Raw genomic sequence first — 144,179 nt, forward strand, 5'->3', positions numbered from 1 at the left:
AGGGCACTTGGGACCTAACTGTGCATCACCACATTCTTGACACATGCTCTGCAACTCACCTCTAAACAGGATAGTATGAGTCCAGCCTACTTTTTCCTGTGTCATTTTTAATTTCCTTGCCTAATATAAAAACCCATCTCTCTTGACATTAGTGGTGTCTGTCAGGTCCTGCCTGCCCTGCTGGCTGATAGTTACAGAATCATAGAAACATTAAGGTTGAGAAAGACCACTAAGATCATCCAGTCCAACCACAGCCCACCCCCACCATGTCCGCAGGCCTCATCTCCATGGTTCTTGAACAACCCCAGGGATGGTGACATTACCATCTCCCTGGGCAGCTGTGCCACCACCTCACTATTCCTTCTGTGAAGCAATTTTTCTTAATATCTGACCTGAACCTCTCCTGGCACAACCTAACAGCCATTACCTCTTGTCCTATTGCTAGTCACCTGGGAAATGAGGTCATCCTCTATCTTGTACCACACTGTGGTACTATGAGCACTGGGAGGCTGTAGGGAACTGCCAAGTGCAGCTGGAAAAAGGTTAGCAGGGGCCTTGCATGTGAAAGAGGTCGGGCTGGACGGGTTCTAAGCAATTGATGGAGCTGTAGGCATCCCTGTTCATTGTAGGGGAGTTAGACAAGACGGCCTTTCAAGATCCCTTCCAACTGAATCGATTCTGTTTCTATGATTTTCAATGTTTATGATTGATTGGAAGGAGAAAGGAGAGTATGTTTGGTAAGAAAGCTGTCAGTGTTTTTCCCTGATCCCTTTTTCCTTATAATTACATAATTGTGCTTCCTTGATATTTAGGGCATAAAGGAAGAAAAAGGAAGTGTTACTCCTGCATGTACCCACAAAATATCTTCTTTCTCTCCTTTCCCAAGCTGACCTCCCTGTCCCAGATAGGTTAATTTAATGTATCTCTTCCAAATACAGTGATTAATCCCAATTCTGAGTGGCTGTTGGATGGTGGAACTGTCCCTCCTCTCTCCAGAGGACACTCAGCTTTGACAGCATGGTGCTGCTAGATTCCGTATTGCTGCTTCATGGCTAGACAGATCCTGGCATAACCAAGATTCACTGAAACTGGATTAAGGAAGAACCTTTTTCTGTTATCTGACTTGATATCAACTGGGAACTTTTCAGCTGCCATTAGCTGCAAAGGTAAAAGTGAAATACCACAAGGCTTCGTGGAGACCCTTCTGCCTCTTCAAGGCTGTAATTCTGCAAGAGAGATGGGATTTTGTACTGCTTTGCTGTTTGAACTTCAGGGGTGGAGAGGGGTGTCAGTGTAGTATGGATGTTCATCATTGGTGTGATCACAAAGGGTGGAGAGCAGCAATGTGGTAGGGAGAAGTTAGTAAAAATTATGGGGAGGTGCTTTGCCCATCTTTTCCATAGTTCTCACTGCTTTCACAATCCAAAGGCTTTTCCTAAGTATTAGAAAGAAAAACAACAAGAACAACAACAAAACATGCACAAAAAGAAGAAATGTTTGTAAGCAGAAGAACTCAATCTGTTTTAATAAATATCCTGTTCACAAAGCATATGCACAGTATTCAGAATAGCTAATTTCTTTTAAACTCTGATAGCTCTAGAATGCCCTTGACCTTCCAGAGAGGACAAAGTTGTACAATTGCAGTATATTGGATTTTAATATTAGAAGAGGTTAAATAGCAGAAAGTGAAAAGCTCTTTGCTTTCTCTTTGGTAGGAAGTAAGCTAATACCAGCAAATTCCATGGCAACTGCAAACAGACCATCCTGTTCACTTCCATGTTATAAATAAAACAACAATATTCTCTAAATTACATGCTGTGTCTACATGTATTTGCTATCACCGTGTTCAGCAGACACTGGGAATACTTCTGTATGAGATTTGTTAGGAAAGATTACAGGGTTTATGCAAACTGAACAGTCTTAGTGGGCTAACTTCCTTTGAGGAAATAATAAAAATAACCTCCAAACAATTCCAGCTCTCTCTCTGCTGATATTCTTTGAGTTTTGCAAATAGTTACACGTCCAAAAGTGATAACTAATTGGCAGCTGGTGTTATCAATAGCGAACTAGCAGTAGTGTAACTTTGAATAGGGACAAAATATTTTTAAATAGCATAGTCACTGACTGGGACTTTTGCTTTTTAATTTCTTTTGGACACAGAGACTAAAAGGACAGCTGTTTTATGCCTTATTTTGTACAGATCGCAGCAGACCTGAGTGTGCTGCCTGGATCTCCTATTCTGCTTTCTAAATCCGAAATATAAGCTATTCCAGTTCGTGGCAATTCTTGAGGCATGGGCAAATTTTCATCCTGCCTTCCTGTAGATCCACAAAGTCTTTCCCATAGGAGCAGCTGCAGGGCTCAGCGAAGCCCTTGGAGCAAGGGAAAGAGCAGAACAAATCCCTGTGCAAAAACAGCTCAGGAACTTTCCTCCAAATTCCTCAGCCCCGTTCACATTCAGTCCAAGGGTGGGCCCTGCAAAGGCATCCGGGGTGCAAAGGCATCTGGGGTGCAGAGGCATCTGGGATGCTTCTCACTTGCATCAGTACTCCAAAACTGCAGAACTATTTTTTACTGTGGGTTGACCATCTCACGTGCCACTTCCCAGCCCTAAAAGAAGGGTTGGGACATGTGAGAAGAGCTCTCTGAGACAGCTGCTTCCATTAACCACTCCTTGAGGTTTGAGGTGACCTTGCTGGAATAACCCATATGCTAAAAGCAGGAAGATGCATTAGGCTGAACCTGTTGTTCTCTGTAGGGTTCTTGGTTTGGGGTTTGACGTATTCATTTGCAGGTTGTTCAGAATTTAGCAGCACTGTTGCTTGCTGGCTTTAGGATCCCATCATGCTTACTTGGTGTCTTGCCTGCTAGCTGAGTGTAGGTGACCAGATCACTTGACAATATTGTTTATATTAAAAAAGAATTAAGAGCATTATTACCAGTGTATACACTCACATCTCCATGTTCAGTTAGCAGATGTAGGAGACTTTTGTTTCCACTGCTGTCACCAAATTATCTGTCCCAGCCAAACTTAAAATAAAAGCTTGTAATGATCAACCTGTTGCTTTCAGACAGAAATCTTTATCATCCTTTCTATGTCTGTGAATACTTTTTTTTCTCTGTCACTGTTACAGGAAGATGTTTTTGGTTTTGGTTGCATTTTACTGTACTTGTGAACACATTAAAAAAAAGCATTGGTCGTTGTAGATTTATTTTTGCCTCAGGTATTTTCATGCCTGTTAAACTTTTCCAGAGTTTGGGTGGAAGCACGTAAATACGGCATAATAACCATTCCAGCATAGTGGCATTTCATAACTTCTATTTATTGGAGATGAGATTTTTTTTTTTTTTTTTTTTTCCCAATTAAAATTGTAGGCAAGGTTTCTAATTACAGTGCAGATTATCTCAAGTGTATTTTGCTCTGTTAGAAAGCTGTGTAACGGACGGTGTTGCACTTGAATTAGAGCTGGGAATCCAGCCAGAAATGTGACCTCCTTGATCCTTGCTTTTCGAGATGCCTAAAAGCACAATTGAGGGTGAGGTGGAGGAGGAAATGTCTCCGTTTTCTGTTATTGAATGCAGAATCCTGCCTCGTACCAGACTTGGCACAGTTCCTTCAGGTTCTACTGTCCCATTATTTACACTGGGGATCCCTGCTGTTTACACTAAAGAATTCTGCAGTGCTCTCAAAATTATGCTGACAAGTTTAACTGCCTTCATGTCAGACATACCGTATGCTAGTCTATGGGCTTATAATGATTTTTGACTTAAAGGAAGAGAGGGATACATGAGCCACTCAGTCGCTGCCATACCTTCATCAGCAAAGGACCTCCCCCCACCCCCTTATTTTGCTACTACCAAACTCAATATGAGGGACCAGAGGGAAGTAATAGGGCTTAATAGCTTTGATCAGCTTCACCTGTGCACCACACCTTCCTCCCAGGGGCTCCATTTAAAGTCAGACCAGGAGCCTCTGTACTGCTTATGCTGTAATTGAACCTGTCTTCTGAGTAAGCCTTGTGGTAATGCTGTTTGTACTTTGCTCCCTGAAAGAACACCTTGAATTGGGTATGGTACCTTGTCTTTTGTTTGGCCCTGTTTCCTGAATGGCCAACGTACTGTGCTAAAGCTTTGTCTCTAGTCCTGGCTGTGGCCTTGTATCCACTTGTTCCTGACTAACCTCTACATTTGGTCCTTGATATATTGAACCACTTGCCTGGCCTGGGACTGCTAATGGATCTTGTCACCAGCTTTGGAGATATTCAGGCTCAATCTGCCATGTTTAGGCTTGGGACCGGGTACTACCAGAGCTAGAATTAATACTGAACTATGGTTGTACCCTCTCCTTGGGCAGCAGCTGTTTTGTGCTCTTCCTTGATGGTGGGTGCATGCAGGGCTCTGTTTCCAGGTGCTCCTGATGTCTTTGTGTCCATGCAGTCCCAACTGGCCTTTACTGGTGTGCTATCCATTTAAATGTCAAGCTATGCCTCCTGAGGGAGGCCTACCATGAACTGAGGTTTTGTGTTTGTCTTCCTAGAGCTTCTCCCCTGAGACTGGAGAGTGGAAGAGTCTCAGATCTCATCATATGGATCCTGCCTTCCCTCCTGGTGTTGTCACTTCTCTTAGAAGACCAAGCATCTGTTCTTATCTCCCACAGCAGTGTCAGTGGACAGAAGGATGCAGCAGCCTGCCTGCCCTGCTCCTGCACTGTCAGGTAATTGTGATTATTTTTAACCCTTTACATGGATTTCTGCTTTCTGCACTGTGCAGCCATGACTAGAGAAGGTGGAGAGAGACCATCTGGTCCTGTATCTTTATTTGGGGAGATATAAGTAATTGACATGTCTCAGTGGGTATCAAGGGAAAAAAAAAAAAAAAGAAAAAAAGGCTCCTTCAAGTCTCTCCAGTTGCTAGGAAACGGATGCTTCAACTTTGAAAGCCTCGATGCACGCAGAGGCTATTACCCTGGCAAATTGGACTTTCAGATCTGGTAGCAAGGGAAAAAAGGTGATGCCCAAAAATAGAGAGTGTTTAGGTGATCTGATTTCAGAGACATCTGTTCTGCTTTGCTGGGAGGACAGAGGACCAGTCCAGTTAGTGAACATATGTGGCCGTATTATGCGTAATAAGTTTTGGTCTTACAGTTTCAGCTTGGCTAGGTGACCCCCTTTCTCTCCTCCTTTCCAACCTGGTGAATTTTTAACTTGGCTTCTGTGTACAAAGCTTGCCTATGTAGTGAGGCCATGTGTAGTGTTTGCTTTGAAGCCCAGAACAGGTTTGCATGCAGATGGAGTGCGTGATCAAATAGCAGTTTAAAGTTTTACTCTCGTGGGACCTATGAACCTCTCTTACAAGAGCTGTCTGTGGGTTGGTATGAGCTCTGAGCTCAGCTCTGTTGCAGTGCTCGTGTCTGGATTGGTAGCTGCCTCCTTCTGCAGCTTCTTTGTGTAAGCACCATTATCTGTTGCCAGCCACGTGAAGCTTCAGGGAGGATGCTATAAAAGCCATGAGATTTTTTTCTATGTTTATACTGTGTGCCCTTTCAGAAACTCAAGCTGTGCCCACTAGTGGATACAGTGCTGGGAGTACCACCATTCAGTAGGAGTCCTGTGGTTTCCATCTCAGATGTGGTTCACTAGGAGTGTACCAGTGTGGTGTGATTAATTTGAAAGCACTAAAAGGACCTCGAGTCTCAAAGATGTCCATGTGAACTCTGCCACTTGAGCGATATTAAACAGCTACATCAGGTAGAGGCATCAAGGGTGAGATCTTCACATTGCTGGGCTCTGGCACAAGCAGCCAACTTATTAAACTCTCTTAAAGTTTCCCTTAAAGGGACAGGAAATTGGGGAAAAATAAACAGTTGCTACATAAAGAATATCAAAATATAACATTCTAACAGTACCTGTGAGCCCCCTTTTCTCTTGATTCCAAAGAATTGCTTAGGAAGACCTTGTCTGCTGGTCTTCTTGATTTCATGAAATGATGTCATGAAAAATGATGACAGCCTCCTTCTGGGGAAGGAGGTTAACTGAAATGGACTAGAACTTGTTTTGCTCTGGGAGAATGATGCTGATTTCTTTCAAACTAGTGTGTACAAAAAGTAGAAGGGGAGAAAAAGTAATCATGAGGAGACTGCTAACTCCATTTCAGTTGCTGTCTGCCATGGACCCTCACTAGTAGGTCTGCCTGAAATTGGTAGACAAGCTTGTATATTCTTAACAATCCAATTTGGTTTTGTGCAAACACAAATCTGTTCTGGGCATGGCTTCAGAGAGCTGATGACCTGGTATGTAAGCAAATTCCCTCAATGAGTGCATGAGATGACCCACTGGTAACTTAAGCTTGGCTCAGTGTCCATGGTTTGGAGTGTGAATCCAGGCAAACTAGGATGAAGGGAGATGATGATGTGTTCCTCTCTCAGGCTGGTGCTTATTCAACCACTGCTGATTTTACTATTACTAGACTTTAAAAGATGTTGTTATGCATCCCTCTGGATGCAAGCTTACGGTATCAGTGTTGGCTACAGGAATGAAATGGATTTTATTTCCTTTGCTTAAAAGAACAAAAGAAGACAGAATATGCATTAAAAGTGGAAAAGAAGATGCATGGAAAAAGGTGTAAGGAAGGGAGTTTTTATCTTTAGCCAAAGATAAGAGCCATTTCCTGGCAACCAGTTTCTTTCCAAGATCAGGACAAAGGGTCAGCCATGCCATGGTGGACTAAAGAGGGTGATGAATACTGTGGTCTGTGTGGTAGAGTTCATGCTTTTTGGGTCACCTGTCCTCTTGGGAATAGTGTCAGATAACATAGTCTACTGACTGCTGACAGACCCATCCTGTTGCTATTTTGCTCGCATTCAGCATACCCAATTTAGGCTTGTCCCTCTGGTCTCTGCCCTTCCTGTTTACCAGGTGTGCTCCAAACTCGTGCTTCTCCAGTCCCTGACCTTCCTGTTTAGCTGAATTAAACCAGTCAATAAATTTCATTGACTTTTCTGTGCAAAATCATATGCAAGTCTGATTTGCATTTCTTAGACGGAGCAGCGGAGCAACAGACATTGCATAGCCATACATTCAATCTCAGTCTTGATGCTTTTCTGTACAAATAGGCCTACGTTTTACCTGGAGAAGAAGCAGCACAAAATATTCTAGTTTTCCATGAAATTAAGATTCGGAGTCAAACTTCTTAATGCAATCTCTTTTCTATACTTTTTGCTTTCCTCTGTTGCCTAATTGGAATCGGTGTGCATTCCTAATAGACTTTGCTGAACAAAGCTTCTGAACCCTACATGGTAATGTAAAACCATTGCTCCGTGCTGTCTGTAACAGATGGGAAATGTAATCTTCTGGGTCCTGTGACAGGGTCTGCTCATTATTATATGAACAATGAGGGAAGAAATGTAAAAAGTGCAACATACGTTTATTTCCTGACACTTTGTTTAAAAGACAATGGGCCTGATTCTTATTAAGTGTAAGGGCTGCAGGGGATCCCCTTGGTGTTAGAGACCTCCAACAAAATAAGAACTATGTAATATGTTATTTTTTTATATACTCTAGTTTTTTCTCACCTTGGGCCTTTTAATCTAGCTTGTCATTCAAGCAGCAACGAGTACTGGCAAGCGTTTATTAGAGAATGAGTGATGAGGTGATTCCCACAATTAAGCAAATCTCAGGACATTTGTTCTTGGAATCTCTTTAGCTTGTAGATTTTGCTTCTGTCTCTGACCTGAAGGCTGTGCAGCCTCCTCCAGCTGTCTTCTTTTTTTCTTGTTTTAAAAACATCTCTTTGTGCAAAATTGCTTTTCATTCTCAGACTTCTGAGGCAGCACTGACAAAAATCTCTATTCAGGATACTTCAACCAACGGGAATGCCTTCAGTCTTCATCTTTTGGTGGGATGTAAACTATCTTCTGGTGAAACATGGATGGTGTATCATCTCTTTGAGATGGCTTGTGTGTGGTTATCAGATCTGTGATAAAAGCACTGGTGATTCAGGCCAGCAAGACTTATGTGAATAACAAGCAGAGGAGCCTTAACAAAAGCAAAATAAATAAGATAACTTCCACCACTGGAAACACCTGTTTTTCTACTCTGCAGATACTAAAGCTGTTTCAACAACAGCACTCAGAGCACTGAGAGAACCTGAGTAATGCATTTTCCTGCTGAAAATGCCTTCTCTCCTTCAGTGCCTCCTTGTCTGCTTCTGACCCTTCTGCTGGCAACAGAACAGCATGAGGTCTCTGGTATCAGGTTTTCTGCTCTTTTACCTTTCCTGCCCCTGGCATGCAGATCACTTTACTACCTGACCCTGTTTGAAGCTCAAGTGTGATGGATTCCATTTCCCTATCAGCCTGCCAGTCTAGCTGGTTTCAGCATTTCTGTCATCTCCTGTGTGGGTTGCTGCATTACCTGTAAGGAGTGGAGTTTCATGCTGAAGCTTTTATGCCCTACTTATTTTTAATCCCTCTTCACCATCAGCACCTTTGCCAGGAATTGGAGTGGAGCTTTGCAAGCACCGCTTTGATCTTCCTGGCACCTTAGGTGACATCTGTATCAGCACTTGCATGTTGATTCCTGACGCAGGACTTCACAGGCCAGATTTCATTTTAAAAGTGCTGTTTTCCAGTAACAATTCCCTCATCTATGCATACAGACACAGACATGCACGTGATCTTTTGGATTTTGGACATACTTACGTTGGTTTCTTCCAGTCCAGCATTGTGCCCTTGTTCTAAGGGAAAATGAGTTACTCTGATTTGTTTGAATACCTCATTAAAACAAGACCGGTAACTCAAAAATCCAACATTCCAGTTATCAGATGTACCTTAGTCTCACTCAAAGCCCACAAAGCAAAGTTGATGTGTAGCAATTAGCCTTTTGTTATGTGACTCGCTACCCTGCCCAGCATGAAGCCATAAACACTGTTCCCTTGGCTCCTATTTCCAGAGGGAGGTGACATCTGTTGTGAAAACTGCTCCTTGAGGGTGGTGTTTTCTGGAGTCAAACATGCATTGTGGTGCAGTGACATGTCACATCAAGTACTGGTGATTCAGGAGTAGATTGTCCGTTCACCCTGGTACACTGAGACACTTAGCTACAAAGTCCTCTTAGGGAAGATGTACTATCAGCCCATCAGAAATCAGCATGTTGTTCTTAAAGCCTCCCCCTCCCTATTTTCTTCATGTAGCTGAGTGATTATTTGTAGTTACTAACGTGGGAATACTGAGGAGGAAGGGATGAAGAATGGTGTAAAAACCCGAGCTGTTTGTATTACATAGATCTAATTATTGTATCTTGATGTGGAAATGCATACAGGCAAGTGAAGCTATATTGGAATTAGGCAAATGTCCTCCCAGATGAGCTGAAACAACTGAAGTTTCGATGACTGATTTCCTAGCATATGCGATTGCAGCCTGGCTTATTCGCTTACTTGTGAAGTGCTGAGAAGAGAGGTATAATCCTTCCATAACTGCTCAAGAAAGCAGGAATTGTAAGAAACATGCAGAAAATAATTATTATCTATGAGAGTGATTGCACTACAAATGATGGCATAGCTTTTTATTTATTTATTTATCTTCAATTTTACTTGTAATGCAGAAAGTACAGAAGGGAAGGGTGAGAGTGAGGATCTGGCCATGGGTAGTGGTGAATTTGAGATCATGCACCATCCCTCACCTTTGAGAATGTGTTATTACTGCTACTCCTGTGGAAAAAGAACACCTTTAACCATTCAAGTCTGAGATATTTCCTAAAATGTTTTTAGGCTTTCTCTTAACTTCTTTGGCAGGCATAAGGCAAGTCAGTGCTTTATCATGAGGTATTGTAAGGCTCTGGTTCTTAGTTCTTCCCCTCTACATCTGCTGTATGCTTGTTGCTGCTCTTCACTGTGCAGCTTTTCCATTCTTGGACCTGAGAGGGAGCTGTGAGGTTTGCTATAGAGCCTGAGTTGGAGAGCTGTGGTGGCCAGTCACTGTGCAAAAAGATATTTCAAGTGTTGTGCAGCCCCTTCCATGGTCAGGCTTAAGTGCAGTCCTGAATTGAGGCAGACACGAACAGGCTACTTTTTAGCAAGTTGTAAAATATAGCTTGCATTCCTAAACTGATCCGTTGCATGCCTGAGGAAAATAGAAGTGATGAAAATGACTGCCTTGGCTGGTAATTTGTGATCAGGCAAAAGGGTTAAGATCTTGGAGCTGTGACTTGTGCATCCAGCTGCAGTGCATATGCAGACACATAAAACATGTCAATGAGCATTTTATTCATATTGAGTTATCAACAAACTCCATGTGCTGCACACACAGCTGGAGAGACCAAAGCACTGAACAGAGATGCCTTGTTGTGGCTCTCTAGGTTTGATTCTACCCTATTTAAATCAGTAAGAATTGTGCTACTGATGGTGGATCTCAGGTTTTCATCCTGAAGCATCCATCTGTGCAGCATCTATCTTTATATGGACAAGAGTGGAAACAAAATGATCCCTTTACTGATGTACAGAGGTGATGCATTCCTAATGGCTCGTTAACTTCAGTTTTCTTCTCACGTATTCTAACAGCAGGAAAAAAAACCCACAACAATGGAGCGAAAGTAGCATGTTGAATTAATAACACAATTTAAACACTTAGAACTATCTTTCTATAGAAATCACTTCAGAAATACATCTGAGGCACAAATTGGGCCCTCTGAGGTATAAGTAAAGGCGAGGATGTAACACATGATAATCGAATCATGTCATTTCATAGACATAGATGTGATCAAAGCTTTAATAAAAATTCCAAGGTCACCTTGAATTAAGGATTCAGGTAGGAGTGCTGAGTGTTTCTTTCAAATGCTTATCTTTGGCTTGTGAGACTTCTGATGACTTGGGAAAATTTTATCCATGTGCATGAGTCACCTCAGTTCAGAGGAATATAAGGCTGAGTACGTGCCTGTACATCCCACTTGCTGGAGCTGATGTGCCTACGTGGGCTGAGCAGCCTCAACTGAAAGGATAATAAGGAAAATTGAGTGGATGGGTCAGGCTGATCCTGGGGGATTCTTCTCCTGCTTCTTTTCCTACACCAGACAGACTATTGCAAATAGAGACAGCTGAAACCCAGAGTTTCCAGGTGGCAGAAAAAATCTTTTCTTTTTTCCATTTTCTCTCAGACTGAAGCCAGCCGTCCTCCGTACTTCACATGAACCAGAAATCCTAAGAAAAGTCTGTTTCAGACACATCAATGCACAGTGTTTCTGAAATGAAATATGCTACCCAGATGCTGCAGGTTCTCAGAGAAACTGATGATCTTGTCAGTCCTGCTGCTGGTAGCAGCTGCTGGTGTCTCAGGATTTGTGGCTGGGCCAGAGCCAGCACTGCTATGGATTTTGTTGTCCCAGTTCCGCAGCAAAGATGGGTCTGCCTGAGTTGCATGTCCCATCCTGTTGCCGTGACCTGGAGATCAAAGCTCTTCCATCCTCCAGTGATGTCCTTTTCAGCATGTCCCAGTTCGGAGACTTGAGAAACATGGTATGAGGTGGAGGTCAGCCTCTGCTCCCAAGTAACAGTGATAGGATGAGAGCTAACAGCCTTAAGTTGTGCTAGAGGAAGCTCAGGTTGGATATTAAGAAAAATTGCTTCTCAGATAGAGTGAGGATGCAATGGCACAGCTGCCTAGGGAGTGGGGAGGTTACCATCCCTGGAGGTGTTCAAGAACTGTGGAGATGTGGCACTGAGGGACGTGGGCATCGTGGGATGGGTTGTGGTTGGACTGGATGATCTTAGTGGTCTTTTCCAACCTTTATGATTCTATCAGAAAATTCTTTGTTTTCTTGTGACACTATCCGTGGAAAGCAATATATATACTTGTACTTTTCATGGGCATAATTGAGTGGAGAATTTTTTCTTAGGAAATCATGAGGAGTTTTTTGTTTATTTTTGAAGTTTAGTTGGTTTGGAAACCTCCCTGAAAACACTGAATCAAAATTTGCTCTGGGAAAACATTTAAAATTAGAAGTGTTTCTGAAATAATCTATTTTCATTGAAGAGTAGCAGAAAATCCAATTTTCTGCTGAGAGAGAGAGGGGGGAAAAAAAAAAAAAGCCAATTGTTCTGGATTTTGGGGCAGCTCTTCAGTTCCCCTTGGGGAACAGCACAAAGCAATCTTAATGGCTATCTGAGAAATGAGGTGAGAACTGCTCCAGAAGCAGGAGGTCCCCTGGCCATGGAACCAAGGGCAGGAAGGAGAGCTGGAGCAGGAGGCTGCTGGTTCCTGGCTGGGAAGGTGATGTCTCAGAGTGTTTTTGTAGCTTGCTGTTACGCTCTGTGTGGCAAAACTCCACTGCTGATGAATTGCAACTTAAATATGCCCCCAGTGGATGATTAGTAAGTGTGGAAACATTATTTACGTTTTCCAAATAATTTCAAACAAAAACAACCCACTGGCTAATGAAAAAAGGTAATTCATCACCAGATCCCCTCAGTGCTGTTAAGTGTTCCGGCTTGAGGAATATCATGATCTGTACATGGTCCTCACTAGAAACAGAACAAAGTGCCTGCACACTGCTAGTGACCTCACTGGGAATACCTGGTTGCTGGAGAAATACAGGTCCATGCCTAGGAGGGAGGCTGTTATGTGCCCTTTGGATGCTGCACCACTGGTTGTTTGTAAACACTTCCAGCCCTGGTGGCACAGGGGATTCAGGATGCTGTCAGTTATTAACCATACTCCAAATGAACACAGGGGCAGCAGCTCCATTTAAGTCACTAGTTAGGTAGTGGTATTTACTCTGCTTTTCCCAGAACCACTTTTCATCTCAGTTTCATTGCATCAATAAGTGCATTCATTAAGCGATTTTGCAGACTCTTTGCATTCTGAATTATGTTCTAAGATGTAGCTTATGAAATAAGCATATAAAGTGGATTATTCTCCATGAAAGAACATTTTGGTCATTCCTACATCTCCTAGCATTTTTTCAGAGCTCTTCTTTGCCTTTGCATGGATTATGTGTGTCGATGGACTGAAACAAGATTATATACTGCTGCATGTACAGCATGCGTATTCACACCTTCTTTATGCCGTAGATTTTTATAGCTGTTAAATTTCCTTTTCATTATATTTGATTTGCTAAGATGAAGGCTTGTTTTATCAAAACTAATTACATGGTACGTATTTAATGTTCTGTCCCTAAGGTTTTCATAGTAATAAAATTGATTGTTACTGATTAAAATGGTTCTATTACATCAGCTTAATGTCACTTGAGGTGAATGCGGTATTAGAAAAACGGCCAGTAAAATGTTGAATAGGGAACACAGAGGCAAGGATAAAATACAGAGAAAAGATTCTTGAATGGACAAGATTTATTTATTTTTATTTAGAGTTGATTACCATCAAGAGTTTTACAGCTCTGAGATGTCTGAGGTGTTTGCAAAACTGTGTTGTTATTGTGTTTATCCAACTTACTGGATTGCAGTTCTGCAGCTCCTTGATAAGCGTTCAATGCGTCGCTTTAAAAGCAGCCTCTGTCTCTATTTCTCGTGTGGTTATAGTTTATGGAAAAGCACATGCAAATGTGAAGAATCTGTCACATAAAGGTGAAATGGTCTGTTGGGTGGGAAAAGATGAAAAAAGGAGTTAGCAGAGGGGAGATGGGATCCAGAAAAAGAGAAGATTTGATAGAACCAGACAGGGTAATCTCAGCCTTTTTAAGGTGAGACAAGAAATTCTGGAGCTTCATTTTATGGTAGAAAATACAGAATTGATAACAGTTCTCTTCTTTGCTACTACAGCGAGTCTTTTTTAGAGCAGCGTGTGGCTGCGCTTCCAGTTCTCCAGTACTTTCCTGCTGTGTCAGAATATTTGCTATTTTTTCTTGAATCCTACCTTCCTGGAATCACATGACCAGCTGGGAGTGGAATTTTGCTCTCAATCTGGAAATGAGATTAGAATATGGTTATTCCATGAGACAAGGAAGAGGGACTCAGACAGCAGTGGGTGCCCAAGGCCAGGCTGCATGGGGCCCTGGGCAGCCTGGTCTTCTGGGGGCATCCTGCCCACTGGAGGTGGTTGGAACTGGGTGGGCTTTGAGGTCCCCTCAAACCCAACCCATTCTGTGATTGTATAACTACAAGAGTGTTACTTTACACAATTTGCATAATTTTCAAGCTGTTCCTGTAGGTTAGCATCTCACTTCAGAGTAGTTATCCAGCACTTCCTTGTCCTCTCCAATCAGTCTTTTTCCAACGACTTTTAATACACTGAGAACCATCTGACCATCATCGATGCCACATTTCCCCCCGATCTCTGTCAACATTATCAAAACTTCTGTACTCCTTCGAGCTATCTGCTGACTATTAGTACTCGATGCCATTTGCAGCTGACTGGCTTTCAAAAGAAGAGCAAAGCTTCCCACTTCGTTTCAGCTTAAACTAAACACTTTTTGCATGGCTAAAGTTGAACTTTGTGGAGATGGCAAAAATTGTTCCCTTTTAGCTTGAGGCTTAGAAATGCATTGCGGTTGTGATTTGCAGAACCAATTCTGACTGAGAAGAGGCACAGTGCAGCACCAGAGGAAACGTCTGGGGATGTGGCAGGAGGAAGACAGGCAAAGGAAAAGTCTGAAAAACTGGAGGCTTGCAGAGGAAATCCATGAATATATAGTAACAATGAGACAAAACAGCCAAATTAGGCAGTACACCTTTGAGATTTCAGTGACGTTTTGCTAGTGATAGAAAATTCAATCATCTGTAAGTAACTTTTATCAGAGTATTTCCTGAGTAATTCATGACATAAAAAAAATCCCATTATCTTAGGTTTAGCAACTGCATAGGAGGTGACGACCATAGGTGGGGAAGCAAGAGTCTTAACCCCACTACTGAGATGCCAACTGCTGTACAAAACACACAAAGAAAGAAGTCCAAGAAAATATGATTTTTTTTTTCCCCCCTGTAGATAATTGCTTTTGAATACCTTTAAAACAGTGTGTACACTTTGATTTCCTTCCCCAGTCAGTTTTAATCTGCCCTTGACATTCCATTAACTTGACAGTGTTGTTTAAAGAGAGCCTCGTATCTATGGACAGACTGATTTTCGTCATTAGCTAAGAAAGCACGGCTGGGTATTAGGCCCTTGAGGGTAGAAAGATAGAAGAGAAAACAAGGAGTGTCTGCATCACACCAGTCTTTCTTCTGAAGAGCATCTATGTGGGTTGTAGAAGAACTTTCTTCTTCAAAGAAGAAAGCTGGGTGCTAGCAGAAAATCCGCTGTGTTTGTCCACTGCTTAAGAACAGTGCTTTGGTGCAGTTGTGTGTGGTATTCACTGAGAATCGCACTAGGACTGGATGGATGTTGTTGCAATTAAACAGCTTATTTACTGAAAAAGAATTCTTGGGTAAACTGGAATTGTCACTTGGCTATTTTGCTTTCAGATTGAAAGGAATTAGAAGAAAATTATTTTTAAGTGAAAACATCTAATTTCTTAAGTTAAAGGTTTAAGCATTGTGACTTGCAATGGTGTCTTGTGGTAATCTAGCAAAATATAAATATTAAAATGACTTTGGAAAGAAACCTTTTGTTTCAGGCTGAATGAACTGCATTAAACAGTGATATTTGAAACGGCTCATTTCACTGAGACTTTCAAACACTTTCATTTCAGGTCAGCCTGAAACCACTGCAATTTGACCAGGAAATGCATCATCAGCCATTTACATAATCACAGAGAATCACAGACTATCCTGAGTTGGGAGGGACCGTAAGGTTCATTGAGTCCATCTCTTAATTCCACCCCAAAAACAGCTTTGGTAATGAGCAGCAGGAGCCTGATGCTCCACACCTGCATAAGCCTTAAGGTCTTAATGTTCTAAGAGAGCCCTGCACCAGGCAAACCTCCTTTCATCATCTGATTCACAGAATATGATTCATATAATAACAGTGTTCAGGAGGGAAATGCAATATACAGGTAGTCTGGGAATATTCATACCCTCTTTAGGCATATGTTAAAAAAAAAGAAAAAAAAAAAAAAAAAAAAGGTAATTTAGGAGCCCAGACAGGTTATATGTTCCATGGAGAGAAGTGAACTCCTAAATAATTTCTAACATCCCCACTGAGTACCAAGCAGCCTAAGCAAAGCACTCAGATTGGGTGCCTAGAAGTAGAAGGTATGGATGCCTTCCTTGGATTTCTCAAAGGACCACATTTGGGTGTGTTAGATGATAATATTTTCAGTGTTTATCAGGCACTGGGGGCAGCTCAGCTAAAATCCAGGAGGTACCACAGTGTTCTTTCTTCCAACAACATCTGGTAATATAACCTGTGGGAGGACGGCGGCACCTTGTTGTGTGTTTCATAGCTTATTGAACTCAGGTCTGAATGCTCCAAGAAATCTGAGACACACGTGTAACATCCAGTGAAATGAGTGTTATTCTCCTCTTTACAGGGTCAGGGAAAACAGACAGGAAGAGAGAGCTGGGAAGTGGGAAGTCCAACTGCTAGCAGTAATTGCCAGCTGTGTAAGTGCAGGAAAGGGCGAAAAACCTTGCTCCTCCATGAAAACCTGCATTTAGAGCTGTTACAGAAGGGGGAGAGGCAGGAAGTGAAAGGAGTGGCTCCAGCAATTCTTAGCTGTAATTGTAACCACAGAGTGAACTGTAGGGAAATGGAGCTAATTATATTTGGTTGCAAGTCCTATCTCTTGCATTTATGAGACACCCATTACAGAAAGGAGCTGAAGCCTTAAGAATAGAGTATATCTGCTTTTCTTGTCTTTACATGGAATTTCTGCTAATGAAGATGCTACAGAAGAGTCTGCCTAAAACTGAAATGTTAGCTCCTCAGTTGACGTAAATCACTGTAATCCCATTGAAGTCAATGCTGAAGATTTAACATCATGCTAATTGAAGTCAATGGAGCTAGGCTGATATGTACCAGCTGAGGTAAATTCCCCAGTGCATTCTTTCTAGCTCTCAGGAGTATTTGGAGCTTTGGTTCTGGTTTGAGTCACTGAGAGGCACCAGCTGCGCAGTTCAAACCAGGCTCCTTATTTACAAATGACCTTTCCTAAATTTCAATTACATTGTTGAGACTGGTGATTTCATACCAGGTTCATCTCTATCCTCAATATGTAGAGTTTGGTTGTATCCCCTCCCCCCCAGTCTTCCCATTCTCTGTGGTAGCAATCCCCTGTGTTTGCTGATTTTTGCTTTTTGGTGTTATCTAACTAGGTCTGATATATTTAGCTGTCACCAAGTACAGCAATCTGCAGCAAGGTTTCTGTTATTATTGATGGTAATATCGTATGGAGGGATCCCCAGATGGTGTTAAATATAGTCTTATGAATTCCTTTTCTGGTTTGTAACAAATGTTCAGTCTACGGAAGACCTGCTGTCTGATTTGGTCTCTCTTTTATACATTTTATATCATTTCATACAATGATCTTTGAGCAAAACCATTGCAAATTCATAGAATGGCCTGGGTTGAAAAGGACCACAGTGATCATCCAATTTCAACCCCCTGCTATTTGCAGGGTTGCCAACCACCAGACCAGGCTGTACAGAGCCACATCCAGCCTGGCCTTGAACGTCTCCAGGGATGGGAGTGAATGCTCTCTTCTCGTTCTCTATAGCTGATCACAATTTATTTGACATAGTCTCTTTTAGGGTGACAAAATCAGAGTTTAGGATGGGGTTTCTGGAGGAGAAATGTTGCTTGAAGATACTTGTGATGGTCTCCATTTCCGGAGTGTGTTACATCTCTAAAGAATTCAATGTGTTTGGCCTTCTGATCTTTCTACCAGTGTCAGTGTCAGAGGTGTCAATGTCAGAAGTCCTTATTCTCCTGTGTATTGGAGTATGTGCTGTTACAAGCAGGTGAAGCAAAAGCCCTTTAATGCGTATTCTCTTCAGTGGACCCTTGAATATGTGTGGAGTCGTACAGCTGAATTACTGAACAACAACAAAGCCACTTTCTACTGATACAGAGGTATAAGTTTTGAGTCAAGTGAGAAACTGAATTTGTAGTCATGCTATAGAGAATCTGTAACCTTGATGCTCTCTTCCATAGTGAATATTTGAATCAGTAGGCTTTTACTTGAAAAACATGTGAATTCTACTGTATCCATCTCTGATTCTTTCTTCTCTCTTTTTAAGAAGCTGACACCAGGAAAGAGACTTCAGCAAGAACTTTGACTCAGATAAGGAGGTGCCTTGTGACTTCTGGGCTGGTGGAGAGGACGCTCAAATTACAGATTAAACATAGAATTTGGCCACTTTAGACTGAATTTAGAGATCAGAGGCCATTGCTACTTTTATATTTCAGTTTTTGTGTTACGGGAATAATTGGACTTCCGAAGTCCTGTGCGATGGTGTGTGCATTATGAACAGTTTCAAGAGTTATAAAGGATCAGTTCAGCTTTCAGCCTTTTTTGTGAAGTATGTGAGTCTGTTACCTTCGATTTTACAGCCACATGCAGAAAATGTTCTGTTGCCACTGAATTTAGTTTTAGTCTTGCAGGAAATAAATACTGAGGACAGCATAGCAGCTGATTAAGAGCCCCTGCTGTGGAGTGCCTTGCGCTGCTAATGAGGCCCTATGTGATCGCTTATCACTGGAGGGGCTGCCTGTGTCCACGGGGAAGAGGATGAGAGAACTGGTGAGGGACATAAGGCTTGTGAGCAGCAATTTATTGAGAACAGTGGCTCTGCAAGAAACTGGTTTTAGCACGCACTGTTTTCCAGATGGGCAATACTGCTGAGAGCAGCTGCAGATGACATCTTCAAAGCAAAGATGGGAGGTAGAGATCAGGGAAAGGGAGGAGAAAATTCTGCAATCTGCAAAGACAATGAGAGAAGATGGTCATTAAAGTTGTATAATGGTAGAAAGAATGGCAACAGTGCTCCTCCCTTAAAATGCAGAGAACCTTTTTCCATCTTACTGCTTGGGGGAATTCCTTCTTGGCTGTGTTCTGACATTTCTTCTTTCCTCAGAGGACTGTAGGCATCCTGTAGAGATTTTCTATTGTTACTGATATTTCTGTTGCTACAGTAATCAGAGGTCTTGATTCTGTGCCTACTGTAATTTACTGGGAATCTCCTGTGGCCTCCTGTCAATGTGGAACTGAGCACTGGAAATGGTATTTTACAATAGAAACCAGGTTGGCATCTTCCTAACCAGCTGAGCTTTGTTAGACTGAACACAAGTTACTTGAAAGCCAATTTACTTGAGATAGCTTTTATATATTGAATTTTACATGAGAGAATTTTACTAGCAGTGAAGTCTGTGTCCTGCGTGCCGGGCTCCTAACTCCAAAGGGAGGAGCCAACCACCTGTGTGTGGAAAAGGACTGCACTGAATAAAGCTCTCTATGAGAACAAAAGAGAGGCTATTGTCCCTCAAGAATTGCAACTGACTTTGCCTGTAAGATGTTATAATGAAGGAACAATAAGCACATGGTTGTTCTGCAGGTCATAGGCATCTAGAAGCTGATAGGTTCTGTCTTTGTAGGGCTCTGCAATGGGCAGATACCAACTTTGTCCATCAAGGAATAAGGACAGCACAGTGAGGCTCAGGGACGCCATCGTGTCAGTGTGTAGGACCAGTTAAGGAGCCTGACTGATCACTCACTGATGCCAAGAGGTGCTGATAATTGGCAGCTGATCACTAGTTCTATGGTGCACTTAACTCCAGTCTTCTCTGCTTTGTCTTGCAATTTGACTTAATGAAGCCTACCACACTCTGCCCTGGGCTGGTAGTGTGTATATGAGTAGACCTGTAGATAGTTCAATGCCTTTGAAGTGAGCTGGTACCGCCCTGAGAAGAGTCTGTGTCTCTAGCTTGGGCTGGCAGAGAACACCATCCAAGATGGAGTCTTCCTATGTTTTATATATTCTTACCTTTGAACAAATAAAGCCCTTCTCAGGGGTTTTACAGCCCTTAAAGTGTAGAGGGGGGGAGAGAGCCAGTTCTGAGGCATACTTGTCAGGAATAGGGGAAATTGATACAGTTGGAAAAAGACACTGTCTCCCTGACATGGCTGGTGGCTGACAAAACTCCGTGCTAATAGAGCCAGAATATTAAGATACAAGAAAATTCCTGTGTTGGCCTATGTGGAGTAGTTCTGGTCAGGGACTTCATTATATCTGTCTTCCTTTGAAACAGCGTATATTATGGACCAAATAAAAGACTGCCTGCAATGTGTGCTCTGGCTCATTTGCTGTGGCTTTGTTTTCCTGCTGAGTTGTGACAGCCTGACTTGGAGATGGGTTCTAGATGTATTACGGAGAGTCTGAAGTTTTCCTTTGGAGGCTGGAGTATGGTTTCATATTGAATTAATTCAAAGCTTCCAGCTGGAAGAAATATGTCCAAGGCTGTGCTTTTCTACAACTCTTTCTCTCTCCATCTCTATTCTTACAGCCCATGAGTGCAGAAGTGTAAGCAATTTATGTCTGTGGTCTAACTGGGAGAGCTGTCTCAAACGGCTGGCTTCATTCCCTTCAGCAGAAACAAAATGAAATATATGGCTTGGAATTAAAATGTCTGTTGCTATGATGTAAAATTTTCCCATCAACTGTAAATTTGCTCTGAGCTTTGTCTGATCCATTTTGTGCTAAGAATAGTAGCTAATTACCTGAATGAGTGGACATCAAGTGCCCATTACCCACCAAACTGGAATGTTTTTCTCCCTTTCTTCTTTAGCTGATTTGAAAAGAAAGGGAATAATTAGAAATCAGATAGGTTACAGCAAGAGTGGTTATGAGCAAGGTGGCAAAACACAGCCCTCGGTGTGGAGTAGGCCTTGTTCTGCCTCCTGCAGAAAGACAGGGACTTCCTTGAGTTGCTGAGCTGATGAGATGAGCAAGGAAAGTCATTATTTAACCCAGCATGGGCTTGGTGTGCAGAAAGGATATATTTTGATGGACCTCTACTGACTTGCATCACTAGAGAACCCAGAGCATTTGGGGCCATTTGGGATTGCTGAATCTTCTGATTTCTTGTTCAGACTGCAGTAGGACCTGGACAACACAGAGGTTGTCTACAGCATTATCAGTGGTTGGACTTGCTAGCATGTCATCTTCAGCGGAGCCAAAAGGTGGCCAGGACTATGTGGTTTCTTTTGGTAGAGCTCTCCAGCACACAGATGAGCATGGTTGTACTCTGAAAATACTCCCAAGAAGAAGATGATGGAAAACATCTCCTGCCTTTATCTTGTCCATTGGGAGATGCTGTGTTTTCTGTTGATGAAACCACCTCTGCTTCTTTTTTTTCCCATGCTTACAGGATACGGTGGAGTAGGTACAGATGAAAAACTGTTAAATCTCTCCTTTTGTGCATTCAGTCCCATGCTCAGGCACAACTTGAAATCTGTGCCAAGAGACAATTCAGGTTAGGAAAGGGATATGCCATTTCTCTCTACCTCTGCTTCTTGTCACATTTTGTTAAATGCGGTCATGTAGCATGTAATGAAGACATCTGTTCGTTTTGTAGGAAACTGTGAAAAAGTGCGCCCATTTGCCTTGTGCCATCTGTTGCCATCCTGATAAACAGTTGAAAGCTCTGGCAAACATAAACAAAAACAGTGCGCTCTGGTGCTAACTGCACCATTCTCTTTCTTGGTGCTCTTTATTCGAGCCTTTCCTCATGATACCTTAAATATTTGGGACTCCAGTCTGCTGTAAGGCGAGCTGATGCTTGGCAAACACTGCAGTTCTTTCTTCTGCTTCTGTCTGCGTCCCTGCCCTGAACTCTCCATCAGAGACAACGGTGGGACTGTAAGGAGAGGCTGGAGCTCTGAGCTGCTGGAATGTTATGAAATGCTGTCTGTGCCACCTGGACGGCTCCGCTTTCCCCTCCAAATTTTGTGCCTCTTGGGTGGAAACTTGGCTGAATCAAGGAAATGATTTGGGAATATACCAGTGATCAGGGGGGATTTAGATGTATTATACAGGATTATTATTTTTCCAGAAATCTGTCTTGGGAGCAGAGGCTCCGTATTAGAGAATTTGTTGAAAATAAGTAGCTTATAATGGATTTCTGGAGACTCTGTGAAGATGAAACACATTTATTGTAAGGAAAGATGAAAAAAAGAAAAAAAAGGGGCAATTTTGTGAGGCTCATGCTTTCAAAGAACCATAAATAAGACTCTGCTGGAGAGGAGGAGGGTATGGTGGTCAGTTGGAAGCAGTCAGAGGAGGAGAAAAAAAAACAAGTGCCTTGAAAACTACACTTAGAAGTTTGCAAGAGCGTACAGCAAATCTCAAATACTACAGTATATTTTCTTAAAGACAAGGGGTATACTTGTGCAGAAACCTTTAGCATGTGTTACTTTGCATACACCAGACTGAAACTACAGAAATAGTTTCTGTGAAGGGGGAAAAAAGACCTCTGTTAACTCCTTGTGCTACGTTCTGACTAAATATAGTGGTTTTGAGTGACACTGCATTTTTGCTGGCGTATACAGATTGGCAGTTAACAGCTAAATTACCTTTTATAGCTTTCTGCTTGAGTTGTGTATAAAGCAGGCTACGCTGCAGGTTGAAAACAAAATGTACTGTTCTAGGAACTATTAAAATTGATGTCTTATAAAAATACTTATTGCAAAGAAGTTTCACATAGAATATCTATGCCTGTACTGGCAGTCTTCTTGGGGGTTTTCTGGCAAGGAAAGCAGTACGAATATACAGTGGTAAAAATACCAAGATGCTAGGAGAAGATCATAGGAGAAATAACAGATCGTCTTTTGAGGCAGGCATTGGAAATGTGTAAATAGAAAGTTCTCTAATGCATGTTGACAGCGAGCGGAAACGCGACTCATATTGCAACTATAGCTTTTTCATAACCCAAACACAGTTATTTTTAGTCTGCTTTCCTTAGGAAACCAGGCTTATGAGCACATGGGTGTACGTTTTTGTGTGTATATACACGCATCTGCCTATTCGCAGTCCTCATGACTTCTAAATCTGCTGGTCTGTTCCAGCTGGGTTTGACAGAGAGGTGATAGTTTGCATCCTGATGGGTTTCCCAAGGGTGAGTGGGGAGGGAGAGGCAGTTCAAGTCCAACCCTTGTTAGATGTGAAGGAACCCACGTGGGGAGAGACAAGAATAACACTGCAGCTCCCGGAAAGCCTTGAGGAAGAAGGTCCAGCACCTTGTTAGACACAGGAGAATCTGCCTTCAAGGCATGAAATCTAAGGAAAACAGGTTTCAGCAGTTTCACTGTTTATGGAACAACTCTTGAGGAGGTGGGACTTCTGGCAAAAGCTTCTTGTTGGCAGCTTCAGCAGGCTCAGCTCCTCTGGGGAGGAGAATGTGAAACAGGTATAACAGTGGGTTACAGCAGCTCTTGGGAGTAGAGCTGTTGTGGGACACACATTCTATTTCTGGGAAGGTGCTGTGAGTTTGTGTGCGTGAGTGACAACACGTATGACCAAGAAGAGTAGTGTCATTCTCATACACTTCTATCAGGATATTTTCATTTTTATCTTAACTTCATAGAGGCTTCTAAGCGGGAGAAAAAATGTTAAGTGTTCGTTCTGACAAACGTTGTGATAGTCAAAATGCCACCGAAATAACTTTCCCTAGATAATTTTTCAGTAGAACTGCGTGTTCCTGCAAAAAGATGGATTTCTGTGAAACAACTGTTTTTGAAGGAGAGAAAAAAAGGAAAAAAAAAAAAAAAACAACAAAAAAAACTTGTTGAAAAGAGTTTATTGCTTGGAGTGTTACCAATTTCAGTATTAAATGATAAATCAATTTGTACAATTACAGCTCTAATGGGGATTAGATCACAGTAAAGCTTATGGGTACTCAAAACTTAATTAGCTCCCTGGAATCAGTGTGACTCTATATTGACTTGGTAAGTCTTGAATCAAGCTCTGAAGGTTTGATGAGCTGAAGAACTCAGCACTGTGGCAGCTGTATATCAGTGACATCTCCCCAGCTGGGGCTCACTGTCACAAACTCTCTCCAGGTGCCAGAAGGCTGCTGCTTTCACAAAGTGGCCATCAGAAGATGTGCCGTTCCCTTCTTCCCCCTCACCTTCCTCCTTGGATAACAGTCTCAGTGCCTGGGGCTGAGGTATGGTTCAAAGCACCCCTACCTGTGGGACAGAGAAACCTGATTTTCCACTCGTACCCGTAGGCTGGAGGTTCTTCTAAGGCAGGGGATACTTGGTTCATTGTCTTGAAGCTCTTCTGTTTTTATATACCAACATTGTCATGGTGAGCCATTCTAAAGGCTTAAGTTGGTTGAACTGTAACCTCTTTTGTAGGAAGGACTGAGTAGCAGTATCTTTATGCAAGGTTTTGGTCAAATTCCAGTTTTGACCCTCTCTTCTCTCATGATCCTACTTGAGGACAAGCAAGAGTGAATGAAATTTGCCTGCTTCGAGCTGGGTCAAAGAGATTATTCTTTCTTGGTCTAACCTGATCCACAGACAGGCCCTGCTGCATGTCTGCATATTTAGATGAATGCGATAGGAATTGCAGGCTGTGTTGTTGTATTTCTGTATCTGATATGGAGCCGCTTTGATAAGAGATTCAAGGAGAAGTCCAGCCTCTGGGGAAGGAGGGTTGATTTGAATCCTGTCTTCCCACATTCCAACCAAACGCACTTATCACTGAGCAAGAAGTTAAAACGGGAAAGTCTTCCATGCTCTGCTGAGGAGCTGGTGCAGATCTGCCCTCTGCTTTACTTCTCAAACATTTTCTTAAGGATTACATTATACCACTTAAAAACAAACAAACAAACAAAACCAAACAAACAAACAAAAAAAACCCCAAGTCTTTTTCTGCCCTGTTGTCTGACTGAATTTACATTGCTACCATACAAAAACTAGCTGATGATCATTAATGTGCATTTGCTCTTCACTTCTTTTCACTTGTATCCCTGGTTGTGGGGGACTTTATGGTTTTCAGTGGGATTTCAAGTCCTCCCCTGAGACATCTTGGGCTGAGAAACAGCTGCAAGAGTATTATGCTGTGCAGGTACAAGGTTGGGAAGGGTCTGGTCTGTGACTTGGAGTAGGACAAATAAACTGGTATAAATCTGCTCAACGTTGTAAAGACTTGGAGAGTTCTAGAAGTCATACAATTGAAAAGACCCACAGGATCACTCAGTCCAACCATCCACCCATCACCAATAGTTCTCACTAAACCACGTCCCTCAACACAACATCCAAACTTTCCTTGAATATCCCCAGGGTTTATGATTCCACCACCTCCCTGGGCAGCCCATTCCAATGCCTGACCACTCTTTCAGAGAAGTAGTATTTCCCGACATCCAGCCTGAACCTCCCCTGGCACAGCTTGAAGCCATTCCCTCAAGTCCTAGACTAATAATGTTCCCAAGCAGGAGTCTGACTTTATTAGCAGAAAGATAGGCACTCTGAGACATGTAATGCCACCCATGGGTTAGTTTTTAGTGCTCTGGGAGATTCAAGTCTAAACTATTTTTATTTTTATTTTTTTTTTTTAAAAAAATGACTGCTTGAGGCTTTAAACAAGAACAAGACTTTTAATCGTGTTGATACTGAGTGAATCTTGACTCTGAAGAGATGACTGTCTTACTAGTCAGAAAATGAAGAAGGAATGAATACAGGGATTAATGCGAAGTAATTAGTGTGTCACATTGATCAGCAGAGATAGGATTACTGAAACCTTTCTCTCGTGCTTTTGTATGGCTTCTTAAGTGCAGTTTTATATTTGGACCAGCTTTTAGATGTGCTGTCTACTGCTGCTTGTCCCTGGGAAGAAATAAGGGTCTCAGATCAATTTAACCTTCCTGTAACTTGTTGATAGTCCTGAAGCAAGTGCAGAACAGTGATCAGCATTTCAGTGACCATGAAAACAGGATGATTTATTTCTTCTCAGCTACTTCTTATGTCTTACAGTGCTCGTGAGAAGGTATTTATCTTCTGGTATCTGTCTTATACATGAGAGAACTGGTTTCTAGAAATTGCATCCATCCCCTTTCTAAAGACCTCTGAATCTAAAGCACTAACCGCTCATGAAAAGCAGAGATGGAAATAAGACAAGGTCATGCAAGATCGTGAAGTCCCTTGTGATCTCCCAGTCCACTTGATATTCATTCGGACAAAGCCTTTGCAGGTGATTGCAGCTGACTCCTTGTCATGAATTACCTTCAGAGTGTTCCTTTTCCATCTATGTTCTTATCTCTTTATTTCACCCATATAATTAGTGGAGCCTAAGGGTGTTTTGATCCTTGATGAGGCATGTTTATTAATTGTAGAGAGGTATTTCTTGTACATTCTGTGCAGAAACCAATCACGCTCTATATGGGAAAAAAAAACAGGCCATTTCCTTGCCTCTGGTTCTGGCTAAGGATGCCACATCTCAGGTTAGGAAAACAAAACTGGCAGAAGGATTATCTGGTTTAAAGGCCTTGTTTCTTTTCTCATGGCTGGACAGAAATCCACTGAATGTTACTCACTAATTTAACACTTCCTTAAGAGAGCAGTGGATGCTGTACTCAGGCTACCCCAATGAGGGAGCTCTTTTGGATCACACCTGATGTCTGATTTGTGGTGCACTTCCACCTTCTAGAGTCATTCCTGAAAGATCCACTGCCCAATATCTTCCCTGCTCTTGTTCTGTGAAAACATTATTGGAACATGCAAACAGGAGCAGAGTACTCCATCTTCAGCTACTTTATAAAACAAGCAAGGAAATGCTGAGAAAAACCTTAAATGAATTTCATGAGAATGTAAAACTTTGTACATACAATTAAGAAGCATATATTGCATGGAAAATTAATGTTGGCAGTATTAAGAGCACAAATGTTTGAGCAGAACTCAAATACAAACTGTGATAAGTGGAAGAGGGGTCATAAGACAATCTCCATTACTCCTGAAAGTGAAAGTTAGAGAAGAGTGGGTGGGCAACCTTAACTCAGCGGGTTTAACCATCACTTTCATACGCTTGCAGGGATGAAAATTTGAGGCCCTCAGAGTTGAGAGGAAAGGGGTCTTGGGTTCTGATTGTTTTGTGAAGCTCCATCCAAAATCCTTTAACAGTGTTTCTATATTAATGAGAATGCATTCTTAGGTTTAATTTCCACTTGCATCCCTGTGAACGAGTCTGATCACAGAATTACAGAATGGCCAAAGTTGGAAGGGACCAAGATTGTTTACTTCAGCTTCACTGCTCAAAGCAGGATCAGGTCAGGTCTGTGTTTGGTTGTAACTCCACACAGCCTCTCTGGGCAATTTGTTCCAGTGTTTGCCCACTCTCACAGTAAAAGAGTTTACTTAAGTTTATAGGAAATTTCCTGTATTACAGTTTGTTCCCACTGGCTCTTATCCTTTTACTGGGCACCACTGAGAGTCTAGCTCCACCTTCTTTTCTTTCCACAACAGATAGTTGAATACTTTTGTAAAGAGGAAAGATCACCTTCCTTGACCTGCTGGCAATACTCCTCCTAATGCTGTGCATGATGCTGTTGGCCTTCCTGAATGGTCAACTTGTTTTCCACCAAGGCCCCAGTTCTCTTTCTACAAGACAGCTTTCCAGCTGCTGCATCCTCAGCCTGTGTTGGTAAATGGGCTTTATCCTGGACAAGTATAGGACTCTGCATTTCCCTTCGTGGGTCTTCATGAGATAGATCCCTCTTGGCTCCTTTCTCCAGCCTATCAAGGTGCTTCCAATAGGCACCATCAACCACACTTTCCACTTTTGGATCACCTGTAAACCTCAGCGTTCAGGTCATTACTGAAAATTACAGATTAGAACCAGTACTGGCCCTTGAAATACACCACTAGTGGTCCTTGTATAGATTTTGTGCCACTGATCACAGTCCTTTGATAACAGCAATTCAGGCAGTTTTCTGTCTGCCTCAGAGTCCATTATTGTAGTCTGTACTTCATCAGCTTGTCTATGAAGATGTTCTGAGAGTGCTAAAAGCCTTATTGGGGTTAAAAAAAAAACCCAAACAACAAAAAACAAAAACAAACAAACAAACAAAATACCCCAAACAAATAAAAACCCACTGTCTGCACTTATTTACCAAGTTAGCCATCTTTTTGCAAAGGGCTACCAGATTGGCCAGATTTGCCCCTCTTAAATCCACCCTGATTACTCATGGTCAGTTTCTTGTCCTTCGTAAGTGGGTTCCAGGAAGGTTTGCTCCAGCAGCTTCCTAGACATCAAGGCTAGGCTGATGTGCCTGTAGTTCTTTGGATTATTCTCCTTGTCCTTCTTGAAGATGAGAGCAACACTTGCTTTCATCCAGTCCACAGGAACCTTCCATCTACCTGTTATTATCAAGAGTGGACTTGTAGAGACGCTGGCCACCATCCCCAGCTTTCCCTAAATTAGTCCTCTTCAGCAGAGGTTAAATCTTCTTTGCATCAGACTTTTTGTTAGGCTCAGGGACGAGTTCCCACTTATGTGAACTACTGCTAGGAAGTAGAACAGAGGTTAAAATAAGGTGCTTAACTGCAGGAAAATAGGTCATGATCTTTTGATCGTTTTCTTCGTAAATGAGAACTCTTTTATGTTGTATTGCTGACGCTTGTGAATATAAGAGGCAGAAGACCAAAATGTCTCTTAGCCTAGTTATGTCTTACATGTAGCAGAGCAACTATTAACACGAAAGAGAAACAGGATCCCCTATGGTTTGTCTTTTACATTTTGTTATTCATTTCAGTAAACAATACCAGGAAGTTTTATCAGGTAAATTCGTTTCTGAGGCCAAAAATCATAGCAAGTAGATTGATCAAGAGTTAGCTACTAGGGAGAGAAAGAGAGGAAAAACAACACCCTTCAGCTATAATGTTTCCGTAAAATTAACACGTCGCATTGAAGGTGTAAATGACATGAGGTCTGAGGGCTGCTGAATTTCCAAATGTTTTCCTGCAATATCGTGGGCTGGCAATTAATCAATTTTCTGTGCCTTTCAGAGTTTTTCTCTGAACGGTGTTCTTCCTCTGAAGCTCATTAGCCATCAAAACCTGTCATGTCTACACGTGTTTTTCTTGCACCTCATTAAGAGATTATTGATTGTTGGCTCCTACCCCTTTCAGAACTTACTTCAGAAAATTAATTTCAACCACGAGTGCAATTGAACCGAATGATTTTGCCCGTGCTTGATAATGACTTGTTTTGTTAAAATCATTTAAAAGTTTTCATTATATTTATTTTATTTTGTCCCCTGCAAAACATGAATCACATTTAGATAAAGTAGGGAAAAAAAAAAGGCAAAAAACCCACCTGACTAAAATTACATTATCTTCAGATAGATTGAATCCTGAAGTAGCTTTTAAAGAAGCAACAGAACTTCATGATTACTATTGATTGATTCGTAACAAGTGTTATTTCATGACCAGGCGATTTCTCTTGATATATGATATTTGTCAATAATAATCTCCCACTGTGGGAAGCATGTAGGCCAAGCAATTAACATCTTTTTCAGGATTGTTTTGATAATTATAGTCAATTTTTAACTGGTAACATTATTAATTATTCAGGTGTCATGGTTTTCCTTCAGTAGGAAGCATTCACAGAGTTGCATAATGTTTGAGGTTGGAAGGGCCCTCTGGAGTTAAACTAGCCCAGCCACCCTGCAGCATCTATACAGCAGGTTACCTGGAATGGTGTCCAGGTGGCTTTTGAATATCTCCAGGGAAGGAGACTCCACATTCTCTCCAGGCAGCTCATTCCAGGGCTCTGTCATCCTCACAGTCAAGTTTTTTCACATGTTGGCAAGTTCTTTCTGTAGTCTTGTAGTCAATGCTTTAGCCATCAGCCATTGAAATCAGTCACTTTGTTTGCTTGAGAAGGGGGAAAAAACATTTTAGTTGTTTCTTGACATTTTGTCCATTCTGGTTAGTGTGTATAGTAAATAGTAGGCTTATCTTCAAAAGTGTCTGTGGCAGACAATGCTGCAATACATATTCTACAGGGAAAGTAGAAGTAACTGAAGTAGACAGGGATAAAAAGCAGATTTGTCCAAAGTTTCTAATTACATTTGGAGGTTGGTGATTACCTAATGAGAGTCTCAGAACTGTCCTAACAACTCAGGCATCAAGATTCTGTTGTTTCTACGCTGAACACTGGACTGGAAGTATCAAACTTGTTTGACTACTAATGAAATCACAGTGAGGCAATGACAGCACCTCAGTATCTTGGAAGATGGAGCACTAAGTATGTTCTTTATATGAGATGTTCTCCAGTCTAACAAAGCTCTGTGAAGAGGTTTTCCTCACTTATACATCCTCATTGTTGGCTTATTGTTCCTGCTTTTATCACACAGCTTTTAGAGAGCCCCTTCAACCATGTCAAAGGAATTGTCTGCTTTGTTGACAGTAGAAAAGAGATGAACTTGTGTGAGTCAAAATAATAGAATAATGAAATGGTTTGGATTTGAAGGGTCCTTAAAGCTCACCTAATTTTAATCCCCTGCCGTGGGAAGGAATGTCTTCTGCTAGATCAGGCTGCCCAGAGTTCCATCCAACCTGGCCTTGAACACTTCCTGGGATGGGGCATCCACAACTTCTCTAGACAGCTTTTCTAGTGACTCACCACTCTCCACCAGGATAGGGATAGGGAAGGATGAAATGTGACATTGGTTTTAGCTCCAAGAGTAAGCTTATGAAAAGCTACCTCATGGATTCCTGATAGTGGAAATATAGACTTCTGGCTTCCTAGGGCTCTTAAGAGACTTACTGGTGGGTTGTTCTTTTTTGACCTTTCATTTCTTTTTGGTAGACAGACCTCTTAGTAGAAAGAAAGGGGGTCTAACTAAATGATTTTCAAAGCCTCAGATGGGGTAGTTCCCCCCTCCATAATGTTGGCTGAAATGCACTCCATGCTCATGTGGTTTCCTCCTCCCAGCCTGTCACAGTTAATGATATCCCTCCACTTTCTTGGCAAGAAAGACTCGGTTGACCCATCTGTCTTGCTTAACTAATTAGGGGTTGATTGAGTGAGATTCAGACTCTCAATTTGTTTTAAACAAGATAGGTTAACCTGTGATCTGTGACCTTGTAAGGTATACTGAAAAAAGCATTTCGATTTTCAAGTAAACAATATGAATCCACTCAACCACTGATAATAAGAAAAGAAAATCCACAGATGCATTTGCTGTGGTAATTGTTCTGTATATTACTGAAGGAGAGACATTTAAATCGCTTTCTGTTAAGAAACATATTATCTATATGGTTTTGATGCCATTCAAAATTGAAAGAAACTTAGAAAACAAAAAACACAGGCAAGTATTTTGTTTTGTGGGATGGACAGGCCATTTATATTTTATATGCTGGCTGCTTGTGTAGTGAGCTTCTCTGAGTAATTCCTGCACTCAGCCTCCTGCCTTGTGGCTGAATGCTCAGGGATTCACAGCCTGTTGCTGAAGCTGGGTATGTTTGCCTGAAGATACCAAATCATCTGCCCTGGTCTCAGGATGGTCTTTGACTTGACAGAGCACTCTTGAAACAGAAGCAGTAGCCACCAGCTGCTCCTTCCTGTTAGTTCTGTTCTGGTTGTGCTGGCTTCTGTTCAGCTCATGCCAGTGCATTTAAACAAATTACCACCTGTCACTTCTCTTTTCTGAGCTGTACAACTCAGTGTGAGACAGCCGTGTTCAATCCCAGTTTTGCTGCAGTCAGTGGCAAAGCCACCATCAGCCTTAGGGAGATGAGAGTTTACCCCAGCATTCAATGAGGTACTATACAATTATGGAGATACCTATATGCAACTCTTTGCTTTTCTGATGTTAGAAACTGGGAACTGCCAGACAGGCAGTATGCTCTGCTATGTAGAATGTCAGTCTGATCTCTGGCCTTTGGTTGTTTATCATGCTCCACTGAGAATCTCTGAGGCCTTGGTGGATGATAATGGCTGAATTTGTAATGCTACTGCATAAGTGAAACAAACGGATAAGGACTATGGGTGAAATCCCCCTTTCTTGTTCAAGTGCCAGACTTGAAAAAGCCTTCAGGGTGCACACATCTTCCTACACTCAGTGGGATTCTGGTACCTTGACTGCCTGTATGGGTCAAGGCCCCTGCTAGGGATCTTTCTGCAGAAGTAAAGGAATAGTGTCTAGGCAGATTGGGTGTGAAGGACCTACTGTAAAGACCACAAATAAGCATCGACCAATGTGTTCTGTCTTGAGAAAGAAATCTGTGGAGATATGTTCACAGCTCCCAGGCTGTTAGAGGTATTGCTTTCTTTACCCTTCATAAAGGTCCTGAATCTCAGCTTAAAGCAGTTGGATTTATTCTGTTCTGCTTTTCCACTGGCAGGTTCCTTCAGACCCTAATTGCTGTAGTGGTTAGAAACCCTCTTTTAATTTTCAACCTAAATGCATTCATGGCCAATTTATATTCTGCTCTTGTGCCAGTGTTGGCCATTAATTTAAATAGTTCTTTTGTCTTGTGGTGTTTATCCTCAGGATAGATATGTAGAGAGCAGTCTTCCCTCTTTCACCAGCTATTATACTAGTCTAAACAAGCTGAGTCTCTTTGGTCTTCTTGTGTTAAACAGTCTCCTCATGGTAACTGATCTTCATCTCTTACCCAGTTTGAAGTCAGCTCTGCTAACACAGATGCAAAACTCCTTTACATCTCTAGTGGCTATATCTTCCCAACTCTAAGTGTGTTTGCTGTAGGGAGCCAGAGTCTCAGCATTACCCCGTGTACACCATGGATCATGTATCCCTGCTTTTCCCACTTTTGTGTGCAGAAGTTAGCAGAATAATTGTTAGAAAGATTTGTGAAGGACACCAACTATATGTCCTGCTGTAGCAAAAACTTCTGCATTTCATTTGGGTCGGACTATGGATAATGCAGAGATTTTGCTTTAGGCTGGCTCCTCTCATGTGGTGTTCTTGATCTCTCCCTCCTGTCTCCTCTTCTATTTTTTCTGGCAGAGGAATGCCCTTATGAGGGTAATTGATGGGATGGTGTGCAAGAGCAAGCCCTGCTTTCTTCCTGCCTTTCCTTCCTGCCTGCCAGCACAGTTGTATTCAGCTGGAGGATCATACTGAATATTTCCAGCTGCTCTGACATCTCATAGCTTGTCAGAAGTCTGAATTTCCCCTTCACTGGCACAGACTTAAATGCCTTTTGCTAGACCTTGGTCTTCATCACACAAAATATCAGTGGTACGTTCAGTTTTCATGATGAGGAGCGATCCTACTGGGAGAACATCAGTGAACTTCTGAGTTAAAACTGGTAAGCTTTGAGGGTTTTGTTCAGTGGTATTGGCAAGACTCTGGAACAGTTCCCTGCAGGTCTAATTATTTTTACTAGAAAAATTCCCATTGCAATGAATGGGAAATTTGGACTATACCATGATTTCAATTGACTTTGTATTGTATGACTGTCATGTTGGAATAATTCATAACGTACCATGAGACAGGACTGCACTGTGAGAGGAACGTGCTTACTGGAGTGTCTTATATAAGGAAGACTATACTCTAGCAATAGTTCAATATCACATTCTGACTGTGGTTATTGTTTTAATTTGCAGTGTCTTGGCACTGCAAGCAGTCACATTTGCTAGCGTTTGAAAAGAACAAGGGGAATAAAATATGCAAGAGCATTAGAGTATGATTCAGCATTTGACATAAAACCACACAATTAAGGCAATCCAGACACATGCCTACTTCTCAGCATTTTGTTTGCATCAACATGTCCCTCCTGTGATAGCTAGCACTTAGAAGTGTTTGTGATGTTTAAGAGGAATTTAATTGATTTAAAGGTATGTGTGGTGGTGGTATTGTGCTTCAGACTTTTTCTGCCTTATTTCAAAATCCTTCCTTACGTTGGAATCATAGGTAGGATTAGTGTTAGTCACTGAGCTTGACCTATGGAAAGTTCACGTGTCCGTGGGGGTCACAGTTAACACAACAGGTACTTGGAGAGGCATTATTTCTGGCACTTGCAGTGGATTTCTGGGTTATCCTTGAGCAAGTTATTGGTGATACTTATGCCTCTCTCTCTCTTCAGCCTTCTGTGTTCAGGTGCTTTGAGACCCTGCTAGGTGTATGCAGGAATCGGACATCCCCAAAATATCATCTACCATTTGGTTACCCACACAACAGTGGATATGTTTGTGTCACAAGTACTACTGCATTTATGAGTATTCCTGGGCCTGATCTTTAGAAAGGTCTTTCTCATCCTGCCAACATAAGAAGGTCTAGGATTGCTTGTGCATTTTTGTTTAGTTTGTTGGGTTTTTTTGGAGAGAGGGAAGGAAGGAAGGAGATCTTGAAGGCAAAAGGTGAGGAAAATAAGTTCAATTTTTATGCTGTTAACTTTTCACTGAAACCTCCTAAATCTCCATTTTCTTAAAGAAGTTCTTTGTGAAGTTACTCAGGTCAAATTTCCTTTATCTCAAAAAACTTCTGGGAGAAGATCTTTAACCAGCTCTTCAATATAGTCCTAGTGGAGGCTGCACAAGATAAAGACATTGTTCAGAAGACCTGGGGTCAGAAACACTTCACGTTCTTAATTCGTATTCTTGGAGGTGATCTGCTCCCTTTAGTGTGTGACAGGAGAATTGTGTCCTCCTGTTACTCATGCTACACCTGGGTTGTAGGTCAAGGAAGGTGTTTGATCTTCAGAGCTGTGCCTCATCCCCTGTTAATGAAGGCAAGAGTATGGAACTGAGAATGAAACATAAGAGATCAAGTTGACGCTCTGAGTCAAAGCTGATCGCTACATCTTTCTCTGGCTTCAACTCCCTATTTAGAAAGCTGAGCACAGTAATGCTCCTTTACTTGCAGCTTGAGCCTGTCCTGTTTGTTTTAGGACTCCCACGATTCCTGTGCAGTGACTGGCACAATGAGGCCTCAACTTTTGCAGGGGATCCCCCAGGCATGGTGACAACAAAAGTATTCAATAATGGCTGTTGAGAAACAGTTTGTAAAGTGAGAATCCCCAGCACAGTTCTTAAACTAAATGTTGATCCATGCATTAAAGATGGAACACTCTGCTATCATTTAGATATATCTTATACAAAGATATAAAGCTTATGGTCCAACCATTGCACATCCTAATTCTTGTTGATTAGAGACAGCTTTGCAAACAGAATAATAAAACACAAAAACCCCAAAGGTTTTATCAGGGGAGTACTTTGGAGGAGTAAAGAGATGTTGTCTGCTTTTGTTTCTGAGGGCACCCTCCAGTCACTGTTATGCAGCAGGGCTTATTAGCTCAATAATTAATTCATTGACTTACAAATAAAGGGTGTAACACACCAGGGTGTGCTTTTTAAATGAGAAAATGCTACGGATTATTAATGAATTAAATCTATAGAGTCAAGATAGCTTCAGTTTAGTGGGTCAGTAAATAACTTCAATGACTGAAGGATGTGGGCAGGAAAGAGGAAAAAGCCCTGAAAGAAAACTTCCTACTGCCTGAGCCTCTGCAGATGAGTTGCACTTACAAAAGCCAGAAGAGATCAGTCTGCCCATGGCAGGAGCATCTAACAGGGCTGCTGACAGCCGGGATCGTGAGAAAATAGCAACAGGTTGTTTTAATCAATAGAGAAGGAGGGGTGATTGATTCTGAGGGTAGCAAGGGGTTACTCAGCCAATGATTAGCCACCTTATCAAAGTTATCTGATAAAACCCTGGATTATGCTTGATTCAGAGTCCTGGCTCTTTGAGGAGAGTTCAGATCTGGGTTTTCCTCTTCCCCCAGTGCTCATTGCTGTTGAGATGCTGTTGCAGTCGGTGCTCTTTGTTCTTCAGAGGGAAACAGATTCTTCTCTGCTGTAGCATTGGTGCAGAGGCTTTGAGAAGAGAGACCATGTCAGTGTGGGATGGCGATAGAGCCAGAGCTGGTCAGGACAATTATATTTGCTAGGCTTATTTTATACTCAGTATCAAAAGTAGATGTGGAGGCTACAAGGTAAATGTGGGAAAATTATCAAATAGTTTTAGACTTTGCTATCCATCTTTATGTGTCTGCAGAGCTCCCAGTCATTCAGGAATGTGTATTGTTAAAGACGGTGACACCCTTTCTTCAGGGCATAAAACACTGCATGGTGCAATTGATGCTGAGGTACTCAGTGAAATAAAGCAGGCGGGAATACTCCAGCCATCGTTTAGGCAGTTCTGGAGCTCTGCACTTTTTCCTATGCCTGACTTGAGCTTTTTTGTTAATAACTTGACCAACTAGATCCGAGTACAAATAATTTGTGGGGTGCACTTTCTTTTGAATTTCTGGCTGCAGCCATTTGTAGCTTATTAGTGTGTCTAAGCATGAGATTGTCTTTAGAAGTATTGCATGTGTCTTAAGGTAATGAGCCTATTCTATTGATGCTCTGAATGAGATTACTCTGTGCTGTACCAGGATTACAATTTGTTTGTGCTACAGCATTGTGCAGACACCACAGAAAAGACCAAGACCCTTTCACACTTTGATAAACCCACATAATGAGAAAGTTCCTTCTCTGTTTAGGGCTGGCTGAACATTTTTTTTGCTGTATCTTTTCAGCAGGAAGTGTTTTTGCCAAAATGAATACGTATGTGGAAAAAATCTACTGAAGCGACAGAAAGATGCTTTGCATTTGCAAGAAATAAAACGTATTTAATCTTGTTTTACAGCTGGTGACCTCAAATATGATAGGGCTAAATGAACCATTCAGTATCTTTTAGTGAGCCTGTGGCAGAGCTAGAATCTCAGTTTTGCTGCTTTAAGCCATATTTCAGGAGATTTGGACACAGAATTGTCTTGTTCCTCCTTTATGCCTTTTCAACTTGGTTTTCGTGGACCCTGTGACAAAGGAATGGGCAGGAGAGGAGGTGAGCAATCACAAGAATGGCAATCATATCCCTGGCTTTCCTGTTATTGGTGAAGATCACTCAAAACTTTGTGCCTTGATTTCTTTAAGGTAATGCTGCCCTTTCAGTTTTTGTATGGTTCTGAAAGTGCAACCTGCTGTTTTTTAACTTGCTGAGCACTCTGGGCCAAACCAGTGCTTGTTACTTGTCACCACTGAGATCAGTGGATGGTTTGCATGCTAATGCATTGCACTTGGGGTTTCAAGGCAGTGCTATCTGTAAATGCCTACAGGAAACATGGGCAGGTCTTGACCTAGCACAGTCCTTACACACTGCTCCTGCTGCCTTCAGAGCAGCTCATTAGATACATTCTGTTTGGCACATGCTAAAGTATTTAGATGAATTGGAAGATAAGAACAGTGGCTGACATGCCATTTCTTTGTTGCATGAAGGTTGCTCAAGAAATCATGGGCAACTGCATGAAAATACAGAGAAGATCTGTTTTGAATTCTAATTTTCCTGTGTATGCTCAGACAAGTCAAATTATTTTCTACGTATTTTAGCACGTAGCATGAACGCTGTTAATTATATAGATAAATTAAGCATGTATGTACTGAAGTATTTCCTGCTGCTGGATGCAAAGAGTACTTATGTGAGGTGCCAAAGAGCAAAAGGTGTCCTAGAAGTCGCAGGATGTTGCTGCAGATCACAACTGAAATACTGAAAGTTTACAGGGCAGTTGATGGAAATAAACTTGTATGTGTTTTTCTTCTTACAATAAGAGTGATGAGGTGCTGACACAGGCTGCACAAAGAGGTGCTGGGTGCCCCATCCCTGCAGAAATTCATGGTCAGGCTGGATGGGGCTCTGAGCACCTGATGGAGCAGTAGGTTTCCCTGTTCACTACAGGGGAGATGGACTATATATCTTTAAGAGTCCCTTTCAGTTCAAACAATACTATGATCCTATCGGTGATCCTGGTCGCAGATGCATCTTTACAAAGTGCTTACGTGTGTCAGCATAATTTAAGGAAGAACACCTTTATATCAGGTAGTTCCTTAATTATTCAGTATCCTTTTGGTCAAAGCCATCAAACTGATATCCAGAAGTCACCAATGTCAATCAAATGAAGGAGGAGGAGAAATCAGACTAAACTGTCTCAGTGTGAGTGTAATCCCTGACTTTCTTCCTTGACTCAGCCTGAAATACAGGCTGTCAGTTCTGTTATACTATATTAAAACATTTTCTTGGAGATCAGACTGGAAGCCGAGCAGGGACTAAAGCAGTCCTTGTGGATGGAGCATAAGCCTGTTACTATCAGTTCTATTTTGCATTTGAAAGAGACGACACTGCAGCCAGGTCTGGCTGAATTTCCCTGGGTGTTTCCTTATAGCACTAATTATGGTCCCTGGAGCCCATGTCCAACATGCTCAGAAGGATCAGACCAGTATCCTATGTTCAATTAAGGTGTTTTTTTCTTTTCTTTCTTTTCTTTTAAATATAAACCAAGGCATTTGACCTGCTGGTCTGTGGGTCCTGTTGCTAGGAGTAAATCTGACCTTCGGTAATTAGCACTGGACAGCTTCTTTTGGCCTCAGCTCTGGGATAAAAGGTTAAAGTGCTGCAGTGCTGTTCCAAATCCATTAACCAAACAGAGTCTTAAGGAGCCTTTGGACTTCATGACCTTACCCAATCTCTGGTAAACAAAGTCTTTAAGCTAATCAATGCAGTGGAATAACTTTGAGGCCTTTATGTCTACTACTCTTTAGTGTTTTTAATCCAGTGCTGTACAGGGGGGTGATGTTCTCTTGCTCTTAACGTAAGGCTGATAATGCTCTGAGCTGTTTCTTGCTTCTTGCTGGGAGGCTGCTCTCCCACAATGTTGTTTTTCAGACTGTAGCAATGTGCAGTTCCGCTATTAGGCACCTCTCGAGCTGACAAACACACTCAGCCCTTTGAAGCCTAAAAGTACGTGACTAGCCCTGTGCAGGAGGTGAGATATTCGCATGCACGGCTGCAGCAGTGTGAAAATGCTCTGTGAGCAGCCTGCGCCATCTTCCTGTCAATGCAAAAGCGAAAGGGACGGGAGCAATGTGTAAACTCGGAGAGATGTGAAGCCCAAGAGAATGGATGACTGAGTCACATCTCTGTGATAGATGCAGACATAATGAAAAAATCTCGGGTTTCTTGGGGACACGCGGAAGATCCCAGTGGTCCCAGCGTTACGAGGAGGCCCATCAAACAGCATTAGCAGCCTAATTAAGTGTGCGGCTTAAACTTAATTTTCCTGGTAGCATTAAGACGGATTAAACATGATTCATTTTGTGATGTCCTTGGTTCTTATTTGGTGTTTTTCACTCGCCTTCCCACCTTGCCATTTTGTCTCAATCAGAGATATTACTGTTTTTAGTCTAGAAAATGCACCTGAGTCGTATTTAAAAATAGGATTTTCTGAGCAAATCTTTGTAATATGCAACACCTGGGTTTCTGTCTCTCAAGAAAGCACTCCTTCTTTTAATGAATAGGTTAATTATGTAAAGCATGAACATGGCAGGTAAATGGTGGAAGATTTGCTAATCTCTAAATGAGGAGGAGGGTCTGTTTTATGAGAACATTCTGTATCATTCTGCTTCTTTTTCTGCCACGTGAGCCAGGTGAGGCTGTGCACCAGCACCAGTATGAAACTACAGACATCCAAGTATGCTAATTCCCATTTCTGCTTTGTTTTCTTGTCTATAAGTCCATTTCTAGTTCAGTCATACAGCGTAGTCTTATGCAGAATAAGAGCAATAAGGCAGTACCCTCGGTGTAAATGCTTCTCCTTGTGGCTCTCTACAGAAACCTGGAAATAAGTAAAAGATTCAGATTCCTGTGGGTAAGAGGTTAATCCTTCCTGATTTTTATTACCCCTCCCCCCTCCTCTCCCGGGAGGACATCTTTTGCTTTTCGTAATTATTTAAGTAGTTTTGAAGTGCTAAAACTTGCTCTGGAGGTAAACCCCAATCCTGTGAATAGATGCCCAGAGGTTGATTTTGCATGTGGTAGGATTTTGACTGGCATGCAAATTAGTAGGCTGTATGGGAGCTGTTCTTTAGGGGCAAAGGATTTGGTGGTCTCTTCAGTCTGTTGGGAGTTAAAACTCCTGGAAATTACCCTAAAACTTGTTTGTTTGGTGGCAGAAATAGTAGCTACTGAAAACTGACTTCCAGGGATCTGCATGCTGATGTGATCTTTAATTAGGTGATCACACACTGCCTTTCTGTCTGAGTCTCTAGGTAGATTAACAACTATGGAGTATCTGGAAGGGCAATAACTACAGGACGACTTGAAAAAGCGGGTTGTGATTTATTTCATTTTGTGAAAGGAACGCTCTGAAAGGCAATCAGGTCCTCCAACCTAAACAAACAGGCAACCTCTTAATTCCTTTGATGCGTCCTTGAAATCCGCAATTAGCCCTTACTGTACTGGGAATCTCCAAATACGTCATTCTCAGACAGAATGAATATAACCAGAAGAATCTTCTGAAGCAGGATGGTATCACAGGATATTTTTCATTGGTTGATTTTTCTTTTCTTTATGCCTGCTGTTAAATTATTTTTTCCAAGTGGATGCTTATTTTATTTTCAATATCCCACTGGGCTTACAGAGCCCGGAAGGTTGCTCTCTTGCTTCTGCTGCTTCTTTATTGCTGTAATCTCACTGTAATGCAGAGGGATTTGGTCAAGAGAAGCATCAGAGTATCTGTGATGAATGCTTTTCCCTGATACACTGAATTATGATTTCTTAGTGGGAGCACTCGGTAGTGCTTTTTGATTTCTAATTGTGGCATAAAGGGCAGTTTTTGCTTGAAGAAGCTGAGAGAGAGAAAGGGAACAACCTGAATGATTTCTCTTTCTAAATTAGCAAAATTCATAAAGGCCATCAGAACATGTCAGGGGCGTGTTAAGAGGTACTTCAGCACAGAGAAGGAGCAATCTCATGGCTAGAGGTCACACAAGAAGGAGCGAGTTATTAGAGATGGTTATTTAAGGCCTTCTCCTTCAGGTCTGGTTACAACAGATTCTTTGGCCACTCTATTCATGCATTCATTTGATATTTTACTCTGTAACTCGAGGACCAGGAACGGGCTTAATGCTTACAAAGCAGTGATGACTGATGCTGGGGTGGGGCTGGACCCACAATGGTCACCTGGAGCATGTGGGCTGCTTTTACTTTTTAAAACATTCCTGTAATGACAGCATGAAAAATGAAAGCTGCCCCAGTCCCCCTGCTTCTTAATGTTCACAGATGCTATTCACAAGCCTGAAAGTAGTAAGGTAATATATCTGATTTCAAAGAGACAGACAACTTAATTGGTGTATAAATTTAGAGCTAATAACACATACCTTTTTTTTTTTTTTTTTTTGGTAATATATTCTGTATACTTTGTATGCTGGCTGGGTAATTTGTTTTTTGCTTGCTACCTGAGGAAGCTGTGGGATGGTGCTATTTATCTTATTTCTTGTGGGAGATTGTTGTAAAGCGTATGCTGTGTTGCTGAGGGAGTATGCAACAAAACAACCATTGCAATTTTTACTAATCTGAAGCCATTTTCTGTCAGAAGCACAGAATGAGCCTCAAACAGAGAAAGTGCATTTAGTTTGGGGCTGGTGCAAGAATTTTCCAAACAGAATACCTAATCAGAGAGGGAAGTTTATGTAATAACAATGTGGTTGGAAGTGGATCCTTTATTTACTGATATAAGTCATGTGGAAAACAGAATGTTGAGAAGCAAATTGTTTGCCAGTGACATTCTCTCTCAGCAGTGCCAGAGTATTAACTTATGTGCTGAGCAGCCCCTGTTCTAAGTCCTCTTGAGGGTTGGATATTCAGAAAAGCATTTGCTCTGGAGATGCAGGGTGATGCAGGGCACAGGGTAATGCAGGGCACAGGCTGCCCAAGGAGGTGGTGGAGTCACCATCCCTGGAGGTATTTGAGAACTGTGGAGATGTGGCACTAAGGGATGTGGTCAGTGGGCAATATTGGTTGTAGGTGGATGATTGGACTAGATCATCCCGTTGGTCTTTGCCAACTGTAATGGTTCTGTGATTCTATGACTTACCAGGTGAAAAGCCTCCTGGGTAGCCCTTCAGATGGAGAAGATTTTTCTCCCTCCCACAGACCTGTATCTACTCCCTCCATGTGGGGGCTGCTGTGAGGTTGTGGTTTGCACCACTCTCCTTTCCTCTAAAACAAAGGGACCACTGTGAAACTCTTCCTTCCCTCTCCAAGTGCCAAGCATGTTTCTTTGGTTTTGCCTCCTCAAGCATACACACACACTTGCATATGTTAGTGTAAATAAAAGCAAAACGCCTATCACTGAAAGACTCCCTGCTCTGCCTGCTGAGAGAACAGATTGTGAGCATGACAGCTACGAGTCATGTCATTTGAAGTACTGCTGGAACATGCTTGTTTCCTTCAACATGAAGCAAGGTATAAAAGATGTGGGTTTTTGTTGTTGTTGTTTGTTTTTTAAATTTAAACAACTTCATGCTTTCCCAGAGAGATGACTTTCCCTGCTATACTATTTGCTAAGTTGAGAAGTAGCCAGATCCTGTCTCCCCCAGTGCTTCCAGTTTAGCTCAGGACCACAGGTGCCTGATGGAAGACAGGATTGTGTCTGACTCAGCTCTGCTTTGCTGCTTCTAAATAGTAGTGTGCCTGTAAAATACGGCCAAAAAAATCTGCAAGCAAGGCAGTCATCCTCCCCCCCCCCCCCCCCTTTTTTTTTTTTTTTTTTTAATGCAGAACATCACTGTGGCACGTAGTTCAGTTCCCTCTTACACTCCATGGTTACACTGGGGGTGGTGACCATCACGGTAGGGTGAAACTGTGAGCTTAACTTCAACCCTCCCCAAGAGCATTCTGGTCTCTTGAATGTCTGATGCCAGTCTTGATTCTGAGTTCTGCACTGAAGCTCAGTGCTTTGTACCAGCAGTAATTGACCTTGTTCAGCACCAGCACCTCTCTACTGAGAGTAACAGAGTTTCTCAAGGCTCCTTATAAAGAAGGGAGGGATTCTTCTGATCATAAAATAGCTTAGATTGGAGAGGACTGAGCTCCAACCCCCTGCTGTGTGCAGGGCTGCCATCTGCTAGGTCAAACTGCCCAGGGCCCCATCCAAGTTGTGGCATCCACAACTTCTCTGAGCAACATGTTGGCAGCATCCATCCTGCTTTGTAACACCCATCTGATTTATGTCCCAGCTTTGTGCCCCAGTTGAGACAGGAGATCAGATTAAAGGGAAGCTTCTCTTTGGATTGCATGGCTGCTTTCTGTAGTATGTATATATCGTGGCTTGGGACTTCTGTTACACAAGTTTCTCTCTGGACAGCATTTATCCATGGCTGACTTTCTACTAAATGCTGAGAACGTGACCAGCTTTAGAAACTGGAGGTCAATGCAGTGTGAAATGAGGGCTGTGAGAAAACTGGTTGTAGAGCCTTGGGCATCCAAGCAGTTCCTGTACAAGAGCTCAGACAAAGCTTAAAGTAGCTTTAGAGACTGTAATGTTTCACACTTACAACGGTAGAGTCTTAAGAAAATACATGGCACGGATAAAGCACTGTCCTCTGCTCAACCTGCATCACACTTTGACAGAGCTGGAACACCCCCTTGTTTGTGAGAATCTGCAGGATTTACTCCAAGTTTGATAGCAAGGGCTGAATGCAGCTGAAGTTCTAGTCACTGTTCATACACAAAGTGTGCGCACTTTAGGTTGTTGAACAAAGAAAAAGTTGTGGTATTGTTACGATTACATTTTACTTCATTTAGCGGATTCTTGGCATCTTTCTCTGTGCAACATAGCCTATCTGTGTCAGCACATTAAACTATTACTGTTGTTTATTATTTATTATGCGCTAAATGCTGACAATGTGACACACAAAGGATGTAGGCTGAAAGAGAGGCATTTATGCAGATTTGATTTATGCTTCTTGCAAGCTGTCTTTGTAATAATTTTGATCTTTCATATTTGCACATCTCAGGTTGGGGGGTTTTACAGGCTATTCAGTCCCATCTTTCAAACATCTGTCGCCTCTGAAAAGTTCTGAGTGTAAAGAGGAAACTGTTATTTATAAGAAGAAGCTGTCAAAGATCAGCTCTGCTCAACAATCTAAAGCATTGCTTACGTACATCAGCACTAAACTATGCTCATTTGGATAGCATGAATGGCTAATTTTAGCTTAAAATTGGAAGCAATTATGGGTTCAGGAAAAAAAAAAAGCGGGGCTGTATGTCATTAGTAATTGATTTCTTTTGTGGAAGAGCTTGGAATGAGCAGTTAAGAAAAACACAGTTAAGTGATGCAACCTGTCGCATGCAATATGCAGATGTTTCCCAGATTTCTGTGTATGTGCCTCAGGTGGGATGGATACTTCTGGTGTCGTTCCCCCTCCTCTTTCTGTTTCCTTAAAAATCTCAATTGTTTTCCCTTATGTCTTTCAACTTCTTCTGTAAAACTTATAAGCCAAAGATAGATTACGCTGGCAGCATTGTGCTATTTCTGCACAATGTGGACAATGGTATATCATGGCGTAGGAAGCTGTGAGTCACTTGGTAAGACACTGTTGCCAGCTTTAAACGTTTCAATGTCTCACAAATGAATAATTGTTCTACCTGTGCATCTTGTGGTAAACTATGGCAGACTAACCCAATAGAACAAAGATGTTTTTGTTGGGTTAATAGTGATAAGAAAAACTTGGAAACATATGTATGACATCAGACCACAGGAACATGCTTCTGTTTCTTCTTCCCTTTCTACTTCTTAGAAGAATTTGTGATATTTCAATAGACTGTTTCTTGATCATCTGGGGAACAGCTACTGGGCTGGGGACCCTGACCTCTCACAGACAATAGAATGGCTTGGGTTGGAAGGGGCCTTAGAGACCTTCCAGCTCAAATCCCCAAATGTGTTAACCCAAATGGGTTAAAAAAATTACCTTACATTCATTTTTTTGCTGACACTCTCGTTTATGTACACAGTGAGTTAACAGAAACAACAGACCAGTTGCTGGGACAGAGATGTCATCCGTTCTGCTGCCAGTACTATATACTGTCCTTAGGGTATTTAGGGTCCAGCAAAATAAGGAAAAAATTCTGCTGGAAAGAATCATGATATAAAGGATCACTTCACTATAACCACCAGCTCTGGGAAAGCTTTGCATTAAGAGAATACATTAGCCTCAGTGAAGATAGCAAGTAGGGAGAGAAATGATGAAATGATTGTTCTGTGTCTGGAAACCAGAATTTCAAGACTGTATTGGAGAAGCATATTTTTCTGGGAAGGGTTATGTTTACGAGGTCTTTTGCAAGCAGACATGAACTGTGAATCTGGGTTGATTAGTTTAAGCTCAGTGTTACACTAATATGATGATGTGGCTTTTGGATGAGAGCTAATTTGTGTCTAGTTAGTTCAGTGTGTGGGCAGGGTGAATGCACATCTGTCTGCACGAGATCCTGTTGACCTGCCAGGTGGGATCCAGTTCCTACAGCATTGTGTAAGGTCATGTGAGACATGAGAGAGTATCTGATATGTCCTGAAAGAGGCTGGCAGTGATAACAAAGGACCTACAGCTGACTTATGCTTATCTGGAGAGGTAGCTAGCAGCCAAACTGGATTCCCAGCAGCATCTAAAAAGGGTTGAACACCTAAATGCCTGCTTTGCAGATCTACAACACGTGCCTGTTTTTTATACAGATGTCTGGCAGAGATGGTCTCCTCTGCATGGGGGTAGGCTAAAATGGGATTTGATATTCCTTTTGTTATGAGAAGTACATTTAGGAAATGTTGGTTTTACCAGGCCTTGAAGATTGAGAGATTCTGATTTACAGAGACAAATACATGCTGAAAAGTTGGCTGAAGTATAAATATTTCCAGTTTGCTAAAGATATTCTTAATTTGATTTGGGTTCAAAGATGGTGAGATTGCTAATTTCATGAGTATCTGTGGGGTCAAAGGCCTCTTACTTCAGGTCTTGGAGAATATCTGCCAAGGACCTCTGCTCTGGGACTAGCATACCTTGCTAGCCAAGGCAGCAGAGCTGTAAGGAATCCAGGGTCCACTCAGGAGCCTGCTGTGGATTAGGTCAACTGTTGTCATGGCTTTCACCCTCCCCCCCCCCCCCCCCCCCCCCAATAACGTTTTTCATCTCAGTAAACTATTTTTGATGATCTTGTTTCAGCCAAAAATTTCCAAGAATCTCCACTCACAGCGTCTGAACCACACACTAAAGATATTTGGCATGAGTGCTTTCTTTCTTTTAGACTCTTCATGGCGAGAGATATTGCACAAAGCCTTCATTTATTCCATTTTTGAAATTCATATGTAAGGTTTCTGTATACCTCTGACAGATTGTAGGCTGCACTCCTATCACTAATCCTCCTGTGTTCCAAAAGACAGAAAAAACCTGTGCAGAATTTGTATGCGAGAACAAAATATACATTTGTATTTTTACACTCAATAACTTTCTCTTACTATGTCAAAACCGAGTCTTAATGTTCAGTTATACCAAACTTTATTGAGTTTGATGTCTCAGTTTCTCTCAACTTTTCTAGATTCCTACACAGTATTCAGCGTGCTTTTGTAGAGTTTAATTTCTGACTATATCTGATTAGGCCAAACTTTTAGGTTTGGTTTAAAAAGTAATGTTTTAAATATAAAACATATAATTGCAAAATACTGAATGTCCTATAAAGTTGAAAAATCTGAGAAATAACATTACTGCTCTGATGGTTTTTTTCTTGGAAGCTCATGGTTCTGGGTGGTCTCACAGTTGAATAGTAGATGTTTCTTGCTTTCATTGTATCTGGATTAAAGAAAACAAACAAACAAAATCATTCCCTCTTATTCTGATTTCCTAAGGGAGCAAGGCTTAAGATTATTTTCTGCCTGCCAGTCTGGCTCTTAATAACTTCTGAATCCACTGGCTGGCTTGCAGCTACCTTTGACATAAGATAGCTAGCTCTCATATATTGCAATCCTGTCTGTTTTGTGCAAATCAACAGCTGGGTCAAGGAGAAAGGCTTTATTAGAATTCCCCCTGAGAGAATGGCAGGGATTCCTGCACCCAACAGGTCAGCACAGCATGTTGGTATGGGTCTGGTTCCAGCCAGTCTCTGTATGAGGCTTGGTATGTGGGGGCACCTGGAAATGGTAAGACCAAAGTGGGTACAGGTAAATCTGGAGGTGTGGCGAGAAGAAAGGGATATGTGAGGGTCAGGAAACATGGGGAAGGATGGGATGTTGCAGTGTGTGTGAAGAAGGGGACATGGTGAGGAAAATGGGCATGTTGTAGGAATGTTAAAGAAGAATCAGTAAGGAATGGAGATATATTTAGTGCCCAGGAAATACATTTTTAGGCTTGATTTCAAAAGATACACTGCATTTCAGTATGCTTCTGTTTGAATCCCAGTCCTGCATAGTCCTCCAGGCACAGAGAGAAAGGTGAGGTGTATTTACAATTCTGTTTGTGCATTTGTATCCCAGCTACTTGCTGGGTGACAATGAGTAGTTAGACAACTGATTATTGAGTGTTTGCTGATGATCTGTCTAATGCGAGTCCAGAGCGAATGTATTTAGCATCTTGATTTCTCTATTGAATAATATTGTGGCATTGGTTGCACACAGTACTTTCTAACATCTTATTAACTAAACAAAATCACAGAGTACTTTTAACAATAAGTGGTTTGTTTGTCTGCATCAATATGAATTCAAACCATTTTTACTGTCGCCGCATACATACAAACCGTCTCCGTCTGAAAATTAGATTTGTTCTATGTGAGAAAAATCTTAATGGAAGCTCCCATTACCCAGCATATCCCTGTACATGAGAATTATTCTAAATTTCACCAAGTTTTGCAGTAAACAAATACAGCTCTTGGAGGATTTCATCGTATGCTATGGAACGAACTTGTCAGGTTTTCAGACAGTCTGCTGCAATACAAAGAAGTGATTCAGTGTTTTGCTTCCATTCTCTTAGTGCTTCAGGAAAGGAACATTTGCAAAGAGGTACTGTAAGGGAGCACCAAACTGGGTGTTGTTTTCATTTGGAAGACGCTATCATTATGCTCTGTGCATTTCTCTGTTATGCAGCGTGATGTGTTTTGATCAAGAGGAGATCAACGTAGGCAGAATAAAATGGGCAATGTGAGACCAGCAGCTGCTGTTTGACATCCTCCGTCCACTGTTCCATTTTATTAAACCTTATGGGAAAGATCTTGAGCATTAGTGATGAATATGAGATCTTGGGTTTTGCCTGGTAGTAGCTATTGTTTTTCATATGAAATTGGTGGAGTAGCTCATTAAACAAAAGGCAATTAGATGTATTAGCAATAATAGTAGAATCATATGGGAAAAAAAATCACCACACATAACACTCCCCCCCTTCCCACCCCCCACCCCCAGTGTAATTTTAGCAGCACATTATGCAAGGGGTTAATTTGGGAGCTGTTTTTTTCTTTCACATTTTGAAAGCTTTGCTGTAATTTTGTATGAAATTTGAGATCAGTGAGTCTATAATATCTTATGAATAATTTACAACGCCAACAGTCTTTCTGTGGAAGAATACTAAATTAATTAAGGCCTGGAGGAATTTTCATGTGTTTAAGCCACATTATATCTTCAAGGTTTTACTGCTTCAAAGACACTGAGATGAACTTCTGGATTTTCAGGTGCTAACAGTCTCGGGAAAACGAGATTGTTGCCCTTGTTTTAGCCTAGAAGAACTAAAGGGCTTGAGAGTGTGTTTTCTGTGAATCTATTACAATGGTAGTAACTCACACTCCATTTGTTCCTTCACTTACCTTTCTGGGATGTTGCATTTAAAGGCATTGCCATTCTGTCTCCCACGCCCACAGGTGGATGGAGGAGTGGCACACTGCAGTCCTAGAGCCACTTGTTAGGGTGATTCATTCCTCAGGGTTGAAGGAGATGGTGGCCAACTCCTGAAGATAGGATCAGGCCATAACTTAGACACCCCTGCTCTGAAAAGTGTGTACTTTTAACTGCACCAGCCTGTGCTGGAAAGCATTTTCTTGGACCTGTTGGTCAATCCGCAGGTTTGTCAGATCAGTCAGAAACCAAAATTTCTCGAGCCACAAGCATCTCCCACAGCTGATATTACAGCAAAGGCTGAATATGGTGAGAACACCACTCTTCTACACACACATTGTTCGTGTTAATGGAACAAAATAGCTGCTCTCCAACTGCTCTAGATGCCCTTGAGTTGAAATGCAAATACAGAAAAAGCATGCACTGCTGTAACCAGCTGACAGCCGTTCCCCTTCCCTGAAAGCCATTCAAGCAAAGCGAAGAGGAAGTAAATCCCTCTCTCCCATAGTTAACCACTGTCAGCATCCTCCTCCTTACCATTGCTGGCCAACTACTGTGAGCAGAGTGAACTTCTTGAGGTGAACCCCTTCAGAGTCCCCTCATTTACGTTCCCATTCAGTACAACACTTACTGAACCAATCTAGTATATACTTTGTGCCTGTTTCCTATGCTAGGGCAAAGTAGTCTTCTGGCTGGGAAAACCTACTTCTGGGTTTCTTTATGGTTTAGGATAGACCACACTAAAACATAGTCCCTTCAGCCAGCAGTAGCTGTTGCCTTGATCAGCTTCTCTGCACTTTTTCTCAATATATTTGGGTTCCACCTTGACTGTTTTATAGAGCATAGATGGTTTAAGTACAGCTCTCTGTAGTTTGGACTTCCTGAAGTTTCTGGTAGAGCAGAAATATGGAGATGTGGATGGAAAGGAGACTGTGGCATTTTGACTGCCAGAACATCACAGAGATGCAGCTTTTGTACAATGAATGTGGGTAGAGGAGTTGGAGATTGTCAAGCCAGAAAGACTTGTGCTGTCGTGGCTTACCACAGAGCTTTCATTTGGGATGAATGTGATCAGATGTTGTTACACACAGTGTGCCTGTTCCATGAGCTACAGCCCACGTGTCACAAAGCATTGTGTCTCAGCCATAAATACACAAGGTAGTTTGGGAAGTCTGGTCCTTCCTCAGCATAGAGCTCTGTTCCTTGCAGGCATGTACTCAAACACTTTGCTGAATGAGGCTTGCTCTGGCACCACAACCAATCTGTATATACACTAACTCAGAAAGGAACCAGGGCACAGACATAGGGTGCAGAAAACCACAGTGTCCTGTTATACGTGGTCAAATTAGTGACTGTGCATGTTCAGGCTATTGAACAAATTAAAAGTGAGGGGTGGAGGAAAGACAGTCAATGAAGCCTGTATGACTGTAGACCTTGGGGGGAAGTTGGGCTAGGGGCCCCCTCAGCAATACCCAAATTGTCCTGTTTGCCAACATCCATGGAGAATTTACACATCAAAAGGAGGGAGCGGAAATGGACATGAAAAGTGACAGCAGTTGCCAAGTTAAATAAAAGCCCCTCAGTGAACATGAAGAGCAGTAAGAGCTGTTTGGAAAGTTGGCTGCAGAAGAAGAGGTTATGTGAGAGCTTATACCCCACCGCCTTCTTGGTCCCTTGGGAACCAATATAGATGTGGAATTCACTTGACCCGCAGGGCTACACAAAATATGGCCACACATCAGTAAAGCCTGCTGCTGAAGTCATAGGAAACAAAAGCAGGACTGTGCCAGATGCCAGACAAGTGGGATCAGGTAGCAGGAACCACAGCATGACTTCAAAACGCTGGAGTAATTCAGGGCTGCTGAATTTCCACTGGACTGAATCTGAAGAAAATAAAGGAGGAGAAAGGGCTTTCTTTTTTTTTTTTCCATTTAAGTTTTTTTTTTCTTTTTCTTTTTCCTAGTGGCTGAATATAGGTTGAGTTTGAATAAGCAAGGGGCAATGTTTCTAAGAAAGGTTTCTTTTTAAAATATGAGATTTCATTGCCTTGGAATTAAAGCAGTTTCTTGTTGTGAATGAGTGAAGGGCAGGCAGTGTGTTTAGGTTGGATACAAGCATCCAAATCTTTCCTTGCCCCTATGCCTTTTGCTTGGAGCCAATTTATAGATAGTCTTGATTTTCCTCGTCCCATTCCAGTCTCCTTTCTACTACTGATTAAGACACATTGTCAAACAATGTCATTTCTGCTTGAGTGTGTAAATGATCTGGGGTTTCCAATGCAAGCCCTGAGAGCAAAACTAATTGTTGCCTTGAGCAAGAAGCTTCCGATGAGATGCTGGTTCATTTTTTTCACAAGCCCAAACCTGAAAGTGCTCTGTGGACACCAATGCAATCATTCTGGGTGTGCAGGAGAGGTGAATCAAGTCTTCCCTCTTGTGTCCCAGGGCTTGGAGAAGGGGCTTGAGTGAAAGGCCTGTGAGGGTTGCTGCCTCTTTATGCAGTCTGCCTCAGCTTCATGATCAAAGGCTGCAAGTGACCAGAACAGGCAGCATCCTGGGCTTTCCCATTCACTAGGCACAGCAGGCTTAACCCAACACCGCAGTTGTGGGCTTTGATGCCTGTCACATGTGTGTCTACCTTTGTTTCAGCTCCAGGAGGCATGCAGTGGTGTGCATATGTAGCTGGGTGGTGCTGAGGGGGGCAGAGGGTGCTTAAGGACTCTTTGGATCAATTAGGGCTCAAGTCAGGAAGAGATGAGCCAAATACCTCGTGGGGTGGCTCTATCTTTGGCTGCAGTACGGTGCGGATGAGATTACAAGCAGCTTCCTGCTGACAAAGCTTTGGAGGAATAATAATATCTGGAATACTAGGGAATTTGGGAATAATAATACTGGGGTGGGGATAATAACACCCTCTAGGGAATAAGGTTGTCTCTCTATTTCATACGACCATGACACAAAGCAGCTGTAGCTTCTTATATGTAGCAGGAATTAGCAGCTTCTTCAAGGTCTACGTGCCAGTTCCAGTTGAAATGTTCCCAGCGTGTGTTCTGGCACTGCAGATGGGATGGGGATCTCCCTGCAAGATAAAACAAGGGGAGCTTCCAGATCTGCTGGAAATCTCTGTTTCCTGTGCCTGAGAGTAAATAGCACTCAGAGATTTCACCTTGGCATCTGTTCTTCCTCCTTCCAATCACTTAAGGGCAGGTAGGGTTTTGCTGTATTATTTTCTCTTTACGATCCAGATTTCTATTTACTGTGCATGTGCATAGCTTCATCAGTTCAAAGAGGCTCTGCTACTTTAATTAAGCTGAGATTGTAATACTCCTAAAAGATGGTTTTAGGATGGTGAACCCTGAATCCAGGACAATGTTGCTAGAAATAAATAACCTGATTTGCATTTCTCTACTAGAATATGAGCCAGTTGTGATGTAATTGATTTATTTTGCCGCCACAAAAACCTCTTTGCTAGATTTAATACCTGAGGCTAAAGGGGAAAAGGTTAGTTTTAACAGTGAGAGGACACTGCAGGAACGTGCTGTTGGGGGTGTAGGTTTCTAAGTCTGTCTCACCAGATGAGGAAAGTCTCCAGGGTGAAAATCCTGTTTTGTACAGAAAAAAATATGCATGCATTTCAGTGCTGTGTCCTGGCTGGCAAGCCCTCCAGGATGGGGGGGCAGTTGATCAGTGTGCCAGTCCTTGGACATCATGAGAACAGTGACTGCAAGCGTGCTGTGCAGCCAAAGAGCTGTATCCTGGTGAGGCTGAGCCCTGGGATGTGTTTCTGTTACTAATCTGCTGCTTGTCCTCTGGCTGCCTACCTTGTCTGCCAGCTGCAGACATGGAGATGCCATCGATTCCAAAGGGACAAAACCTGGATGAAGCATAACATGGCTCTTCTTGGGCTGGCCCTGCACAGCAGCAGGGGGATTTGCTCCTTGATTTAAAGGGATCAGCAGGCTCAGAGAGCTCAGGGCTAGCTAAAGGAAGAGCAGAACAGACAGGCAGAGCATGTCTGAGCTCTTAGCAGTGGCGTGTAGGCTGCTTTGCTGTTTCAGCACTGCCTGCTGGCGTCTCCTGCAATGGAGCCAGCAGTGCCTCAGAAGCAGCTGCCTGCCGCCTCCTTTGACACCCAGCAAGATGCCATGGCGGCAGCTGTGCCCATAAGGAGAGCTGCTGAGGATGAGTGACTGAATCCAGGGGGATTTGCTACGGGTAGGGCTAGCCTTGGGCTGTGTGTGCTGGTCTGCACAGGCAAAGCACCATCTGGTGAGAGGTGAGTGCTGCAGGAGACAGCAAGGGGAGCGAGTGCTTTTCTGAGCCAGCCGTGCAGAGACACTCATGTGTATGTGTGTATATTTATACACACATTACAGCAGGACTGCTAGAAAAATAAGAAAGGCTGGTGTGAAATCACATCTCTATCGAGCACAGATGTGAACACCTAATACCTAAAGCAAACAGGCAATGGTGGCTGAAGTTGCTAGAAAACCCTCTGAGCTGTAGAAAAAGAAACAGTCCCTAAAGTGAGAAATGAAGCTGCACTGCCTGGATCTGTTTGCTGTGAGGCTCAGAAAAGGGAAGAGAAATCGAGACAAAATTGGTGGGTTTTTGATTGGAAAAAGTTTCATCTAGTGCAAGAGCCGCAGCCATGGCAGGTGCTCAGAGTTGCCCTTAAGACGATAACAGTGGTTGTGGCATCAGGTGTGCAAGGGAGACATCTGACAATTACGCCTTTCCTTTTCTTTCCCTCGTCTGACAGCAAGGTGCCTTTTTGATCTGCAGCACACACAAGTGCACGCATTTGTATTTATACGCAATCCCAGCTCTATCACTTCAGGACAGCCGTGAATGGGTTAGCTGAGCATTTAAACAAATGCAGGGCCGATGTACACACTCCAGCATCCAATGCAAATGTTCCATTTTGGCATTTATAGTTCCCTGCAGCTGTGCAAAACATGTTCTTTCTTGCGGCACTGTGAAATTATAAGGCTGCCATGTGGATTTTGCTGAAGAAAAGCCATTCCTGTGGTTTATTTCCTAAACATTGATGAGTTATATGGCAAGGCAGCTGGGTTGAGGGGTTCAGCACCTCACAGGGCCCAGGGTGGCTGGATGCATGCAATGTATGATGCCTGCCCAGAAATGAGGCCTGGTTCTGGAGCTGAGTGATGGAAAAACAAAAGACCCAGCAAAGTCATAGAGGTGGATATCTTTCTGATGCTTGATGCAGAGCTTGGACAAGCCAAGAAATTCCTACTGACACTGTGTTACACAGCCAGAGCCAGAACTGTAAATAAAATGGTTGCATTAGTTCAGATATGAAGAATGTTTTTTTCCTGCCAGTCAAGAGTTAAAAAATCAGAAACCCCATGCTCTCTCTCTTCCCTGCGTGTTTACTACTGGCCACTGCGGGAGATGGAGTATTGGCTTGGAAGGCCTCTTATTGACCTTATTACATTCTTATAAAAAGCAAGCTGTTTTCTGGTTTAGAGCAGAGATTTTCTGCTCACGGAAAAATCTTTCCTGGTTATTTCTGGCGCTGGAGCCAACCCCGCTGCAGGAGCTCCAAGGCCTCCCAGGTAATGGCATGGTCTGCAGGAGACCATTAAGTGGTATTCTGCGAAATGAAGAGGGCACTTCCAGGCTTGAGTTACGTGAGAGTAGTTTAAAATCATGGTGCTCACTGTGGTGTTCACTGCCTTCCATCAGAACTGCTTGAGAATTCGGCAGCAAAAGCATTTCAGCAACCAGTTGTTGAGAACAAGAGAAACCGTGACCTAAGAGAGGGATTGGACTTATTTCTGTGTGACCTTATGGCTCAAGGAAAGAGCAAAACTTGCACAGGCTACAAGATTATGGACTGTCGTTATATGTACCAAGACCTGTTCCAGCAATTCCTTCTCTTTCCAGAGCCTTCTGGCTGAGAAATGAAGTGCCTGGAGTGAAAAATACATTTCCTTCTTGGACTGAAATGGGGGAGAAATGCAAAAAGGATCATTATTACTATTATTTTTTTTTTTTTTACTACTGTAGAATTGATGTGTTGGAGGGAAAAGTATTGTTAATGTGCTGTCTCTGACAATGGTTGTTAAGTCCTAGATGCTCTTCAGAATGCATTGGTACCAACCTCTTCTGGTGAGAAATCGTGTGAGGAGACCTGGTTCTATTGAGGAGACAGAGAGAAAGGCAGGAAGGCTCTATTTCTTGATGCTCTGAGAACTGAACTACACGAGGAGGAAAATAAGGCTGGCAGGACTCTCCAAAGGCCCAGGGTGCAATAAGTCTCTGCTCATATTCATGAGTCTGCCCCTACAGCTTGTGTAATATGTGTTCTGATTAATACACGCAAAAGTTGTGGGTACAGGACTTGTGCTCCCCAAGGAAGAGCTATCAGATGTTCCTTGCTAACTGTGCTGTGATTGTAGAAAGTTTCTCCTTGTGTACTTATTACATTCACAATTCGTAGCAGATCAGTGCAGGTTGACCCTGTAAACCAACTGATTAAATCTCGGGTTAAGATGACACGGCATATGCAAACCATATGCAAAGCGTGTGCATAGTTCATATACAAAGATCACGTTGTACCACAAGCTAGCCTTCCCTGACTTCAATTAAAGCTTTGCCCAAGTCAACCTGAGCTTTGTACACATAGCTCTATGTGGGCTTTGCACATGATTTGCATATGTCATGTAATGTACTATGTAGTATTGTATACTGGCTGTCTCCTCCTAATTAATACATGATAAAAAACTCATAGAGAATAATGATTAAGAAAAATTTGTGCATAAGGAAATTGCTTGCAAATGACCACACTGGCAAAATAACAACCCATTAATATTGCAGTCCCATTTATTTTCTGTTAGGTTTAATCACCACTAATAATTCAGTTGAGGCTAATTAATCTTTGCTGATCAAAGTACAGGAAAAGGCTGAAGTACCGTAGCTGCATCATAATGACATGTAATGCTGATGATGCACAATTGCCTATTTGTAGAGAGATGTGAAGATGTCCTCATCGGCACACAGTCAATGAGCATGAGTTCATTATCACTCAGTTGAGGATAGAGGCTCAAATAATGAAGTAAAAGAGCCCCCAAATACATAGGCAGATGCTTGCAACTAATTCTGAGCTCATTCCCTGAGTTGTAGGGAAACGGTGGTAGAAGTCATTGATGAAAAGGACATTTAATATTCTTGTTATTCTTTTTTCTTTCTGAATCGGTCTGTCAGGATGAAACTCAGCTTATGCTGAACTGAAGAAGCAGAAAGCTTAACTCCCAGACCCCTGAAATTCCATAGCAGAGTCATGTTCCCAGGTTCCTTGCATTCCTTGGGTCAGTATCAAGACAGGAGTTTGTTGCCTACTTGGGATCAATGAATACTTTGTTGAAAAAGACTGCTTCTCTGGATGTCTCGATGCCTCATAGCTTTGCCTTGGCCATCTTCCCCTGGGACACGTGGTTTGGTGAACCATGGATTGTGGGCAAGAGATTGTGTGGTGAAACCAGAGTGTGGCTGAGAGCTCAAGTGATGCATCCATTTTAGCTCCTCTGCCTTCACTCTTTGAAGGAAAGTTTCAGAACCGCATGTCTGGAACTAGGCACAAACCCAGCTGGATCATTTCCATCCCTATGGCCAGGGAGATGGACAGGGATGTGTTTCCTCCTAGTTTACTTCAGCTAAGTATTAGATATATAATATGCTTGAACTTACAAGTCTTGAAGTCAGTGCTGTGCTGCTCTGTTTTGCAGATGACATTAAAAAAAATCCCAACAACTGACTTATTTAGTCAGAGCTCACTTATTTTAATCTTTCAGCTAAGTCCTTGTTTGGGAACTTTGATCTGAATGTGATGTTTGTTTTCAAAGAACCAAAAAACATTCTTTCCATGTCTGAATATTTTGCTTAAAATTCTTCTGATATTCCCTTCCATTGATAATGCCACCAAGTATCGGTGGTATTAAAAAAAACAGCAACACCTACTACTAAAAGACAGACAGTATTTAGAGTTATAATGGTCCCGGTGAATCAGGACTGGAAATCCATCAGTTTTTTGGCTGCTAAATCATTTCCATGCTGGGTTGGCATTTATCTTCCGGAATAGAGAAGCCTTTCAGAGAACAGCAAATATCTGGCAGGGGGCCAGAGGCCTTGGGTATAAGACAATTAGCACAGCAGGGGGAAAGATGGGCTTCCGGAATTAGACATGAATAAGAAATATTTGTAATGCGCACTTTAAATTATTGGTTTGATCACAGTAAATGTTTGTCACATTTCTCTTGATGGGAAGCGTAGTGCTGTATTACTTGTCTGGTTTTGCTTTCTTCTGCAATTAGTTTCAGCACTGAATGGTAGGACTGGTACATACTGCACTTGTTGTCCTGCTCTTCATCTTTAAAAGGCTACTGTATTTGGTTCAAAACAGATAAAATGGCAACTCGCTGGTTGTTGCAAAGACAGACTAATCCCCCCTAATCTGCTGCCTCTCTCTTCATACATAGCTTTAATTAGACATGAGGATTTAAGCCTTTGCATTCTAAGGCATGTTACAGTCAAACTAATAATTAAGAGGATATATTTAGATGGTTTAAAAAACCCACTGTACTTCTAAGTAAATCTTGATGTTTCAAAGTGCCAAAGGGTTTCAGGCTCCTCACAGTGTCACAAGCTGTAAATTTGCTCTTCTTACTGTCAAAGGGAAATATCCCAATCCTAGAATGTAAACAGTCTGTCAAGTCTTGAATATTAAAAGGCTTCAACCGTCTTGTGGTACTCTGTTAGGAAGACAAGGCACAGTTTCATTGATTAGGATCACACGAGCAGAATTCTGGAATATCTTTAAGATTTATCTTAAATAGATGAAAAATTAACAGGGGCTCATAGTCTTGGCTAATGTTAGAGACTGAAACTAACAGAGACCAAATATGTGGAAGCATCCTTCTACTTTACGTGGCCGTGTTTGAACCCCAGCAGGGATATAATGTCTGCTTTTGGACAGTGCCCTCCATGAGAAACATAGGTAAACTGAGAGGCAGCAGTTCAGGAGGGGACTGAAAACGTGAATCTGAAAAATGTTAGGTTATATTAGAATAGAGAAGAGCAGACTGGTGTGTGATTTGGGGTTCTTCAGATGTGCAACAAGCAGCTGCAGAGCAGAAGGTGCAATCTGGTCTCCACAGTGGAAAGAAGTAGTAGTAATGGGCTTAAAGTTCAGAATGGGAAATTCCGTTAAAGCATTAAGGAATTTCCTGATGAAAAGGTAGTTAAAAACTGGGTGATACTGTCTGGGTTAGTTGTGGAAGCTCATTGAAGGTTTCCTATAGTAGGCTAAAGCAGTATCTGTTAAAGGTTGTTTAGACCAATGCCCTCATTTGGCTTGAATAGTTTCTTGAAGTTGCTTGTGGCCTTGTTTCTACAGTTTTCACTAATCATTCTCTCCTTTCACACATGATCATCATTTATGGCTTTGACAGTTGGCAAATAGCATTGCTAGCCTCCAGGAGGATGCAACACATTCAGGCATATGGACAGCCTTGAGGAATTATCCCCTAAGCTGTAGTTCTCATGGGACACAGCAATTGCTTGAGATGGACCATTCACTTTTCTGAACTACAATGTATTTCACTTCGAAATGCCAGAATATATTGAAAGTTACCCTCTTCATCCAAAATCTACCTCTCTTTACTGTTTTTTGGGTGATTGTTTTGGAGGTATAAGTAGTTATCTTCATTGAGAAGTATCATTTTTTTTGCTTGTTCTAGAAAATGCATGAAAAGAAAATGTTCTACAGAAGATTAAACTTACAGGGTAAACAAGGAAACAAACAGTTCTTCTTTGCTCTTTTGATCTCATTCCTACAAGGAGAATTCCTAGAATTGACAATCTTTTTGTGGTATCCACTGCAAAATGAATCAAGGAGCTGCAATGACATTCACTTCCTTATGATTTCACCCCTGGGAGACATATTCCAAACTTATGAGTGTACGGTGGTAGCAAGAAAAAACCCTGTTTTATGATCTATAACATGTGGTTATGATCACTTCCCCTCTGGTAGTGTTGGGAAGAACAGGGCAAAGGCAAAAGACTTTCCTGAAGGTGGCTGCTCCACAGCAAGCCTGTCTAAGAGGGAGGTCTCTGTCAGCTTCCTTTGGTTGAGATATTGTCAGGTATTCCTGAATTGTTCCACGAGGTGAGACAGGTTTTCTTCCATCAGGGTCCACCTTCTCCATGGTAATCATGTCCCTTATTTCTTGCAGCTCTTCTAATCTGTTAAGGTTCCAAGGGCAGAGTTCCTAGAGCAGGCTGGCTCCATTTCTTTTGCACAACTAAACTTCAGTCCTAGCTCTTTCTCTCCCTCTGAGACTTCAATCTAGCCTGTTTCCATGACATCCAAGGTGTTTTGAAACACACTGGCTTAAAAGGCTTTCCTACCTGCATTGATAGCAGTCTAGAATAAGTGTACCGTAGGACATCCCAATCTCCATCTTCCATGCCAGGAAAAATAAAATGGCTCAAACCTCTGCAGGAAACCTCTTCCTCCTTTTACCATGTTTGTATTTTTCTTGGCTATTTCCAGACACCTTACAGTTGCCACACAGGCATTATCTGCAGTTCAAGAGTTTCAGTCTCTGGATTTGCATTGTAATAAAGCCTTCTAAATATCAACACAGAAGCTAAAGCATAAGCATAGCCTTTATACTGCAGTTCCTTTTGTACAGGGTTAGGTAATTAGGAGGGCCAACTATCTGATTACTACTAAGTGTAAAGCTGTATAGAAACCAGCTACATGTGCTTATGTATAAGAAACTTCATGAGGAAGACAAGCTGGCTTTGGAATAGTCTTTCCTTTGAGTGAGCAGACACCCTGTCCCAGAGCCTTGAGGTGATCTGGAGACCATGGTAATGAGCCACAGTTCTGCATCTCCCAGAGACTCATTCAGATCTTCCAAGACTTGCTTCTTTCCCCCTTGCCTAGTTTCACTGAAAGCTGCTGGAGAGAAGAGACAAATTCATGGTTAACTGCAATGAGCCTTGTGCTCTGAATACAGTTGAAGCAACCCCGTGTTTTATTGCAGACTGTGCCTGGCTCCATGAGAGCTACCTGATAAATTAACAATCACCAGGATGCAGTTTAGCAATGTTCTGTTTGGGAGGTGAGGCCAACCAGCCCAGCATATGGGGTAATTTCAGTGAGTTGCATTCTCAGGCATGACTCAGTCTGTTGTTTTGCCTTGCAGTTCTGGGGAAGTTCTGTCATGTGGGAACCTGCAGGGTAGTGACATCCTTGTAATTCCTCTGGAAAAACAACAAATACAAGTCAGAGGCTTTAACATACCTTCATACTGATTGTGCTGTGTGTATAAGCACAATTTCAAGTGAAGCAACTGAGAAAAGAATGATTTGAACTCAATAAATGACAATATAAAAATAGTTTCATGCCAGGTAGTGGGAGGAATATTTTTGTAGCTGTAAGCCTTCATCAACCAGAGTGCCTGTAGGTATGCCCTTGTTGAGTACAATTGCACCCATTTGCCCTCCTCCTGCTCCTTCTCCGCCCTCCACTCCTTAACTCTGGTATTAGCATTACAGTCTGATGCCACAATTCAGAAAAGGAAAAGGGATTTGAGAAATTAACTTGGTACCTTTGATCCTGGGCATGTTACAAAGCACTGCATGCATATTCTGAAGGCTGTGCAGCCATTCAGAGAGACCTGGACAGGCTGGAGAGCTGGGCAGTAAGAAACCGGATGAGGTTTAACATAAGCAAGTGTAGAGTCTTGCATCTAGGTAGAAATAATTGCATACACCAGTACAGGTTGGGGGAAGACCTGCTGGAGAGGAGCTCTGCTGAGAGGGACCTGGGCGTCCTGGTGGACGACAGGTTGGCCATGAGCCAGCAGTGTGCCCTTGTAGCCAAAAAGGCCAATGGCATTCTGGGGTGCATTAAAAAGAGCGTAGCCAGCAGGTCAAGGGAGGTGATCCTCCCCCTCTACTCTGCCCTGGTGAGGCCTCATCTGGAATACTGTGTCCAGTTCTGGGCTCCCCAGTACAAAAAAGACAGGGATCTCTTGGAAAGAGTCCAGCGGAGGGCCACAAAGATGGTGAAGGGCCTGGACCATCTCCCCTACGAGGAGAGACTTAGGGAACTGGGTCTGTTTAGCCTTGAGAAAAGAAGGCTGAGAGGGGACTTGATCCAGGTTTATAAATACCTGAGGTGTGGGAGCTATAGTGGCGAGGCTGGTCTCTTTTCAGTAGTGCGTGGGGACAGGACTAGGGGCAATGGGCTGAAACTCCAGCATAGGAAGTTCCGCACGAATGTGCGCAAGAACTTCTTTACAGTGAGGGTGACGGAGCACTGGAACAGGCTGCCCAGGGAGGTGGTGGAGTCTCCTTCTCTGGAGATATTCAAGACCCGCCTGGACGCCTACCTGTGCGACGTGGTGTAGGGAGCCTGCTTTGGCAGGGGGGTTGGACTCGATGATCTCTAGAGGTCCCTTCCAACCCCTATAATTCTGTGATTCTGTGATTCTGTGATTCTGGTTGCCAGCTTTCATATAACAGGTTGTCTGCAGACATGGCACTTGGGGGTCTGTAATGCCCCTTGCACTGGGCACGGCATCACGCTGTCCCTGTAAAACATAGGCAGAGTTCCAAACAAGGAATGGGTATCTACTTGGACTAGGATTTTCTCAGTGACACTCTTAGTAAAACGCAGTCCTGCCTTTCTTGTACTTCTTGTCATTCAAACCAGTTGACTGTGTTTCAGCAAGTGAAATACTTTACTTGCCGCAGCTGATCAAACCTGCTGCTGAAATCAGACTTCAGAGAATGTAAATCAAATGCACTCCATCTCGCTCAACATCATTTTAACTACATGTGAGATATTAATTATGGGTTGTCTTTTTTCAGATCTATACTTCTGAATTACTTGTTGCTTTAGGAGCTGAAAAACCAGCCACAGGAAGACAAAGGCTCTGCAGTGGCTTTTAGCCTCCCAGGACAAATCCCTGAGCTGACATCATCTGCAATTATGGTGCACAAATCCAACCACTCTGACATAAGGTGGTAAATTATTCATGGTTTGGCAGCCACCGTAAATGAAGAGCGTGCTTTAAGAAACCTCAGAACTGCAAGACTTGTTTTGTCACCACAGACCTATTTGGCCAGCGACCTGTCTCTGAAAACTGCTTTGAATTATGGTGACAGAGCTTTAAGGTAGATGTATGTGAAATAAATTATTTACCCTTGATTTCATTGTATTTTCTTGGCTGATATCTGTAGGCTCAAGGATTAAAGTCTTTCCCAGATGGGTTTGTGTAGTTTCTGTACCAAAGACCTTGCATTTTATACTGAACCAAAACTAAATGCCAGGTGATTGCAGCAGACGATTTGGTGAATCAGTTCAAGGTGGGAGGAGGGTGAACTAGTATCTTGGACAAAGAAATCTCCTGTCTTGCTCTAACAAACCAGTGTTTGCTTCTGTGTGGGCCAATGTTGGACTGAGTAGGGCAATAACCGTGGTAAATATAAGTCAGGATTGTGATTGAGCTATTGAGTTTTCAGGAGCCCAGGTGAGCAGTGCAAGTATATATAATTCCAGCTTCAGCTATATTTGGTGTCAAGAGTAAAGGAACAATTCTTTTTCACTTGTTGGCTGGTTACGTGAGAGGCCCAGTATGGGTTAGAACGTCAAAGTTACCATAAACAAGCAGCATGACTCATATTGGTGATCCTGGATTGCTTCACGGATAAGGAGGCTTCAGGTTGGATTGAGACATTCCTGGGAGACAGAAGAGGAAGAAATATTCTTTGTCATCATTGTTTTGTCCTTATGAGGATGAGGGATAAGCCGTGGCTGACCCAAAGGTGACAGAGCCATCAGTCTGGCTGGTTGTTAGGATATGATTACGGGTGGTGAGGAAACCCAGCACTGCAGCCTGCTGTAGCTCTTGTAAGTTGTGATTTCTTCCAGGAGACATCAGTTTCTGCCTCACTATTGCGTATCCCTAGTGCAGGCTGGATATAATTGTTCAGTCCTAAAAGGCAATACCAGTTGTATGGTAAAATGAATTTTCTTCTTTCTGTTTGCCCTATTTCTTATACATCTTTGCCATACACCACTATCGTCACCATAATGAAAACGTATTCATTAACTGAGGAGCCCTGGGGAAAACTGGTGAAGCTATTGTCTCCTTTGTGGGAGGTGTATCTTGTTACTCAGAGAAAACCCTTTTGCATCAATTACTCTATTGATTTACTCTGTTATTAAAGGCCTTTTTTACTCACAATCAGCCACGTTATCTAGACATAAAGTAGAGGCTGGAATAAATTTTTCAGAAAGTGTGAAACTGCAAATGAACAAATACTCATGGATCTTCACAGCCAGTGGGGACCATTATGAGCTTCTAGCTTGACCTCTTGTGTGGCTGAGGGCAGGGAATATGACCAACTAACTCATCTATACGGTAGTAAAGAAATGTGCTCTTTGGAAACTGCATTTTAACTAGTCATTGCTCAGGGGCAATGTGTTTATTGGATTGCCCTTATGCAAGCTGAAAATTTAGTTTCTTTCCCTCTTTTCCAGTTTCAGTCCTTAAATTTATTCCAGATCCATTTACCTGGCTGTGCTGGTGGCTCTGGGTAATGCCAGAGAGACCTCAGCAGCAAGACATGATGCTGTGTGCTCAGGCATCTGTTTGGACTGAACCCAACTTCTTGTCATGAGGAAGCCGGAGAACAGAGGGAGGAATTGCATGGTAAAGAATTAAATGTCCCTTGCTGAAATGAATACTGACAAAAGGGTTCGCTGAAATTATTTCTTCCTGCTAGTGAAGATGATGAAATGTGCAGTGATTGCCCACAAAAAATATCATTTGATTTTTCAGAAGCAATGTTGAGTCCTGTTCCTAGTCCAAAGGGGATAATGGAGGGTCTGTTAGTGTCTGCAAGACATCATCCAGACAGAGATGAGTGTGGTCTGCCCATGCTCCTTGTCACTGAAGCCATATGAATATGATGCTGAGCTGGAACTAATAGGCTTCACTGGGAGGACAGGATATGTCAGCACTGGCCAAATTTGCCAGTGCTGTCCACATAGCTTCCCTTGGCTCCGAGCAGAGCCTCAGTCTGCTTGCAAACTATTGCAAGCATTGCCAAAAGTTCTTCTTGAGACTGGAATGTTCTTCTTCCATCTGTGACCTGCCTACCTAATAGCATGTTTTAGGATTTTGCGCAATGGCTGAGTACAATGGGAAAACTTTTCAAGGGAGAGGGCAGCACTTCTAAAGCAAAAGGGCTGGGAAAGGGGTCTTGGAAAGGGCTGGGAGGGGATCAGTGAAGCCATTGTCATTAATGCACCTTAGCACGTTTTTTTGGAAGCTCTTTTCCATAGATAATCAGCCTAATGAATCTTCAGAACAAGTGATTTTTTTAGAAGTTGGAGAAGTGAAAACTGACCAGGTACAAACTTTTCTGTTTGGCACATGAAATGCCCGTTGCAGCAATTCTTGAAATGCAATAGACTGACTTCAAAAGGAATCATACAATAATCAGTATCTTCTGAGAGGAGGATCCACCAAAGGATTGATATTGACTTGAGAGAATGAGATTTATGCATATTAAAATACATCTTGGTGATAATGCAAGGTGTACTAGGAGTTGGTTAAAAAGAGGCCAAATATTAGTTGTCCTTCCAATTAAACAGTGAACCCATGTAAATGAGATGCATCTGCAAACTGAAAATAGAGCTCTTTATAGACAGGTTTTTCGAATCTCTGCACCTTCACAAAAAGGTCATGCAAACAGTGATAAGTGCATTGCCTCCTAGCAGCTGTCCGGGAGACCCAAAGCACAAAAGCACCACCATCTACAGCTTGGCAATTCCAACTTCCCCTGCAGAACAAAATCCCTATAAAACACTGAGTTACAGGAAGTCAATAATTTTATCCAATTAGTCAGGATAAGTGGGCTGGTGCCAATCTGGTATCTCACACTTGAGTGGGATAGACACAGCTGCAGTGGGATGCTGGTGACAATTTTTCCTCTAGCAATCTGGGATAAACATAAATCAGCTTATAAGCATCATGTTTGCAGGGAACTTGGTAGTCCCTTACCATGCAATTCCAAAGACATTATTTTGAATCTTTTCTTTTTGTATTTGACTCAGAGTGATTGTTCAAAGTTGGAAAGCTTGAAGATGAAGCACTCCGATTCCTCTTTGCTTTCTGGAGCTGTCAATCAGTATTAGCATGTTGCTGGCATAACCTTGTGGCCCAGAGTCTGTGCTTTGCCCCCAACTTCATCATCAGTGAATGCGGGAGGAAAGCCTGCAGTTGGGGTAGCTCCCCTCCAGGACCATGGCCATCAAAGGAACCCTACTTCCTGCAGTTCACAGCCTGTTTTGGAGAACAGGAATGTGTTCAGTCCTGAACACTGCAGGAGGGAAACACATTTTCTGAACATGCTGGTGAGCTGATGGAAATGCATACATGAATACTTCATCTGAGGTAGGACTGGAGGGATTCACCCCTGCACGCATACGGATCATTTCAATGGTTCTTGCACTTCTTTGGGCTATTTTGCATTAAAACATAACAAAACACTCCAGAATTCTAAAGAGAAAAGACCAAATCAGATGTTTAGTTCAGTAGATATTACTGCTATATTTATAGCTACCCAGTGCCATGGACTGCCAGCTGTTGAGGGAGAAATTGTGCCTGTAGAAAAAATTTGTGAAGAGGCGTTTGCAGTGATGCCCATCACTGTTAAATGGTCTGAGTTAAAGGAGAGGGGCACAAGTGTTCCTGGAGGAAACTGTGTGGTAGAGCAAAAAGAGAACATATGAGGAGTTAGGGGCTTAGCAGTGCATCTTTAAAGACAAATGCCAACAAACATGACGACTTTGATAACCCCCATTGTTTTTCCCCCCTTGCTCATGGTGTGTCAACCAGCACACCCTGCAGTGTCTCCTGTGAGGGACACTAGAGTGGGCCTTAGTGAGCACTGGTGTGGTGATGGCAGAAATGTGTGCTGCTGGAATGACATCCGCTCCTTGGCCTTGCTTACAGTAAGAGGGATGGGTGAATCAGTTTATATCCCAGATTACTTTAAGCCTGACATTCTTGCCCCATGTCTTACTAACTGCAAAACGTTTGGCGTGCTCAACATACTGTGAAAAAGACACATCACTGAACCATAATCACTGCAGCAGTTGTTGCGTATTAAGCATGTATATGAAAGAAAAACATGTATCGTGTTAGTGCTGTCATTACATAGATGCATATGCTGCAAACACAGCAGCTTCAAAGCTTTTAGCATTTGTTTGCAGCACCTAAAATTCAGTGATGTTTGTGCTTCAAAACATGGAAGGATAACGTGGATAAAGACAAGGTGCCTTAGAGCACTGAAAGTTAGGTCTGGGAGGTATTTCTGACACATGATCTAAAGTAAGGTGATTTTTTAGCTCCCAATAGTTTATGTTGTGCATGGATAGAGTAAGTCAGTTCCTAGTGCGGCTGCTGCTTCTCCTTTGCTTCCAAGAAATCCAATTTTTGTTTTAAAAATGTACATCTAATTAAAGGACATGTAATTCAGCAGAAAGTCTTTTAAATGCATAACTGATTATCTACTTCCTGTAATTGCTGGTTTGTATATTGAAACTTAGATTGAGTTGGCAGACAATAAAATATTATTTTTTAATTAGATATACTCATCCCTATCATTTGGGAATAGAGGATATTTTCCACCACTGCTATTCTTCCTATCCAGCAACACACGCTAATCTCTTGCTTGCTATCAATGTCATTTTTTCCAAATGAGAGAGAAACAGAAGCCTGCCTCTCTTGCAGAAGCATCATGGCTAGGCTGTATTTGTCATTTCCGATAATGTGTTGATAGTGGAATGTATATGCATGCATTCAGTAGAGCAGAGCAAGCCTAAGTACCAGGGCTAGTTTAGAGTACTGAGATTCGCTTGCAATCCCAAAGTATTGCTCATGTTCATTTTTCATTAGAAAGTCTGCTTTTTCATCACAAGAATGTAAACACAGAATTATGACCCCCAAAGTATTTTTTTATGGGCTCCCCAAATCATTTTTCTTTCCTTGTGACAAATGAAGCAGTTTTGTGCTGCCTTAGAAGGCATCTCCTGTAACCTCTTGCCCTGCAAACTCCATCTGAAATGACAGCATCTGTGGAGGGCTTTCTCTGTATGAAAACTGAGTTGCAGCCTATGTTTGGTTTAACACACATTGTCAGTTGTATGGGAGTGTTTGGAGCTCTCTGGTAGCAGCATGGCTGCAAAATAGGTCATCTAGTTAGTGGCTTGGGAGTAAGTTGTATCCGGAGCAAGAGCTCTCAATTTGCAATTCCTTTCTTATGTGGGGACCACATTTCAAAGCCAGAGATAGGGTCCCCACATCTCTCCAACTCAGCTTGCTCTCCTCCTCCCACAGCTGCTCTGTGGTCATGTGGGAGCCAGAACAGCTGATTTCATGGCAGCATAAGGGGTGGTTCTATGTATATTTTTAGCTGTACTTTTCGAGTCACTCAGAAGAGAAGGCAGCGAAAGCACTGGCTTCCCTTATCAGGTCCTCTCAAGAAACTAGTGTGAACCAATGTGCGTTAGTATTACCATCTTAGCTTCACATCTCTAGATAGAAAAGGAAGCCTTCTGATCTGGGGCATCTGTATTTAACTGAAACTACGCTGAATTTTGTTTGCTCCTCATTCTACTTTGCCTGCTCCTTCAGGCACCCGCAGCCTCCTCAGTTTCCTCCTTCAGACCTTGCACTGTTGCAGCTCCGCTGGTTCAGTGTCTGCTCATACCATCCATCACTGCTTTCCTCTCGACTATTGTAAATTTCCTATTGCATTTTTTCCCCGTGGGTCCTTCTCTAAACAAAAGGGATGTGATTCTTCGCTCCATCCCACTGGCTTTGACCTGTTGTAGTTTGCCATGACATTATTCATGATTTAAACGAGGCTAAGCAAGAGAAGAATAGTGCACTGAGATTTTCATTATGCTGAAGCTGTGCTATTCTCTTCATGCAGGCTATGGTACTATATCACCCTGTCCCTTCCCCACCTTCAAAGGCTTCCTTTCCTCACCATCAAGCTCAGCAGAATATGAAGGACTTTCAGAGCTTGTTTTTGAACTCTCCTCACCCTGCTTCTCTGATCTCACACCCACTCCCACCCACACACAGTTATTTGCCAGTTCTAATCTGGATATCTCCTGTGCCTGCCCGGCTCTGAGCATCTGGGTATCTGTTCTCATTTATGCCTCTGAGTCATTTCCCCTCTCCCAGTCTCACCTTTGTGGCTCCCTTCATTCTCCCAGCTGGTGAGCAGGCTGTCCCACTGCAATGCCTTCCTCCTCTTCAGGACAGAAGTGGTGGGTCTACGTCTTGCTTGCTCCATGTTAAGTAGAAGACTCTTTTTCTTATGATTGGAGTTTTATTTATTTATTTATTTTTGGTAGGGTAGATCTGTGAAATGGGATTCGCGTGTTCTGGTCGACAGCAAGTTACATCTGAGTTAGCAGCGTGCCCTGGCAGCCAAAAGGGCCAACGGTACTGAGCTGCTGGAGCTCAGGGAGTGTTGGGACACTGCTCTCAGACATAGGGTTTGGATTTTGGATGGTGCTGTTTGGAGCCAGGGATCAAACTTGATCCTTGTGGGTTCCTTTCCAACAGTGGATGTCCTGTGATTTTCTGACTGCATGTGTGGGAGACCCCAGCCCCGCTGTCCTCCACTGGTCTTCTTCTTCAGGATGGCTGCTGTGCTGCTACATTATGTAAGCTCTGCAGCAGGACTCCCTGCTCCAGCATTCTCCATCCAGGGCTGCTTCCCACCTCCTTGCTGCTCCAAAGGGCACACACTTGGCAGGGTGCCTGAAGATGGTTATGAGGTGTTTGCTGAAGGTATGTGTGGTTATCTGCTCCTGGACATGTCATGACCACAGGGTGCCTCTGGCTGCAGGTCTTGCTTTACCTGCTGTGCTCTGTGGTGTTGTTTAGCTAGTGTTGGAAGCATGTGGGTATTCTAGCATCAGCTGGCAACTGGGGACCTTTCTGTGATTAAACACTGCTAATAAAGCTTTGTCAAAGCTGATGTTTTTCAGGCTGCATTTTAATGCCATCGATTCAGGATTTATGCTCCTGTGAAGGGATCCTCACGTGTGCAGGCGAAGGCAGCTCGTTCCTTTCCTTCAGTAATTGCTCAGCTGCCCTTTATGTGGAGAAGGGAAAGTGAGAGGTGGTGAACAGCTGAGTAACCTCTAGCTGCTACTGCATCTTCAGGAGGCCTTTCCATCTGGCAGGTGTAACCTTTGGAGAAGATATATGCTATCATCATTCTTCCTTTCTACCCACCAAGCTTCAACTGAACTGGTGTGTGATTGGATGGTTTGCAAGGGAACCTCAGGGCAGGGCTGCTTGAGATATCTGGGTATCAAATACACTGATCAGCTCTATAAAGCTTCCTTTCTATCAGGGAACATAGACATCCCTAATGCTGGAGCAGATTCTGTGCAACTTTCTGCCTTTGCCATTGGTCCTTGCAATGCCTTACAGCTTGATATGGTACTCATAAGTTTGTGATTACCTAGACAGTAAGAAAGACTAATTTTAGGGATGTGACACCCTTGCAAAAGTTTGGATAGCACTGACTTACAGTGACCTGAGAGAAGCTGTGTCTTATTCTGAACTTTGATGGTTTGTGTGAGGCTGATAGATGAGAGAAGAGCACACACTGGCCCTTTAGCACTCACTTGTGCCTGGTGTGCTCTTTATAACACCTTTGTAAGAGCTGTGGGAAGAGTTGGCTGCAGAACGTGATCAGAGGGGAAATATTCAGAGCTTTATGCACATTTACACCAAGAATACTGACCTTGGCTTATGTGTGACTGCAGACCCAGTTGTCTTCTGTGGGAGTGAGTGTGGCTCTTGTACACAGTGGGCAAACACTCTTCCACCAAAGATCTGAAGTTAAGCAGTTTGTTCCCTCGTATAAGCTGCAGAGCACAAGGGATGCCCATCACTTCCAGAAGCCATAGGCCTTTGGTCTGTACGCTGGACAGATTGTCTGTGTGTGCACAATAAATGCCATGTGTTTCCATCCAGAGACCATCTGTGAAACATAGGCACAGTATATCTGACTCTTCTGGAAAACCTGGGACAGAAATATGGCATCCCTGTGGCTGATGCTCTGCTACGTATCAGAGACCAGAATTTTCAAAGGACTTCAGGCTTTCAGCTGCTGCTGATTTCAGCGTATCTTCCAGAGAAGGTACTGTGCAGTGCTTGGCCTCCATGGCTGGGACATTTGGTAGGACAGACGTTGCATGTGAAGGTTGTACGGTGACAAAGTGCTTTATCGGGAGGCTCTTTGAAGACAGGGGTGCAACTTGGAAGTCTACACAGCACAGCTGGGGCCAGGGGGAAGTTTTATTATGATTTCAATGTGATGAAAGGGCTGTGTGATGCTTAATGGGACTCTCCAGAGAGGAAAAAAAATGCACCTACTGGCACTGATGGCTGTTTTATTTTCTCACTTATTAACTGCCCTTGAAATAACAGACTGTTGTAAAAGTATCATTATTTTCCTCTCCAATGGATACCTGATTCATATCTTGTGAGCTGTGCGTGCCCTGCCAAATAAGAATGATATGTTTCCCAGCTGATAGCTAAATAACTCTTCAAGTGACTTACTATCTCGCTTACTAGCCCTGGTAGACTAGATCTCCAGCTGATGTGCCCTCTCCATACAGAACAAAATCTACTTAATTTTGCTCTAATTTAGAAAGGTATTTGCATAAAAGTTCAGCAGTGAGAAATTGCCCAGAGGCTTTTCTCTTGCATTTTCCCTATGGGAAGATTCGCATTGTAAGCTCTCCCAAACTAAAAGGTCATCCCATTTATTCTGAGCCTTTCTGGAGACTAACCTATAGCCAATATTTATACAGGAGAACAGTCTCATTATCCCACTCTTGCTGTTTCTCAAGACTATTTGGAAGATTTTTCAAATGTGCAATACTCCCATATGAAAGAATGAATCAAAGGGAGATTTTTGGAGAGGAGCTAAACACAGGTATAAAGAGGTGATAGTGCCCATTGTCCCACCAGGGCTTTACTGCCTCTGGAATTGGGATGGGTGTCTGGGAACAATTCAGCAGTACTTCACATCTAGTTCACCTTAAACTCCTTTCTTGGCTCATCTAATTCTCCTCATCTCCTATTCCATTTCCTTTTCTCTGGACCCTCCTACCTGCCAACTCTGATTCATTATGCTGGCTCAACATAGTTGCAATCCCAAGAATCCAGAGTCACTACTGAAAGCATTAAGCTCTCCATGCTTAGCTTCTGTCTCAGGTGTGGTACTTCCCATCCTATTGTTATCATCAGCCATCCTGCCATTCCTTGTCACTGGTATCTTTGTTGAAAAATCATTGTAAGATGTCCATTTAATTTTGGGGCAGGAGTATTTGTGTCTCTAAGCTCTTGCTTACCTGCCCCACATCTTTCCCCGTTGTTTATTTTATTCATTGGTCTGAACTGCACATTTCTGTTAACATTTGTATCCCTTGCAAGACCTCATCCTGTTTAACTTCTGGCATTTCTCATTTTAGAATTGAGCCTATTGACCTCTAAAGCACTGTTCCCTTTGCTGAGCTGCCTTTTCTTCCATTCTTTGCTGGCTCTTGGTTGATTGCTATTATCCTTTGTTGAGGTAGCTTACTCACTCACTTGAATTTAAAGTAATTTTTACAGGCTTTGGTTTTTCCAACTTGGGAGTTGTGCTGCAGGTAGTTTCTATGCTCTTGGCTGAAATCTCAGGTCTTTCCCACATTCAGTACTTGCAGTTCTTTAGTCCCTAATTTCTCAAATTTTGCCCATTTGAAATGTAGAACCGTAATTACAGACCTCTTTTTGTTTACTCTTCCATTTAAATTAAACTGAATCAACTTGTGATCGCTCAGTCAAAGGTTATTTTTTTGATCACTTCTCCTGTAATGTGCTTGCTATTTACCAAAATGAAACCTTAAATAGCCTTGGTGGTTCAGCGCACTTTGGTGGATTAATTTGTTGGCAATTACATCTAAGGCTGTCTGGGTCATGCTGCAAATAGTAGCTTCTGTATCTGTGTGAAACTGTATTTATTTATCTCAAATTTAGTTCCTTAATGACGTGGTACATCATCTGTGATGTTGATAAAGAAGCAAATCAAATGATAAAAAGCCTGGAGAGGAACAGAGAACAGAATATAGAGCTTTTTTTTTATGTGACTTTGTAACTCTTCAGTGCTAAGTGCGTTTCTGGTACACCTCATCTCTTGAAAGATACGCCATAGATGGAAAATGTTCAGAGACGGGAAGCAGGAATGTGGAAGAGCTCCTTTTTTTGAGGAAAAACTGGTGAGAATGAAAGTTGTCAAGGTGGAGAAGGGATAAATGAAGGTTATCTGTACTGGTGGGCAGGATAACATAAAGATGGTAAACAGGGAAGGGTTGCTCACAGGAAGAACAGATTATGATGTCTCCAAAATGGTTCCCACATCACAGGCAGAGATAACACAGGAAGATTAATAGCAATTTATATTTGGTTTTCCTCTCTGTCAATACTTGTACAGGCCAGGGCAGCATTCAGCTCTGCATGCTTTGTGCTTGCCATTTTGCTTAATTTCCAGGCACCTTTTCAGATGGAAGCTTTTCAGTGCTTTCTCCATGCTCTGGTAAGCAGCAGGTCACGGTGAAATGCCATAGAAGCATACACCTCCGCTAGTGTTGTCTAAGGAATAAAGGAAGGTAAGGTCAACCACTTAAGGAAGTGGGACTGGCTCATAAATATGTCCGAGATAATGGTCTCACGTGGTATAGCTGTGCAACTGTGTTCTTAGGGGGCAGAAATCCTATGACAAGACCACTGGGCACTGCTACCAAACTTCATCCTGTTCTGTCTACCTCTCCGTTCACAGAAGGTGCTGCCAAAGCTGAGTTCACAGCATGCAAACCTCCAACAGCTGCCTGATGTTCTTTTAATCTTTCACATATGCTGCATTCAGCCTCCTCACAGTTACAAAAAAATACACACTACAGCTTTTTAAATCCTGAAGCTTCCCACGAGGTCTCTGTTTTGACTTATGTCCCCCCCTCCAAAGCAAAGGTAGCAGGCACTTTGCCACTGCCAGATGTGCTCAAGCAACGGGTGTGAGTTTGACTGACTGGAGTCTTCTACCCTGTTCTTGATAGCTAGATGGTAAAAGGCACAGATCTGTACTGGTGCATGCGGGGAGAGCAATCCGTTTTTCCCTGGGTTGTTTCATTCCTCAACCTTTTGTCTTTTCTGCTAAGAGTTCCTCAGGCAAACTTTCTCTGTGCTGTTTGTTCCCAGCCAACAACAGTGAGATCATAGCCTGGCTCCTAAGCACTGCAGTAACGCTGGGATGAATGATCCTGTTTTTGACTGCACAGACCATACTGGTGCACTCTCACTTTGATGCTCCCAAACCGGTCACATGCACATCGTTCTGATGATCAGTTTTTTTTTGTGGTTGCTTTGAAAAACGTTGGTTTACTACAGATTTAATATGAATAGGAATATAAAGAAGCAGTGTTCCTATTTTGTCTCTCATCCAATAATCTCCTTTGGATATTTTCCAAGCTTCCTTCTTCCCTAGGATTTGGTATTGGTGTTTTTGTCCCTAGAAATCTTTGATTGCTGCCCCTACATTAGTCTGCCTTTAGAACATCTTCAATTAAAGCTCATCAAAAGTTAATACTTCTTTTTATTAACTCATCCAGTCCAGCCAGGACTGGAATTCTTCAAGCATTTCAGACTCATTTTCCTGGGCTGCCACCTTTGTTCTGACTCTGTGTCAGAGTTGTTTTGTCCTTTTGTTTGTCCTCTCAATCTCAGCAAACAGTCCCTTGATTTTTCCCCATGTGAGGGTCACCAGCAGCTTGTTGTCTCCTTGCAGCTTACCAGTCCCTGACTCATTTAATGAACTGGAGCCTGGTTAATAGAGTGACTCACCAAAATATTTCACATTTCTTTGTATCGGTTGAAAGCACCTTTTGCATCAGCATGCATTTATACATAAATATGTATGTGCCACCCTGCTAACTTCGGGTTCTATTTACCTGCTCATGTGTCTATCACTGTTCTCAATGGAAATTACATCAGTGCCTTTCCTTTACTTTGAAGCAATTTCTAGACAGCTACTTATCAAAGAATATTAACATTGGTGGCAGATCTATCTTTCCATTCCTGCAATCAACAATTCTACCCATTGAAACTGTTTTTATAGACCCAGGACTGATGCAACAAAAAGAGAAAATTGTATCTGGGAATGTGGTCATACTTCATGTAGCAGAGGGCAGTAGGACCAAGTACATGGGACTAAACAGGCTTGGTATTCCACTATTCATACAGGGAGAGAGGAATTTCACTCCATCAAATTTAGTTAGCTATTAACTTCAGCAAGGCAAAGAGCCTTGCAGGATTCTCCCATAAGCAGATATCCTCAGAGCTGATCCTGACAAAAAGCACTATGTAAGCTGTGGTAATTTTAAATGCCGAGCTTTTTCCCTTCTGTTTCCCTCTTTACTTTGGCATGTCTTTGCTTTATACCTTCTGAAGTTTAGCACGTCAGGATTTTTGGACTGGACATTTTCACTGTCGTTGATGAGCAGAATTACTGTGAACTGTAAGTTACAATTATTTAACAAGTGCTACTTATGCTATCTGGTTTTGGGCATCTACCATAGGGGGCTAAAGTGTTGAAGATCCCTTTTCCTTCACAGAGATTAATCTGTCCTGTTCCATGAAAAAGCCCAGATATCATTCTTGAGATATCATAGGAAAACTGTGCTGAGCCTCCTGGAAAACAACACTGGGATTGAATTTGCGTGGGGGAAATGGTACCGTATTCTTGCCTTTTCTTATGGTCCCTGGAATGGGCAGGCACTAAATCAAGCTCAGCAGCAGAGCTGCTCTGCACACCAGTGCTCAATGCTGCAGCTGGTATCAGTACAGCCGTCACTGTGCTCTCGCTATAGCAATCCTTTCATATGATACATGAGATGTTCCTGGCCTGGATTCAAAGGGCAAAGGGGAGAAGGATAACAGTACACACTCTGGCTTTTGAGCATTTTGTTTACTGGAACATCCTTTTATCCATTCAGCAGTGTATGCTGCTGGGTTAAGGGAAAGTCATTAGTGTTGTCCTTGGTAAGTGGATCAAGTAATAGTGCCATATGTTCTGATGCAGTGAAATGCAGGCACTGTCTGGAAGCTTTTTCATATGGAAAATCCCAAACTAGGGTTGTATTTGTGTGCTGGTCTTTACTCTGGGGATATGCATCATTGCTTCTTTGCCAGTATCGTTAAAGTACCTAAATGTACTGATTGCACCTGTACAAATCAGAGACATAGGAGATCACAGGAAACACTTCCTACTAAAATAAGTATCTTCACTGCCTGAGTTTGTTTTAAATCAAAGTCTGTATATTCCCTTCCTCATGGAGTCAGAGCTGTGTGCCACCTCTGCTTGTTCTGGGGATTTCCTTATTGTGACTTCATCTCCATAGCCTGAGATATTCCCCATAGAGCACCGCTGTGCCCACACAGCCAGCTGCTGAGGCACAGAGCTCACTGGGAGGTGTGAAGCCCTGCCAGCAGTGTGAAGCCATCATCAAGACAGCAAAAATTAAACAAATGGCAAATTAGTAGCATTGGACCCTGGTGTTTCCTTCACAAGAGGCTCAATTCTGTGTTGGCTCACATCTTAATCCACCCCAGCTGACACGCATCAAGCATAAATCAGCAGAGGGCCTGGCCTCTGTACTGCACAAACATTAACTAATTAATCCGCCTTATAGCCATTGCAGGCTGCAAAGGAGTTATTATGGTACTTTTCTTCTCAGACTGTGCAACTGAAACAGAGAGGATAAATGATTAAAGGACACAGATATGATTATGTAAACTTGGGTGCAGAAAGATTCCTGGATATTTCTAGAGCACATTTAACCTGTATTTTTCTTTCTTTTAAGCAATCTCAACTGAGGAATAAGCAAGAGGAGCTTAGAGACAAGATCCAGGGCCTATCCTCATCTCTGTCACACTTAGAAATCAAGAGAAATTCCACTTGTTCCTTGAGGACACACAAGGATTTTATTACAGCAGTGTTGAAAACTGGAATCTGGAACATCATATTAACATAAAATGCAAGGGAAAAAATACCCAGCAACAAGCAAAGGGCAATGCAGAAAATAGGTTTGTTACAAGCAAATTGGATGTGTTTGTTTTCTTCTTTTTTTTCTCCTCTGCATTAATGTCATCCAGGCCTCTCCCATATATTCTCAAGGAAATGACTTCGTTATATCAGAGAAATATATTGAAAACGAAATCAGTGGTAGCACCAAATGTGCCCAGACATGACAAGACTTTTAAGTAACAACAGCAGAATTCTATCTCCTTTCCTGTTTGTTCCATGTTAACTTATGGAGATTGGTGCTGACTTTCTGGAATGGCTGCAGCAAGCTGTAAATGATGTATGAAAATGAAATGAAAATTCTCTGCCCAAGCCACTGTGCACAGCAATTGCTGCTGAGCTGAATTAATAGCTATTTGCTCCTGTTTGCTCTGACATAGGATGGAGCCAGAGAAGCCAGTAGCAAAGAAATTGGAACACCCATCCACAGGTATCGTGGACAGGACTCCTGCTGATCCTTCACTTCATTTGCAGATGTGGAGTCCCTTCAGAGAGGTGAGGAGGAGGAGACACGAACGTTTTCAGCCCTTCCTGGAAAAGCCCAAGGGGTTCACTCACAGAATCATAAAATATCCCAAGTTGGAAGACACCTCTAAGGATCATCAAGTCCAACTCTTGGCTCCACACAGGACCACTCAATAATCAAGCCCTATGTCTGAAAGCTTTGTCCAGATGCTTCTTGAGCTCTAGCAAGATTGGTGCCATGAGTGCTGTCCCAGGGAGCCTGTTTCAATGCCTGAGCACCCAAAGTAACAAGTTAGGTAGCAGTGACACCTACTCAGGCCCTCCTTTTTCTTCCTCTGTTTCCTGTCTTTGTTTACTTACCTCTTCCTCATTTTTATCCATCTGTATCTGTGTTGCAGCATCACCACCCCTGGGCATTAGGGCTGTGCAGGTGAAAGAGGGTAATGGATGTAATTAACCGAGCACATGTATGTGGGTACAATTAGCACCTGGTGATTATGTGGGTGAGGTGATGGGCGAGGTGATGGGCATGGTGAGGAAGGACATTTCTGATGACCTAGTTACTAAACCCTCTCTGGTAGTCATGCTACAGTGCAAAACTGCAAACAGTGATTATTAATACCATTAAAAATTCATGCAAGCTCAGGTTCTGCAAATGCTCTGCCATGTGAGTGCCCTCTGTGGAGGTAAAGAGGGCACTACAGCAAGCGTAGAAAACCAATGTCCAGGTTAAGAGCGCACTCGCTGCAAGGTGCCCCTTGGAGTTTTGGGCTTTGACCCACCCCTGTGCTGAATCCAGCAGCATCCCATCTCAGCATCCCTCCCCTCCTGGATGTTCACTATGTAGCAAGCCTTCTGATCCCACCCTTATTCATTTTTGCACGGGTAACATGTGCAAGTGCAACCTAAAAACAACAGAAACGAAAAAATAATACAAATTAAGCAAATGCCCCTTTGCGTGATACTCCTTCACAGCCAAGAAGCAAAGGGAGATGGGATTTAATTTAGGCCAGTCCTCTGCTGCATTTCAGATAAAGCATTTTAATCTAGTCGTCGGTTGATAAAAATACCCCTCTCTGATCCTGCAGGCAACTTTTTCTGCCAATTTTCTTTCCAGGGAGGAAGAGAGGAAGAAATATAATTGAAAGAACAGTGCCGCATAGAAAATGACACTGACGGAGTAACGCACTTTGGAACGGTGTGCTCTGCCGGCTCCTTGTTTTCTACTATTTTTTCCTCTTTTTACTTCAGAAATTTCAAGCTATTGGTAATCATCAGTATGATTAGCTCCTTATTGTTTTTCTCTTATTTTTTTTCTTACTTTTTTTCTTCCCCTCCCCCCCCAAGTTTCAACCAGGTAGAGTTCTTTTAAACACAGAATGATGTCTGTTTTGGGGAGTCTCGTTCCAACTTTCACAGTACGGCTTGTTCTCTTTCACCCCAAGCTGAGATTTTTCAGGGTTAATTTATTCACCTAATTGGCATTGCAGTCGGCCGTTATTTTATGGACTCAAGGCTATGGTAATGACTTCATAAACATGCATGTGTACATGATTTGGAGGCAATATATTCTCTTGAATGAAATATTTCAGAAAAGACAGCATGAAAAATAAAAGGGTGGCTGGAGGCGAATCCCAGCAGAGGTGTGAAATGCTGAGCTTTTAGTATGTTTTTCCAAATTAAGGACTCTGTTTAGGAAAGGTATTACCTGTCCAGTTTCCTGACAGTCTGTGAACATTCGAGTAACCAAAAAAACAGCAATAAGACTTCTTGGGGTCCCTTTGCCTCCACGCTGTTCTTTTGAGCCCTTCTCTAGCTTCTTAGTATTGGTGTGTGTGTATCCACAGGAAAGCATGGCTGAACTGAATGAAGAAAAGGGATGGGATGAGTTTGATAGACAACATTCAGAAGATGCATATTAAAAATCTTCGATGCTGCTGCTGAGAGAGTGAAGGGGGTGGGGTGGAAAGGACAAGTTTCAGGGGCTGGTGAACTAAGCTACACCAGCTTAAACAAAACCCATCACGGTGGCAGATTGGACTTTGAGGCTGATGGGCAATCTGTTACTCTCAAAAGTTAAAGTGATTTTTCATTGTCCCTTTGATAGTTACTAACTCTGATGGTCTGGATGCAAATTCCCCTTTGGGAAGTGCCCAAATAGCACTGCTCCTATAAGAAGGTGTATTTTTCCTGCAGCTGGATGGGGGGCAACATTTTTGAACTTAGAAATTTAGAATTAGATCTTCAGCTCAATTTGGAATAAAACTCAGCTCAGGTTTTAAGCAGAACCTCAGCCTGGATATGGGAGGCTCAGCTGCATACGGGGGTTTCACCTGTGCATTGAGTCTCTGCTTCCTTCAACCTGTAACTCAAAAATGGCACACTGCATAATCTGCCCATCACTTGAGATGTAAAAATCCTCTCTAATTGGTCATGGTGAAGCAAGATTCTGCCCAGAGGCTGTTTTTGGCCTTCAATGGATATGTGCCCCAGTGGGATGCCTGTGAAACCCTCAACAGATTCTGGATTTGATGTTTATTGCTCCTCAGCCTGCTTAGGGGCTGGTCTGGGAGACAATGTGGGTTGTGATGGTAGATGTGAGGAAGTCTTGGGATGTTCAGGAAAACTCATGGTTCATAGGAAGGACCATCCCAGGGTCCCGCTGCCCTTGACTTTGCTACATGCATTTATACACTCAGCCCCACCCTTGAAAGTTCACTATGCTGAAGGAGCACTTTGTTTCTCCTTCTGCCCAAACGATGCCATTTTCTCTCCAGAAAGATGATACTTTTTAAAGGAAGGGCTGATGAAAGATGGCTCATGAATTTTTCTCTTATTCTGCCATGACTTTGGGGCACTGACAAGATATTCCTCACTGCCCCCTTCACTTCCATTTGCTGTTGGCAAAATAAGCCAAGTATAACGAATCTTTCCTTTAAAACAAGGAGATAGAATTGAAAGATCAGACACCAGGTAGTGACCCCTTTGAAAACAGTGTTGTTTATGGCTGTTGACTGACTTAAGAAGGGCAGCACCACCCTCTCACTTGCTTGATCCAGAGGCAATAGTGATGTTATCATGGCTTTCAGTTGGTTTTATTTGGTCTGGCAGAACGTGTGATGTAGTAGTAGTCTCCCACTTTTGCATTTGCTGCCCTGCATACATAACAAGCAGGAGCAGAGTCTGTGCCATCCCTGCAGACCAGCCATAAGTCTTACTTAACAGGTGCTCAGCAGTACTGGCAGCTTAAGGGTAATATCTGACAGGCACTGCCCTTGGCATGCAGTACCGTGCCTTCATTCAGACTGCAGTGCCTGTGCTTCTTGCTGCTTCCTGGCCTCATTATTTTTCATTTTGCTCCTGCTAGTTTTGCTAGTATGATCCCATTTGTCAAAACTGCTTTATCGAAACAGGGAAAAGATTGGGTTAGGGGATTGTGGTGCACAGTTTCTCAAAGGATGAAGTTACTTCCAGAGCACAAGATCACATCAGCAAAGAACTGAAGGTGACTGCAAGCACATTCAGGTGAACACCATTCATTATCTGTACGTACAAACAAGATGAAGCTATTCCTCTTTGCCCTCTTGGGAGGTGCTATTTAAATGAGGAAAAGGCAGATCTTTCTTCAAAGAGCATACAAGTTAACCAAACATGGCAAGGACAGGAGAAAATAAATATTACCCTGGCTCCTGAGATCAAATGAAGGCTAGAAGATGCTTAATGATTTGCTTGTGGTGGTGAAAGTAGTCTGTAGAAGAGCGGAGATAGGAACTGAACCCAGAAAATGGCAACACCAGCAAACTTGAGCTTTTGCCTATGAACTCTGACACCCTGAGAAAAAGCAATGGCATAAAAAAAAAGCTTTCTCCTGACAATATTTTCTTCATGTTGTATCTGTTATTCCAGCCCCCCCCCCACACACACACATATGTAGACACAATATCCTGTATTTGTTATTGTTACTGTATTTAATAGCTCGTCTAATGGTTATCTTTGATAGCAAAATATTTCAAAACACAACTTCCTCACTCCGAAACTTCCTGAGGAGGGTGAATGGAGAGGAGATGCAGGGCTCCTCTTTTTGGTAACTGATGGTAGGACACACGGGAATGGCACAGACATAAGGAAAAATTTCTTTACTGCAGGGGTGGTCAAACACTGGAATGGGCTTCTGAATGAGGTTGTTGGTGCCCACTGACTCTCAGTGTTCAAGAGACATTTGTTGAATGCCTTCAATCATGTGCTTTCACTTTTGGTTAGCAATGAAGTGGTCAGGCACTTGGACAAGACCTTTGAAGGTCCCTCACAACCAGGCTATTCTGCCCAATCCTGTCCTGTCCCATCCTATTCTGAATTTTAAGGGGAATCTTTTTCACACAGAGGGGGTGATGCACTGGAGCAGGTTGCCCAAGGAGGTCATGGATGCCCCATCCCTGGAGGCATTCAAAGCCAGGCTGGATGTGGCTCTGGGCAGCCTGGTCTGATGGTTGGCAACCCTGTACATAGCAGGTAGTTGGAACTGGATGATCATTGTGGTCCTTTTCAACCCAGGCCATTCTATGATTCTGTGATGATTCTATGAATTTCCTGAATGTTCCAGAATTCTGGATCTCAGAACTGTGTTCAAGTTAAGAAATGGGAATATGATGGCATTTTTAACAGGACTTTCTTCTAGTGAAGAATGAGGAGCTTTGTTCTTTGTGCAGTATTTTTAAGATCGCCCCTTCCTTCATTATCATATTTTATATAGTTAAAAATAGGAATTATATTCACTGTGTTGGAATATAAGCTTGCAATACACTGTGTAGTTATCAGAAAGACTGTTCTTAATTACCTGCAAAAAAACATTTATTGTCTGATGTACTCCATGAATATTATCCCTTAATTAGCTGCCTTATTTCAGCTAAATTAAAGAAAGAGCATTCACACACTTCCTTTTTTTAAAAAAAAAAAAAAAAATTATTATTATTATTAGCACCAACTCTATCCTCTGCAATGAAAAAGAGAAAGCACTTCATTCTTTCACTGAGCTGAGGTGTAAGGTTTTGTTTTCTGATGAGCAAAGAGAACTTTGTTCTTAACTCTCTGCTTTTCTAAGAGCCACTCGAAGTGGAGCACAGGCTGGATTTTTTTCCCCGTGGTTGTGGAGGCAGCTCCATTTCGAAGAAGGAAGTTCAGTAATTGCTGCCTGACAGACCTCCCTGTCAACTCTCTGGGATATCGGCGCTGGATTGTTTGCTGGGAAAGAGTCTAAAGTCAAGAGAGGGAGGTACTGGAAATAGCATTCAGATGGGCAGGGGATATCTAGTGGGTCGGATGGAAGCACATGAAAGAGTCATGCTGAAGCTGGGTAAGGAACCATTTAACAACTGTGTAACTGTGCTTCTCTTTTGGCTACCAGAGTTTCCCTGGAGCTTTGGTCTGCCAGCCAGCAATGAGCATGCCTGCTGCTGGTAGATGCAAAGGTTTTTCTGTTGACTTACCCTTGGCTTAGGTGTGAAAACCTTGCCTTGAAGTTGAGGGCAATTACTACTGCATAGCAGAGACATGTGTTGCTGATTAACTTGGGGCTAGATAGGGAGAGAAGGTAGATGGTTCTCAGTTGGAAATGAAAATAGGAGGGATGCTTTGTACTGGGAAAGTGGGTGCTTAGGCTGAGGCTTTTTCCAAACAAGGATTTTGGTACCCAGAGCACAGCAGAGGTAAAATTAGGTCCAGTCGGCCAAAACTTTAATGTCAACCCTGCTACCTAACTCCGTGGGTGTCTGAGTTGAGTATCTGTCTTTGACCTCTCAGGTCTCTAAATATCTGGTTCAGTGCTTCTGTGTGCCCTGTGCTGCCTTGTCTCAGTGATAGGTAGGATGAAGCTAAGGGTCTCTAGCAATGCTAAGTGTTGGACGGCAGCTCACATGTGTGAGTGAAACACTAAGCCTGTTGAAACTGAATCTCACCCCCAGAAGAAGTGACTAAATACATATATATATATGCTATTTTCCTCTTTTTTCTTTTTCATTTTGGTTTACAGAGCTTTGCTTTTATATGGCTGTCTCCACTGATGTGGGAGGAGAGCAGAAGGAATGACTTCAGTGCTTCTTTAATTACTGATCTCACTGCCCTCCAAACCAGCAGGGTTTTTCTCAGAGCTTTCAGTAAGCCAGAATATCCTTCTGTAACTGATTTACACCTGAAAGGGTGATTGCTTCCTGACTCTGCGCTTAAGTATTTCTAAAGCCCATCAGCATCTCATGCAGTTTCACTACATACCTCTTCCCCCTGCAAAGCTGGGCTTTCCCCACTTAGGAAAGTTCCTTCATTAGCTCTGTCTTAAAACTCCTCCCTGATAGCAACACAGGCATAGTCTGTAGCTGGAACTGCTTGCCAACCCAGTCAGGACCAGAATGTCCATCCTTCGGTAGATTTATTGAAATAACTGAGAAAATCCATGCAGGCAGGCTTAATATGGCAGGACAGTGCATGAGCAAACACTCACATGGGAGATGCTCCTGCTGAGCTTGCCTAGTGCTGTTATGACCCACACCGATACAGTGCCAAAGGAGCCATCATAAAAGAAAAGAAATAAACGCATCAGAAAGCCAGTTTTCCTCTGTCGGTCCCCAAGCAAATATGGCTCTGGCAAGGATAGAAGATAAAAACGAACCCCTGTTTGTGGGTGCACAGTTGTGGAGGTGCTGGTGCTCTATAGGCACTTTATGAGTGATGTGACAGCTTCCCTGACTGAAGTAATTCCGAGTACTGTAACATGAGGTGTCAAGGCAGGCAGCAGAAAACATTTCAATCCTTTTCATTAGAACAAAGTGCTATTCTCTTGACGGCTTTCAAATGCATATTGTTTAGCTATTACCTGCTAACCTTGACTACTATATTCCGAGCGCAATAACAGTGGGAACTTCACGCTTTTTTGTTTGGTTAGTGATCATGGTAAGAGGATTTCTCTTTTGCAGGGTCAGTAAAATATTCTGTTACAAAGGAAGAAAAACAAAAAGAAAGAAAGAAAACTAAAAGGATGTATTTCTTTTACAGTAGCAGTGTCTGAGGTCTCCCCTTGTGTCTCTGATGGTTCCCCAGTATGGATTTTTACCCCAGTGGAGCTTCTGCTTCTAGTAACAGAAATCAAAGACTGTAAGTGTATCCTGCCTGGACTGCTCATATTGCTGGTGACAAGTGCTGCTCAAGTGACTGCACTGTCAGCTACTGGAAGCCTCAGGCAACGTGCAGTAGGTAAATGGTTAATTAAAACAATCCTTCAAGGATACCTTTAAGGGAACCTCCGTGGGGAGTTATTGATGGAAACGGCTGCTTCGTGTTTTCTCTCATGGCTACATACAGCGCTAGTTGCTTTAACTGCTTTTGACATTTCTTCTCTCTGACCATGAGGCTGCTGAGATGGGAAGATTAAGTTGCTCATGGAAGAATGGGACCTGACACAGGTGAAAACCACAGTTAGAGTGGTCTGTCGAAGCCTGGGCTCTTTTAGAAGGCTCTTTTTAGCCTCACATCCTAGAGGACAGACATTATCACCTTTCTAAGGCTATGTTTGCACAAAGGTCCAACTGATTTTTCCCCCCATTCTCCCGAGCTGTCAATTTCCACATCCCATGTTTTCCTCATCTTTTTTTTTTCCCTCTTCCCATCATTTAGCTCCCCATTTTTGATCAGCAACCTTGTTGTATTCCTCTTAATAAGCACAAATCCCCATCCTAACCCTTCCTCATGACCTCACATCTCTTCCCATCTGTTCCTACCTTCTCCCTTGCCCAGCTCCCACTCCTGTTTGCTCCTGCCGCAAACTCCAGCTCTGAGATTACCCTCACCCTCTGCCATCTCTTCCTCTCCAGTGCCTTCAGCTTTCCTCTCTCCGCAGTTTGATTTTCCTTCTTCCTCAGTGCCAGCACCTGACAGAGAAGGAGTTGCTGATTATATGTCTTCATTGTAATTAAACTGGGCCAGAGCCCATTCTCTGGCACAAAGAGCAAGTGGCACAGCCTGGCTCGTGTCCATACAGCTAAACTCTCTTCCTCCCATAACAGGATGGCTTTATCCTTTCTGCCTACTGGGAGCAGCCCTTGGCAAGTGCTGCTCCCTGAACCCTGCCCAGACACAGTCTCTGTGAGTACTCCCTAGGACAAGCCAAAACTGTGCCAGGGAGCATGCTAATAATTAAACACTATAGACTGTGCTACAGGCCTTGGTGCTGCTTAATTTACTCATAGAAATGCAGCTGAAAGAATGAGGGGGAAATGTCCTTGCTTTCAGCCCATTCTACAGCAATGGGGTCAGGGAAAAGCTGACTCACACCCATTTTGCTCAGGCAAGGCGGGCAGGCTGTGAAATATGAGCGTGAGCCTCTTGAGCTGGTTATCTATCCAGCATAAACTTAGCTAACTATGGGCAAAGTTTTTCAATCTGGTGGGGGTGTGTGAAGCATGTCTTTGATTAAACTCCCACCCTCCAGCTACTCCTGCTGAGCTCCTACCCCCAAACGTGAGCATATATTTTCCAGCCTCTCTCTTCCCCTCCCCCCCCAGGTGTGGATTGTAGAATTCAGCTGAAGGAGAGCACCCACGTGGGAAACTTCAGCTCCTTCAGTCAGCATTTAACAGATTCTGCAGCAGTTGAGAGCAGGGTCAGTCTGCATGTAGGCAGTGTAAAGAGCTTCAGCAGTAAGTGATAACAACTCTTTCTACCACAGTATACATGCAGACCTGAGGACTGATGTTTGGTATAGGTCCTTTGACAAATAGTACTTATCTGAGGCCAAACCTCCATCCAAAGAACGGTTCTAAGCTTCTGGGATGTGTTTGGGAATGGTGCTTTGAACTGGGTTATGGTGATGTCTGAAAGGAGGCTTAGTGCTTGTCCACTGGCCAGGTAAATGCAAGGTGAGAATCCTGCGTAACCAGTGACTGATATACACACCCCCTCCCATTTTTCTTTAACATCCTGAATGGATTTGGGATGAAAAGTGCATCTACATCCTGGTGTGCAACACATCCAGTACCTTTGTATATAGCTTCCCAAATCCTAGCAGCACTACGTATTGAAATGATTAAAGTAGTAAGGTAGGCTTTTTTTTTGTTTCCACAACTTTGGAACTGCTATATACAGCCAACAGTGAAACTAACTAAGACTGCATTACTTAATTCTTATGTTATTTCTAAAATAACCATACATATTTTCTGAAGATTATGCTTGTCATTTAAGCATGAAATAATGGGCAACCTGTATCTCTAAATCATTTGTTTAGGTTTTTTTTTTTTCCTTCTTCTTCTTTTTTGGATACATAAATCTGTAGATCGGCTCATTGGCTCTCTGAACAAAGAAATCTTGAAAGCTTTTTGGTCAGTGAGTGTTACCTGGAACTTGTCTTGGACTGAGGTTTCAGATTTGACCCTGCAGTCAGTGATGTGTTCATCGTCTCATACTTCATGTAATCACCTCCTTATGCATTTTGTGAGCAAAGATTATTTAAATATGGAGATGGCCATAGTTTTCCACATTATGTTTTGTTCCTAATTCCCCTTACTTACTAAACTCAAACAGCTGCTTTGGGGTTTTGTCCTTGGGTAGTGGTCCCTGCATAGGAGGTTGGAGTTGATCTCTTCAGCCCCTTGTCTGGTTGTGTGGTCCACAGACATCTCCTGCAATACAGCTGCACACCTTAGCCTGGGGTGGAGGCTTTCCTCGGTCATCCTGGTGAGTGCAAGGAAGCTTGCTTCTCCGGTTTCCTTTCTGTCCTCCAATCAAAATCCTATTGTCTTTCTGTGAAGTCAGAGCAGATGTTCAAATTACTTGTGTATTAGCACACAGTAAGCCCATCCAAGGCAATGGAAAAATCCTGGATGGCCCTATCTCGTGTCATAAGTAATTGAGCCTTTGTGCACTGTATGGGAACAGAAAAGGCTGTCTCACTGGGGAGATTGGCAGCAGAAGTCCATTAACGTGCAGATAAAGGAAGAGCATTATCTCCTGATGTTGTTCAAGTCATTGGCAAACTTGCCTTTGACTCCAGCAGAGATGGAAGCTGAGCTGAGATGTTTGCCTTTTTATGGACAGATTTTTCATTGCAGCTCAGAGATAAAGATTTTTTTTTTTTTTTTTGGAGAAGGAAGGCAGTGATTGTCAAGAGAGAAAATGGCTGAGACCAGCAATTGCGTTGGCAGATCTGAGTGCTGTGGGACCCATACATAAAAGCTTGAGCAGGCAAGAAGAGATTTTCAAGCAGGGAAAACGAATAGTACAGAGCAATGGGAGTGAAAGCTAGACCACTTGAGCAGAGGTGGTTGGTGTTAGGAGTGGTCCACAAGGCTCAGCATAGTGCAGAGAGCACCCAGATCTCAATGTCTGAACTCTTCTTGATGTGTCACTTCTGTGGCTCAGCAGGCTCATAGTGGAAAGGTTATCAAAAGAGTGCCAGCCTCTGCGAGAGAGGATGAAAACAGCAGAATCGATAAACAAATATAGACTCAACTGCAGTCTAAAACTTGTGCAAATAAATCTAATGCCCGCTGTTGATTTGCTGCCCTTCACATCTTTTCCAAGTTCCCCACACAAATTCTACAGTGCTGCGGTTTGCATCTGAGAGGCTGTTTGCTTCAGCCTGTGAACTTCTGTGGGCTTTGCAGCTTTGCAGTTTTTGGCACAAATGTTCCCACTTTCTTTTTCCTCCTGCCCTGTGTAGGTGGATGCCCTGTGGAGACATCAAGGTAAATAGAGCCGAGCGGAAGATGTTCAGGGCAGCTTTCCACTGGGGAAATCGAGGCCTTGTGCTGAAAGCCAGGTGTCCTTGGCTAGACCCCATTTCAGCTCACTCTGCCCTCATCCACACTCAGGAGGGATTTGAACCTTTCCAGTGCAAGCCTGGAGTAATAGCTGAAAGAGCTTTTGGATTTTTATGGATTTTGGCTCTGAACAGGCTTCTTTCCACTCCACAAGAAAAGTGCATTGATAGCCTGATTTATGCACCCTCATTTTTTGGTAGGGCTTCATGAACAGTTTCACAAGGGAGTGCTGGCCTCCCTGCCTGGCTGATGTGTACGGCCATGGGCCATACTGCAGATGACAGAAGGTGTGATGACAGGAGTGACTCTGTGTTTCTCTTCCTCTTGCTCTTCCTTCCTCCCAGCTTCTCCCAGCTAGACAGTGCTTCTAGTGTTGGCATGGGAGCTGATGTAGATCTTCTGGGAATTAGAGCTTTTACTGACTGAGTATTGTTCTTTCATTTTAGTGAGGTATGTCAATCATAAGAGGATCTGATAGGCATTGGAGTTAACACAAGGCCAGGACCACGGTGGGTGAAGGTGGAGAGTGTGCATGGAGGAATACTTCTATGTGGTTGCTGTTAAATCAGTTTATAATGCCTCACGTGACTGTGATATCCACAAGACCTCTGTCCAACACATAAACAAAGGAAGAGAGTGAAAAAATGCAGCATTCTCTTTTTCTTCCCCCTTTCAAGTACTTTTCTGAAGTGTTTGCCAAGAACTGGGGTCTATGTGTTCATGTAAATAACCGTAGTGCAGCACCACTGTTAGAAAGCCTTTAATACAGTTCTCAATCTTACTAGCTTCCCTGTGTAAGCTTTGCTTGTACTGGTGAATCTGTTGTCTGCTGTGCCCTGCTGAAAGGCTTTAAGAGATATTTATTGCCTGTGTGATTACTTCTACCTGAGGGAGATGCTATTCCCATGGGATCACCAGGGAAGCGTGACCAACTGTGTACCTATTGCCTGGCATTGCTGATCCTCCTGGTGTACTGCTGGCTTGAAGCCCCTCTCTGTGCAAAGGATTGTTGGGTCATAATCTATCAGGTCTCAGAAGTAATTTGTGAAGTGATCTAATTAAGGGATGGGACTGTTGTGTAGCAAAGGGCTTTGCTGTGGCACTTTATCTTGGATACACTCATGCAGCCAGTCCCAGCTAATCAAGTGGAAATCCCCATTGGTTTTTAATTATTTGTCTGCCAAATTCAGCATTTTTAAAGAAGGCACAAACTGAAATAGTTTTCTGAAGAGTTATTTCTCTTCTAAACAAGGATTGCCTCAGCCTGGGACATGGTGGGTTGAGCTGGATGGTGGCAACAGCATCAACAGTCCCAGACTGGGCAAGAGGTAAACTAGATTCAGAGTCCAGGCATGGAGCCCAACCACAGGAACAAACTGAGATGTAGTGAGAGCCGGAGGCAAGGCCAAACATAGGCCCAAAGTCTATTTAGGAGACATGGCCAAAGACAGGATAGTAGATGATATGGCAGTGCTATGCCTACACCAACCAAGACTTTGCCATTGCTTCTTTATTAATCAAGATGCTGTGTAATTACAATACTTCCACGTACTTCCATGTCTCTGCTTCATATCCAGAAAGTTTTAGATTCTAAATGTCAGGTAAACAATGAGAACTGAGAAGGACAGTGCCGTATAGTCCCTGAAAATCAGTTGTGATAAAAACATAAGTTACTTTCAGTGAAATGTTTCTCAGATTGTCTTATTTTCAAATGGAATCAAATGGAATTTCATGAGGCTTTTTGAATCTCTTTGACCTAATTTAGAATAATCAATAAGCACACTAGAAGTAGTGGCTTTTGAAATGTATGGGCTTTATGACTATAGATTGTATTGTGGTTTTTTCTTTTGATGAATGGTGTTATAAGAACAAATTTGCTGTCTGTCCAGAGGTGAACTGTTTCGAGTATTCTCCAATATTTATGAGAGTAAAGCTGATCTTTTTGTTACCACAGGTCTTTTCCTAAGAACTCAGACTTGTTCGGTGTAAGAAGTCAAACTGTGGTCTGATTTCTGGATGGTCCTTAGTAGAGCCAAGAGTTGAACTCAATGATCCTTATGGGTCCCTTCCAACTCGAAGTATTCTGTGATTCTACGAAATTGTCTCAAGACCGAATCATGTATATTTTGTTTGTATAGTGTCATCCTCGTGATGTATTTTCTTATGGTTGTTGTCTGGTATACAGGAGAATGTGTGCCGTGTAGAATTTGAGGGTGCTGTTGGGTGCAGCGAGATCAGAATCAAAAAGCAGCTGTGCAGAAAGCTCAGCAGATTACCATTGTTACATTGGCTTTCTCTCTTTTGCAAAGCACTTAAAAGGCCAGCTTCGTAAAAGCAAGGCATAGTTATTACTGTTTATTCCTGTGTTATTATCTCTCTTCCACACCACTGATCTTGTTTCATTTATCAGTCAAATTTTACATTATTAATGGAGAATAAAATTCAAGGCTTAATTTCAGGAGAATAAAGCCTCTGCTCTTAGCATGACCATTAGATTATCCCTCTAATTGTCTCATTCACCTTTCTCCTTTGCATCGTACATCATCTCTTCTGGTGTGGTAAGGCAAGAACTTATATACAAGAAATGTATATGTTTTTTGTTTCTGAAGGGACAAAATGAACTCAGAATGGACTCACTGTTGTCTTTCTAGCTTCTGTGAGTGCTGTGAGAAAGGCTAACTCCTGGAGTCAGCACTAGGGAGGGATGGAGTACCATTGGTACAAGGCACATAAGGAACTTGGCTGCAAATCCAAAAGGACCTGAGAGTAGAAAGCGGGACAGTCCAGTGTGTGCAAACTGTGGGCTCCAAGGAGAATCATGTGAGTTAATTACTGAGAAGCTTTGGGCTTTGCCTTCTGACTCTGGGCCCTTCTGACCATCACTTCCTTGCCTTCCCTCTTGTCTTGCAAACACCTACCCATGTCAGCTTCCTTGTCCCCACACCTCCCTCAGCCTTGACCTACAGCTTTCCACCTGCATCTCATCTGCTTTGCTGGGGCTTGCAGAGAATTAACTTGCTTGCTCCCTACTTCCTCAACTCTTCATCGTACAGACTTCCCATGCAGACAAGGCAGAGATATCTGGAAGACATCCTTGGAGATGTCAGCCTGAAAAGCAAACTGGATTTTGGAAGAAAGAATAAAAAGGAACAAGGAAAAATTAAATAGTTATATCTTCTATAGTGCTGTGCAGATTCCCTGATGACTTTGGGAGTTCAGGCTTCAGAAATCAGGATGTTTAACCAGAAGTCAAGGATGGACCGATGGCTTCAAATGTCTTAATATTGCAGTGCCTAAAATGGCTGTAAAAGGGAATAGGAGAGATTAGATACAGCACTGAATGGAAATCAAACAGTTTTGACATGTCTTTGGGCACCTGACATGGGAGCAGCCAAAACCTCTAATTACCTGGAATTTTGGCTTCACTTGGGGAGCTCAGCACCAGGCATTCATTTAAAAGAAAGGAGAGTTAAATATGCAATATTTCAACTGTATTTATATTAAAAAAGAAAGAGAAAAATTCCATCTGCTTTTTTGTTTTGAATACAGAGAAACTTCAAAGACTTCCTCACTGTTTATTTTTATAAATGGAGTTATAAAAACATACATACAACTGTACAAATACACAGTATTGAACAACAGAAGGGTGTGTGTATGTGTACATATACACTCACACTAAATTATAGATTCATGATGGTTCCAAAACTGCTTATTTATGTAAACAAGCCCTGAGTGCAGGGCATGATCCCTCAGAAAGTAACGCCCTGATAAGAAACTGCACTTTTGGATGAGCAGGTTGGGGAGCTGCACATTGGGAAGGACAGGAAAGGTCACCTCCTGCTGGATGCACGGTGTTGGAACATCCCTGGTCTTACTGTGGCTGCAGCTCTGGTCCTGCAAGCCTCACTATTAGAATCTGATGACAGCAGCTTTCCACTTCCAAGTGCCGTATCACTCCCTGGCACACTGTGTGCCTTGGCTGAATCCCTCCGTGCCCTGGTGGCTGCATGTGAAGCTGTGCAAAGCCTGGCTGAGCACGGCAGTGGCTGCACCTTGTACCTCTTGTGTGCAGGATGAACCAAAGCAAATCCTAAGTTGTCGCATTGCATTTGGAGTAGTGACAACTCTTCAACACATGGAAAGGGGCCAGCTACCAGACCAGCTCAGTTTTCCTTGTTTAATCTCTTAAGCACATTTTCAGGCTTAACTGCTTGAGTGGCAGAACCCCCATCAGCAATTTAAAAAAGCAATTATTGTGAACCTGTTCAGAAAATACTTTTATCTGTGAGATCCTGCCCAGCTACCGCATAATGGAAACGGTATGAATCACCCTGAAATATTAATTGATAAGATTCATGACCTTAAAAACATTATGAAGAGCAGAATGTAAGACATGCGCAGTGTGGCTCTGGCCAGGGGGGACACAGCATTTTAATGAAAGAGTGTTAATTATCACAAAAAATGGTGGAAAATTCTGTAGCGGAGAAGAAAAGTTCCGTGTGTGATCAGTCACGCATTGTGCCTTTCGTGTAACACAAAAGGAAACACGCCAGATAGGTTATAGCTCTGCAAATCCCTACTGGAAAAGCTGCACTTGCAGAGTATTTTTCAGAGCTCTGTGCTCTTCTGAGCCTCCATCGCAGAGGCGTGCTCTGCTCCCTCTCATCTTCCTGCTGCTAGCTGCTCAGTTTTCATAAGAACGAGCTATTGTCTGTAGTTATTGAATGACATTTTGAAGAATTTCCATCTGTATTTTATTGTGCACACCATGAAACTTCTACCACCCTCCACCGGTTATCGCGGTGTTGGAGATTAAAGAGAGCCACTGGCTCGCCTAATTCACTGCCTCGCTCCTGCTCAAGCTTGTCCTATTTTCAGAAGTGTTTTCCTGATTAGCACATGCAATTACTGATGTGTGCATAAGGCTCAGCTTGGGTTTTGAATGTTCCCTGAACCTTTCCTTCTAGATCAAAGCTCCCACGTCCTCCCGCGCTCCATCAGCCTCCCGCTGCAGTCAGTGCGACTTTGGCTGTTAACTTTGGCCCGCAAGCACATTCCTGCAGCGCAGGATTAGGTGTGGGCTCCAGCACCACGACCTTTGTTAGACACAGCATCTGAGCCGCCGTGTTTTTACATTATCAGTCAGTGGTGAATTCCTTACCAATTTTTTTTTAATGACTTTTGCAGAGAGCGGTCAGATGCTATTAAAGTTTTACCGAATTAAATTGAAGAAACTAATTTTGCTCTTAGTATTTTATTTCAGTGTGTAACTTGATTTTTAAGAAGCACTTTGTACGGCGTGGCCATTTGCATTTGCTTTATAAGCATAACATAAAGGTTTCCCCGGAGTCATGGATAAATTGCCTTCTACGTCCCCATCCTAATTAACACCATGTATGTTGCCTAACTCCTTATAATTCACCCCCGTGCACGGTATATAGAACATGATTGGAAAAATAATTTGAAGCAATGAGAAAAAAACACCTTTTGTCATATATAGCATACAGCCAAGTACATTCCCAATCAAATTAGATTAAAAAAGAAAGGACAGCGGCACTGAGACATCCGGCACTGAAAATAGACACCAAAGGCTTAATTAAAATGTGTGGCTGTGTTTTTAAAGGAGACTGCAGCAAAGGACAAGCACAAAACCTCTCTTGCTGAACAGCATGGGGACCTAGCCATGTTTCTGTGACCAAGTTGGGGCTGCCCCAGTCCTGGTTGGAGTTCCCAACCCTACTGCTCATTCTGCAGCCCCAATAATTGCAGGGCTGGTGTCTGCCATGGGGACACAGCCTGATGAGCTGCTGCAGCCAAGGGAGTCCACGTCCACATCTTGCCTTGCAGCAGAGGGGGACAAGTCTCTGAACGTTTCTGACTAGATTGTAAGTGCTGTCTGAGCAGGCTGTGGGGGTTTCTCATTCTTATTCCTTTTTTTCCCTCCTTTTTCCCCATGGAACCTGGAAGACTAATGCAATTTGGAGAGAGAGCAAGTGTCAGCGGGCTCAGTTCTCTAGTGCACCAGCACTGGGACCAAACTCCGACCGAAGAGGTTAACCCCTTACCCCCTGCTCATTCACACAGGTTAATCAGATCACATGTGGGTGATCCAGAACATTGCTGCAGGCGTGGGACTGGCTTCTGCACTCTGCTTCAGTTACACACGGAGGCAGGCAAAGAATGGAAGCAGCCCACAGCCACTCGGCAGCAGCACTTGTCATATAAGCCAAAGCAGCTGTCACATCATCTGTGATCTGACCCACCCCTGGAGGTGTCCAAGGCCAGGTCGGATGGGGATCTGGGCAGTCTGATCTGGTGCCTGATGTAGTGGTTGGCAACCCTACCCATGGCAGGGGGTTGGAACTGAATGATCTTTGAGGTCCCTTCCAACCCAAACCAGCCTATGATTCTATGATACTTCACCCTTGTGCTCCTTTCAAGCAACATGGGCACCAACACTCCATCTTCTCCGTGGCAGTCAGCAAGCTTGGGACACCATGAGCCTTCAGACTCTTCCCATTACTGGGCTCTCCTCTGCAGGGATTGTCACCAAGGGCTTTTAAAGTCACGTTGCCAAAGAAAGAAAAGGGAAAAATATAAATATACAGTCATTGTTTCTACCCTTGCACTTAAAAAATAAACATTGCCTTTTGATGCTTCAGAGAAGTTGTGGTGTCATTTCCTAAAGGAGAAAGAGGGGGCAAGAGGGCTGAGAAGAAAGGCAAGTGGGAAAACAAATGCTTTTGATTTAAAATAAAATAAATAAATGTATGTGTTTATATTGTCCAGGAAGAGAAAGAAAGAAAGAAGGAAAGAAAACTGTTCACCCTTTTCACAAACCACTGATTTTCCATTGTAAAGAAAGAACTAAAACAAAACAAAACAAAACAAACAACCAAACAGAAGTTCCTTGCTTGCTGATTGATTTGGGTAAATAAATGCAATACAAATTTTCATCCCTGTGTCGTTTGGTAACTGCCAACCCTCTGTCCTTGTGTAGGTGTTGGGGGAACAGGGTTCACCCTGAGCCTCCTCCAGCCCAGAGTGGGGAGCAGTACACAACTCTTTGCCCCGAGTGAGAGCTGGGGCTCCATGTCCCAGCATCACCCATATGTGTTCAACCCAGACCATTCTGGCTGTGATGATTCTATGTACCAGAGACTGGGAATGGACACCAAATCTGTTTGGCTTCTGATTTCACTTTGAGAGAAGACTGTGTCTAATCCAGGCTAAAGGAAGAAGACAGTATCAACTAATTGGTTACAGCTTCACAAAACACTGTAGAGGATACATTGGTGGCACAGCCATGGTGGTCTAAGGAATGAAACTAAAGCATTCAAAAGTATTTTGTACCAGAAATGACTAAATTAGTTTCAGCTGAAGGCAGCCAGAAGATGTACCTATCTGAGCAAAGCCTGCCAAAATGAGTGAGCTGTGCAGGGAGAGGCAAACCTCTCTATACAGCCCCACATATTTTGCATGTAGGGTTCAGTGTGACTCGAGAGCAAACTTAACGTATTCTGCCTTCCCTTTAATTTTGATCTTTCTTCTTTCTTTTTTCTTTTTTTTTACTTCAGAGGGAAGAAAATCTGCCCTGGGTGTCCATTGTTCCTGCATGGGTGATGAAGCATTTGCTCTTGGGAGCTTTGGTCACTGCCACTCACATGCAAGGCACAGGGAAGCTGCTCTGCATTCAGCAATGCTGCAGGTACTTGAAATGCCAAAAAAAAGTCAAACATGAGATGTTTATTAATTGGGAAATGCATATCTTGTAGGCTGAATTGGAGCATAGAGAGGAACTGATTGAGGGTGCTGAAACACAAGCTGGAGCTTATTCGCCTTTCATGAAGGGAAAGGATAGTCACAAACCAAATTCCTCCCTGCATTAACCAAACTGCCAATTGCTGGGTACAGCTCTCGTTAAATCAAATCTTTCCTGCTCTAAACTGCAGCAGCTGTCAGTTCTTGAACTGAATATATTGACTATGAAACCTATCACTGGGGAAATCACGTCCATATTCTATTCCAAACATACGGGGGTTGTTTACCAATCTCTGAACTCACAAATAAGGTACAAAAGAAGAGTACAATTTGGAATTACATAAAATACACCAAAAACTCCTCTAGCAGATTGAGATCTGCTTTCCTGGTCACTGCATATGAAGCTTTGTGCCTTCAAAGGAGCTTTTCCTACCAGCTTCTCTTTCAGGATGCACAATCATGTAGCGTGGCACTAACACTGTTTAATTGAGCTTTGCTCATCAGTACAGTACTAATGGGCTGATGGGCAAAGCCAGCTAGAAATGCAGATGAGATTATGTAAGGAAGAATACGTATTATTATGAAATGCAACTAAGTTACATTTCAGGATTTCCCACAGATTGGGAGTGGGAAGTAAATGAGTGGACTTCTTGACATCTAATCTATATCTTCCTTCTTTTAGTTTAAAGCCATTTTCCCATGTCCTATCATTATCTACCCATGTAAAAAGTTGATTTTCCTCCTGTTTATAATCTCCCTTTAAATACTGAAAGGCCTCAGTGGGGTTTTCCCTGAGCTTTCTCCAGCCATCCTGCTTTCTAGCACCCTGAGCTTCAGCAGGAAAGCTCTCCTTGTTGAAAACAACTTTTCAAAGCTCCTCTCTTTGACTCTGGAAGGGTTAAAAACCAAAAGCCCACATTCAGATAACGAGGAGAGTGGTTCCAAATATTTTGTCTCGAGCCCCTTTCTGGTAAGGATCCACAGACAGCTTTTGAGCTGTGCACGCTCAGCACGAAGCAGCGCTGCGGTCACAGTCAGGAGCTGGGCTCAAGCACACTGTCGGGCTGGGGCTCAGCAGAGTGGGGCTTAATTCCTGGAGCTGACATGGCTTTCCTGTGTGATTTTTGGCCAGTCACCAGATCTCTCTGGGCCTCGTTCCCTGTCTGCAAAATCACACCTCTCCGACCTGCTGCCCCTCAGGGGAGTGAGGAGAGGCCGCCTGTGAGCATGTGTGTGCAAGTGGGGGGGCTTGCCTCTCGGACAGGGCCCCCAGACAATCTCAAAACCCCAGCCATGAGATAAAGCAAGGAGATTATCCTAAACGGTCTGGCAGATGTTGGAGAGACTCCAGACCTGGCGCGGTCTGAAGGTGCTGTGCAGGCCACTTGTGCAACACTGAGGAGCCGTGCTGTCCTTTTGCAGCTTGCTCCGGTGAACAATCCGTGATTTATTTATTGTGGAGCAGTTTCTGAGTCACCTCGTTCTCCATGTAATGAAAACAGTGCGAAAGTGAGTCATTTAGAGAAACACAGCCTGCAGTACTCAGCTCTCACCCTGCTTCCAGGGGAGGGGTGGGAAGAGCCCTGCAGGTGGGCTTGGAAGGGAGGGAGAGCAGGAGAAGCATTTTGCTTCTCCCCAAGGGTTTTTAATCTGACCTTGGAAAAGTCACGTAGCCTCGTTAGGATTTAGGCCATAAACTGGGAATGGAGGCCTGGCCTTGCACAGAAGGGTGTTTTTTTATAGGATGACACTGTAGGAGCTGTGAAACTGTTGGCTTCTGTGCTAACAGGGTCTTTCCAGAAGCCTTGGGCAGGGAGGGTGATGAAAGCACAGATGTAATAACTGGCTGGAAATATGTAAAAGGTGGATGCAAAGATGGAGAGAGGATGCCATTCCCCATGGATAGGGGACAGAAAAAGAAGTACTATCCAGAAATTACAACAAGGAAAGACATGGGGATAATTATTAGGAAAAACCTTCTGGAAGTGCAGCGCTGAATGCTGGAATGGATTATCTGGGGAGAGGGAGGAATCCTCAGCCTTGGGATTTTAACCCTGGTTAGATGCACATCTGCTTGGGGTGTTCAGGTGGGGCTGCTTCAGTCTGTTTTTTTTCTGGCTGCACACAGAGAGGAGCTGACTGCATTCCCTGAACAGGCTGGCTTTTAGCAGGTCCCTCTATGACTAATAGTTTCGGCACATCTGAGTGCAAAGAAGACAAATATTTAACTTCCCTAATTATTTGCTTCACTCAGTCTGTCCTAGTGTTCTTTGATATTTTTCCTTTTACTTACCCAGTGGCACGGGTAAGTAAACTCAGTGCTTTCCTTTGTCTGTGTAAAATTTACCTCTCTGTTCATCAAACCTCTCCTTTCATGCTGCCATCATTCCTTACTGCCTTCTGGTCTAGCTCCATTTGTGAGACAATCTCCATCCTGCAGGCATCACGAACCTGTTTCTGGCTGCACACATTTGCTAATCAAGGCATTTGATAATGGGTGGCCTTTGGTCTCCTCCTCCTGCTGCTTCGTTGAAGTGTTCAGGATTTCTGGATACTGCTGCCCACAGTTTGGAAGGAACATCAGCAAGGCTGGAACTCTTTCTAATATCTAGTCTAAATCTGCTCTCTTCCAGTTTAAAGCCGTTTCCCCTCATCCTGGTGTTACATGACCTTATAAAAAGTCCATCCCCAGGTAGACAATGTGAGGGATTTTGTGTGGCTAACAGCCACAGATGGATCTGGTGGGCGAGAAACCTCCTGGACAGTGACAAGGACAAAAAGCTGTGAGCTGGGCCATGTAAACAGTCTCCACATCAGCATGTGGGGGCTTACAGCCATCAGAGCTTCCACAGAAATGAATCAGGTTGAATGTTAAGAAAAACAGCTTCTCCAAAAGAAAGTGGCCAGGCACAGCTGCTCAGGGAGTGGTGGAGTCACTGTCTCTGGAGGGTGTTCAAGAGCCATGGAGATGTGGCAGTGAGGGACGTGGTCAGTGGGCATGGTGGGGTTGTGTTGATGGTTAGACTTGATGATCTTAGAGATCTTTTCCAACCTTAATGATTCTGTGATTCTAATGAGAGGGCGAGGGTCATGGAATAGTTTTAAGAAGCAGCTTGACAGATTTTCTGTAGTCTCCTGAGTCCTTCCAGTCCCACGTTTCTTAAAAGATGCTGGAGAAAAAGAAGAGTTAGAGGTGGGATAGCAGAAACATTGAGACAGCTCTCTTGGAAAAGAGACAGCCAAGAATTAGACAGGTGAGAAGGGAGAAGTGGAAGTCGATGAGATAAAAGTTAGAAAGAAAGAGGAGCAAAAAATTACAAAAAGCAAACCCACCCTCTATCAAACAGTGCAGGGAATGCAAATCAAGCTTTGCAACACCCCCTCCTCATCAGATAGGGACATCCAGTAACACTGAAAGGCAGATTTATCCCTGGTCAATGCAGTGCGCAAGGAACCTATGGGAAGTGGCTGCCATTAGGCATCACTGAGCCAGGGCATCTAGCAGGAAGGATTAGAGCTGGAGAGGGCTGGTGAGAGCATCTGTGGTTATGTATAGATGAATTAAAATAAGTATTATAAATGCACAGACTTCCAGGCACAGACAACCTCAAACTCCTCAGGGCTAAGAAACCTCCCTTACAAATAGGTTATTCCATGACTCTCCGTGGCTTTAGCTACTGTTAGAGACAGGATACTGGACTAGATGGGCCCCTGGCAGTTCCTCTAGAGAAACTGTATTTCCAAAATAAAGATCCTAAAAAAAAATCCCTGTAACAAAGAAGAAATTATTGAGTTGTTTATTAAATAAATTCATTTGAATAGGGAGAACAGCAGATCCTTTGTTCTCCCCCTCAGTTTGAACTGTGGGGCTCGGAAGGGAAAATGAAACCACCTCTCCGGGAAGCAGAATAGGGTCCTCAGTGCTCGCTTCTAGCAGAATAAAAGGCCTATATTTAGAGGATTCCAAGTATTTGAGATATACTGAGCTGGTGGCTGTTTTGGGCAAATTTCCAAACCCATCTGATTTTCCACATAAGTGAAACATTTCAGTACCCTAAGAAGTTGCAAAAAGGAGCTGAAAATGGTGTTTTGCTATCTTTACAAGAGCTGAAAATGGTGTTTTGCTATCTTTACAACCCAATCTGCCATATTTGATACAGTTTCGAGAGAACACGTGTGATAGGATTTGATGCAATTGATATTAAGCTGCATCTGATTTTAGGATGGGTGTATTTTCATGCATGTATTCACAAGCGCATAGGCACAAACATGGTCTGAATGAGCAGGTTTAGATATACACTGGGTAAGGTATCCAGGCTTTTCTCCTTTTCATTGCTTGCTTTATTATTCATTCACTCATTGTCTCGAGACACCTGTCTATCTATCTACATATCTACCTATCTATCATGGGACAGCTTGGGTGTATTACAGCATAAGATAGTCTCTAAATTTGTGCAGAATGTAGTGCCTTTGGTTTAATAGCTCTAATAACTCTATTTTAAAGGAGAAACACAGATGCATGAGACTCTGATAAAGGATGGCAATTGCAGTGCCTCACTGAATCACTGTAACAGATATAGAGTCCTCTAGTCAATAGTTTGCAGATACCTTAGGCTGATACAACAGCCATGCCAGGCACAAATTGCATCTTGCTTTAAGAGAAGTAAGTGGTTTTTATAGCTACCTTTGGAGTATCATGGTGGAAATAACAGCAGTTCCTTTTGTGAGCCTTCCATCACCCCATGCAGGTCTCATTTCCTTCCCTCCTATTTTGATTGATCATACATTTTGCATAGACCATTTGGGTTTGTGATTCCTATGCTTGTTCTCTACCTCAGAGTAAATCTTCACACAGAGGAAAATTACAGTGTGAGTCTTTGATTCCTGCATCACTTTTGTGTGGCCCAAAGGCACTTGTCCCAGCCCTTTAGCTCTTTTAGTGCCGCCTTTACTATGACGTGATCTTCCATGAGGACAGTTTCACACTTCAGATTTGTCTCTGTGCTTCAAGATTTGGAATAGCTGACCACAACTAAAGGCTTCAAATCAGCAGTAGGCAACTTTAGGCACAGAAACTTAAGTGGAGTTTAGATGGCATGACATAAGGATAAGTCAGGCAGACTGTCATCACATGCAATGTAATAAATACCTGAACGCCAGTCTCTGCTGAGAGGCAGGACGTGCTGTCACTCCTTGCCCCATCTGACTGATCACAACCTTGCATACATGGTGCATTTCTGCAGAGGTGCCTCAAACGCTCACCCTCCCTAGGAGATGCTTAGAGAAGACCCAGCTCATCAGACACAAGGAAACTCAGAAAACCCCGTGATGCTCGCAAACCTAGGGCATCACAAAACTAAAAGAGACAGCATGGTAACACATCTGAGAGATACGGGTTTCTCTTGTGTGACCCATGAACATCAGGGAACATCAAGGAACTACTTCTAAGGGGTGATGAAAAGGAAATGTCCAGAAAGGAAATCTATTAACAGTGGTAAATATGTCATGGAGTTATTTTTGTTAATGCACATGTGACAAAGATTTTACCCTCTCCTTAGTTAGGAACTATGATGGGGTCACCACTAGCTAAATATTATCCTTATTTTATCAGCCTCCAGGATATATAGGTTGACATTTCCAAATTATTCATTACTTTTGGTGCAGTGAAAAAACCCAATTGTAGGAAATGAAGAAATGTTGTTTCTTTTCTCCAAGCATTACTAAAATGATTTGTTTCAACCTATTTTTAAATGTTTTGGTAGTGCTTTTTTTTTCAGTATCATATGAATAGAAAACCCAACATAATTGCTACCAACAGCAGCTTAGATCAAACCTGCGATGCTGAGTGATTTGAGGAAACCTAAACATGGAAGCTCTCTACTTTAGACACATTGGAGATTAAGATGTGACTTCCAATGCTGTTCAGTAGCAAACAGTTCCACAGACTCAGAGTGTTTAAGCTAGCAATTACCTGTACATTAACTTCTATTGAAAGGAGATGGATAGAAGTCAGGATAACTCCACCTCCTGGAAATCACTTCTTTGTGAATTCCTCGCCCTATTCATCCTTGCCAAATTTTGTTCCATTGAGCACATTCTTCTGAAGTTTGGCCTTTTAGACTCAGGAGAGGACCCCCCTGATAGATCCATCTGCAACACGTAATGCTTTTAGAACCTTTCACGCTGCTCCATTTTCGTAATGTTGCCTTCATTATCTTCTATTTCTTGACCTATTATTTTTCTTAGGAAGGAATATGATTCTAATACTTCACAACCTTTTAAAGGACATGACCATTTATCTAAAGGCCTGACTCTTTCCTCCCATGCCACTCTGTTATGGTGATTTTGCATGGCCTGCTTGCTGTTGAATCATATCTGAAACAAATCTGACTGGCCAGCACTATGCTCAGGCCTAAAACGGAGCCGTTTCTCACAGAAAGGGAGGTGTTGGCACTGACCTTGCACTGATGAAATCCTTGGCTGATCCTGACAAGGTTCACCTCCCTCAGTATTAGTGTTGAAGCTGACATCCTCTGGACTCCACAGAGCATGACTGGGAACAGTGTGACCTGCAGAGCCCAGCAGAAGGAAGCACGTCAAAATAAATACCCCTTTTCTCATGTGTAAGGGCAGAATTGATACCCTGGTCAAAAAGCCAAGTGCTGTCACAGCAGTTCTTGGTTGTAGGCATGTGTTTATTGGCTTTAATAAGGTGTCAGAGTATGCTTATCCAGACTTGTGGAACAGATATTAAAGCATCCCTTAAAATGATTCGTTATGTATGGTCAATGTGGCGTGAAGAGTCCAGGGTCTTAAATAATAGATGAGAGCAAAGATACAGAAACCTATGAGGTTTCATATCACACCTGACAAATTTGCTTCCTGAAAAGGAGGGTGTAATCACTGGGCAGATCTGAAAGATCCTGATGAGGCACTTTAGGCTGCATCCTTACAGGAAGCAAGCTGTTCCACCTGGGTACATCCAACCCTTTAATTTGATGAGCACTCAGAACTTTGCCTGTGTACATCTCAGATCTCCAAAGGAAACTATTGGATCTGATTGATGAATGAGTCTACGCAACACAAGCCTAGCCTGGACCCAACTAGTGTGTATGAGCTTGGGACCAGCTTCATCTGGCTTTCTTCTGCCCCACTGCAGGAATAACCTTCCTATGACAAAGCGAGAGCCCTTGTGATTGCAACATGAGACCGTGTGCTTGAACTCACTCAGAGTGAAAAAAGGGAAGGAGTGATGGAAAGCATCACCTGTGCTGCCCTTATGGAAGTGTATTTGATGGATCAAATCAGTATGGAACTGCTACAAAGATTCAGTGGAAACAGCGAGTGTGGAAAATATTTTCTACTGACAGAACAGCTGAGCTAACTTTACAGTTGAGACCTTACTTCTCACATTATCTGACTGCTGAGATTTAAGCCCTAATCCTTTTCATTTTTTTTTACTTCCAGTACCTTGTGGCTTGAGGTGAGCTTGATGAACAAGATTGAACTGGAATCTTTGAGTAGGAATCCTTCTAAGCCCCAACACTGGAAACCTGGTGAAGAGTGAAGTGGGAAATACATACCTGTGAGCTCCCGGGCTCCAGTGCCTGGCGGACACTGCAACAAGATCCAGCATGAGTGAAATCTCTCCTGTCTGGTTGAAATTGATCTAAATCTGCACAACAGCTGAAGGTCTAAACCCGTTCCATACCTTTACATTTATCCCCACTTCAGCATGACTTCCTGCCACCAAACAAACCCTACAGAAAAAATAGGGTGGTTTCTTTTCAGGTGTCTCCGGTCTGCAAGGCAGCTGAGTGCAGGGAGGAGGCAGTGATGTCTAGTGATGGTAGCTGGTATCTCTTAGCACAAGTCCAATGCTCTGCAGCTTGGGACTAAGAGCTGCTGCTTGTTTCCGAGCCAACAGATTCTGACTAGCTTCACTTGCTGCTAAAGAGCAGCATTTTGCTGCATAAGCCATCATGTGAGCTTCACAGTCATGGTAATTTCTCCACGGCTAGCCCTCAGTGAGGCATGCGGTCATGTTATGCTTCAAACATAAGCTGATTTTGCTTTGGAAGTAAGATACCACATTTCCTGGCACCCACACTGAGCATTCTCTCCTCTCACACACATGCAGCCAGTGCTCGGCTTTGAATCCTCTGTGTTGAGAATAGTGATAGCCCATTTCCACCCCCCTCCTCCCCCCAGATTTGTTAACCGTGGGTGATCAGCCATTTCCAGCTTCTTCAGAGACAAAACCTTTCTTTGCTTTAATCTTTGAGGGCTGCAGAAGTGACAAAGCAATGAAAGATGGGAATGAAATTCTCTGCCAGCCTTCATGCAATTACTAAGCACTATGTTCAGAAGCTTTAGTTTGACAATATACGAATAAAGGCAGAAACAGCATTTCCCTGCAGATTATCTATCCCACCTGGGTCAGGGCAGGATGTCATGATGCACAGTGCCAAAAAGAGCACGGCCTGACTTTGAGCCAGGCTGAAGTTTCGGAGTTGGCAGCTGAAATCTTGTTTCATCACAGGTGGGAGAACGTTTCATGGGAAGAGAGGAGACCCAATGCATGTGGGTGTTCACCTCACAGCCATGGTGGCAGCTCTGCCCACAGCAGGGGGTTTCAGTTCAGTGATCTTTAAGGTCCCTTCCAGCCTAAACCATTCCATCTATGATTCTGGAGAGAATATTTGTTTGCATTGACTGAGCAGGTAACATTTGCAGAATAGGGGGCCCTTTTACAGTGGAGGACGAAGACTAGCAAGGTGACTGCTTCAGGAAGCTGCTTTTGATGGACCATTTTGCAGTTACAGACTGATTTGGGCTGGTATTGAGAAGGCAGGAGAATGATGGAAAGCAGGGACATATCTTTGATGCTTATGCAGGAATGAAGGGATCCCTGTGTTGTATCCATTACAGTGTATGTGTAATAGTGGTGGCCATTCTTACTCAGCTCTATAGGAGCAGTTTTCTTCTGGCTAATTCACCAGCTGTGTGCTAACTGGCAGCTTCTGGGGCTCACATGAACAATGGTGCATAGTGCACATATTCCATAGGATAAAAAAAAATAAGAATCCTGCTTTGTCTCAGGCATAACTAGTAATTTGACCTTGTTTTTCTTCCACATCATAGTGCTATACAGCACTACTGAACACCATACTAAAAGCTAAAACTCTGCTCTTTATGGGAAGCTTGTAGAGGTGTCCCTGCCTATAGCAGGGGGTTGAAACAATATGATCTTAAAGGTCCCTTCCAACCTGAACCAGTCTGTGATTCTAAGATAAATGCTTAAAGGCATCCCCTGGCCAGCCATCATCCTGAGTCAATATTGAAAGACAGAAGTAATTCACTGAAATACTGTTAATTAATTAATTATAGTGTGGCCTGGACCACAACAGTGTGGGTTCTGAACACACAGGTTTACTTCTGTTTGGTTACTGAAGGCTCTGTGAAAAGGCTAGAGACAAGTTTAGAAGATGGCTCGAGAGGAAAGCTGCTTGCTGGTGTGAAAGCATTAATTATTGAGACAAATTTAGCTGGTTGGAACACTGCATAAATCAGCACATGGCCTGAAACTTTTATGGAGATAATTGCATGTGCCTTTGCAGATGCTGAATTTCTAAGCACCAGAGCTTTGGAGCTGGCAAACACGAAGGCAGACGTAAATGGACCTGGCTGCTTTCAGGTTCCTGCTCAGGCAGACAGCCGGAAGGGATTTAATTTCTCCTGCAAAAAGTGAAACTAACTGAGTGTCACCGTTGAAATTCCATACACTTCCCATTTATTACTCCTATGTGAAGATGTATTGTAGATAGTCATAGAACCAGAACAGACAAGTTTACACTAACTCAGGCTATATGACGAGCTTGCCAGAAACTTGAAATCATTGTGGGATATCTGATAACACATTACTAACACTGCAAAGTGGCTGAATGTCCCATGATCTTTCCTTCCTCACCTCTCTCAGAATCTAAGTAGAGCACTCCTGATCCAGGAAGCTTTCAGAGGCTGCTTCAAGGTGTTATAGATGAAATCTACCACTTTGATAAAAACTTTTTTTTCCTTATTTTTTATGGTGGGGGGGGGGGGGGGGGGATGGACTACCTTGCAAAATAACAGGCAGTGGTAACAAAGTGATGGTTGATGTATGGCCTGACTCTGAAATGAAAGATGTGGCAAAATGCCTGACAAGAAAGGCCCATCCTTTTGTACTGGTGTGAAGATGACATCAGGTAATGCTGTATGTGTGCTAACCCCCAACCTGATGTAGGAAATCAAGCACAGGGATCAACTTACCATGACTGATTGCTATCCCATTTAAGGTTGCCTTTGCTGTCCAAATTCCTTAGCCAATATTGCTTCAGCTGCTTAAGGAATAGAAACATGAACGTTTGGTCTCAGTTCTGCAAAGTACTTTAGCATTCATCTAACACCAAGCACACAGGAAAGCTGATTTTCAGGGGTCACGACCAAAAAGCCTCACAAATAGGAGAAGGAGTCTATAGTTTTTAAGTCAGAAAGAAGAAATAAGAAAATTCCTGTGATTTCTGCTAAAGAGGTACCCACATAACCCTGTAACCCATGTGGGAATATGCTCACCTGACAGCGGACGTGGGTGAGGCTGCCTCAGCCAGTGGAGAACTTTAGCAGAAACAAGCAGCTAAGGCTTTGGTTGAGGTAGTGCTCAATTACATTGAGATTGCCTGGGGAGGACAGGGAGTCTGCCACTGGGGGTCCTTGAGGGTGACCTCAGGAACAGTGCAGTCAAGCTGATCCTTTGTGAGAGCAGGATGATGGAGCAGGTGACTGCCAGAGGTCTCTTCTCAGGGATTTCATGGTCCCAACAGAGTTGTAATAACACGAATAAAAGGTCAGACATTTTACACCTCATTTGTGTGCCCTGTAATGGAAGAGTGATAGGTAACTGCTACATCAGTTTTTCTTGATAAAACACCAACTATCGCGTAATATTTTAATCTGTAGGTATGGATTTCACCATGAGATAGAAACCACTAGATTCTAAATCATTGGGGTTTTTTTTTCAAGCATGTTTTCATTCTTATTTATTCTTAAGCTGAACAATCTGATCCTTAGGATCTGACTGTAAAATGCAGTTTCCAATGACCGTAAATTTTGTGGAAAACACAGATCTGATAAAACAGCTTTTATTTCCTCGTTGGATTGACAGCATGTTCCCTCACACTAGCTGATATTTTCAGATTGATTGCTAGGAGCAAGTTATACATTAAAGGAAGAAAAAAGAAAGAAAAAAAACAACCCAGAAGACTGATACCACACGTCATGTCACTGATACACAGGGTGGCATTGCCAGGATAGACTGACTGAGCAAATCACCAATTTAATTTGGGATTAAATGCACTGAGGTGGATATTTTTTACAATTAGTGATGATGTGGCTCCAGAAGTAATTTATTCCTTCTTTCTGGGATAACTGATGAATTATGTGTTTGTGATGCATGCTGGCAGGGTGTAGTCATACTTTTCAGGAACAGATGAATGGCTGAGAAAACCCTCCCTGCTATGCAGTTATTAGTCAGCTTGCATTCACATGGGAAATAGGTCTGAGAAGTGACTACAGCTTTGCTGCATGGAGAGAGCTTGAAAGCCAGCTGCTGGTTGCTAAAGAAGCAAAACTCCCTAAAACTTTCCTCACCGTCTTTTGGGAACATTGTGCTACCAGGATAAAATTTATCTGGTATGGCAAGCAGTGAGTTCACTCTTAATCCTGGGGAGAGGCAGTGAAGCCACAAAGAGTGACTTCTCCCTTCCCATCATCCTGGATGGATCTTGCACCCATGTAGGCTGCGCCCAGAAAACCTGTTGAGTCTTTCTGGAAGGCACAAAGGGACACGAAGGGCAGAAAAATTGTCTCTGAGGATGAGGAGGATGCCTCAGCTCAGCTTGCTTGCAGAACTATTGTGAGCACTGCACTGGAGACTTATCACCAGCAAACATGGAATTTATCGCAGTTCCATGCCTGCCATCTTCCAAGTTATTGAGGAACACATCTTGAGGGATAGGTGAGGTAGTTTGGTGAGTCAGAGAAAGGCTATGATTGAGTGGCTGCAGTGTGTGAACAGAAAGCATCACTGTCTGTGACTGGTCAGCTTCCTTTTTTCCTCAGAATAGCATCTGAGAGCTGAATGAACCTCCTCACTTCTGGTGGGCTGACCCTGGGAGGAAGTGGTAGAGAAATCATCTGGGAGTAACCAGCTATTCAAAACAGATGAAAATCCTAACCAAAAAACTTCCTGAAAGGGTTACAGGGGAGAGGATGTGGAAACACCCAGGACATTCAGAACCTGCTAGCCAGCAAACTTTAGAAAAGAAACAGCAAAGCAATGAGGCCTCTTCTCCACTAATAAAGAGTTGAAATACCCCCTGGAACTGATGGAAAATCAGGTCAGAAACAGAAATATTCACGCATTCACTCTACTGGAGGGTAAAGAATTTCCAAACCCAATTTCTTTTGTGGAAACCTGGCTTCCTAAGGCTTGGAACAAGATGTAGAGAATATCCCACTGCATGTGGTGTGCTGGTTCAGGATCCCTGCCAGGGCCATCACTCCCAATAACAAGCAAAACCAAATTGAGCTGCCAAGTTTCAAATGTTCATGGGAAAGGCAGGCTCCATGACTGCAGTGAGGAAGCACGGGTTCATTTACTTCCAATTCAATCTGACTGTCCTCACTTGTTTTGCCGCTGCCTCAGATAACGCGGTTTCTTGTACTGACACACAGCCCAGTGAAAGTACACCCACAATTTAAGATAAGAGATGAAACTCGTGGAAACAAGAAACCTTCTGGGGCATTGTGGGCTGTGATGCCTCTGCTTGAGAAGTTCAGAAGCAGATGTGAGAACCTTCTGTGGAGGACAGCCTTCGAGTCTATGCAATATATGTCCTTTCCCTGACACTAAATGCTCTCTCTTTTCTATTCTTTTCTTCCCAGGACTTTCTTCTCCCATGCTTTCTATAGTTTTCCTGCCAATATGCTGACTGATGTAGGCTCTTGTGGGCTATTGCCCTGGTTCAAGTGCGTGGTTGTGCTTGAGACCTCCAGTCATCGCCAGGAAATGTCAGTGTGATTCTGGGGCAGCTCCCAGTTCTTCTCAGCCCCAAAGCTCCCCTATAGAATTGTGATCTTATGATTTCAGTGATTTTCTGCAGTGACAACAGTTGGTGGCTTCCAGCTCCTCACTGCCATTAACCAGCTCACTGCAATGCTTTAGGCACCCAGACAGACTCTTTTGAAATGTTTTTGATGTTTTCTTGATGTAACGTTGTCTCTTCCTCAGTATTTTAACTTTTGATACTATGTCAAGTACATGGAAAGAAAAAGAAGAAAAATCTCTCATGTTTGTCTGGATGGGTGAGTCTAATACTATTTATACAATTGTAGAAGATACTCCAAAATATTTGTTTAATCATCTGTATTTTAATTTAAAAATATTTTAAAAACAATATATAACAAAAAGAAAACAAAGGACAAAGATAAAATATACTCGTTGTTTAGTTATTTGCAGGCTTTCTTGTAGAGATACTCTGTGTGAGGGACCCCTGAGCTGCTAGGCCAGCTGGAGAGGTGTCTCTATTCTGACAGCATGGGGGTACCCCAGTGCTCATTAAACCTGATTGGATTTGTACTTCATCAGCCAAGCGCCTTCAGATTTTGCAACATCGAGAACTGTTTGAGTTCCCCCTCCAACACAAGCCTCTCTTTGTCCTAATGTCTTCCTCCTGATGTGATGAATCACTCTGTGAAGCTGCTGGCCTCTCTCCATTGCATATGGGGTGCTCAGGCCACCTCGGAGGTTGTGAACTGGGAGGGATGAATTTATGAACACATATGCACATGGTCTTCCATGCCCCAGGAAATGAAAAAAGGGCTAGCAGCCAACCCTGAGCTGCACCATTGTCACCAGCACCTGGCAAAACCCTTGTTTTCAGCTCAGAAGCTCACGTACTGCATGTTCCAAGGTGGCAGGTCCAGGCAGGAGCAGGGAGAGGTCTCACGGCCCCAGTGCACCTAAGGCAGACCAAGCTGTGACTCAGTGAGCAAACACAGATGAGCAGTAAAGCATCAGCTGGCCTTGCTGCTAATCTCTGATGTGTCTGTTTGCTTCCCAAAGGACTGAGCAGTGAGGGAATAACCAGACGAGGCAAAAGAATGGTGGAAAATATTTGCCTCCTTTTGATATAAATGTATTTCCAGAACAACATCCCTCAGTGATGACATACTTGTAAGAAGGAAATAGTTAACAGAAATAGTAAAGAAACTGAATTCATATATCACTAAATATCAATAGTAATGATACGAGTATTTTCAACTAATACTTCATATTCTTTTGCAAACAAGAGGGGAGTATGCACTAGGGCATGGTGCTGCATCATCTAAAGAAATAGCAACTCTTGTGTTTCCCTGATTCTTCTTAAGTTGTGCCAGGGGATGTTCAGGTTGGATACTAGGAAAAATTCCTTCTCAGAAAGAGTGGTGATGCATTGGAACAGGAGGTGATGGACTCACTGTCCCTGGAGGCATTCAAGAAAAAAGCAGATGTTGCAATGAGTGTCATGGCTTAGTGATACAGTGGGGATGGCATGATCATTGGACTAGATAATCTCAGTGGTCTTTCCAACCTTAATGATCCTATAATTCTTTCTGTCTGGTGTCAGATCAGTATCTTGTTGGGCCAGCACACATGAGAGGGAGGCTCTGAAGAAATCCCACTGATCTCATGGCACAACTTTGTATTTTGCAAGTGAATCTAGTCCTTGGGAACTGAGGGTGCTTTCTTGAAAAGCAGTTTCTTCCCACTTTAAAGTTTGGGACATGCTGTATAAACACTAGAAGAGGCTACATAGCGTGTTGGTAAAGACACACAGAACTGACACTGTGCTCCAGCTTAGATCAATGTTACCATGCAGTAGAAAATACTTCCTCACCTCCAAATAGGCACTGCTTCAAAAATGCAGTCCATCAGCATGACTTCATATTACCTAAGCTGCTATTACTGCCTTCTGTGCAATACTTGCTACCTTATGTGAAAAGGAAAAACAGGAAAATGGAAGAAAATCTTTTAATGGTTTTGTTGTTGTTTTGCTTTAGATATTTGGTATAATTTTCTAATGCTTCGTGCAAAAGTTCTGCACAAAATTGCCTGGCCTCAAGACACTGTGCATCACAGGTGCTGTAAATATTAGAGAGACCACCTGGGAGCCCCAACTGTTTTCACAGGGATAAATGTAGGCAGAACAGAACAGTTGTTTGTAATGAATATCATTGAACAAACTGAACATTCAATTTGTGAATTGTCCACGAGGAGATGACAATTTTCTTGAGCTGTTTGGTGAATCACTTCTGAAATCTTTCTTCACTGGCAGCATTTCATTAAGCAATTGGCTGGGACCATTTCACATTCGGAGTTTGCGACTTGAGCTATTTGCATTAGATCTGTCTGTTCCCTGGTAGGATCTGCTCTCTGGTTAGGTAAGTGTGCCTCTTGAAGTTTGAATTTCTGTTCCGAGTAGTTCTGAATAATCCTGGTTATGAATCTGAATTGTGATACTTTGAACAATCGTCCTAAAATATTTAGGATCTGTTTGAAAAAGATTGGTGTTTTTAGCAAGTGTTGGTAAAACAAGGAAGACTAAAACAACAAGCGTAAGGCAAATTCATAAAAGCATTCAAAGGAATATCATAGCCTCTCCAAGTTCCTATGGCCATTCCATACCTGTCCTGTGATGGATGAGCTGTGGTCAGAAACACATCATCTTGGGCCAAATAGTTTTGGGGAACTACTAATTATTTGAAAGGCAGAGATGAAAGTAAACTTTTGACAGGTGAGGTGTAAGCAGCAAATGCTTATTCTGGCGATGATCAAATGCTTCACATGATTTATTCAGAGTTACCAATTACTTGACCCTGACCTTATACGCTAGAGTCACTGAGGTAGGAAAGACTACTAAAGGCCATCTAGCTCAATCATCAACCCATTACCACCATACTACTAAATCACATCACTCAATGAGACATCTGCCCTTTCTTGAACACCTCCAAGAACAATGACTCCACCATCTCTCTGGGCAGCCTGTTCCAATACCTCACGTTGTTCACAAACATTCAGCTGACCCAAGGACCCTTCTTTGACATCTTTCATCTCCACCAGCAGCAAGGCTGTTGTGAAAACTACCTCAGCTGAAATAGTTTACAAGTAGGAGATTAGCTGGAAATAAGTTCACCTGGGAAGAAAACCCCACCTCTAGGTTTTCTAAGAGACTTCAAATCTGTGGCTGGAACGGAGGTCTTAGTGGTGGGTGCAAACAGGAGGAGATTCAGAAGATAATGTTTGTGTTTCTGTTGGCAATATCTTACCAAATCATTCCAAAATGGTATAGACTGCTGAGGATTGCTTTTATTTAGGCTCAACTTGGTGTTTCTTCTTTGTGTCCCCAGGATGACAGCTCATGTTGAAGGTGAGTGAAGGGTAGAATCTGTGGGGTTGTTTTCTCCTCCTTGTTATTCAGTGGGATGTAGTGCTTTGTAGGAGGAGTGTTTCTGAAGAGCTTAGAGGAAGGAAAGGGATACAAATGGTGTTCATACAGGCAAATCAGTTCCCTTCTCCATCTCCCAACACTCAGTGCAAATGGCTACCAACAAAATCTGCCTTTTGTGGTGAGAGAGCTAGAGGAAGGCTAGTGAGAATAAAAGTTATGGGCTTGTTGAACTGGAAAGAAGACAAAGCCTTTTTTAATGCTTGTGTTCATGTTCTTCTAATCACAGCAAAAGAAAAGGCTAGAGGAAGACTTACCTTTTGGCCACAAAAGAAGTATTGACAGAGTCTCAAATAAACCCATAAAAAATCTCTTCTGGTAAGAGTTAGCATGGCAGAGAGCAGTGAAAATTAAAGGATTCACAGAGTCTCTCATTCATTCAGGAGCTTGTGTTCCCTGAGAGCCCAGAGCCTATTTGAATTAGCCTAACAAAGACAGCTTGCTGTGGGCATCTATCATCCACCTGGGTATGAGCCCAGCATCTTTTCAGGAGAGTGAGCTCAGAGTGCCAAGCAGTTAACAGAAAACCCTAAATTACAGGTGATCAGGGTTCAGCCCAGAGCTCCTGCTGGTGGGTGCGTGATCAGTCTTCCTAAAACCAAAGGTCTGTAGTTAAAAAGGAAGGGGGGGAAAAAAAACCAAAGCTGCTTTAGTACATTAATGATTTCATAAATACACGTGTCTGAGTAATGATTCCCTGTGTTATGTCTTCCTCCCACTCGCATTAAGCCATCATGCATGGCTAATCAAAAACTTCACATTAAGTCCTCCTGGTTTACCCATTCTGTGCTGAGAAATTGTGCTGGTGTTCAGCAAATCACTGACCCCTATCAAGTCCTTACAAGTACGAAATCACTCATTTTATTTATATAAATCATCCTACAGGCCAGATTTATGGGGCAGACAAAGTAAGTGCACCTGTGCTGGTCCAGTGGTAATTTCATCATGTTATGTCCAGGGGGAGTCTGCTTATGGGCAGCTTTGAATGAAGTTTGGTGAGAATGACACAGCTGGCCAGCAAGAAGGGGTGAGCAGGAACAAGGCTCCATATGAAACTGGCTTTTGTGGCTCTTCTATTTCTAATAACCAATATTAAAGAAAAAACTAATATTCCTTTTTGAACAAGAGGGGGGAAAAGAGCACTCATTAGCCGCAACAAGGCTTAACAAGGCAGTTTACCTTAATGGAAGGGAGGAAGTCTATTTATGGAATGTACAGTGGAGAAGATGACTGTTTTTTTTCTTGCAGTTGTTTGCCTTGCCTCCCTGTTGTTCTTTCTTTTTATTAATTTCTCTAAAACAGGCTTAGAAAATGGTACAAATCATGTTATTTGTTAATATGCCAACCTGCTGAGGGGAGAAGTTCAGCGGCCTGTGAAGAGAATGAGCACAAATCCTGTGATTTGTTAATCGTGTGTAAATTTCAGTGACTGTTTTAAGTGTTTATCTTCTTTCTTCTGCAAGGATTTCTGTTTGTTACTTTTAATTCCTTCCTGAGCCCAAACCTGAGGGGGGGGAGGGGAAGGGGCAAATAGGAGATAACGCTCGCAAGGAATGATTTATGGCCTTCAACTTTCCACTTGGAATCTGGAAAAGCATCTCAAGTTCTCCATCATGGTGAAGGAAAGAAATAGTTTTGTTTAAGTAAGAAGCTTCACACAGCTTCACCTTTTTGCATTACTATGAGGAAGTGACAATCCATGGCAAGTTACAACAGTGCTATCTGTAAGGGAATGGATCAGTCACAGAATTAGCCCTGGCTTGTCACAAACTTCTGGTGAACCAGTAAATGGCCAGTCTCAACACATTGTTTTGCAGCTATTATGCAAATTTATCAATAAATAGACAACTCAGCTTGCTTTTCTCTTAGTCACCTTGTGTGTCTGCCCAGGAAATAGGAAACAATTTAGTGAAGTTAACTACAGTCAGACTTGGATTTCTTTGTTTTCTTTCCTTCTTGATATTAGCTATGATTGCTGGTGATACTGTGGAGTTCCTTTCAATTCTTACATTAAGTGAGACATTTAGTGATGTGTCAGACCAAAGAGTGATTGGGGTTCCATTGGACCCCAAATAGAAATCCCTGGATGGGGTACTATTACATGGAGATGTTTCTTTGTTGTGTGAATCATGAGAAGGCTTTCAAATACCACAACGATTCTTTGTTTTTCAGTGACTTATTTCAGCTCTATTAAATTGGGGTTGTGAATTAGTTACTCTTCTCTGGGTAAACAGCTTTAGTTATTTGTCATGATATTTGTGTGTGTCCTCAGCATCCCACAGGTGTTATCTGGGGGTGGAAGTTTTCATTTATCATTTGGGAAAGCATCATTTTAAAGCACCTATCATCTAGTCAGGAAGGATAAGCCTTCTCATTGAAGACAGCAATTATAAAATCTGTATACTGAATGCCTAAGGGTTACAACTTGCAAACAGCCAGCTGATGAGACAATATTGTGTGATGCTCGTCACTAATCATAGCTGCTTAACAACGACATTTCCAGGAATCAGGATCAATTTGCCAATGATTCACGAACCATAGAAAGTATGAAGTTTGTAACATACATTATTTGAAGTCGGTGTTTTGATCAGTTCGGTAGGTGTCAAGAGCTGCTTCTCACTAGTTGCAGAGGAGGAAGTAAATCCAAGCCAGATATGTTTTTCACATATCTCATTTTATCAGTTAAATACTGACATCAAAAGTTTGTCAGACTGAGATGGAGTCTTTCTCTTTCAAAACTAAAACAAGTCAGTCTGTATCATTTCTACCCTTGCTATGTGCAGCAAAATGCTGGCCCCACTGAAACCAGTGACAAAACTCAAATTCATTAAGCCTTGTGTCAAAAGGATGGGATTTTATTGACACTCTGGGGAGCAGTTACTTACCCATTGTCCTGAGAGAGCGTTTCAAGAGGATCTATTCAAGATGCACTCCTGTAAGAATCAGTTACCTTAAGGCGTGTGATACCTTATATGGTCCACTGTGCTTAAATACCTTCTCCAATAGCTCATGTTTTTATTCAAGAGAGGAGATGGATAGGTCTCTTCTGCTGGCAATGCTTTCAGAGTGTGCCAGGGCAAAGGGAACCTAATTAGAGAGAAGAAAGAAAAACGTGACAGTGACTGTTTGCAGAGGGCACTGTGGAGAGGAAGCTTCATCGTGTCTCTCTCTCTCACATTACACATGCTGAGGCTGTATTCCTCTGACCATAAGATTAATGATGCCAAGCCAGACATTATACTCATGTCTCAAGGGTCACAAGCAAATCTCTTCTTTTATCATCTGTTTCTCATTTTACTGGCCACTAAGGTATTTACTTAGGAATTAATATATATCCAGGTTAAAGTAGATTAAACTGAAAACATGCCACTGTTTACTGGATACATCTACTCTCATTAGTGTAACTTGTTGCTGTTGGCATGAAATAGTTTAATTAAAACAGCACCATAGGAATTGGAGCCTGGTCCCAGTGAGGCTCTGCAGGCAGATATGAAGGACTGGCACACATCATGCAGGCTGTGGAGAGAAGCCAGGGCTCTCCTTCCTTATTACCCCTTCCGGTGGTCCCTTCTGGGATGGAGAAAGAAAAGAGATATCTCACAGAAGTAAAAGTGCTGAATTCTTTATTTCCCTCTAGTTATACCCTATGAAGTCTGGTCTAGCTTGTATCATTAACACCCATGACTGCTACATATTTACTGGTGACTTAGGTGAGGGTGCACTGGTTGGTGAATTAGCTGAACAAGGTAGAAGCTCTGGAATAATAACACAACAACCAACTCCATAAGGACTGAAGTAGCACCTGCCTAATTCTGAAGAGTGGAGGCACAGTCTTCCCTGTTGCCCTGGTGACTGTCTCAGAGCAGTTTCCCAGTGCTGGCAGTGCCTCAGAACTGAAATGGGCTCCAGGCAATCCAGTGATTCCCTTGGAAGTCATGAAAAAAGTGAATCATCAATTTCATTTGCCTTCTGTTTCCCGGGCTTTAAGAAGATACCTGACGACTGCATTTGGAGACTGGGTTGATTTTTCTTTTTCAATTATGTAGGTTAGAAATTGAGCTCAATTGGGAAACTGTGCTGACTTGTGAAAGACACAGATATTTTCAAAGTATGTTATTAGTGCATGTTCTTACTTAAATATGTTAAAAAGTGGTAGCCAGGGAACTTCTCTGGGACTTGAGCAGGGAGCCAGATTTCAGGTGCGCCTATCTTAAGTAGCTTCCTTGTCTTTGGAGACAGTGTTTTCCTATTTTCCAGGGACAATACCTAAATGTAAGCACCTGAGTGCCTCTATTAGGCATAGAGACCCAAAGCTCTATGAGATCATAGAGCAGGTGAAGGCTTAGTCATAGAGTAGCTGAAAAAGGATCATAGTATCACTAAGTTTGGAAATGACCAACAAGGTCATCTAGTCCAAACACGGAACCATCACCACCATACCCACTAAACTATGTCCCTCAAAGAAGACCTTGGTAGTCACCTCTATGACATATTTTCTTGTTATAGTAATACTAAACAATACAGGTATTCTACCTTAAAGCAAAAGTGATTCAGTTTTCTGGTGGTGTGGAGGCAGTAGGCAGTCTGAGTCCTGCCATGTCTGAATGACAGTGACGTTTTTGTACCTGTCTCACTCTGCCTTGGCCTAGTCACTTGATGGAATGGCCACGTTTTTGAGGGAAAGATGCCATCATTTCTGCTTTGGTTGAAAATCAGCTACCTACTCCTCATGTAGCAAGCAGAGTAGTGTGGTTAAAGCACTTGATAACAGAAGGTTTTTGCAATCTGAGACCCCTGCTGTCCATTCTTTCCGCAGCAATAAGTGCAATGAGTGCTTTCTGAGGCGCTTCCAGATAAATGTCCATCCTGCCGGGACTCACCAGTCCTCGGTGTGTGAGGACTCAGATGTGTGTGCACAGACTTTTTCTCCATGGTACTGCATGTCTGAGATGGAGAAACTTTCCCATTCGTGGTGGCCAGACAGCTTTTGAAGGACTTCTGTCTATCTGGATATCGCAGTGCTGTAGGGGTTGACCTGGGAAAAGCAGTAATATGTCCCAGTGGTGATGGGCTATACAAAGCAGTGAGCTGCAGGTGCCTTCTTTCCATCTAAACAGGTAAAAGCCAGAAAGTAGAGAATGGTGACAGACAAATTGACCTCAGAATGGAGTCTCAGAGTAGAACGCTAAGACGTCTAGAGGAAAAATGAACAGCTCCTAATGGCCTCACAGATTTGGAAGTTATTGGAACCCACCTTGACTGTTTGACCCAAACCTTTGTTTTACCTACTTTTTTTTTCTTTCTTTTTTTCCTAAGAAACTTATTGTTTTCTCCTTGGCTAGCTGCAAGGATAAGCTGCAATGTGGAGCCAGGGAGCAGAACCTGGAATGAGGATGTGCTTGTTTGGATGAACACATTTTCCACGTATAAATGCAATAAAGGGAAAACACTACATAAATTCACTTGCTGACTGTTTTGTTCCAGTGTTGTGACCCAAGAACAATCACCCAAACTCATCCATGTGTGAAAATTGTAATATTGGGAAGGGCCTCTATGTTTGCTCTCCATGGTATTTCTTTACAATGACATTCCTCTGTAAGTGGATACAGAAATAACTTCAGATTACAAATCGGAGCAGGCAGTTGTATTTGTTTAGTGGTGTAGCTGCATTGATTGGCGTTCTCCCATTCAGGTGAAATGCTTTTAACCAGCCAGACCAACAAATACTACTGCAAAATCTACATGGGTTACATTGAGTGCATTCAAATATAAAAGCAGCAAGGTGTTTCAGGTGCCAAAATAGGACTATTTGTAAATGGCAGTGGTTAAGAATAGTTTTATCGTTTGAACATAGCAGCACCTACTGGTTCCAGCTAGAAATCAAGACTTCATCATAATAGGTGTGAAAAGTAGGAAAAAGAGGTTTCCTCCTCCCTTGGTGGTTTTATTTTGGGAAGCAACAGGTAAAGTGTTTGGATACCTCCAAGGAAAGGAAGGAGCAGGAGGGAATGGTAAGACTGGTTGAGCCGTGATATGCTGGTTGTTTTGTGTTGGGCAAGGTGAGGAGCCATGGAGGTGGTGCTATCTCTAGATAGCTTTCTGTAAAACAAAATTGAAGCTGTTTGGATTGGCAGGTACCAGGTTGGTATGGCTGTGCTCATTTTACATCCTGTCTGCAGGACACGGGATACCCTGGAAGCATCTTTTCCCACGCAGCCCCACAAACCAGCAAAAGCCAGGCAGCAGACTTAGGACTTGGTGCTCTTCCTCTTCCTTCCTCACTCCCTAAAATCAAGGCCTTCGCTTCTGTGTCCATGCTACCAAGTTTTGAGCAGAGATCTGGGCTGAGAGGCGGATGGAAAACATCTATGCTTTCTCCTGAATCTATATGGCCAGTCATCTTCCCTCCTAGAGAATAGCATCCAACATTTCAGAGTAGTTTAATGTATTTTCTCATGGTAGAAAATTGAATTATCTACCAAACCGACACTTTCTGCACAAATTTTAGTTTTATTCTATTATTCTCATGGAAAAATTCCTTGTCTTGGTGGTAAAAGTGAAGTCAAGAAAATGTGTTTGTTTTTATTATTTTATTTTCCATCAATATTTTGAATAGATAAGATCAAGAAGAGTTTTGTCTAGGCCAGGAATAATAAAAAAAACAAAGAATAGTTAAAATCTGAATTCAATTCCATTTCAAGATCTCTCTTTTAGAAGCATCTCTGCATAATACCTCAGAAATGTCCAGGGATGTTCTGTCATTTCTGTTTTCCATCTCAGAATGAAACCAAAAGAAGCAAACAGTCTTACAAGAAAGCTTGTTCTTAGACGAGATTTCCAGTTTCCAATGTTTTCATCCTCACGAGGCTTACATACAGCATCCAGATTTTTTTCTTTTTTTCAGGGTCAAAACCTACTGAGGTTTCTCCATCACTAATTAGAGCATGCACGTGAAGTTATCTGCTGTGAAGGTGAAGTGTAGTGTTAAATTAAAATCAAATGCACCAAGAACTCTCTCCTGCTTTGGCAAGTGATGGAGTTGGTCCTTTGAATGGGTAGTTCTCGTTTTGTCATACTGCTTTCCTAAATGATCCAAAAGGATGCAAATGATCTTTTTTGTTGTTGCTTTGTTGTTTGTTTGTTTTAATAATTTTTTTCCCAGCTTGGGGGAAAAAAAGTGCTAATTTTCCATTTCAGCACTTAATTTTGTTCACCTGACGCATGTAGGAAAAGCCATATATCTTTTCCATTCTCCTGCAGAGAGAGGTGCCAGGTGAGAGCAGCTCTTATTTTATCATGTAGCTGGCAGGATGCAGTGTGGTGTGGGGCATGACTCTTGACCAGGCAGTGGTTTGTGAGTGTGTGCACATATGCTGGGCTCACACCCACATGGCCAGTCTTCTGTAGGCAGCAATAAGCATTTCTTGGCTGGAATGAGAGCCCCTGTGCTTTGTTCAGCTGAAATTTACCCATCTTGCTTTAACCAAATATATTTTGCTTGCAGCAAATGCAAGCAAAGATTTGTATGAGACAGAGGTGGCAGAGATGCTCCAGAGATTAAGCACCATGGTCTTCTCTTGGTAGCCACTCCTATTTTGTTAAAAACAAAACAAAAAACACATTACAGAATTCACTTACTGCGTGCATGGTTCACCTGAGGGACAGCTCATCACCAGAGCAGTATGCCAACCCTGATAATGGCCACATACACATCAATGTAGGCACCTTGTTCGCTATCAGTTGCTTGCAAGCTGTACACATATTGCAGAAGCGATATTGCTGAACTCCCACTAAAACACAGAATGGTAGCTTTCCATACTGAGAGTTAAATTGCCTGATCCTTGGTCTATGGTCCACTTAAGGTTTATTAATGTATGACAGAATATCTTCCAAGTTTGCAAAGGGAAATGCTCTGAAGTAACAAGATCCACTTCCTGTGAGTTGACGCTAAGATCCTTCAAGTTAAAAATAAGTAAGAATTTTAAGCACAAGAAAATCTTACAACTGCAACAGCTTTCTATCCCTCAGCTTGTAAAAATTGCTATTGAATGGGATCAGATAAGGTTCCCAAAGTGTTAAGTCTGGAATAAGCAAAAATGAAATTTTGGAAGGCTGAAGGATTTGTACTTTTAAAACCTGTGAATGCTACATAGGAAAAGCTTCCTGGCTTTTCTATGTGCTAACACCACCAGCCTCTGAAAATGGCAAAGTAAATCCATTTCCCTGTGCTCAGTCTAAGAATGTCATAGACTTCATAAACTCAAATCACTAAGTGATTATTATTTTCTGTCTAGTAATTAAAAAATAAAGAAATAAAGAATACTAACAAGAAATTAAAAACACCCTCAAATCAACAAAACCCAAACCACCAAACTGTAAGCTAAATTCCCCTGAAACGGGCAGATGTTTGATCCGAGCAACATAAGTTACTGTAAGCTTGGAATTATATCAATTACTCTCCATTAATACCTGAGGGCTTGCTGCTATGATGGTTAATAAGCCAAATCCTATGGTACCCTTTCCATCTGTGGGGAAGGTCAAGTGCAATTAAGGAATGGAGGATCAGTGGTGAAAGCAGCTCAAGTGCAAAATAGGAGTGTTTGTAAATCAGGGTCTGGTAGTTCAAGCAGTGCTGGATTTGATCAGAAGGTGGGCTCTGCTTCATGCCATCCAGGCTGAGAGGTTCACTTTGATCCCCTCTATACTGTGCACCTATAACTTATGCCTGTGGCTCAGCGAGGTGTACAGGGTGGTAAATGCATTTGGGGTCAAGCTAAAGCAAGTAAATGCATAGAGGAACCAAATGACCTCATAACTTCGTAAAAATTTCAGCCGATCTTCTCTAAGAGGAATTAGCAGATAACAGGACAGACTTTTCTGATGCCTGACTACCCACCCCCTATTGCTGCCATTATCTTTAGTTTCAGTTTAGATTCCATCATCCAGGGTACGCTGCACATCTGATTAAAGACATCAACTCCTCAATAGGATGAGGTCAAGTCATCTCTTACTGTGACCCAGTCTTCTTCACATGGTCTCTTGCAAACCTTCCCATTTCTTTCTAAATTCCTGTTAACTATTTGATGGATTTCAAACTGCACAGTGAAGACTGGACTATCCATTGATGATATCTGGTGTCAATAAAGGTAACTTTCTCAGACATACTTGATGCTGTCTTCTTCAGGACATCAATAAGTATCTTTTTGACCAGACTTATTTTCCATAAACTCATCTTGATTGCATTAATTATGCTTCTATCTGCTAATTATTTCCTGATTTTTTTTTCCCTCTCTTTCAAATTTTGCGTGAACTAACTGACAATTACTCAGGGTTTTATCACTGGCCTATTTCTAAACTGACACAATAGGATCTCGTAGGCTTTCTGACTCCTCTAATTTTCCAAGAGCTGTTGCAAATTCAGATCAGTTACTCAGAAAGTTGGTCCACAGATTTTCTAAGAAAGCTGTGATCTACATGGTCCTGTCCTTCCCACAAGCTTGGAGAAAATAACTCTATACAAGCTCCTCTTCCTGGGACGCTCAGCAACCAGTTTTGGCTATCTCCAAGCCAACATCCAGCCTAAGCTTGTCAGGCTTGCTCTCTCCCAAGTCAGGGGAGAGCAGGAAACACTAACAGAGGAGATTCCTGACATCCAAGGGGAGCACAGCTCTCTGCAGATGCTTATCTGTATCTAGTGATGAAAGAGAAAGTCCAATGGACTAAATACATGTCTGATTGTTGAGTTTTCTTGTGGGCTGGAGAAAACTCATGTCTTGACCTAGTGTTCCACATCCTGTAAGCTGCACCCAGAGGAGCTCTTTGGATTTGTTTCCCACCCAGTGAAAGAGGCAGTCACCAGATCACAACCCTTTCTTAGAGATTTCCTTCTCAGATATGTTCTTATGTGAGTCACTGTGCCTTGAAAACTATCTCAAGCAGTAGCCACTTATACATTAATGCCTTCCGGACTTGTTTCAGTTCTTCCCAAGCCACTTTTTGCTTCGCTGCCATTTTTATTGCTTTTGCAAACCCAGTTTGCTTCAACTCAAGCCTTCCCAGCCTGCTGAGATTTCCGTATGCTCTTCCATCTATTAATGCACACAGAAGCACATAGATAAGCGTGAATCTGAGAAGTTTATTCTAAGAAATGGCAGAAAGCTGTGATTCCTGGAATGTTTAGTATGAGCAGGGTATCATTGCCCAGTAAATAAACACATTAAGCAGGCTGCATTGTGTTGACGGAGGTCTCCCTCACCCATCCCAGCTTGTCACTGCAGGTTCTGAAGGAAATTCTCCAGAGAAAGAGCTCTTTTGTTTCCTCCGGACTGTGTAGTTTGCATAATCTGGTTAAATACAACGAATACACACACGCACAGAGGATTGTGGGGGAAAATGGTTGTATAAGTAAAGGCTGAGTGTTCTGCCTAATCTGACAACAATATAATCAATCGTTTATTTGTGTACACTGGAACAACTTCTTGGGACTGCGGCCTATTCCCGTTTCCCAACAACACTGTCATTAAAACAATGGGGACTGTAATTACTGTGATAAAAAAGGCATTATTTCTCCAGTTCTTCATCTGGCCCATGTGCAGAAGGAAGAGGTTTGCTTTATAATCTCCGGGACCAGAAGGCTCCTTCTCCCGCCGGCTCCACGCGCACAAAAGATTTCTCTGCACCGGAGGCCGCAGTGTGAGAACCTTTGTCTGAAATGAAAGGGCACAGCCCAGGCCTTCTGCCAGCATCGGCCGTGCATGAAAGCAAAGCTTTTATGTCCCCGTGAACTGCTGTACGGCACACAGGGCTGTAAAATCTGTCCTCTCCTATCACCTCGGCTGCCACCGTGCTGCTGCAGTGCCACCAGGCCCTTGAAAAAGGCAGAGTCCGTGCCTCAAACCCTTGCCAAGCTGGGGACAGACAGCAGAAAGTCCTGCAAGGCCCAGTGGTTAAGGGAGCCCTCTCAAACAGTTGATCCAACTATTTCTGCAGCTGGGCAGTCTTGTTCCAGCAAATTTCAGCTTTGATTCCGTTTAGATTCTTGTAAAACCTGCTCGTTGGGCAGATTGCTTGTTTGCTATGAGCTTGCTGTCCATGTATGTTTTTCTCCTGGTCTTTGTGGAGAAATGCTTTAAATGAGACATGTAGCTCATGGGAAGATCTGAGAACACAGAGAGCCAAACTGCCAGTCAGCGTCTCTCCTCTGCCTTCAGCAGAGCTGCATTGACTGGCACCCCTGGAAATCTGGGCTGACTCCAGCAGAAGCGAATGGAACTGCAGTGGCCAAAGAGAAAAGGGCAAACCAGCAGCAAATATTTCCCTGCTATCTGGTGAGAGTGGCTGCTGGGGGATCATTCACCTCCCCACTGATGAGAATGGCAAAAGCGTATCAATAAGAGCTGACACGACCACTGTGTTGTTAACACCCTCTTTTAGAAAAATGTTTACCCCATTGCAAGCATAACTGATGTAAATTGAATATGTCAGGCCGAGCAGAAACCTACCACCTTCCTGGAGCTCCTCACCCCTCATTTGACAACGTTCAAACAGCAAGCCTGCTCACGTGTGAGTGGAGACTACCAAAAACATTGCATCAAAAAGCAGAAGCCATCCTGTTACAGTCTGCAGCTTGTCAGGATTTGACAGTGTTGTGAAATATAAATGATCTCTGAGATAGCAACGCCTGCCTAAGTCACTGGTAAACAGTTCCCTCATTAAAGAGATGCTTTAGAAATGACAGCACCAAATTACACTAATATTTTGAAGAAGTGCTCTCCAGGCAGAGATCCTAAAGCAAGATTTGCCATTCATTTGCCAAAAAGTGATTCTTTGCTAGCAGAGGCAATTTGGCCTTGCCGTTGAAAAAAGAGACACCATTAAGCAGGATTTAATTGAGACCAAAATGGACCTCTTTGGATGTAAGAAAAAGGATGATGAAAGGGGAGATGGATTTTTTTCTAATGCTCCATTTTTATTTTTTTTTTTCCCCCTTCATAAAATCATCTGTAACCTTCTGTGACCCATAGACTGTCTTTGGTCTTAGGTTTGTTCAATACCTAATTCAATATCCTTAGCCATGACAGTAACTCATAGGTTCTGACCCACAATACAATCTTACTAATGGTTATAAATGGCTAGATCTAAAACTTGCTTGATCTGAAAGTATATTCTACTGTTCAGTGCCCTCTGTAACCTCTTTGGAGAACAGATTCAGAAGCAACCTTTGGGAAAGAACCCTGAGTCATCCTGCCTCTCTTTTTAGCATTCAGATTTTCCTTGGAGACTTATTGGTTGGATTTTACCTTGATTTTGCTTATCTTTGTGATCTGCTGAGATTAGAGACCAAGATAGAATGCCTGCAAATGAAATCATTATAAATTTCACCTGCATCTTGCATTGAGTCAGATAGCAGGATAATACGGGCTGCTTGTATTTCTCAAGAGAGGAATCACTGAGATCAGCCTGTGTCAGAAAAACTACTCATAAGGACAGGCTATAGGCAGGGATAGAAAGCGTTTCTAAAGATTTCCAAACTTCTCTGGGGGATGAAAATATTTGATGCTTGTCAGCAGGCTCTGTCTGAGCTTCTTGTATAGTAACATTAACCACTAGAGGATCAGTTTGCAGCAGGCTGTCTGCTTCCTCCCTTCAACAAAGATCTGGGCTCTTCTTTAGCACAGCACTCTCATACCTGCCATTGTGCAGCAGTGAGACCCTCCACCCATCACCTTCCGTAACAGGAACTCAGCACAGGAAATTCTTCTGCGTCCTTAATGTGTCAGTGAAAGTTATTTCTACTACAGACAGGTCCCATCAGTCCTGGATGTCATATTTTCATTACGTTGTTCAGTTGCTCCTTTAGGAGACTTTTTCATTTTCTGAAGATTTTTAGCACATCCATCCAGCAGTTGGGTAAGGCAATAATCTCTTCCTTTCCTCCTCTTTTTCTTTCCCCACTCAGCATCTCATATAGAGGCCCATCCAGCTGGCTGCAGCCGTGTTAATATGCATAAAAAATGGCTACAACATCTTCTGATGCATCTGAAAACAAATGTAGGCATCTGAAAACTTGTGGTCACTCCTTTTTACACTTCCAAGTTAGACACGAGACTTCAAACAAAAACTTCAGATAAACTCTATCACCTTGATTTTACACATAAAGGAAAATACCCTTTAGTATCCTTACAATACAAATATCCCAAATACCCCTGCTTTTGTCTTACAAGCATGTGTGTGCTGAGAATAAGAGAAACACAGCGCTATAGAGCAAAGGAAAATATTGTTTTGTTACTACATCCACCAGATTCTAATATACAACATAGTTTCATCCACTCTAATAAAATATTTGGAAATATTTGGTTAATATAATGACTGGGATTTTTGAAGAGCTAACAGTAAATTACGCTGACTGTTTCTTCAAAGAGTAGGCATTGAGTTAAATAGATCTCAGTTTAGGAAGAGTTTGGTCTTCACCAACCAGATGGTGAGATGGGAGCATCTCCTTCACAATGCTCTTGGTCTGTGTTCATGATTCTCCACACCTTCACATATTTTTTAATAAGATTTTCTTTCTTACTTGGTTTGAAATTAGATGCAGAGGCCTGATACATTTAATCTGACAAGGAAGCCACAGCTGTCAAGAGCTGTAGTAAGGTGTGAATGAAAAGCTTATGCTGACAGAAGAATCCATACTCAAAGCTCTGATTTCCTTGGGCAGGTTCAACTGTAGTCTGCTGAAAACACTTAGATGTTACACAAGAGCACAGATACCATAATTCCTTGCCAGGTTGCTTTTCTTAACATTGTGTGATTGTTCTTTTCTTTCCTCTACATCTAAAGTGAGGGAAAGAACCTGACGTTCATTGTGATGCCCATTGAAAGTTTTGTTCAGCCAATGTAAATGGTGTAATTTATAATGTCTTCCTCGCAATAGCTTCCTTAAATTACTTCATATTGATCAGTTCATGCTTTTAATGGGGATTTGGCTTGTTATAAAGTGGAAGTTACTTATTCTGGTAAGAAAAAGACAATAGCAGAGCAGCTGGCAAGATAACTGAAAGGCTTGTAAGATATAGAGTTTCAAAAGAGGTATAGATCCCTCTTGAAACCACAGAGTCAAGAAGATTGAAGATGCAGTGCTGTTAGGTCTGATGAAATTACAAAGTCACAGAATCATAGAATAACCCAAGTTAGAAGGGACCATAAGGATCACTGAGTCCAGCTCTGGTTTTACCCTTCAGTTCTGCATCACATATCTTCTTCTGGAGACTACATGTAAGTACACTTACAGTGGGTGAGAGTCAGAGGGCTGCTAATGCTTCATGCAGCCTGGAGCTGGAAAGATCTCTGCAAATGGGAATGTGGGACATTTAGTGAGCACTTAGTTGAAGCCTGGCTTGTTGAGAATCGGTTAATAACTTCCCTGTAACCACCCAGACTATAATCTTCAGCAACAGCACAAATGCTGGTACTCTGGTTGGCTTGTTACATCTGTCTAACAGTAATACTGTGTATGTTTCTAAAATATACAAATGCTGTTTACACACATGACAGAAAATAATAAATACATGTAAGGTTAACTCTACAGCAGACTTTTAGTACGCCAGCAATTGAGTGCATAAAAATACACCCACACTCTATAGTTGTTCCTCTAAAATAACATTATTTTTTCTACAAAGCCCAATTAAACCAACAAGAATTCCACCAAGAATAGAAAGTTCTCTGTCCTCAGACAGCTAATATATCTCACTTAGGCTTTTGAGAGCCCTAAAAGCAAAATTTAGTAGCTTGTTTTCAGCAACACTCTTCTACAAGGGAGAAAAAGGAATAATTTGTTTTTGATTCATAGGAAAAGTGACTATGCAGGGGATTACCAGCTGGTATTTTGATTATTGTCTTTGTGGGATATATTACGGGCCCTAATTAAGTAAACCCTCTCACGTGTCTGTAAAGTGCACTGTTTGGCAGTGGAACAACCTCTTGCATATGAGTGGGCTTGGATCATGCCTGTAGCAAAGACAACTACATATGTAATAATTCTATCCAGAGTTCTAACAGTAAATGTCAGATAAGGCATCAAAGCATATAAGGTGTTGAAGGGAGGAATTTCAGAGGAATCCATGCTTTTCTGTTTTGCTTAGTGTGGTTTTACAGTAATATGCAACTAATTGGCTAATTGCAGTCATCAAAACCAGCAAAACAATGGGGCAAGTAATGCACCCACTGAGGTGTCATGGGACTTGTAGGATCTGAAGAGAAAATGCTGTCCTGGGGAGAAAAGGTTCAATTCCCTTGCAGAAACTTAGGGTGGAGCCAAGGAGCACAGAAGAGATGAGGAGTCCTGCTTGGTGTGAAAGTGATGGACAGTGAGGGCAGGGCAGGGCCCAGAGAAGTATCACTGGGAAGCTACTCATAGTGGGACACTGTTGGTGCAGTGATGGTCTAGTGGTGCAGTCCTCAGCTAGTTCCTTCCTTCTTTCCTTCCTTCCTTCCTACTTTCCTCCATTCCTAACTTCCTGCCTTCTGCCTTCCTTCCCTTTCTCTCTCCCCTTTTCCCATCTTCTCTCCCTTCCTCAGTCTGTCCATTCCTTCCCTTCCCCGATGGACCATCTCCCATACCTTCCATGTAAATATTCAAAGAACAGAAAGCAGAAAAACAGCAACAACAAAAAGAAATAAAAATCATGGCATGCTACAGACTACTTGTCTAAAGTGTCACAGCTATCTGGGATTTTGATGCATAATGAAACAAAGATCCTGTAATCTTACTTCAGCTTTTAGGTTTTGGTCTGGACAACCTTGAAATAATGTTTAGTTGCATTAAAATAGAACATTTGGACTATCAGCATAAATAAGATGCACTACACATGTCAAAACAAGTTCTTATGTAATACAGACCTCTGTGGTTTCACTTACTAGTAACACCCTTCATAAGTCATAACAAGGAATGAAGCAATCTCTGTGATATGGAAATTTCTTCTCGAGTGCATAAATTATGTCTTAATGCTTCAATTGCTTGAAAAGTGGGACAGTCCCACAGGTCACCATTTCCATTCCAGTGATAAGATTCGCAAATATTAACAATGATTTCTTTTTTATGGGGAAAATTATCTTTACAGGCATGAGGGGTTCAGTTGAGTTGAACGGGGTGAGGGAGTGGAGGAACCTTAGTTGTATTCAATTAGCAAAATCAAGGTTTTACTTGTTTTATCGTGATTTTATAAACTCTTGCAATTCCAAAAGGCTAAAACACTGCACCCAGGTCAGACCTTTGGCCTTAAGCTGTGCCAGGTGAGACTCAGGTTGAATGTTAGGAAAAATTTCTTCTCAGAAAGAGTGGTGATGCAGCGGAACAGGCTGCCCAGGTAGGTGGTGGAGTCACCATCCATGGAGGTGTTCACGAAATATGGAGATGTGGCACTGAGGGACCTGGGCAGTGGGCATGGTGGGGGTGGGCTGTGGTTAGGCTAGATGATTTTAGTGACCTTTCCAACTTTAATGATTCTGTGATTCACATTTAGCCTGGTCCCTGCCACAGGGATGAGGCAGATGAATCCTCAAAGGGAAGAGACTTTGTAAGAAGCTGGGACCTGTCCTCTCACCTGTCTGTGCCACAAACCATCTGCATGCTCTCTCGAGGAGATATTGCTTGTGAGATGCATTGGTTTCTGGAACTCAGCTCTTGTATAGATTTTAAGTGTTTTCATGATTGCTTTCCCATGGAGTTAAGGTATGTCAGCATCTCTTGTTGTTTAAAAGTGTGCAGTTCCTCATGAAGACTTCCAAACCTCCAAAAGTACATGTGGAATTGCTTTTGCACACTGAATTCTCCTTGTTTGAGCACTAAAAATGTATTCAGGCAGCCTCTTCAACTCATACAAATAACAGACATTGAAATGGAAAGCAGCAAAATGATGAATATTGTATAATTCTATGTTAAATCACAAATAAATAAAACATCTGGGACCAGATGTTGCCGTTGGATTCCTGTATGGAAACGCCATTCCTTTCTGCAGTTTTGTGTGTAGGCTTCTGAAAGCAGAGTTTAGCCCTTGATGTAACGAAACATTGTTTTTAATGTAATATTAATGGAAGATGATTTCTCTATTAAAAACAAGGCAAGGTGGTAGATGGAGAGATTAGCATATTTTATAAAAGCAGCTGAGGGTGTCTCTGCAACAGCCTTTCATAGCAGTGATTTTTTTTTTTTCCAAAGGTTAAAAGGGTGTAAAAATAACAGTGAGAGCAACTGGAAGAAACTTCTACAAAGTACATGCGGTGAGAAGGGGAGCAGGCCTTGTAAGAAACACAGCTCAAATATCGCTCAGGAGCTTCAAAAGATAAAAGACCAGTTGATAATAAGTATATGAGGATAAAGTCATCTCAAAACGTCCAACTTCAGGTGGACTTGCCAAGTATGCAGCTCTTGTTTTTTTCCTCGTTGTCAGCCTGCTGAATCTTTTCATCAGTGCAGAATTTAGCAATACCCTGGAGCAGTAACAGCAGCCTCCGGCCATTTATTCAGAGAAGAAATTCCCCTCCACGGAGGTATGCAATACTCGTCTGCAGACAGCCTTGCAGGATTTGATCTTCAGTAGGATCTGGAAGATACTTTCTCACCAGAGCTGATTTCTCAGTGGAGTCAGGGACAGTGCAAGATGCAGACACCTCCTGCTACCCTCTGCTTCACCTGCTGGGGCTTGTCTGCTGTGCGCTCTTTCAGGGTGTGCAGAAAGCACTTCAGATGGTCGTGTTTGTTTTTAAATGTCTTTTAGGGGTTAAGCTTTTGAGATACACATCTCCTTTTCCTAGAAGGGCCCTGGGGGCCACCACTGCAGCCTTGTTCCAGTGGAGTTCAGTGCATCCAGCATGGGTGGTGGACCTCATGGATGACCTTTTCTATAAAAACTTTTAGCCAGAGCAGGCAACTCTGTGAAAGGAATTAAAGAGCCAGGCAGTAATTCACTGCTTTCAATTTGTTCAATTTTATTATTTTATTTTATTATTTTATTTTACTGAGCTAAGGGGTCCTTCTTGCTTTTGCTGATTCCCTTCCCCACAAGCCAGTGTGGTGTCCAAGTGCCATGTTGAGGAGTAGCTCTGGTCCATGCTCCCCCCACCCTCCATGTTGAGTTTAGAGCAACCATTATAAGGCATTTGTAAGCCAAAGGGCTTCTGTAGGGCTACACTGGTGCAAAGGCCAATGCTGTCAGGTGTTCACCTTACACCATCCAGCCCCTGGGCTGTGCCAGCAGCCTGATACCCAAAGCTCCAGTCCAGCCATGGGAATGGCAGGTCCAGGCAGCTTGGGAACTCCCAAAGTTCAAAATACAGGCTCAAGTGTACTAAACAGCGTTGTTGAAGCAGTAGTAGGTGTCTGCTCCCAGGCAGCTGTCAGCAGTCCATGCCTTCAAAAAGGTGGTGAAGGAAAGATGCATAAAAAGCATCTACCCTTGCTACAAGTTATTTATTGAAGCAGAACGCAAGTAACCCATGAGGGAGACCAGAGAGTATTTTATTTATTGGTGACAGAGTGAGAAAGACTTTTTGTCAGTGTCCTTAAAGTTTTATAGCCCTATCCTCCTCCTACTTCTTATTCTTCTCTCTTCCTTGACCCCTACCAGCTTCTGCAAACTCAGTCTTACGCTCAAAGTCATCTGTCTGCAAAGTGCTTAAAGCTGAATGTCCTTGGCCTGTGGGTCTTAACTCTTCTCTGACCCTGCCTATAGACGGCAGCTTCCCCAGATCAGGGTAAGAAGCCTTCCATTCCAGATGGGGTGGATAAATCTGGAAAACTGCTCTGTAGCACGGCCTATGGCAGGCATTTGCTATTTGCTGACCTGCATTACCTTGAAATGGAGGAAGATCTACTAGAGAAAAAACAACTGTTAACAGTGATTTGGTCAGCGCTGTGTGGAATGACATCAGCAACAACCCAGCCAGATGGGACTGAGCACAGTGTCTGTGAAAATGTTCATAGCAGTAGTGAGCACCTTCAGACAGACGCTTTCCATTAGACTAAACACAGATACTCCTTTAAATGTGCAAGGAAATGGAGCTGGAGACTGAAGCCAACAGTTAAACACAGCTGTTCCTTTGCCTTGCTTTGGAAATTTCCTTCCCCCCTACCTCTCTCCCCCCAATTATTTTTCTTTTCCTGGCATGAGCTCAAACTGATGGAAGAAAAAATGCCTGAGAAATCCTATGTATGTCTTCTTCTGCACCTTGGGATTTTCAGAGCAAGCTTGCACTTTCCCTTCCAGTTTTACTCATCCAAATGTTACCTATGCTAAGTCCAAGTGTTAAAACTGGAAGGGAAAAATGGACTATGCCACTCTTCAGGTGTAAAAAAATATTGTGCCTGAGCTTTTACGGGGCCTTTTTAAATGGTGTCTCTGAATAACACCTGCACTATACATTTTATATGCCAGCATTCCAATTTATGATGTTTCCTTTGGCTATTGCTGTGTGCTATCCTGTTTTTCATATCTGACAAGAGCCCCCCACTACATCTCTTGAGTTTTTGTACTTTGGGGTGTTAATAATGAACATCTTGTGCTTGTTGCAGTGCCCATGTCTGACAAGGATGGAGCTTGCTTTTAAAAATCCTTATCTGAACTGAGTGGAAAATGATGTTCTCACGCCATGGGACTTTTCTGGGGACTTCAGTATTTTCTCTTCCTATGCAGAAATAAAATTCATGATAGGTTTGTGATGGACTGCAGTGCTGCAGTATAATTTTGGTCTTCATCAGTTAGGTTGGGCTGTGTGCTCTATCAGTCTTTATGGCTAGCAGTGATGTCTGCTCCTTCAGAAAGATTTAGCCAGTCAAAATGGAGTGAAAAATACCTTCTCAAATGGGTGCTGTGATGGCTGAGTACTATGGCCACACAGATGTGGGAGCAGCAAGTGCCTGTCCTTGTGCTTGTTTCTCTTTTTGGGTCTCTGTGCAAGATCAGGGGCTCTCCTGCAGCTCACAGGCATTTCCCTGTCATGGGTTCCTGTCTAAAGACTTTGTGTCCCTGAATCAGCATTTTCTGACTGGAAAGAAGAAATCCCAGTAATTTCTTGTCATTATAAAGTCCCTGGCAGAAAGACTTTGTCCATTACTTGTGATTCGGCACGGATCTAAAAAATATATGGCAGTCAATTGGCCTCATGGAAGATCTCCCAGCATTGCAGCATGGAATAGAGTTAATCATTTTTAAACAACTCCATGTTTAATAATACATGTTTCAGTCATCTCCAGCAGCCTCATGCTAACAGCATACAGTTGTTCCAGCACCATCAGAAAGAGAAGGTTGCATTATCAAAGGCTTCAGCTATTTCCCCTGGCTAATCTAGAAAGAGAATCCCAAACTCACTGAAGTGCCCTGGGCAGACATTTAATGGCAGTTACAGGCTATTTCTTTGCTAGAAGCAAGTCTATAATAGCTTTTTAAGCATCATTCAGTCTGAATTATCTGCTCAAGACATGTATATAAATCATGCTGTATTACACAATATTCTTTTCTTGCCCTCTTTCTTGAGTATTACTTCAGCAGTGCAAGTTCTAGAAATGAAGTAAATTATATTTCCTTTGGTTACTCATCACAGCTAGTGGGATGACTGACTTATGCCAGGAATTTTTGCCCAGTTTGTCATATTCAGAGGAGTGAAATTCTATCTAATTAAGTGGGAGAGGTGTTACAGGGAGAGGAGGCAGTAGCATACTTATTATTATTCATTGTTTCACTCCTGCTTGATTTTCTGTCATTTAACTAGCTGCATATGCTCTACACTGTTATAGTGTCTGAATGATCCATCAACTGAGAGAGGGTCATTTCCTAATGCTGGGGCTATTGACAAAAAGATTTTCGCAGCCTAAATTAATTCCAGCTCTAATTTTCAGTTATTTTATATAGGCAACCTGTCAATGTTATCTTTTTGAGTGGGTATCTGTAGGATTAAATCTCATTCTTCCTGTCTGAGCATGTTCAAAAGTCTCAGAGTTGCCTGGGTAGAGAGAAGATGGTCCTGCAACATTCTGGTAACACCATGTCTGACCTCTATTCAGGGATGGCCAAGCATCTGGTGAGACTGAGCAAGCTGAATAGCTTCATCTACCATTGCGCTCTTGCTGAGCTGGAACAGGAGCCATCTACATCTACATGTACATAGATGGAACTAATCATAAAATGACATACATTGGAAGGAATCTTAAAGATTATCTCATTCCAAACCTTTTGCTGTGCACTGGTTGCCCCCCACCAGATCAGGCTGCCCAGGACCCCATCCAACCTGGCCTTAAGTGCCTTCAGGGATGGGGCATCCACAGCTTTTCTGGGCAGCTGTGCCAGGACCTTACCACACTATACCAGTCAGTGTCCTTTAGGTGTGTCCAAGTGACATCTCTAGAGTATGAATATCACTAAGGATGCTCTGCAGTGTTAGCATCAGAGGGATGTGCTCTTTAGTGACCTACCAGCACTATCACTGGAGGAACATTCTGATTTAGTGATTCACCCCTTTCTCTTAGATCTGAAAAGTGTTTCCTGCTAGGAAGAAGTTTGTTTCCACGAATGGTTTTCTGAAGCTGCCAACAAAACTACCAGGCAAACGGTGGTCATGTTTACACAGTGCTGACACTTGCCTACTGGGAGCACTACTGTCTCCACCACCTCACTTCACAGAGGCCACCGACAGCTGTCAGATGATAACAGCTTTGGATAATTAGTGTCCTGAAGGGCTTGAACTGAGGGCTCAAAAATGAAAGACTGTATTAGAGAACAGCTATTCCCTCCTCACCCCTCGAGACCAGTTGTGTTTGCCAAGCTCAACAACAACATTATAAAAAGTAGGACCGAGAAAAGGAATGTAACAAACTAAATTGCATTTACTACATCTTGAGCTTACATTTCATTAGAAATCCCTCCTTACTCAGGATACAGTCTTTTTAAGTCATTAACGTAAATCCTGAAGTCCTTTCTCAATTTTCACTCATAACTTGGATGCTTTCTCATTAACTCCAGTGGATGCCTCTTTGTCTGACTGAAAGCTAAAAGGAGGCCTTGGGATTTGAACTAGCAGGAATTTTGCTTGAGTAAGCAGCAAGAAATGTGGCCATAATAATAACCTTTTCTTTTTTTTTTCTTTCCCCTTCTTTTTTCCTATTGCTTTTCAGACAGCTCTGAAAGAGTAGGAGGAAAGCAGTCAGGACTCCCTGCCTTTTTGGTTTGTTTTTGAGGATTTGTGAAGTGTTTTTCTTTTAAATTTCTAAGCAGAAGGTCATTTCAACTGAAAAGCCATCATTTTTTTTTTTTTCACTTAGAAAATGTCAATTAAAAATGTTAGAGGTTTCTTTCTCCTACTAAATCAACATGAAGAAATGAAACAAATTACCAAAAAGCCAAGGTCAACAAAAATCCAGCCACTTATTGGATTGAAAAGGCCCCAAAGTTTGAACTGAATTTTGTCCTTTTTAATGTAAAAGTCAGGCTGAATCATCCCTCTGGAGACGGTGTGCAAACAGGGACACGCTGACAAATCTGTCTCTGATCATACAAGATAGTGCTGGATTAGGAGCTACTCTGGCTTGCCAGTCCCAGAGATCAGTGTTTGCAAAGGATCCCGTCTCTCACCACAAATGTGGACTATTTAGATAACAGCAACTTCACTCTTTTCCTGGCCTCCTACAAAAGCTCTTCTTTTCGAGGCAAAAATGAGAGCAAAGGCAAAACTGTATTGATTTCAGCACTTTTGAACACGGCAGAGAAATTACACCACCTTTATTAGTGGATAGTGATGAGTTGCATGGGGAAACCTCATTCTCAGAGGAAGCTTACTTTAATCTATTTTGAAATTGGCTCAGGAATTATTAGAATAAAATAAAATAAATCACAGAATCATCATAAAATCATTAAGGTTTGAAACCAAAACTACTGAGATCATCCAGTCCAACCCCAGCCCATCCTCACCATTCCCACTGACCACGTCCCTCGGTGCCACATCTCCACAGCTCTTGAACACCTCCAGGGATGGTGACTCCACCACCTCTCTGCACAGCCTGTGCCAGTCCCTCACCTCTCTACCTGAGAAGTTTTTTCTGCTATCCAACCTGCACCTCCTCCTGCACTGCTCAAGGCCGTTTCCTCTCATCCTATCAGGTGTCCTTGCCCATAGGTGTCCTTGCCCATAGGTGTCCTTGCTTGACCACAGAAGTTGGGCCAGATGACCTCCAAGAGGTCCAATTTCAGCCATTCTGTGATTCTGTGACTAAAACCGTCAGCAGATTTCTTTAAAACAAAATCAAGAACACATTGGGGGACGCAGCCTTCAGCAGGAGGGTGACAAAAAGCAGCTGCAGGACAGCAACAGCTTGAACTGGCCCAGACACTACTGCAATTAGCATCTGAAAGCACTTAGCATTTCCTGTCTTCACCTGTGGTTTTAACCTCAAACCTCCTTTGCTCTGTTTAGTGCAGCTGTGCTGCTGTTTCACAGCTCCCTGCTCTGCCAGAGAAGTTCAGAAGAAGCCATGGCAGAAATGACTGAGGATGCTCAGAGTATGCCTATGCCAATCTCTACTAAATGAGTCTTTTTCTTTCTTCATATACCACAACGTAATAATGGACACCGGCCCTTGCTCAGCCTCATTTAATGACCCATAACTGGGTGAATAATTCATTCAGTGCCTGGAGATTTTGTGCGGAGACTTGTTTTACCACAGGGCCCTGGGGAATGAGAACAGCAATAAAGTTTCAGCTCTTAACCCATCCATTTACAAAGCCCAGCGATATTATTGTTTCCATGATCAATTTAAATGAACATGTTGGAGTTTTACTAGCAGCCTCCTGTATTTCATGCCCCACTGTGTAGTTCTTTTTCTTTCGGAGCATATATAGCTTATGCTTCTTGTGGGTTTGAAGGGAATAGGAAATTCCCAGCTGCAAAGTCACACTTTTATTTAAAGCTTTAATTGTTTTAAAGAAGAGCCTATCTGAAATTTAGCCCTATTGGAGTCACTGGCGCTGTTTATTATCCAGTGAACTCTTTTAAGCTTCGGGACAGGTTAATGCTGTTCAACATTGGTGTAATTTGTCTTAGGCTGTGTTACCGTGTTTATACGAGGATCTTCATTTTGCTTTGGCAGCAGAATTTCGTTTCTGCTTTGGCAAATTACAAAAAAATAAAAAAATAAAAAAAAAAAAAAAAAAAAAAAAGATTAAAAAAAACCCCCAACCTTCCTAAGCTGGATTGCTTTGCAGCTGTGAAAACCTTTAATAACTTCAGTCGGATTACAACTACATCAAAGGTATTATATATCCCTGAGTAACATATTTACTGGGCTTTTCAGCAGCTGTATAATTAGCTCTGAATGACTACTTTTTTTTTCCCCTCCGCATCTTTAAATATCCATCTCTCAAAATTCACTGAAATTCAGCGGATGGTTTTCCCTTTCACAGAAGGTGCAGCCTACAAGCTCTTTTTATTTTTTTTGTCCCTTAATATTCCCTTTTTTCCCTTTTACAAAAGGAAAAATAAGAAACAAAATACATTATCCCCTCCATGTCCCCTGGTAACCAGAGGCGAGGTGTCAGCCACCCCCACCCCCCCCTTTCTTGCCATGTCCCGCTGATTGATGCGAGTGACTCAGGCAGGGGACATGGGGACAGGGTCCTTTGTGGCATCCCCCAAGGAGGCAGCTTTGAGGCAGCAGCTGTCCCCGGAGCCTCTCACAGCTCCTTGCACAATGGGAGGATGGCAGAAGGTGGGGAAAGCGCTCGTGCCTCCACAAGGAGGAATAAAAGCTCCATATGTCCAAGGCCTCAACAGATGCTCCTGTGGGGCCAGCCCCTTGGTCGTGGCTCACTAAAGCAGCACCTCCATCACCGGTGCTGACAGCTCCTGTCGATAGGGATGTGCCCTTGCCAGGGTCCCGCCATGGCCGCCAGTGCTTTTGGGGAGGAGCAGAGCTTGGGACCAGCTCAGTGCTGCAGGCAAAGCCCTTCTCCCACAATGACCCTGCACAGGTCTGCTGAGTCCCTCCGTGGAGGCTTTTGTTATGTAATCACCTTTATTCTGGAACTAGGAGGGCAAATAGGCTTTAAAATCCTCCTTAGCTCTGCCTGAGTTTTCTTTTTTCCTTTTTCATTCCCTGTGCTGATTAGCAGAAGAGAGTGCTGCAGTGCCTTCTTGGCTGGGAGGCTTGTTGGTTTATGCCTGCTGGTTTGTGCTGTGCTGGTTCGTCCCATGGCAGGATGGCAGAGGAAGGTGAACGGAAAGCTGTTATGCAGCCGCTGTGGAAATGCTGATTTCTTCTTTTCATTTATTCTCAGCCCATGGGACTTTGAACTCAGTTTTCTCTTTGGAACCACCTCCCAAAACGATCTCTGACCCTGGATTTGATGCTCCACACATGGTTTTGTCGCACCCCTGTGCTGTGCTGCCTGAGTGACACCGATGTGCAGTAAAGATCCAGCTGGCTGAGCACTTTCAGGACAAACAGAGAAGACAATTTACTATCTGATTTTATGAGAGCCATTTGCACTTTACAGAAATTTTTAAGCAGCAAAACCCTTAAGAAGCGCGTTCTGAGCCTGGTACCTCAGAGAATTGCGCACACATTTCCTGTCAGCAGCCGGAGAATGGTGTCTCACACCTGCTATGAAGAGATTGAAATATATTCTTAATGGCTTGATTGCTTTGCATTTCCCTGGAGATGGGATGACACACTGTGGTGCAGTTCCTTTTCCACAAGGAGCATCCCAAACAGCGTGACAGAGCTGATGCTTGCTCGTACCGATGCTCCCTGGGATTTAACCTGTGCTTAAGATCTAGCTATGCTCATAGGGATGCTCTGGGCCTGGGAGGCAGAAGACATGAATCATAGACAGTTGCAGGCAGGATCCTGCACTAGGTCTTGTTTAAAGGTCAGCTGATGGCTGGGATAAATGCCCAGAGGAAAACGTCCCTAAAATAGATGCTTTGTTGTATGCATCATCCTGGGCAGCACTCTGGAAACCAGCAGTGAGAAAAGTTAAAACACATTCCTCAGTTTCCTAGAGCCATGTGGTTTGTCAGAGCATCCCACCACTGCCATGTGAGTGCTGCAGTGATGACAGGAGGACACCTTCCCACCTTGGCCAGGTAGAGCCAGCATATACCAAGGAATGGCAGAACAGGCCTTCCCCTGCTTCTGCCCCGCTGTGATGCTCCACACAAAGGCTGTCCCTGTCAGTCATGAACTTGTTATCACACAGCAAATATTCAGTACCCAACTACCATCCATTTCCAAGAGGCTTGAGCCTCTAACCTCCTTGATGCATGGGAAGGAGGTGCACTAAGGATGACAGACACTTCTGTAGGGTACCTTTTTATTTCAGCATCTTGAAGAGCTGCATGTCACCAACCATTATCCTGCAGAGCTCTGTACCAGCCCACCCCACTGTGCATCCAACACATGGGATGGTTTTTGTGTCTTGGTGAGAACTGGGAGCTTTCATCCCATGGGAACACAGTGCAGTCCCATATCAGACTGATATGAAAAGGAAGCAGCAGTGCCTTTCTGCCTCGGAATGTTTCTGTTTTTCAGACACCTGAATATAAACTCTGTAAAAAGGGATTATATTAGATATGTAAATATTAATATTTATGAAATAAATCCCAAAGTTTCAACTCTTCTTTGGTTGTGGATATGTTGAAGCTTATTCCATGGAGGATGTTCTTCTGCTAACAGGTAATAATAGTGGAAAAATCAGGACAGGTGAAACCTGTTTTGCATTCCAATTAATGGAGGGAAAGCCCTGGAATTTGAGTAGCAGGTTTTTTGGGATTTTTTTGTAATTTTCAATGAATATTTTCAAAGCTTTCTCAAATAATGTCATTTTCTTTGAACTTCAGTTGCTGGAATATGCCCAGGAATTTCTTACAAAGATAACCAGCCTTTCTTCTCACTGCCACTCCTTCACCTGCAAGATGCTTCAGTCATGATTCCTCTTTCAGGTTGGATAAAACAAGGCTCTTCACCAGAGGGTGGTGAAACATGGAACGGGCTTCCCACAGCAGTGCTCGTGGCCCCAAGACTGCATGAGGTCAAGAAGTGTCTGGGCAACGTTCTCAGTCATATGGTGGTCCTGTGTGCAGCCAGGAGTTGGACTCAATAATCCTCAATGGGTCCCTTCCAACTTAGGATATACTATGACTATGAATCTCTGTTCACATCCCCTGTGCTTCTGCATGAACCCTTCACTCCTTGCAAAGGCAGCTGGACCTGGGCATTGCAGTGAGGCTGCTGGTAGGGAGGCTGGATGTGGTGTAAGACCAACTAACTCAGGCCTTAGTAGACCAAGTACAAAGATGGGTCAGCTCTGGAGGTTTCTTGTATTTTTTGGTGTGAGAAGGAGTAAAGAATGATCCTTGGAAATATTTTTTGCAAAATGGAATTGAGATAAAGTGTCCATTTTTAATTATTATTATTATTATTATTTTTAAACCTAGGCCTCTGTCTAGCAACAGAAGGAAAATCCATCCCAAGTCCTATCAAAATCTTCAGAAGACCCTGTCATCAAACATATGGGGATAAAATAGCACGTGCCAATTTTACCCACCCTCCCTGATCAAATCTAGATCACTTTGTTGTCCTTGTGCCAAATTTCCAAGTGTTGAGAAACTAAATAACCTTCTTTGTGAAGTCAAATAGAAAAAGCCAGCCTGGGAACCAGCTCAGGTTGACCATAGAGAATCACGCCTTCTGTCTGATTTGCCTGACCACACCGCATTGTGCTCGTGCCCATCATTCCTGTGCATCAGTGCTGGGCAGAGAGGAGGCAGACAGTGTAATTCAATGCCCCACAGTGTTTTATTTACAGCCGTAAGCAACTGCATACACAGCCCCAGTTTTCCTAAGCTATCCTATTAACTGTTATAGAATGGGATGTTTCCAGGGTGGTGCAAAGCCAGCTGTGTCCCAGCCGAGCACAGCACACAGCCCCAGGAAACCAGCCCTCCCTCCCTGTATCAAGAGCATTGTGAACTTCAAAAGCTCCACAGCCCTGAGCTGCCTGTAGCTAATTCTGTGACTCTGGGAAGCCACATCTGTTTTGAAGGAAGGGTCTGATTTTAAGTGTTTAAACTAATGGTCAGCTGCTCTGTTGTGGTTTGGCAGGCAGGGGACAGGAATGGGGCTGTCCCTTCCTGCACATGAAATCCTACCCCCAGGAAGAGATCCCCTATATCAAAGGGGTTCTCTCACACAGCAAGCTGCTAGGATGCACTGGCAAATCTTTGGAGGGAGGGCTGGCTGCTGCCTCACTGCCACTGCTACCCATGCTCCTCTGGACCATACACAGCACATACACACAGCATCTGCTGTGCTTCTCCCACAGGACGTGCACCATAGCCCATCACACCGCGCTGATGCAGTGCAACCGAAGATGCAGTGTTGAGTGGCTCCATGACCACAACCTATGTTAGAATCACTGAATTACCTGAAGTCTCTTGATTTGTTCAGCCTGGAGAAGAGAAGGCTGAAGGGAGGCTGAGTATTAGGGAAAGGTCCTTCACCAGAGGGCAGTGGGCATGGAAAGGCTCCCCAGAGCAGTGAACACGGCTGCTGGTGTACAAAGAGCATTTGGACAATGCTCACAGACACACGGTTTGGATTTTGGGTGGTCCTGTGTGGGGTTGGACTCAATCCTTGGGAGTCCCTCCCAACTTGGGACATTCCATGATTTCCATCAACCAGTATGGTGTGAAATGCTCTGACTTTTATCTTCTGTGTCAGTTACACTTAAAGCTATGAGCTTGTGTAGGGTTAGGCAATGTGGCAAGTGCCCCATCTCTGGAGACACCCAAGGTCAGTCTGGACAGGGCTTTGAGCACCTGATGGAGGTGTAGGTATCCCTGTTCACTGCAGGGAAGTTGGACCACATGGCCTTTAAGGGTCCCTTCCAACTCAACTCTCTGATGATTCTATGATCATGGAGGTCCCCAGTTACTCACAGCCTACCTACCGTTTAATGGAGTCATACTGTATCTCCCAGTAAGGGATTTGTCCCCATTATTGTGAAAATATAGTTGCTCTAATTCAAAGGGCAGACATGAGAATCACATTTCTGCAAGATGTTTGAGAGGAAAGGCACTGAGCTTTGGGTAAAAATAAAAATAAATGATAATGTCACGCAGTCGATAAAGAAAAAAAAGAAAGGAAAAGAAAAGGAGGAAATGGAAACAAATAAAATACTCTACATGGTGGTTTGTAATGGATCTGACAAGTCTTGCGGCTACTTCAGTAGCATAAGCACACATTCCAGGATGCATTATGTTCTATATTGTACGTGTTAAAATATTTAGTAACTACATTGCTATAAACATTGTTTTGATCTCAAAGTGCACTGTGTTTTAAAGCCTGTTGTACTCCAGGAAGAATTACATTCTCCAGCCTCCTTAATAAAAGCCACAATCTATGATGCTCTTGATGTGCACAGGCCCAGACTACACAGTATGATGACATTCTTCAAGAGGCCTTTAATGAATTAATGCCTCTCCAAATGGTTTTAAGCTTACAAAAAGAAGATGTGTGCATGATCCTAAATCATTTGGAGCCATTTTATTCAGTGCCTATTGATTTTAGTGCCAGTAAACCTCACTACTGCCTGCCTCTGATGAGTATTACATTATATCCTCCATAGCGCACAGTGGGATTTAACGGCGCCAAAAATGTAATTTCAGCACAAAATTCAGAAGTCATTATGACATCAACTCTTCTTTTCCTCCAAACTGAAGGTACCTGAGGATCAACCTTCGTAAGGAATTGGCTCCAAAATGAGTCCAGAGAACTTGCTCCTCCATCTTCATACTGGTCCTTGGGGCTGGAAGGGATTCAAAGATATAAAATACCAAAGTTGGTGTTTTTGGTTTTCTTTTCTCACTATGTATGCTTTTGTTTTTGTATGGCCTCATTATTTTAATACCAGTAATAAGTGATGATCATCACTGTTCCTGTGCTTGGTACCCATCTGTAGAAAGAAGCCCTCTCTCTTCTCAGTGCTACCATCTGAAGGGAGGTCACAGGGGAGATGCTCCGGACAAATGGGGGCTGAAATAGCCATGCAGCCTGCACAGGAGTGCTCATGTTCACTTGTAGTCCTCACACAGAACAACCTATGGGGAGAGGTCGTGTGTGTTTCATAGTTTTTCCTTTCTCCTTCCCTTCCCTTTTCTTTTTTTCCCTTTTCCCTTTTCCCTTTTCTTGTACTTTCAGTCTTCCTTTGCTGCAAGAGCAAGAGCTCCCAGCAGTAGTGTTCCCAACCCACACAGTTATTTAAGCTTTCCTAGAGTCTCACTGATGTATGCCAGCAGGAGAAACCTGTTCTTTTCCCAGTTCTCAGGGAACTGCTGCTGAAGATGAGGTACATTCTCATTTCCCCACTTAAGGATGCATCTTTTTGAGTTGTGCCCTTCAGCCTTGCTCTGCAGGCCCAATGCGGCTGGTTAAGCAGGGTGCAGCTAATGTCTGATCCACCAAAGAGTAATGCCATAGGGCTGGGAGGTCTCCAGCTCTTAAGTACCACGGGATTTCAGTCGTGTCAGTTCTCATGGAAACGATTTTGATCATTTCCAGCAAGCGAAGAGATAGAAAAACTGGGATCCTGGGAAGGAAAACCATGAGCAAAGCAATCCTGCACCTTGGGAACAGTAATGGATACGGTACTGTGGAGGTAATGAGTCTACAGCAAAATGAGATGGAAAATCCTCCAGTCGACCTGGTCCCCTTCTGTAGCGCCTGACCAGGAAGGAGAGCTGAGCTGTTTTCACGAGCAGAAGGCCTCTGAAGGGACAGGCTGGTCTCTTGGGTAGGGTCTCATCCACACTCAGCATCCCAGGATGGTGTGCAGGGGGGAGGTTGCCCACCGCCTGCCTCACTGGGCTTCTGCCTTCAGGTTAAGTACTGCTGCAGAGCTGAGACAGAGCACAAGAGCCTTTCAGCAGGCAATTAAAAGCAGAATGTTTTCTGTAATATATAAACAAGCCCATTAAGCCTGACTTTAATGGGCTTAGATTCTGTGATAAATAATTGAAAAGAAAGCCGAAAGTGAATTTCAAAGATTTTTTTTTTCCCCCTTTAAAATGTATTTACAATACTTCAGTACTTTATATAGCTTGAATGTTTAATCAATTGTCATTTAAAAAGAGTTTGGTTCCTGGAGCTTTGTGATGTTTATGTGCTAAACAAGCCATTTGACTGTCAAAGACACACCGAGAAGCAGATCATGGTTTGAGGCAGATTTGAGAGAGACTGTAGTGGATAGGAAGAGCTCATTGTTGAAGTGTGGCTTTTCTCTATAGACTAGAAAGTGTACAGCCAGCTTGAACATCTGCTGTAGCACAGATAGGGCAATGTGATGGCAGGGAGGGCATGGGAGGGGACCTGCAGATTGCTTGCTGGGTCCTGATGTTTCCTTTGTCACTTCCAAGGCAAAATCCTCCCCTCAAACGGGCCAGAGGGATGGGAGTGTAATTTGAAAGTAACAGCAGGTGGAACAGGCTGTCCAGAGAGGTGGTGGATGCCTCATCCCTGCAGACACCCAAGGTCAGGCTGAATGGGGCTCTAAGCACCTGATGGAGCTGTGGGTGTCCCTGCTTGTTGCAGGGGGGTTGGACCAGATGGCCTTTAAGAGTCCCAACTCCAGCGATTCTATGATTCTGTTTTCTGCACAGTACTTGTACATGTGATGTGCCTGGCTGCCAGTATTTTTACTGGGTTGTGTCTGATTAGGGACATCAGCGTGATGCTCTATTCCCTTCTTGATGAGTGCGCATTTATCGAGCTTCCATTAACACGAGGCTTGATGAGCTGAGAATGTCCCTCAGTGCCTTTCAACACATACATCTGTAATATCTGGTACATTAGCTAAGGGTTACCTTGCTTTAGCTTTCCCATCGACTGCAGATTCCTGTGTTAGGGCTGAATGCAGGACATTGCTCGAGTCTCACAGCAACTCCCCCCCCCCACCCCCCCGACCCCCTCTTGGGTCTCTCTTGCTCCTCCCTGGTGTAGGTTTAGGCCAGAATGATGCTGACATTTATCTGTGGAGGAAACACAGGAGATCTCTAAACTTCAGAAGCTCAGCATAGATATAACCTCCGGAAGCTTTTTTAATAGAAGATGGTATGTGAAAGCTCTCATACATGTTTTAAGGCACAAAAGTGCTCTGGGACCTACAGAAACAGGACTCAGTGGGAAACTTTACTTGTTTTTCTTCAAGAATTTTCCCCTTGTATCGCTCTAAATGACTCTGTTTCTGCGCCTCAGTGTTTCCGTGGGCTGAGAGGCTGCTTGCTCACTGCCTTTACCGGGATGTCAGCAGCAGTGACTGCCCCACGGCTCAGTGGGGATCAAGCTGGCACCAAAGGAGCTACTTGGAAAGAGAAGCTCTGCAGTGCGAGCAGACTGGCACAGCAACATCCCTGCTAAGCAACCCAGAAATAATTGTCCAGATGGCTTTAAAAATAATAACTATATATATGTTTTAAATGATAAAAACAAGCAAAGGAGTACGCAAATGATTAGAAACTCACAGCAGAGGGAACAAATCCTGCTCAGAGCAGCTGTGCTGGAAGCAATGCAGTGTCATACCGGCTTTGCACCAGCATGCCTGAAATCACAGCTCATTCCAGCAGAATCCCCTAATCACCGTTCCATTAACTCATATAACTGTGTGGGACTAGAGGAGATTT

At 42.8% G+C, this 144,179-nt stretch overlaps 1 long non-coding RNA gene across 3 annotated transcripts; it reads left to right on the forward strand.

Annotated features, from left to right (window-relative positions):
• The first annotated feature begins 3,978 nt into the window (after window positions 1-3,978).
• LOC140253558 (uncharacterized) lies at window positions 3,979-61,834 on the forward strand. 3 transcript variants are annotated; one of them, XR_011903895.1, is made up of 3 exons: window positions 3,979-4,068; window positions 4,538-4,714; window positions 61,496-61,834. It is a non-coding gene; the product is annotated as an uncharacterized lncRNA (long non-coding RNA). The 3 variants fall into 3 exon arrangements; XR_011903896.1 differs by lacking the exon at window positions 61,496-61,834 and adding an exon at window positions 15,630-15,708; XR_011903894.1 differs by lacking the exon at window positions 61,496-61,834 and adding an exon at window positions 14,506-14,611.
• The last annotated feature ends 82,345 nt before the right edge of the window (window positions 61,835-144,179 follow it).

This window comes from Excalfactoria chinensis, chromosome 5 (genome assembly GCF_039878825.1).
Source record: "Excalfactoria chinensis isolate bCotChi1 chromosome 5, bCotChi1.hap2, whole genome shotgun sequence".
Taxonomy (NCBI): Eukaryota; Metazoa; Chordata; class Aves; order Galliformes; family Phasianidae; genus Excalfactoria; species Excalfactoria chinensis.